The sequence below is a fragment of the Nicotiana sylvestris genome, chromosome 10, assembly GCF_000393655.2.
Source record: "Nicotiana sylvestris chromosome 10, ASM39365v2, whole genome shotgun sequence".
NCBI classification, from domain to species: Eukaryota; Viridiplantae; Streptophyta; class Magnoliopsida; order Solanales; family Solanaceae; genus Nicotiana; species Nicotiana sylvestris.
The window spans coordinates 153,966,331-154,110,509 of record NC_091066.1 but is presented as its reverse complement, the minus strand read 5'-3'; the positions used below and the strand labels follow the sequence as shown (position 1 = coordinate 154,110,509).

The window sequence follows — 144,179 nt, the reverse complement described above, 5'->3', positions numbered from 1 at the left end:
TTATGAACCGGCTTTCGAATATTCAACAACAGGAAAAGACCATATATTATAAGAAAATAAAGCATAGCAAATAATTACATGATAATATTTAGTGTGTTACATGTATAGTATGGAAAATTTTGATTCTTAGTATCATATGCATTGTATGTGATAGCATCAAATATATAACAAAACCTAATACCTATAATTCTCCAACATCCATGAGACATTATTTAATTTTTATGAGGAAACTCATTTATTGTTTCATAATGTATGGCCAAAGTTGATTCCTAATAACTTTCAATTATACAAAGATCCAAAGAGCATAACATAGTGAAAATAGGACCATAATTTATCTAGTTTTCCTATTTTTCTATATAGTCTTTTGAAAAGTAATGAGGTATTCTGCAATTACAGATTGGGTTACATGCTTGTAAAAGTATTCATTTTAAACACTATTTATTGACGAATAATAACATTGTAGGCCAAACATTCTATATTGAAGAATAATGGTTACTAAGAAAGTGACATGTTGAGGCTGATCTCCACTTCTTTCTTTTTTTTTGGTTGTTGTTGTTGTTGTGTGGTGACTGGTAGTATATTTTCCTCAAAAGAACAAAGAAAATGAAAAGAAAGTACTTTTAAAGATAGCAAAATTGCTTTATTTCACTTATTTTGGGGATTATGTTAAATGAGCTATGTTTGAATCAAAGCGTATAATTATACATGAGTCCATCTTATGCTTGGCACCACTCAGTGATTTGGTGGAATTGATGGAATCACTGTAGGTTTAATATCAGAAGTTTCGTATTCGAGTTCTTGAAATAAAGATATTTCTAGTAGGGAGCGCTTACCTCTTAAATGTTCAGAGGTTCTTTCTTCCTTTTTTATTTGTTTAATTGTTCGGTAGTAAAAACTTACTTGCCCATTAATTTATATTCGCGTGGCATACACCTAAAGCTATGTATGCCGAAGCATGGTCAATTAAATACCTTTTTTGAAAATTATATATAAGTCAAATATTAATTTTTAATCATATATATTGAATTTTGAATACTTTTAAACGCCTTTAATGAAATTTCTAACTTTATTGCTAGGTGCACCTACTATGACTTTTTTTTCTTTCCATTTTTTCCATAGTTCTATGGCATTATTACTGTTTATTGTTATTATTTTTCCATCTATTTTTGTCTCTTACGATACTGATATTATTTTTCTAGCTTTTGTTGATGTCATTGATCTATCGTTTATTTTTGTTTTCTTGAGCCGGGGGTCTTTCGAAAACAACATCTCTACTCCTCCGGGGTAAGGGTAAGGTCTTCGTACACTTTACCCTCCCCAAACCCACTTGTGAAATTTTACTAGATTGTTGTTGTTGTTGTAGATTTTCAACCTCATCAAACGGGGGATGCGTTATTCTGATTATTAAAAAATGGGGGATCAATATTTTGAAATGTGCTTTCGACTAAGAGTCTAATTAAACGAAATTTTTTGAGTAGGAGAACATTTTAAACGAAAGCATTTAATTTGATAACATCGACATAAAATTCCTAAATAATAAAATAAAATAAAATAATCAGAAAAAGAACCATACGTTGACACGTCCTCCACAAACCAAAGATCGGAGTGCGGAACCAAAATATTGTTAATTTTTACTAAAAATACTCAAATAAGTGTAAAAAAAAAGTTACCAAAGTATATATAACGCCACTAATAGTGGCGCTATACAGTAACGTTAACTGTACCGTTACTGTATAGCGCCACTATTAGTGGCGTTATACTGACAAACTTACATAGCGCCATTAATAGTGGCACTATATGCCTTATACCCTGACCCCACCAATAATGTCTGGGTTCAATAATTTAAATGTGTATAAAGCCACTTTTTGTGGCGCTATATACAAAAAAAAAAATTACCCGGCTAGCCATTTTCTATATAAACATCGTAGAATCGCCCCAACTTCATTCAAAATTTTTTTTAACTCTTGTTGGTTTCTATTGTTGTTAAATTCTCCAGCATTTTTTCATTATGTCTGAAGAACGTAGAATAAGAGTATCATTATATTGGGGGGTGAAGTTGTGATGGAGAATAACTCTGTGGGCTACAGTTTACCTGCTAAGTGTAACGTTAAATTGCCACTTTCAATTGAGTACGAAACATTGATATCGTTGTTGTCACACCTCCTTTTTCCGCACCCGAGGGCGCAGGGGGAGTTTTTCCAATTAAAGGACAATCGAAACGAGATTGGTTTAATTATTTCAGAGTCGCCACTTGGGAGATTTAGGGTGTCCCAAGTCACCAATTTTAATCCCGAATCGAGGAAATGAATGACTCTATATTACAGTCTGCGTACCAGAAATCTAGATAAGGAATTCTGTTAACCCGGGAGAAGGTGTTAGGCATTCCCGAGTTCCGTGGTTCTAGCACGGTCGCTCAACTGTTATATTCGGCTTATTTATCTGATTTTAAAATACAATTATGAACCAATGTGCCAATTTTAACTTTTAACCGCTTTATTATTATTGTATTTACAAGAATGTGAACATCGCTTAAAACACGTCTTTGGACTGCGTCACATGAAATGCACCCACAATCCGGAACGCATTTTATTTGATGTTTTGAGATTTGGATTTGGGTCGCATGAAATGCACACCCGAGTTTAAGAAAGTAAATTATTAAACGCGCGCCTAAAGAGACTATCGCGTTATTATTTTTGGGAAGGCCACGAAATTCACTAAGCGGCCCTCCTGAATTCTAAATAATTTAAAACAAGTATTTACTGAGGGCCCCGCATCTGCGTTTTGTTTATTTTTATCGAGGCTCATCTCGTTGTTATTTTTAAAGGATATCCTATAGCACCTACGTTTCTTGTCGTGTTTGTCTCTATCAATTGAAAGCAGTAAATAGCCTTAGTCGATTATAAAACCGGATTTAAATTGCTTTTACAGGATAATAAAACGTGACTACACTTATGGACAACTAGTCGCAGATTATGGGCCCAAACTAGCTCATGCGAGATGGCCAGACTTGGGCCCTGTTTTTCCGATACAGGCCTAGCTGATCTTTCGATTTGGGCTCGGCCTTCCTGAGGCTGAGGCCTAGAACTGATTCTTTGTTCTTTATCAATTTATATGTGACAAACTAGCAAAAGGGGAAAGAACTTTAACTCATGTGGATAGTTTTCCTATTTTGGCCTACATTACAACATATATGGCAAAGCAAACTAAATCTGAGATGCAAACTAATTCATTGAGACCACCTTTATCTGACAGCAATACATATACAATTATCATTCGATACCCTACATTGACATCTACTATGCTTGCAAGCTAACTTCAGTATCCCAAAATGTGGTCTATTAGACATTACATGACATTCAACACACCAGTACATATATATAAACAACATCTGCAGATCTTCTCTTTTATACTCATTGCTCAAACTTTCGAGTTACATTGGTAGTGTAATTGTGTATCTGGTATGGATGACAAAGAAGAAAGGATTGATCAGCTGGGCAGTATGCAGTAAACACAGCAACAACAGGTACACAGCAACAGCACGGCAACAAACCAACAACCAAATGTTTTCCACAATCCACGAACAACCAACAATAATTCCCAGAACAAAAGAAACCAGCAAATAGTCGAGTGCCAAACCAGTAATTCCAGACGAAGAGTAATGAAATACCAGAAGTAAAAGAGTGTTCAATGCAGCAAATACCAACAGTTCAGCAACCAACACACAGCTCAGTCAATGCAGACGACAGAACTTGGCCAAGGCAGCTTGACCAATATGAGTTCTTATTCAACTTTCAGATGGTGTTTGGTTACAATCTATTTAGAAACTAACTTATGTTTTCAGCTTTCTTTGAACTCAGTAAACCTTTCTTTGGACTAAAAGTTTCAGCTTTAAGACTAAAATTCCAGCCCCTTTTCTCTTTTTCTGAAGACTAAAAGTCCAGCCCCTTTCTAAGTTCTCAAATGGCCTATTTATAAGCCAAATGACTCAGTGCAGCTAGGATGCCCTCGTGCTGCAACTTTGCAGCCTGCCCATACTCTGTTAAAGCCATGCCTAAGCATCTTTTGTGCCAGCCCCTTTTGTTCCCCACGCCTGGTTTTGTTTAATCAGGAGTTATGGGCATCATTTTATTATTCAATTTAAGCCCCATACCCTTGTGTCTTGTTCCCCATTGGTATTAGTTTAATCCTAAATTAGTACCCTAGTTGTCAGCTCATTTAAACTAATCCTTTTTGTTCTTTTCAAACCCCAGACTACCCCTGTCAAACCCTGCTTATTACTGCCCTGCCCCCCTTGCAATAATGGGTTATTTTGGACTTCTGAAAAATTTAAAATCGAAGCTGCCCTAGACTAAATCTTTTAGCTGTTTTGTAATGCAGTTTATAGGCTAATCTCAGGCAATGTCGAGCATTCAGTTAGTGACATGGTTCATTTAGTCATGTGAAATTATTAGCTTATTTGATCCATTAGTTATATAGAATTAATCGACGACATTTATCGAGTCGACTATACTAATTATAGCAGGTAATAATCAGTCGCTCATATAAACTATACGTTCAGGGACCTAAAGGGCATCAGACAATTTTTGTTCAATTACTGGGGCCTATATGAGTTAACTTATCTGACGATTAAACTAATCGACGATCATGTTTATCACAGAGTACATTCAGAACACACACATAGAAAATCAATCGACCAAATAAAGGTCTTTGACAGAGATGGAAGAAATTAAGAAAACTATCAGAAAATAACAAACAAATACAACAAAGCATGCTAATGACTTAATCAGCAGTTGATATAAACGAAAAGGGAAAGAAAAACTTACCGACAAAGTTTGAAATCAAAATGGACCCCAAGTCAGACTCAACTTCGAACTCTTGAGGCCGAACAAACTTTAATCAAGGTGTTCTCACATGAGAACAACTTGATTAAGGTCTATTAGACCTCGAACCCCTGTTAAGGTCGGCTGGATTCCAAGGCTATCCGTGTTCTAGGTTTTGGATTCTCAGATCTGGTTTTTTGGGAGTTGTGGGTAGATTCGGACCAAACCAAGTTTGGTTTGGTCACGAGGAAGGTCAGGGGAGTGTCTGGTATGAAGATGGGGTGGTTCGGCATAGGTCCGGGTTCAACTCAAATCTTCAAAATGAAGATTCGAGACGAAGGAAAGTGATTCGAGTCTAGGGAGTAACAGATCCATGTTCAGGATAGTGAGGGGGTCTTAGGGTGTTCAGGAGGTGGCCACCGACGTCCATGCCGCCGGCTTTAATGGCGAGGGAGACGGGGGCGGCTAGGGTTTCTAATGGGAGGTCCGGGTTTGAGCTTGGGGACGAAGGGGTGGGGTGTTGGTATAGGGGGCGTGGGTGTAAGGGAAGGTTTATATATGGTCTATGGGATTGGATCTGAGCCGTTAGATCATATGATCTCAACGGCTTGGATCCGAGGGTGAGAAATGAGACGGGGTCGTTTGGTAGTGAAACGAGGTCGTTTGGTTTAAATGAGGGGTTGGGTCAGGCTGGTTATTTGGGTCGGGTTTTGAAACGGGTTACTGATAGTGTCCTGAGCCGTTGGATTGGCCTGGACGGATGACTCAGATCGAACGCCCTCATACGGCGTCGTTTGAATTGCTGCTTAGGCAGCCGGTTTTGGACTGGATCAGTGCTGGTTTGGGCCTGTTTTTGTCTTATTTTTTGGGCCCAAATTGATTTCAACTTTCTTTTGTTTTCCAATTTAAAGAAAAAATAAAAATAACTAATAAAACAAATGAAAACAAATAACAATATGGCACTTCAACATAATTATCATACCAAATAAAAATGTTTAGGTAAGTTAAATCACAACCTAAAACGGACGATGCACACATATTTTGAATTTTCTTTTAATGACACATATTATTTGTATTTTTGTTTGATAATGTCTAGATGCAAAATGGACAGACCTACAAACGACTAATAACACATGTCACGAAAAGCGGAAAAAAAAAAAATTGTACAGCGAAGCCATTTGTTACTATTTTTCTTTTGTTTTCCTTTGGGAGTGATTGCTCGTGAAGCAAAAATCACGTGCTTACAGCTGCCCCTCTTTGCACGAAGACACGAAGGGTTTTCGCGCAAAGATAAAACGAGTGATTTTGCCCGTCCGAATACTCCGTGTGAAGCATTTTTTGAAAAAAATTTGACCGAACCTTTGCTTCAGAGGTTTCCTACATATCCTGGGCTGAAACAGGAATCAGGTCAATGTAGTTCGGGAAATTTTGGTAGCTGGGACTACCGTGTGACTATATTGCTTGCTGCTGTTGTGCGCTGTTGTATGCTGATGTAGGATGCTACTGCTCAACCGATCTCCCTGTTACATTGCTCTAAAAGGAAAACAAGAAGCTAAGCTAGACTGAGGATCATGCGATCTTATCCATCTTCCACTTGTTCTTGTTGCCTTGCTTTCTTGTCGGCTAACGCTTTCCTCTTATGGCTTTATCTTGTGACTTTGGGAGAGGATGCTGGTCCCTTGCTGACATTTGAATGCCAGTTTTCATCACTTCGCCTAGTCCGCTGGGAACATGGCTTTCTTCTTTAAATCTTCCACTGGTTTCTTCAGTGGTATGGCTCTTCATCAGTATTGTCATTCTGGGCATGCTACAATGTTTCCGAACTGCTTCTTCTGAGACGCGTTCCTTCTTCCTTTTGAATGTGTGCTTGCTTTTGCAGCCTTCTGCTTCTTAGCGCTGGGGATTTTATTGTTTTCCTGCTTGGGTCTCTCTGTTGTAACCTTCCGTCTTCAGGTGGGGTTACATGATTCCAAACTCTAGAACTAAAATGTATTCCCGCATTATACTGGTGGGCGACCTAGAACTTAAAATGTATTCCCGCATTATACTGGTGGGCGACCTAGAACTTAAAATGCATTCCCGCATTATACTGGTGGGCGACCTAGAACTTAAAAGTATTCCCGCATTATACTGGTGGGCGACCTAGAGCTTAAAATGTATTCCCGCATTATACTGGTGGGCGACCTAGAACTTAAATGTATTCCCGCATTATACTGGTGGGCGACCTAGAACTTAAAAGTATTCCCGCATTATACTGGTGGGCGACCTAGAAACTTAAAAGTATTCCCGCATTATACTGGTGGGCGACCTAGAACTTAAAATGTATTCCCGCATTATACTGGTGGGCGACCTAGAACTTAAATGTATTCCCGCATTATACTGGTGGGCGACCTAGAACTTAAATGTATTCCCGCATTATACTGGTGGGCGACCTAGAACTTAAAATGTATTCCCGCATTATACTGGTGGGCGACCTAGAACTTAAAATGCATTCCCGCATTATACTGGTGGGCGACCTAGAACTTAAAAGTATTCCCGCATTATACTGGTGGGCGACCTAGAGCTTAAAATGTATTCCCGCATTATACTGGTGGGCGACCTAGAACTTAAATGTATTCCCGCATGATACTGGTGGGCGACCTAGAACTTAAATGTATTCCCGCATTATACTGGTGGGCGACCTAGAACTTAAATGTATTCCCGCATTATACTGGTGGGCGACCTAGAACTTAAAATGTATTCCCGCATTATACTGGTGGGCGACCTAGAACTTAAAATGCATTCCCGCATTATACTGGTGGGCGACCTAGAACTTAAAAGTATTCCCGCATTATACTGGTGGGCGACCTAGAGCTTAAAATGTATTCCCGCATTATACTGGTGGGCGACCTAGAACTTAAATGTATTCCCGCATTATACTGGTGGGCGACCTAGAACTTAAATGTATTCCCGCATTATACTGGTGGGCGACCTAGAACCTAAATGTATTCCCGCATTATACTGGTGGGCGACCTAGAACTTAAAAGTATTCCCGCATTATACTGGTGGGCGACCTAGAACTTAAATGTATTCCCGCATTATACTGGTGGGCGACCTAGAACTTAAAAGTATTCCCGCATTATACTGGTGGGCGACCTAGAACTTAAAAGTATTCCCGCATTATACTGGTGGGCGACCTAGAACTTAAAATGTATTCCCGCATTATACTGGTGGGCGACCTAGAACTTAAAATGTATTCCCGCATTATACTGGTGGGCGACCTAGAACTTAAATGTATTCCCGCATTATACTGGTGGGCGACCTAGAACTTAAAAGTATTCCCGCATTATACTGGTGGGCGACCTAGAACTTAAAAGTATTCCCGCATTATACTGGTGGGCGACCTAGAACTTAAAATGTATTCCCGCATTATACTGGTGGGCGACCTAGAACTTAAATGTATTCCCGCATTATACTGGTGGGCGACCTAGAACTTAAATGTATTCCCGCATTATACTGGTGGGCGACCTAGAACTTTAAATGTATTCCCGCATTATACTGGTGGGCGACCTAGAACTTAAAAGTATTCCCGCATTATACTGGTGGGCGACCTAGAACTTAAATGTATTAAAATTGCTTCCCCGTTCTTCCGAGAAAATTTTCGACAATCGGCAGAAAATTTTCTGCCCCGGTTTTGGTGACTTCCTTGGCGTTGCATCTCGCTGTCCTCATCAATCCTTTGTTTTCCTGCAGCAGACAGAAGGATTTAATTAGTTTTTATCGTGGTGGTAGAGGGTGCCTTTCTGGCGGATGATCTTCCTTTCTTCCCCTTTTCTTGCTCTTTGTTCCCATAATTGGTCGGCGGGCAAAGTTGCCTGTTGGGGGTCTCTAGCCTGCTGGGGATTGGTTTTCAATTTATCCCCTTCTCTGCTTTCTCTTTAAACACATGATGTGGGAGTCTGCTTCTAACTCCCGAAACCACTCCCTTTTGGAGCTTACTTCTTCCAAAATTTCCGGGCACAATCACTGCATTGCCTGGGACCGGCCCTTAAGACTGTTTGTATTATCCTGCATTGGGATGAATTCCCCTTCGGTTTCTGGTAGTAAGCTTTGAAAAATCCTTTCAAGACACATTTTAGGAAAAGAAACAAAGATATGGAAAAGAGAAAAACTTTCTGAACCAATATTTTGTGGGAGGAGACAATCCAAAGAACTTATCTGGAGGACACAACTGGTCCCCGTGATCATGACGTGCACCATAGATTCCCGACCCAGTCTATTTGTATCAATCGATTTGTCCGATGGTCTGACTTGCTGGGGATGATAAATGGATGTTCATCTTGTTGCGAATGTGGTAGCTTTTGCTGCTCTATCTTGTCGCCTCATAGTGCCCTTCGAGGGGTTTTCACTAATGAGACTCTCTCTTTTCTCTCATCTCCCGGCGCCTTATGGTGCCTGTGAAGGTTTTCACCAATAAGACTCTCTCATTTCATATCCCTCATCTTACATCGCCTCTCGGTGCCTGCGAAGGTTTTCACCGATGAGACTCTCTCATTTTATTTCTTTCGATGAATCGGGGCGTTGTAGATACGACCCTCTCTTCTGGAGATTCCTTTGACTATCAATTCATTCTCAGTCTCACGATCCTCTTCTTTGCTGGGGATCAGTGTATTATTCTCGGTCTTATTTGCCGGATTTGGCATCTCTCGAACATTGATCGGGAGGTCTTTTGGATGTTGATGTTGGTTTTGGTGTGGGATTGAAGAAGGGCTATAAAAATGAAAACAACTTGAAGGGTGATGTGCTACAACTTTTGGAATCAGACCTTTGTTGGAATTTAAAACATAACCTCTGCCCCGGTTTTCTTGCTTGGGGAATTTATTTTTTACGCTTATGTTGAGTTACGTGCGTTACGCACATTGTGCTATATTGTGCACACTATGTACATTATGCATCCTATATTTGCTATGATGCATACTATGACCGAGCCGTGAGGCGCCTACGTATCCTCTTCGAGGAATCAGGTCAAACGTAGTTCCCACGGTTTTGTTATTTGTGATTTTATCTTCTTCCTTTTTCTTTTTCTTTTCTTTTCTTTTTTCTTTTCTTTTCTTTTTTCATATCTTTCCCATTAGTGACTCCAAAAGAGGGGTATTGGAAAAAATTGCTTAAGGCTCAAAGGGGGAAGCGAGGGTTAAAAGTGTTTGGATAGAAGAAAGAATTGCCTCCGTCATTTCATTATTCAACAAATGCCAAATACAAACAAATAAACCAAACATTGCCATAATTGAAGAAGTTACGCATAATATCTCTTGACTGCATCTGAATTGATAGCCATGTCGACGCATCTACCTTCGACATCTGTCAAACACAAAGCGTCGTTGGACAATATTCTGGTCACGATATAAGACCCTTGCCAATTTGGGGCGAATTTGCCTTTTGCCTCGACCTGATGTGGGAGGATCTTCTTCAATACCTGCTGCCCTACTTCAAACTTCCTGGGGCGCACCTTTTTATTATACGCTCTTGCCATTCTCTTCTGGTACAGCTGACCATGGCACACTGCTGCCAATCTTTTCTCATCTATCAGGCTCAACTGTTCCAAGCGAGCTTTGATCCATTCATCATCATCAATTCCGGCTTCAGCGACAATTCGGAGGGACGGAATTTCGACCTCCGCTGGTATCACGGCCTCAGTTCCATACACCAACAAATAAGGAGTTGTGCCTATGGAAGTCCGGACGGTAGTGCGGTAACCCAACAAAGCAAAGGGCAATTTCTCGTGCCACTGTCTGGACCCTTCCACCATTTTTCGCAGTATCTTCTTGATATTCTTATTGGCTGCTTCGACTGCTCCATTTGCCTTAGGACGATATGGGGTGGAATTGCGGTGTGTAATCTTGAATTGTTGGCATACCTCTCTCATCAAGCTGCTATTAAGATTCGCACCGTTATCCGTGATGATCACTTTTGGGATCCCAAATCTACAGATGATATGGGAGTGAACAAAGTCCACCACTGCCTTCTTAGTTACTGATTTGAAGGTTTTAGCCTCAACCCATTTGGTGAAGTAATCAATGGTCACTAGAATGAACCTATGACCGTTGGACGCTGCTGGCTCGATGGGCCCAATGACATCCATGCCCCATGCTACAAACGGCCAGGGTGCTGACATCGTATGTAACTCTGTTGGCGGAGAGTGAATCAAGTCTCCATGTATCTGGCACTGATGGCATTTCCTCACGAAAGTGATACAGTCGTGTTCCATGGTGAGCCAATAACACCCTGTTCGAAGGATTTTTCTTGCCAATACATATCCACTCATGTGTGGCCCACAAACTCCAGCATGTACTTCTGCCATAACCGTTGTTGCCTGCCTGGCATCTATGCATCTCAACAATCCCAGATCCGGGGTTCTTTTGTACAATATTCCCCCACTGAGGAAGAAACCATTCGACAAACGCCGAAGGGCTCTTTTTTGGTCTCCAGAGGCATGTTCTGGATATATCCCCATCCTGAGGTATTCCTTGATATCATGAAACCAGGGTTCGCCATCTGCTTCTTCTTCTATGGCATTGCAGTAGGCGTGCTGATCACGGACCTGGATGTGTAGAGGATCAACATACATTTTGTCAGGGTGGTGCAGCATTGATGCCAAGGTGGCCAAGGCATCCGCAACCTCATTGTGAACTCTCGGGATGTGTTTGAACTTTACCGATCGAAATTGCTTGCTCAGATCATGCAAGCATTGTCGGTATGGTATGAGCTTTAGATCTCGTGTTTCCCATTCACCCTGAATTTGATGTACCAAGAGGTCCGAGTCTCCCAAGACCAAGACGTCTTGGACATCCATGTCAGCAGCCAAGCGCAGACCCAGAATGCAAGCCTCATATTCGGCCATATTGTTGGTGCAATAGAAGCGTAGTTGAGCCGTAACAGGATAATGCCGTCCTGTTTCAGAAATGAGTACTGCTCCTATTCCAACCCCTTTTGCGTTCGCAGCTCCATCGAAGAAAAGCTTCCAACCCGGTTCCTCAGGTAATTCCAACTCATTCGTATGCATCACCTCTTCGTCAGGAAAATACGTTCTTAAGGGCTCGTATTTTTCATCAACGGGATTCTCTGCCAAATGGTCTGCCAGTGCCTGGGCTTTCATGGCCGTCCTCGTTACGTAGACGATATCAAATTCTGTGAGCAGAATTTGCCATTTTGCCAACCTTCCCGTGGGCATAGGTTTCTGAAAGATATACTTTAATGGGTCCAAACGGGATATGAGATAAGTAGTATATGAAGACAGGTAGTGCTTCAACTTCTGAGCTACCCAAGTTAGGGCGCAGCATGTTTTCTCGAGTTGAGTGTACTTGACCTCATGTACTGTGAATTTCTTGCTAAGATAGTAGATGGCCTGCTCCTTCCTTCCTGTGTCATCATGTTGCCCCAGTACACAACCAAATGAATTTTCTAAAACCGTCAGGTAAAGGATTAGAGGTTTCCCGGGCTTAGGCGGGACCAATACGGGTGGATTAGACAGATACCCTTTGATTTGGTCGAAAGCCTCCTGACACTCTGCCGTCCAACCTACTGCAGCATCCTTTCTCAGTAGCCGAAATATGGGCTCACAAGTTGCTGTGAGTTGAGCGATGAACCTGCTGATGTAATTGAGTCTACCCAGCAAACTCATTACCTCTGTTTTGTTCCTTGGCGGTGGCAAGTCTCGGATGGATTCAATTTTGGATGGGTCTAACTCAATCCCCCGTCGACTGACGATGAATCCTAGCAACTTTCCTGATGGAACCCCGAATGCGCATTTGGCCGGGTTAAGCTTGATATCATACCTCCGGAGTCTTTGGAAAAATCTCCTTAGGTCTGCCACATGGTCCTCCTGACGCCATGATTTGATGATCACATCATCGACGTACACCTCAATTTCCTTGTGTATCATGTCATGAAACACCGCAGTCATTGCTCGCATGTATGTTGCCCCAGCGTTCTTTAACCCGAACGGCATTACCCGATAGCAGTAGGTTCCCCATGGCGTAATAAACGCTGTCTTCTCAGCATCCTCCTCATCCATTAGGATCTGATGATAACCTGCATAGCAATCCACAAAGGATCCAATCTCACGCCCTGCGCAATTGTCGATTAAGATATGAATGTTGGGCAGCGGAAAATTGTCCTTGGGACTTGCTTTGTTGAGTTTGCGGTAGTCAACACACACCCTGATTTTTCCATCCTTCTTTGGGACTGGTACCACATTGGCCAACCACTCGGGATATCGAGTGACCCGAATGACCTTCGCTTGTAACTGCTTAATCACTTCTTCCTTGATCTTTACACTCATTTCTGTTTTAAATTTCCTTAGTTTTTGCTTGACCGGAGGGTATGCCGGGTCAGTGGGTAATTTGTGAACCACTAAATTGGTGCTTAATCCAGGCATATCATCATATGACCAGGCAAAAACGTCTTTGAATTCCCTGAGAGTTTTGATCAATTCTGCTCTGACATTCGGCTCAATGTGGATGCTAATTTTGGTCTCTTGGACGTTATCAGCGTCTCCTAGATTCACAGCCTCGGTGTCATTTAAGTTAGGCTTGGGTTTCTCTTCAAATTGGCACAGTTCTCTGTTTATTTCTTCGAAGGCTTCACCTTCGTCACATTCAGATTCATCGTCACAAACGACCTTTTGCATCATTGAGTCGGTTTCAGATTGATTTATTAGACTAGGTCGAAGATCCGCTGTGCATGCCATGTCATTAGAACCAGTAAAAAGAGAACTGTTCAGAAAGAAAAAGAACAAGACAAAAATTAAAATGAGACAAAAGAAGAGAACTTTATTAAATTTGCGGGATAAAAGGGTTCACACTTTTACAAAACGAAAGTAAAATTTGGATTACACCCTTGAATAATCCGATCAAACAAATAAACAAACAAAACATTAATCAAAGCCTACTACCAAGACTCCCCTCGGACAGGAAGAGGAGTAACCGTCCAATTGTTGGTCTTGGCCTCAGGCCCCACAAATTGTATCTCTGCTCTGCTGGAACCTTCTCCAGCTTCCACCATACCGACATCCGCGAACAACCTCTCAAAACTCTGATTCAGGTCTTCATTTATACCGATCAAAGGTCCTCGAATCTTTGGGATCGCTGACGCCTTGGCACTGGCTTTAACAAAAGACCTTGAGAGGCGTGGCACTGGTTTAGGCAGAGACCAGACCCTCTTCTTCATTTTTCGCGCTTGCTTCCTGTCTGCTGCGGTTGGTTTGAACCCCAACCCGAAAGTTTCCAGATTCTTAGGAAGGGAGACAGGTTGGACTATCCCTTGAAGTTCAACTCCCAGGCCTTTTCCCGGCACAAACCCATTACCCAGCATTTCTGATACCATCATGACTGTTGCGGCAGCCACCCTAGGGTGCGGGATGATTTCTCCTTCAGAAATTTTGTTGGCCGACCCTGTATCGAGAATCTGGTAGACCCAGGGACCCTTGTCATCAGTGGTCTCTATGAAAGGCACAATGGTTCCGCCCATGGTGCATGTTGTATCCTCGCCGTGCAACACGACCTCTTGTCTTTCCCACTCGAACTTCACTGTCTGATGTAGGGTGGAAGGCACCGCTTTAGCTGCATGAATCCAAGGTCGTCCTAACAGCAAGTTGTAAGATACCGTGGCGTCCAACACCTGGAATTCCATGGTAAATAGGACCGGACCGATGGTTAATTCAAGTACAACATCCCCCACAGTGGCGGTTCCGTTTCCGTCAAACCCCCGGACACAGATGCTATTCTCCCGGATTCTTCCACGGTCAATCTTTAACTGGTCCAGGGTGGATAACGGACAAATATTGGCGCTTGAGCCGTTATCCACCAATACTCGAGTTACCACCGAGTCTTCACATTTGACAGCTAGGTATAGAGCTTTGTTATGCTCCGTACCTTCCACCGGCAGGTCATCATCTGAGAATGTTACCCTGTTCACCTCGAAAATCTTGCTGGCGATGGTTTCCAGGTGGTTTACAGAAATCTCACTGGGTACATGGGCCTCGTTCAATATCTTTAACAGGGCCCGACGATGTTCCTCGGAATGGAGGAGTAATGACAATAGTGAGATCTGGGCAGGTGTTTTTCTCAGCTGCTCAACCACAGAATAGTCTTGTACTTTCATCTTCCTCAGGAAGTCTTCAGCCTCTTCTTCTGACACTGGCTTCTTGGTTGCCACTGGGTTGGTTTTTCTTAACTCCACCGGAGCAAAACATCGACCTGATCGAGTCAGCCCTTGCGCTTCACAACTGACTTCTTCCACCTGTTTTCCTTGGTACGTCACCACTGCTTTTTCATATTTCCAGGGCACAGCCCTGCTGTCAAGCATTGGCAGTTGGACCACCGGCTTTATGGTCACCCGTTCTCCACATACCCCTTTCAACATGACTGCCGGTGTGGGCAGGATCCCTGGTATTACCAACTTGCTTGGCTCGGGTTTGCTTGCTATGACGGACGGGCTCTTCCCCCATATTACTACCGGCTTGACGCCTTCTCCCTGCGACTGTACATTTGTTCCTCCACTGGTTAAGACTTCTTTTGGGGCAGCTTGGATCATCATCACTGTTTGTGAGGGTTTTCTTAATTCTCCTCCCTCACACACCAACTCAATCATGTGAGTTTCGTGGTGCGCTGGCAGTGGGTTTTGGTTGATGTTAGGAGCCTCCGGTGTCTGGACCTCGATCTTATTGGTGTCAATAAGATCCTGTATGGCATGCCTTAACTTCCAGCACTTCTCGGTATCGTGCCCGAGCATCCCTGAACAGTATTCACAACTGATTGAACGATCCAAATTCTGAGGCGGGGGATTTGGTTCCCGAGTATGGACAGGACTAACCAAACCCAATTGCCGCAGCTTGTGGAACACAGCGGTGTAGGTTTCTCCCAGCTCCGTGAAGGTTCTTTGCTTCCGCAACCTGTCATTCCTAGCATCTGGATTTCCCCGGAAGCCTGCCCCTGAAGGGTTTCTATATGCCCTTGGTGGAGGGTAGGTGTTTTGTGGTGGTGCATATATGTTCTGGGGAGCCGGTGCGCGCCATTGTGGGCGAACCGGAGGCTGAGTGTATACCTGGGCTTGGTGTACGGAACAATGTGGTTCTCGAGGTGGATAGAAATTTTGTGGTGGGTTGTATGGGTAGTTTGACCTGTGAGGCCTGGGTTGGTTGTAGTGCGGCCTGCCAGCCCTGGACCAACTGCCTGCCTCGATCGTGGCAACCTCTTCTTTCTTTCTTCTTAGCGCACCTCCCGTGCCGCTTTGAATAGCCTGGGTTGTGGCCTTGAGTGCCGAATAGTTCAAGATCTTGTCCGACCTCAAACCCTCTTCTATCATGACCCCTATTTTGACCACCTCGTTGAAAGATTTTCCAACCGTTGTCACCAAGTGACCAAAGTAGGTTGGATCCAATGTCTGCAAAAAATAGTCCACCATCTCTCCCTCTCTCATGGGAGGATCGACTCTAGCTGCTTGTTCTCTCCAGCGGAACCCGAACTCGCGAAAACTTTCCCCGGGTTTCTTCCCAGTTCTCAATAACGTGAGACGGTCAGGGACTATCTCCAGATTGTACTGGAAATGACCTGCAAAAGCCTGCGCCAGGTCATCCCACGTGTACCACCTGCTGAAATCCTGCCTGGTATACCATTCCAGTGCAGATCCGCTCAGACTTTGGCCGAAATAAGCTATCAAAAGCTCATCCTTGCCTCCTGCCCCTCTCATTTTGCTACAGAATCCCCGCAAATGTGCCATGGGATCACCGTGCCCTTCATATAAATCAAACTTGGGCATCTTGAACCCAGCCGGGAGTTGGACATCTGGGAAAGGGCACAGATCTTTGTATGCCACGCTGACTTGATTGCCCAGCCCGTGCAAGTTCCTGAAGGATTGCTCCAGGCTTTTGAACTTTCTCAACACTTCATCCTGTTCAGGGGCCTTAACCGGCTTCTCAACCTCTGCCGGTACTTCCAAATGGGGATTGTAAGCCTGTGGTTCGGGTGCATGGAATGTAGGCTCGGGGGGATAGTATTGGGTATCGTGAGCCTGAAACAATGGCTCACTGGTCGTTCTCTGCAAAGGGGCTGATGTAGGTCCCACAAAAATGGGAATATTGGGTGTTGGGAGAGGTTGATGGGGTGGTGGAGCTTGGGAATCATGAGGGCTTCTTTCTTGATGATAGAGGGGATTTGGGCGGCTTGTGGAAGGGCCAGAGTGAGGGTACTCTGGCATGTGTCCCAGTGTTTCAGGACTCTTTTGTGTTTTGGCTAGGGCTAGTTGCATTGCATTCATTTCTAGTCCCATCCTTTCAATCTTTTCCATCGCTTCTTTTAACAACTGGCTCATCGGCCTTTCTTCCTCATTGCTATTCTCCGAAGTAGTCATGCTTGTTGCTACCGGTCCTTTGGATCTGGTTTGGTATGAATGTGTTGCCAGAATTCTTTAACAACTAACTGTCTGATGTCAGACAACAACAAACTTTGTTAGTGTTAGAGTTTAACAGATTTGATCATAACACATAGAGGATGCAATGCACCTAGGCAGTTAACCGTTTCTACATGCTTTGCTTCAAACAACATGCGTCATCCCGGTTTGCTCATTCGTCTCTTTAAAGTATTTTGCGAAACCCTGCGTTTTATTTTATTTACATTTTCTTTTCTTTATTTATTAAAAGCGGTCGAATCTTATGGGGATTGCCTACGTATCACGTCCCCGCGTGAATCAGACCAGGCGTAGTTCTGCCATGAGGCTAACATTTATAAAAGAAAATGAACAAACATTACATTTGAAAACTTTGTAAAACAATGTCTTGAAATACACATCAAAGAAAATAAGCAACATTACATTTGAAAACTTTGTAAAAACAATGTCTTGAAACACACACATTCAAATTGAAAGAAAAAGATACAATTCTTAACATCTCATAACGTGCCCCACTTTCCACTTGTGTTGTAAATTATTAGATCATTTGCTCAAGGCGGGGCTTGACCCGGATGTCCTCCCAATGTTCGATACATCCTTTCCAACTCCACTGCTAGATGACGGGCAAAGGTGGGTGCATGCTCGGTAAACCTTTCATAATCCATTCCTTGGCAGTTTACATAACTTTGAGAGGTGTAGACCGCCAGGTCGTGGATCTGTGCCCTGAAATCTTGGAGACGTTGGCCTTGATCCTGCAATTGCTGCTGGCGAGTGGTGGCTACATCTCGGATACGGCCTTCACGATCTAGGGCTGACTCTAATAGAGCTCGGAGTCTGGCCTGCTCTAATCTCATCTGCGCTCTTTCTCTCTCAGTGTCCGCTTGTTTATGCTCTCTGTATCTTCTTGCCTCTTCTAGTTGTGCACGAAGTTGGTCTCCTGATCGTATCCAATGGTCTTTTTCCTTCTCGAATTGTGCCCTGTCTTTCTCGGATTGCCTATTTTGGCGTTCCTTATCAGATCTGGCTTCTTCGTTTAATTGTTGGACCCTTTCTTTTGCTTTGCTCAACGCCCTTTCTTTTGCAGCAAGAATGGAATCATAATCCTGCATTCTTTCAAAAAGTTTGGCGATGGTTTTTTGATCCTTCCAATTCCTCATTGGCGTTTCAGAAGCCTTTTTCATTTTCAGGAATCGAGCATGAAGACTTTCATTCTCACAAGGCTAGACTCTTCTTCTCGCCTTCAGCTTCTTGTGCTTGCAAATCCTTCTCCAGACTGAGGTTCCTTAGATTTTCCTTTAGGGCGTGGATAGTTGCTTTGTACCCCTTCTCTTTTTCTCCCCAAATCAACCGCTCTTGGATTTTATCATTGAAGTTTTGAATATGGGGTCTTTTAATCGGCCTTCTCAACTCAGGTTCTGGTACATCGTCCACGCGAGACCGTTTCTCAAACCACCTTGCATATCCAGGATTTATCTCACCCTTGTGGTGTCTGGGACTTGAGTATCGTTTTTTAAGTATCGACACCCATTCCACATCTGTTGAAGTAACGCCTCAGGGATAGTGGCCTCTGGGTGTAATTCGATTTCTTGTGTGCTCAAATCTTCATCATCGGGGACTACCTGATATCTGCCTAGTTGCCTTAAGACTCTCAATGGCGCGTACGGCTGGATGCTTCTCAATCCCAATAGTAGCAAATAACTATTTGAGTTTGACATATGTATCACTTCCCTCATTGATAGCCATCCCAGAGTCCATTCAATTTGATTTGCCGTTAGAGCCCTTAGCCGAGATACCCATGCTTCTGTCCCTTCTGGAACCTGATAATTTTTCACTCTTTCCTCATAACCCTCGATGTAATTATCGTTGTTTGGCCTGTACTGTATGATCTTGGGCTGTTGTTGGAGATGTTCAATCAGCCACATTTGCAACAAAATTTCGCATCCTTCGAAGACTTTCGCTCCTGCTTTACATAAAGTCAAAGCCCGATAAATGTCTGAGAGAATGATGGGGACAATGGTGTGGTTTTCCTTGGAGGTGAGGATTTGCACAACTTTTGCGGCGCGAATATCGATTGTTCGTTCTTTGTTCGGGAAGACCATGATTCCTAGAAAAGCCACCATGAAGGCGAAACGACGGTGAACCTGCCATGCGTCTTTGTCTTGTTTGTTAGTAAGGCCTTTCTCATGAATTTCGAACCCATCTGACTTTCCGAACCTTGAATACAAAAAGTTGAAAGAACAACATCCGTTGATGACATTGCTTTTCCTGATTTGACTGCTGATGTTCAGAAGACCGAAGAATCGATGTACCGAGGGAGCCTTCGTAAATATCAAGCTTTGATTCCTTAAACTTCCGTCAAATCCAACATATCCGGCTACCTCCTCTAATGTAGGAGTGAGCTCGAAGTCAGAAAAACGAAAGACATTGTGAACAGGGTCCCAAAAAGTCACTAATGCCGCAATCAGATCCTCGCGGGGTTTCACCTTCATAATGTCCGGGAGATTTCCGAGATGCTTGATGACCCACTTTTGACCATCTTCGCCTAATTCACACCACCACATTTGAAGCTGGAATAAAAACTCCTCTGTATTTGCGGAGAAAGGGTTTTGTGTGGTGCTCATTTTGTATCTGAAATTTTAATTTAATAAAGTTAAGACTTATTTCGAAAACATACTCCAATCATTTTCAGTCAAAACTATTTCAAGACTTAAAACTATTTTTGGGAATTTTTCAAATTATTTTCAAGATTTGATACCTTTATTTCAAAACTATATATTTTTTATGTATATATATATTCTATTTTTTCATTTTCTTTTTATTTATGAAGACCTATTTTAAACCGGTCAGCAAGCATGTTCGAAGCAAATGAATGCACATATAGCAAGTAGGATGCATCAGGATGGTCTTTTTATTTTGGGTTCACCTGTCCTAGACAGACCCAACCCCTATGTTGAGTCCCCTAAGTCAAATGCACGTGATGCAAATAAACGTTCCTACTAGGGATCCGGTACATGGCTGAGTTATTCTAAGTGTAAGACCTGAGGTTGATTGCTCTAGACCTGGCTTACCCAAACGGACAGTTTGAACCGAAGTGGGGGCAACGTACCGGGAGCACGAAAGTCTGCCCGGCCTAGTTACTTGTCCCAACTCCGTCTTATTTGGTATGACTTTAACAGAAAGGTGGGTCACGCGCACGTGTACACCATAAATTCAGAAGACTCAGAGGGAAGGGTTTCGTAGCAGTTTTATATACACAATTCAGATAATATTAAAGCGGTAAAAGCATCATTTAGCACATTAAGCATATATCATGTAAAAATCCGATAATAAATAAAGCCAAATAACAACAATTATTCTAAGCTCGAATTCTTAACCCTGAACCAGTGGTTCTGGGTCAAAATGATCCCCAGCGGAGTCGCCAGAGCTGTCACACCTCCTTTTTCCGCACCCGAGGGCGCAGGGGAGTTTTTCCAATTAAAGGACAATCGAAACGGGATTGGTTTAATTATTTCAGAGTCGCCACTTGGGAGATTTAGGGTGTCCCAAGTCACCAATTTTAATCCCGAATCGAGGAAATGAATGACTCTATATTACAGTCTGCGTACCAGAAATCTAGATAAGGAATTCTGTTAACCCGGGAGAAGGTGTTAGGCATTCCCGAGTTCCGTGGTTCTAGCACGGTCGCTCAACTGTTATATTCGGCTTATTTATCTGATTTTAAAATACAATTATGAACCAATGTGCCAATTTTAACTTTTAACCGCTTTATTATTATTGTATTTACAAGAATGTGAACATCGCTTAAAACACGTCTTTGGACTGCGTCACATGAAATGCACCCACAATCCGGAACGCATTTTATTTGATGTTTTGAGATTTGGATTTGGGTCGCATGAAATGCACACCCGAGTTTAAGAAAGTAAATTATTAAACGCGCGCCTAAAGAGACTATCGCGTTATTATTTTTGGGAAGGCCACGAAATTCACTAAGCGGCCCTCCTGAATTCTAAATAATTTAAAACAAGTATTTACTGAGGGCCCCGCATCTGCGTTTTGTTTATTTTTATCGAGGCTCATCTCGTTGTTATTTTTAAAGGATATCCTATAGCACCTACGTTTCTTGTCGTGTTTGTCTCTATCAATTGAAAGCAGTAAATAGCCTTAGTCGATTATAAAACCGGATTTAAATTGCTTTTACAGGATAATAAAACGTGACTACACTTATGGACAACTAGTCTCAGATTATGGGCCCAAACTAGCTCATGCGAGATGGCCAGACTTGGGCCCTATTTTTCCGATACAGGCCTAGCTGATCTTTCGATTTGGGCTCGGCCTTCCTGAGGCTGAGGCCTAGAACTGATTCTTTGTTCTTTATCAATTTATATGTGACAAACTAGCAAAAGGGGAAAGAACTTTAACTCATGTGGATAGTTTTCCTATTTTGGCCTACATTACAGCATATATGGCAAAGTAAACTAAATCTGAGATGCAAACTAATTCATTGAGACCACCTTTATCTGACAGCAATACATATACAATTATCATTCGATACCCTACATTGACATCTACTATGCTTGCAAGCTAACTTCAGTATCCCAAAATGTGGTCTATTAGACATTACATGACATTCAACACACCAGTACATATATATAAACAACATCTGCAGATCTTCTCTTTTATACTCATTGCTCAAACTTTCGAGTTACATTGGTAGTGTAATTGTGTACCTGGTATGGATGACAAAGAAGAAAGGATTGATCAGCTGGGCAGTATGCAGTAAACACAGCAACAACAGGTACACAGCAACAGCACGGCAACAAACCAACAATCAAATGTTTTCCACAATCCACGAACAACCAACAATAATTCCCAGAACAAAAGAAACCAGCAAATAGTCGAGTGCCAAACCAGTAATTCCAGACGAAGAGTAATGAAATACCAGAAGTAAAAGAGTGTTCAATACAGCAAATACCAACAGTTCAGCAACCAACACACAGCTCAGTCAATGCAGACGACAGAACTTGGCCAAGGCAGCTTGACCAATATGAGTTCTTATTCAACTTTCAGATGGTGTTTGGTTACAATCTATTTGGAAACTAACTTATGTTTTCAGCTTTCTTTGAACTCAGTAAACCTTTCTTTGGACTAAAAGTTTCAGCTTTAAGACTAAAATTCCAGCCCTTTTTCTCTTTTTCTGAAGACTAAAAGTCCAGCCCCTTTCTAAGTTCTCAAATGGCCTATTTATAAGCCAAATGACTCAGTGCAGCTAGGCTGCCCTCGTGCTGCAACTTTGCAGCCTGCCCATACTCTGTTAAAGCCATGCCTAAGCATCTTTTGTGCCAGCCCCTTTTGTTCCCCACGCCTGGTTTTGTTTAATCAGGAGTTATGGGCATCATTTTATTATTCAATTTAAGCCCCATACCCTTGTGTCTTGTTCCCCATTGGTATTAGTTTAATCCTAAATTAGTACCCTAGTTGTCAGCTCATTTAAACTAATCATTTTTGTTCTTTTCAAACCCCAGACTACCCCTGTTAAACCCTGGTTATCACTGTCTTGACCCTCTGCAATAATGGGTTATTTTGGACTTCTGAAAAATTTAAAATCGAAGCTGCCCTAGACTGAATCTTTTAGCTGTTTTGTAATGCAGTTTATAGGCTAATCTCAGGCAATGTCGAGCATTCAGTTAGTGACATGGTTCATTTAGTCATGTGAAATTATTAGCTTATTTGATCCATTAGTTATATAGAATTAATCGACGACATTTATCGAGTCGACTATACTAATTATAGCAGGTAATAATCAGTCGCTCATATAAACTATACGTTCAGGGACCTAAAGGGCATCAGACAATTTTTGTTCAATTACTGGGGCCTATATGAGTTAACTTATCTGACGATTAAACTAATCGACGATCATGTTTATCACAGAGTACATTCAGAACACACACATAGAAAATCAATCGACCAAATAAAGGTCTTTGACAGAGATGGAAGAAATTAAGAAAACTATCAGAAAATAACAAACAAATACAACAAAGCATGCTAATGACTTAATCAGCAGTTGATATAAACGAAAAGGGAAAGAAAAACTTACCGACAAAGTTTGAAATCAAAATGGACCCCAAGTCAGACTCAACTTCGAACTCTTGAGGCCGAACAAACTTTAATCAAGCTGTTCTCACATGAGAACAACTTGATTAAGGTCTATTAGACCTCGAACCCCTGTTAAGGTCGGCTGGATTCAAAGGCTATCCGTGTTCTAGGTTTTGGATTCTCAGATCTGGTTTTTTGGGAGTTGTGGGTAGATTCGGACCAAACCAAGTTTGGTTTGGTCACGAGGAAGGTCAGGGGAGTGTCTGGTATGAAGATGGGGTGGTTCGGCATAGGTCCGGGTTCAACTCAAATCTTCAAAATGAAGATTCGAGACGAAGGAAAGTGATTCGAGTCTAGGGAGTAACAGATCCATGTTCAGGAGAGTGAGGGGGTCTTAGGGTGTTCAGGAGGTGGCCACCGGCGTCCATGCCGCCAGCTTTAATGGCGAGGGAGACGGGGGCGGCTAGGGTTTCTAATGGGAGGTCCGGGTTTGAGCTTGGGGACGAAGGGGTGGGGTGTTGGTATAGGGGGCGTGGGTGTAAGGGAAGGTTTATATATGGTCTATGGGATTGGATCTGAGCCGTTAGATCATATGATCTCAACGGCTTGGATCCGAGGGTGAGAAATGAGACGGGGTCGTTTGGTAGTGAAACGAGGTCGTTTGGTTTAAATGAGGGGTTGGGTCAGGCTGGTTATTTGGGTCGGGTTTTGAAACGGGTTACTGATAGTGTCCTGAGCCGTTGGATTGGCCTGGACGGATGGCTCAGATCGAACGCCCTCATACGGCGTCGTTTGAATTGCTGCTTAGGCAGCCGGTTTTGGACTGGATCAGTGCTGGTTTGGGCCTGTTTTTGTCTTATTTTTTGGGCCCAAATTGATTTCAACTTTCTTTTGTTTTCCAATTTAAAGAAAAAATAAAAATAACTAATAAAACAAATGAAAACAAATAACAATATGGCACTTCAACATAATTATCATACCAAATAAAAATGTTTAGGTAAGTTAAATCACAACCTAAAACGGACGATGCACACATATTTTGAATTTTCTTTTAATGACACATATTTTTTGTATTTTTGTTTGATAATGTCTAGATGCAAAATGGACAGACCTACAAACGACTAATAACACATGTCACGAAAAGGGAAAAAAAATTGTACAGCGAAGCCATTTGTTACTATTTTTCTTTTGTTTTCCTTTGGGAGTGATTGCTCGTGAAGCAAAAATCATGTGCTTACAGTTGTTATGCAAAAAAATGAGTGTGAGAAAACGTTAAGTGATACTCAAAGTAACCGGAAGATATCTGTATTCCGTTACGCCGCAAGGGGTTGCTTTTTACTCAGAGTTTAATATCAACGATGATGACACTTTGAGTGATTTCTTGAGGACTCCGGACGAATGCCGGAAATTTCTTGTAATCACAATGTTGGAGATGTACGTGAAGGTCGAAGACGTTCCAAAAAATGAGGTTGTGCGTAGTAGAGATAACCCCCAGTCATCGGGTGGTTATTCTGGATCAGTTTTTGCCGGACATGTTCCAGATGAAAGAATTTTTCTTGATTTAAATTTATCACCGTCGGCGAATGAGCAGCGAGAAAATAATTTATACCCTGCTTTCCATAATTCACAAGAAGAGTGGTAAACTTCAATTTTCATTTGTGTTAATATGTATATTTTTGCGTATTAAATAAATTTTAACGCTCATTTATTTAATAGGGGGTACCGGCCGGATATGAATTTTACAAGTGACCCATCCGATAGTCATCACCTAACTGAAAACGTCCATCATGGAATGTCATCACATTACAACTTGTAAGTGAAAAGCTACAGCCATATATAAAGCATTTATTAATTTAGCAGCTTATATTTTTGTTGAAATGTGCAGTGAAAACGAGCAAGTTGAACTACCCGTACTCACTCAATTGCCCGAAAACGACGTATTACATCAGGATCTGGCAAGATGAACAGAGTGAGGAAGAGAACAGCGATTACGATAACAATGCCGATGAATCGGGAGACGAGACACCATTTGCTCGTGAGGATGGTGATGAAGAGGACGAGGAGGAAGGACCGGATTTGAAGAGAGCCCCCCATAGACGAAAAGTGAACGAGTCTGAAGTGCCGTTTCATTCAAGGGAGATTCCTTATGTTGATAACTTGCCAGCCGTGCCGGATGTGGAAGCTCTCACACGGGATTTTGATTAAATCCGGACAGCAATGTGGGATGAGTCTAGACCAACGGTGCTTGCAAAGGGGATGCTTTTTCCTGATAAAGCATGCGTAAGCAGGGCTTGTAAAATGCACAATGTTAAAGAGTGTCGTGAGATGCAGGTATCGGAGTCAAGTCCGACGGTATACAAGGCTATTTGCCGCAGGTGGTTTTGGCCATGTAATTGGATGTTGCGTGCGTCGAAGAAGAAAACAGGTATGTGGAAAGTGGGTAAATACATTCCCACCCACACATGCGAAATGGACACTTTCAACGGGAATCACTTCAACTTGGATATTGACTTGATATCTCTTGTACTTATTCCGCACATCGAAGCGTCCATAAGGTATAAAATCAAAGAGTGCATTACAGCAGTCTACCAGGAATATGGCCACACAATTACTAAAAGAAAGGCATATCTTGGGCGCAAAAGAGCGTTTGAAATAGTCTATGGTAACTGGGATAAGTCATTTGCAGATCTGCCTAGCTACATGGCTGCACTGCAGCACTTTAACCCCGGAACAGTTATTGAATGGAAGCTTGAGCGGAGTCCGGGTAAACCAGAATATATATTCAATTACGTGTTTTGGGCGTTTAAGCCAACAATTGATGGTTTTCCGTATTGCCGGCCCGTAATATCCATAGACGGAACTCATGTCTATGGAAAGTACGATATCAAGCTATTGATAGCCGTGGCTGTGGATGCAAATGGACAGATATTTCCTCTAGCCTTTGCTATTTGTGCAAATGAAAGCACAGAGACGTGGACAATGTTTTTGAACCACTTGAAAGAGCACGTTGTCAAACATCGTTCAGGTATTTGTCTAATATCTGATCGGCACGGGGGTATATTAAGTTCTGTGGAGAACCTTCCTGCCTGGCAAGAACCTTATGCATACCACCGTTACTGTGTGAGGCACTTTAAGGCCAATTTCAAGAAGGCACATCCCAAAAAAGATCTACATGATTTGATGTGGATGGCAGCAACAGACCACCAACAACATAAATTCCGGAGGCATATGGATTCTATCAGGCAAGAAGACGATGCAGCATATCGTTGGTTAATGCGACATGATCCTGAAAAGTGGACGTTGCATGCAGATGGTGGCAGACGCTGGGGAATTCTTACTACAAACGTGTCAGAATCCTTCAACGGGTTATTAAAGTCGGCAAGAGGATTGCCCGTCACAGCCATGGTGCGTATGTCGTTCAAGCAGATGGCGGAGAGGTTTGTACAACGGTCTGCAGCTGCAACGGAATTGATGGAAAGGGGTGTTGAATTTATGCCAGTGCCTATGAAGAGATTAGAGAAATACAGACGGCGAGCACATTGGCATTCCTTTTTGCAATATGATAACGAACGAGGTATTTTTGAAGTTCGCACCGCTATCCATAATAATCGGGGTAATAATGTACATACTGTAAATGAATCCACAAGGTTATGCTCATGTGGGAAATGGTCAATCTACCACATGCCTTGTTCACATGCCATCAAGTGTTTTCAACGTGTTGGTTATGCGGAGACCAACTATATTGATCAACAATATAGTGTTTCCAAATACGTAAACACATATAGTGGTCAGCTGCAACCAGTGGGTTCTGAGCATTACTGGCCCCCAGAACCATTTAAAATGGTGTGTAACAAGTCCTATTTGCGTAAAAGACAGGTGCAGAAGAGAACGCGTATACGGAACCAAATGGATGTTAGTGATATCGTATATGCACGCAAATGTGGTATATGCTCGCAAACAGGCCACGACCGTAGAAAATGTCCTTTGGGTGGCAATAATAATCAAGCTCAGGGCGGGTGTTCTTCTATTGTACCTAACTACCCATGAGTTCATGTTGTAATAATTAGTTGTTATGTATACGATTTAAGTATTTATGAAATAATATTTTCTTGTTTGTTAATTATGATTTGTACTTTCCCTTTTTACCTATTTAAATAATAATTTAATATAATTATCGGTATATTTATTATGTGTGTTGTCTTGTCGCTATCACGATATTTAATACACAAAATTATACATATGGCGCTATGTGTGTCTTGTCTTGTCGAACTGAAAAAGCTGAAAACATCATGATATGGCGCCATTAGATATGTGTGACCGGCTGACATAAAGTCGTCTCGTCAACATCATGATATGGCGCCATTAGATATGGCGCTATCTAATATAGCGCCATTAGATATGGCGTTATATGTGTATTGTTTAGCCTATAAATAATGGGGTCATAACAATTCACAAACTACATAACAATTCACAAAAATTTATATTGTCTTACCATAATCGTGTCTGGATCCTGAATGTAGTCATCTGTCGCAGCATCGCATGAAGCCTAAAAAAGTAAATTAATAAAGTTAAAACAAAATAAATAAGTTATAGTAAAAACAGTAATAAAATTAATACTAATAAACTCATACCTGCGCATGTGATGAGCTGCCATAACTCAGTCGGTGCCCACTATCAAAATCTCGGATCGGTCGAGACTCATCAGTGGTAGACGGGCCAGGGAAATATCTACCCAACTCCACTCCTTGAAAATCCGAGCCCATGATCAAGAATTGACCCGATGGGGTCACCTGCGATGTCCCTGGAGTGTCATAAATGCCAAGGCTGTAAGACGGCATGTTAGTCTTATGCATGCCACCTCCCATATCAGCAGCAACATCATCAGCAGGAGCCTCAAAGCCCCCTTGCTGGGGACCTCCTCTCTGCCCACGACCGCATCGTCCAACACCAGCAGGTCGTCGTGGAGCAGCAGCAGCTCGTCGGCCACCACCCCGTGGCATACCACGACCTTGCTGGTATGTGGCTGGGTCAACATAATCTGGCTGGTGTGCCAAACGCTGATCCGATCGGCCTCGCTGCAGTGTCTGGGCAGCCACATCCATTATGCGACGACTATAGTCCTGCATGATCACAGGGTCGTGGACATAACTCTGCATCTGCTGCCCCATACGATATACGGTATGCAATCCAATCGCCTGCACAAAAGTTTTTAATATAAACTACGTATTTGACTAGAAATTACTATTAAAGTAATTGATAATAACAGAAAACATACCAGAGCCTCATGTCTCCCGGCGTATGAGACGTATCGACCATCTACCAGATGAACTGGGTTCCCGATAAAAAGTCGGGAAACAGTGCGGTACCATGCCATATAAACTTCGATAGGAAAGTGTTGCGGAGCTGGGGTCAAGTCCCCTCGGCTATCCCAAATACCCAACTGCGCTGTCAGCCACTCAATAAATGTGTCGTCCACTCTCATCCTATCATCCCTCTCATAATGTAAAGGGTCCCATGCAGGCTGAGTCGGTATAGACTGCGGAAATCCAAACTGACGAAATACTCACTCTAAGGCATGATGCTCAACAATATCGAGGCACGTGAGAGGGACGGAAGCCCTCCAAATATGGCGACCGTGCGTGCAATACGTTGGCAGGGTACCTATCAGCTCTTCGTTGTACGACGTCTAGATGAACTATCAAATAATAACACAAACCGTTAGTTTGCGCAACACCTAGTTAAAAATTAATTGGTAAGTTTAGTTAGATATTCACCTGTGCATCCTCCAGAAAATCCAACACATCCCTACAGAAGGGGAGATTATGATGGCCATGATACTCTCGTGCAAGTCTACGACGCAATACCCACCTACAAGCTAGAGGGAGATCAGGAATATGTACATTAGCAGGTAGCTGTGGTAGAGGTGGCCGAAGTTGCAGAAATCGCTCCCACACCCAAACCTAAAACAGAAAGTTGACGTAAAGATTAACTCTAACTAGGTAGAATTGGAACTAAACGACAAATTATTTGAATAAGTTGTCACTTGTAGAAGTGGCAGAAAGCCACAAACGTCTCTCTGTGTGCCCATGGATGCCCGACACATCTGCCTGTACAAAAAAGATAGGACAGCACCACCCCAACTGTAGCTGACTGTATCATCAAAGTCCGCAATATGATGCAGAAAACGAAGGCTCACTAGGTTCCCCGAAGTGTTCGGGAACAAGCCCCCCAAATAGAAGGAGCAACAACAGCCTCGTATATTGCTCCACATCCACCTCCGCTGAGTCGTCGGTGATAGTATCGTGGATCTGCACCAAGTGGTCTCTAATGGGGACCAACTGCATACGACTACTCCCAATTGCTACATCTGGGTCCTCGGACCTGAAGCCCGTGAGCCTGTGCAGCATATCCATATATGAAGCCCGGTTAAAATATCTCATGTTCCCAGGCAGTAAAACTGGCAAGCCATCGGTGGACAGGCCATATAAAATCTCGACGTCCTGGAGTGTGATGGTGGCTTCGCCGATGGGCAGATGGAAAGTGTGCGTCTCCGGTCGCCACCGCTCAATCAACGCCGTGATCAAAGCATAGTCGAGCTGTATCCGGCCAATGCTAATGATCCTATATAATCCCATCTCCTCCAGGTGATGGACCACACGGGGATGTAGAACGCGGGGAGGAGTCAAAAACTCCCACAATAAATCCACTCTCCTGCCCCGAAAAGTCTGCGTAAGCAACTCTCCCCCCATATATGCTCGGATCTATGCTGGGGCTGTAGGGGTAGTAGCTCCGACGTCCGAGGGCCGGGATGTATAGGTGCATCCATGTCGTCAACTGAAAATTCATAATTTTTAATAACTATCATTAAAATTTATGTATGTTTTTTTATAATTTAAATTCATATTTTTTAACAACTTAATTGTATAAAATTATATATAAACTTATGGGTTTCGTGCCCAGTGGTACCAAACTATCATTAATAATCTTATATTTTTTTAATAATTTTTATTCATATTTTTTAATAACTTAATTGTAAAAATTATATATATATATAATTTTTATAATTATGGGTTTCGGGCTAGATTTTCTGAAGCCCAGTGGTACCAAACTATCATTAATAATTTTATGTTTTTTTAATAATTTTTATTCATATTTATTTAATAACTTAATTGTAAAAATTATATATATATATATATATATATATATATATATATATATATATATATATTTATAATTATGGGTTTCGTGCTAGATTTTCTGAGGCCCAGTGGCACCAAACTATCATTAATAATTTTATGTTTTTTTAATAATTTTTATTCATATTTTTTAATAACTTAATTTTAAAAATTATATATATATTGTAAGCACGTGATTTTTGCTTCACGGACAATCGCTCCAAAAGAAAATAATAAAAAAAAAATAATAGTGACAAATGACTTCGCTGTACAATTTTTTCTTTCCGTGACATGTGTTGTTAGTCGTTTGTGGGTCTGTCCGTTTTTGCATCTAGTCATTATCAAACAAAAATACAAAAAAATATGTGTCGTTAAAAGAAAATTCAAAAATATAAATATATGTGCGTCGTTCGTTCTAGGTTGTGATTTAACTTACTTAAATATTTTTTGTGATAATTATGTGGAAATGTTACAGTGTTGTTGATTTTAATTTCACTATTTTTATTATTATCTCATTTTTTGTTTAAAAGAAAAAAAAGTAAAAGAGTGAAGGAAAATCGGTTTGGGCCCAAAGAAATAAAACAAAGCAGGCCCAAACAGACACTCGAGTCCAGTCCAAAACCGGCTGCCCAAGCAGCAATTCAAACGACGTCGTATAAAGGCATTTCATCTGAGCCGTCCGTCCAGGCCAATCCAACGGCTCAGGATCTCTTTCAGCAACCCATTTTCAAACCCGACCCAGGAACCAATCCGACCCAACCCCTCACTTAAACCAAACGACCCCGTTTAACTACCAAACGACCCCGTCTCATTTCTCACCCATCAGATCCAAGCCGTTGAGATCATCTGATCTAACGGCTCAGATCCAATCAGCCTCCCCATATATAAACTCAACCCTTCACCCCACGCCCCCTATCCGAACCCCACCCCTCACTCGTCTCCTTCCCCGAGCTGAAACCCCAAACCCTAGCAGCCGCCCTAGTCTCCTTCGCCATTAAAGCCGGCGGCACGAACGCCGGTGACCACCCCCTGAACACCCTAAGACCACCTCACGCCCCTGAACATGAATCCACTAACCACGAACCTCGAATCACCTCCTATCGTCTCGAATCTGGATTTGAAGATTCGAGACAAAACTCGATCTATACCAAACCTCACCATCTTTGTATCAGACACTCCCCTGACCTTCCTCGTGACCAAACCAAGCTTGGTTTGGTCCGAATCTACCCACAACTCCTAAAAATCCAGATCTGAAAATCCAGACCTTAGAACACATGCACCTGGGGAATCCGGCCGGTCTTGACAAGGGTTTGAGGTCTAATAGACCTTAATCAAGGTGTTCTCATGTGAGAACACCCTGATTAAAGTTTGTTCGGCCTCAAGAGTTCGAAGTTGAGTCTGATTTGGGTCCGTTTTGATTTCAAACTTTTTCGGTAAGTTTCCTTTTTCTCTTTGTTTGGTTCTAATTAAGTTGTCAGCATGCTTCGTTGTGTTTGTTTGTTATTTTGTTAGTTTTCTTAATTTCTTCCATCTCTGTCAAAGACCTTTATTTGGTCGATTGATTTTCTATGTGTGTGTTCTGAATGTACTCTGTGATAAACATGATCGTCGATTAGTTTAATCGTCAGATAAGTTAACTCATATAGGCCCCAGTAATTGAACAAAAATTGTCTGATGCCCTTTAGGTCCCTAAACGTATTGTTTGTATGAGCGACTGATTATTACCTGTTATAATTAGTATAGTCGACTCGATAAATGTCGTCGATTAGTTTTCTATAACTAATGAATCGAATGAGCTAATAATGTCGCATGACTAATTGAACTTTGCCACTGACCGAATGCCCCAGCATTGTTTGAAATGGTTTGTTTGCATTGTAAAAATGACTGAAAAGGGTTCAGTCCAGGCAGTCTTGAATTTGAACTTTCATCAGTTCAAAAATGCCCTGATGCTGCAATGGGCAGGGCAGTAATAATCAAGGTTAAGCAGGGGTATTCTGGGGTGTCAAAAAGGACAGAAAGATTAGTTTAAATGAGCTGACAAGTAGGGTACTAATTTAGGATTAAACTAATACCAATGGGGAACAAGATACAAGAGTATGGGACTTTAAAATGAATAATAAGAGGCCCATAACTCTTGATTAAACAAAAACCAAGTGTGGGGAACAAAGGGGCTGGCACCAAAGATGCTTAGGCATGGGCTTAAAGGGTATGGGCAGGCTGCAAGTTGCAGCATGAGGGCAGCTCAGCTGCACTGGGTCATTTGGCCTATAAATAGGTCCTTTGAGAACCTAAGAAAGGCTGGACTTTTAGTCTTCAGAAAAAGAGAAAACAAAGTGGAATTTTTAGTCTTAAGGCTGGAGTTTTAATCTGAAGAGAGGTCTAGTGAGTCCAAAGAAAAACTGAAAAACATAAGGTAGTTTCCAGTAAACACTGCAACCAAACAGTGTCTGAAAGTTGTATAAGAGTGCATTTTGGTCAAGCTGTCTTGGCCAAGTTCTGTTGCTTGCATTGACTGAGCTGTTTATGGTTGTTGAACTGTTGGTGTTGCTGCATTGAACACTCTGTTAGTGCTGTTGTTTCTCTACTCTTTCCTGGGATTACTCGACTATCTGTTAGTTCTTCTGTTCTGGGAAATATTGCTGGTTGTCTGTGGGTTGTGGAAAACATTTGATTGTTGGTTTGTTGTTGTGCTATTGCTGTGTATCTGCTGTTGCTGTGTTTACTGCATACTGCCCAGCTGATCATTCCTTTCTTCTTTGTCCTCTATACCAGGTACACAATTACACTACCAATGTAACTCGAAAGTTTGAGCAATGAGTATAAAAGAGAAGATCTGCAGATGTTGTTTATATACATGTACTGTTGTGTTGAATGTCATGTAATGTCTAATAGCTCATATTTTGGGATACTGAAGTTAGCTTACAAGCCTAGTTGATGTCAATGTAGGGTATCGAATGATAATTGTATATGTAAGCTGTTAGATAAAAGTGGTCTCAATGAACTAGATTGCATCTCAGATTTAGCTTACTTTGCCGTATATGCTGTAACGTATGCCAAACATGAAAACTGTACACAAGGGGTTAAGTTCTTCCTTTTCTGATTAATGGTCTCATACAACTAATAAATCACCTGTTAAGACAAAGAACATAAAATTTGTAATATAAACCCCGTTAAGTTCGAGTTCAGGTCACAACAGGCCAAGCAGGCCTGCTTCGAGCAAGTAGTGGCCCAGGTTTGGCCCATCACGCATGGGTTGGATTTGGGCCCATGATTATTTATTCGACTGACTGTGCACGCAGCCTCGTCCCTGATTTTAAGCATTTCCGAATTCTGTTATAAATAACTTGCAAGCATTAATTGATTAGGACTATCTACTGCTTTCGATTGATAGAGACAAACACGACAAGAAACATAGTTGCTATAGGATATTCTTTTTAAAAATAAGAACGAGATGAGCCTCGATGAAAAATAAACAAAACGCGCAGATGCGGGGCCCTTGTTAAATGTATATTATTGAAGCATTTAGTTTCCAGGACGGGTTGTTTAGCAAATCTCACAACCCTCCTAAAATAACAACACGTTAGTCTCTTTAGGATACGCTTTAATAAACCTTACCTTCTTAAACTCGGGTGCACATTTATGTGACCCAAATCCAAATCTCGACGGATTCGAAATGTATTTCTAATCACGGGTACATTGATTGTGACGTGATCCGAGAGGCATATCCATGACGTCGCGAATTCCTTTTAAAAGTAGAACGAGACGAGCCTCGTCAAATAAAAATATATACAGCTGCGGGGCCCTCTAACTATATATATATTAAAACACTTAGAATTCGGGACAGGCCGTTTAGCGAATTTTTCGGCCTTACCCAAAACAACAATATGCTAGTTGCTTTAGGCACGTCTTAATAATTTATTCTCCTTAATTCGGGTGCACATTTATGTGACCCAAATCCAAATCATCAAATAAAATATGTTTCGGATTGTGGGTGCATTTCATGTGACACAGTCCAAAGATATGTTTTAAGCGATGTTCACATTCCTAAAAAATAATGATAATAAAGCGGTAAAAGATAAAATTTGCACATGGTTCATAATTGTATTAAAAATCAGATAAATAAGCCGAATATAACAGTTGAGCGACCGTGCTAGAACCACGGAACTCGGGAATGCCTAACACCTTCTCCCGGGTTAACAGAATTCCTTATCCGGATTTCTGGTACGCAGACTGTAATATAGAGTCATTATTTTCCTCGATTCGGGATTAAAATTGGTGACTTGGGACACCCTAAACCTCCCAAGTGGCGACTCTGAGAAATAAACAAATCCCGTTTCGATTGTCCTTTAATTGGAAAAAATTCCCTTGCGCCCCCTCGGGTGCGGAAAAAGGAGGTGTGACATATATATATATATATATATATATATATATATATATATATATATTTTATAATTATGGGTTTCGTGCTAGATTTTCTGAAGCTCAGTGTTACCAAACTATCATTAATAATTTTATGTTTTTTTAATAATTTTTATTCATATTTATTTAATAACTAAATTGTAAAAATTATATATATATATATATATATATATATATATATATATATATATATATGGGTTTCGTGCTAGAATATAAGATAATTAAATAATTACTACACAATACTACGCTACAAGGCTCTACATTTTACTACGCTAAAGGGGTCTACGTTTTACTACGCTAAAAAGGTCTACGTTTTACTACGCTAATAAAGTATACATTTTACTACGCTAAAAAATAATCTAAACTAAACGGCATAAAAACACATAAATATACATGAGGATATTAACAAACACATTTTTAGACTAATTTACATATTTTTATACAACACTAAAATTAAATTCGGATAAAATTTAACATGCTAGTTTCGGAAAAAATAAACACAAACCGAAATAGAACACATACAAATCAAGTAATATGCATTGTTATAATAGTTTCAACTTAAAATAAATCAAAATACCTCGATTTAGAATTTTTGAAATGTAGATAGATAGAAATTTTGACTCCGGAAGAGTGAATCCACAATAACACGAAGCTCTACTCGACAGTGGGACCACAAATATTAAACTTTTGTGTGATGGAGGACCCAAAATTTTTATTTTTTTTAAAAAAATGGGGGCAGAGGGGGGGGGGGGGGGGGGGGGGGACCAGAAGTGAAAAGAGGGAGATGGAAGACGGAGATGGAACGAAGAAGAAGAAGATGGAGGATTTGTATTAAGGGGTATAACGTCACTATTAATGGCGCTATGTCTTCAGGTATAAGGCATATAGCGCCACTATTAATGGCGCTATGTAAGTTTGTCAGTATAACGCCACTAATAGTGGCGCTATACAGTAACGGTACAGTTAACGTTACTGTATAGCGCCACTATTAGTGGCGTTATATATACTTTGATAATTTTTTTTTTACACTTATTTGAGTATTTTTAATAAAAATTAACAATATTTTGGTTCCGCACTCCCAAAGATCGCCACATGTGAAGTTCCGTGCTGGTCGCCCGGTCCAACTGTTTAAGTACGTAGGAGTATAATATTTCAACCTGCCTGGTGGGTCCCACACATGACCATCCCTTAAAACAATTTATGTACACAACTTGGGGACCACGTGCTCCATTACCAATTCCTCGCCAGTCCGCTTTTGACTCAGTGGCTAATTACTCGTTGACTTATTTCCTTACTTGGTTTGACCATAGTCAACACCCTAGGGCACCTAACTTGTATGCTACATAACAACCAAAAGAAACCAATTCAACATTCCAACTCTCAAAGCAATTTATGACGCCATCCTTTATTTTTCATTAAAAACAATCACTAATGTTTGTATTAGGGTATGCGATTTACTTACACCTCTTGGAATGCGATCTTTCCAGATCATGTGTGAACGTTTTGTGCATCGGACTGCCCTTTCAAGGGGAGCCTTGGAGCAACGTAATGTCTTCGTGTGACATATAGGTCACGAGTTCGAGCCGTGAAAATAGTCACTAATACTTGCATTAGGGCATCACACCTTTTGAGGTGTGATCCTTCTCCGGACTCTGCATGAACATAAGATGCATTGTGCATTGGGCTGTCCTTTTCTATCGTTTATTTGTCAATACTCTTTCTCTTTCTCTCTCTCTCCCTTTTTTTATTTAACCATTTGGTATTCAAATTTACTTGTCTAACTAATTCAGATTTGCGATATATATAATTTATTTAAGGAAAAATTGCTCCATACCAAAAAAAAAATCAATCCTAAGGTTCAAACTCAAAATTACTGGTAAAAAATTGAGGGAGTCAATCTATCTCACCATATACCTTGACTCGTAATTTTATTTACATTAATGAAATTATTATTTTTCTTTTTCAGGCTCTTTTACAGTTTTTCTGTGGTTTTTAACCATTATTTTCGTTGCGATTTTTGTAATGTTTATGTTAGTCGAAGTGTCTACCTTCTACCGTTCTTTTAATTTTATGATTAAAGTGTTTGGACGAAATCATTGATTAAAGATAGACCCAAGAAAGAACAATTTGGCCTATTCCTAAAAAACTAGTATTATCACCCGCGCGAATGCGCCGACACTAACCATGTAATATATTTGAGTTATTTAGATTATATGTAAATAATTTTAAAAATTAAACTTTCTCTATTACATATAGATAGTCATTGGATATTAATTAAGAAACATTACATGAAAAAGATTAACCATTTCTCAAATTTTCTAGATATAATTCTATTTTTCTTTTTTGATACCATTCTCACCGGTGTCATTGGATCCTAAAATTAGGCGGAAAGCAAAATAATAACTCATATTTATGACAAAACAATCAATGGTTGAGACTATGAAGGACTCTTTGGATACGACTTGACTTTTTACTAATACATGCATGAACTCTTATTTTGTGAGTTGATATCTTTCAAAAATTATTTCTATTTTAAAATTTCAATTTTTAAAATATTATTTCTAAATAATAATTTATTTTATAATAATGTAAGTGAAAATGTTATCCTTAATTCAAAACTCATTTTAGTCGGCTGTCTAAAAATTTAAAAAATTGTTTAGCCAGTAATTTTTTTTTCCAGTATGGCTACATTTTGATATTTGACATTAACCATATTAAATATCCGAGTTATTTGAATGATATGTAAATAATCTTAAAATTTAAACCTTCTAGATAATCGTTAGATATCAATTACGAAACAATACATGAAAAAAGACTAACATTTTCTCAAATCTCGTAGTGATAATTTTATTTTTGTATCATTCTCATTGGTGTCATTGGAATTTAAACATAGCCAAAAAGTGAAATAATAACTCGTATTTATGTCAAAGCACAAAGGTTGACACAATATGATCGATACTTTGGTTACGATATGACTCTTTTACTACGACTTGAACTCTTATTTAATATGTTGTTATCTTTCAAAAATATTTCTATTTTGACGTTTCAATTTCTAAAACTTTATATATATATATATATATATATATATATATATATATATATATATATATATATATATATATATTTATAATGATGCAAGTGAAGATATTATTCTTAATTTAAAATTCACTTTAGTCGGCTATCTAAGAATTTAAATGATTCTTTAGCCGGTGAAATTTTATTTCAATATGACGTCATTTTGAGTTTATCGATATCTCTAGCCACAGATTTTGAATTTGGAATACCTTATATACAGAGGTGGATCTAGGATTTATATTTTATGGATTCAATTTTTAAGGTTTTAGCATTGAATTCATTATATTTTTAGAGTTATAGGTTCATATCTACTATTTTTATAATTTTAAGAATTTTTCACATATAAATTTTTGTCGAGCATGAAAGGTTATGGGTTCAATTGAAACTATTGTCAACACTCTACATCCGCCTCCGCCTATATATATGTACGAATTTTTGTTCTTTCAATCATTAAATGTTAAATTAGTTGACTGTTATTATATAGCATTTCATATATCGTCTTAAAATTGCCAAGTAGTTTTTTCTCGACACCATACTTGGCTTAACCTCAATGCAAATTACTCAAATTGCATTTACATTCAAATTCAGATATTATATCAGTTTGTTAGTAATAGTGATTTTTAAAAATGACACACAATGTAAATTAAAAAAATATTCAAAGATATCCTTGTCTTATAATCTATGTATTTGAGTTGAAAAAAATATTTAAAATCGATGATATCAACTTCCAAATTTTTTATACTTAACATAGATGAAGCAGAAGAAGAAATTCGTTGTCATCTCTTATTTCTGATTTTTAGATTTTTCATATATTTTTTCTATATTTATTTTCTTTTATCTTATTTTTTATGTCTTTTTTACAAAAATTAATTTATTTCTCTATAAAATGATTAGTTTAAATATAAATTGTCTGCATAAGAACTTTATTTATATTTTTAGTCTTTAGTTGAAATTCTTCCATATTTTTCTTTCGACTTTATCTAATCAATCTAAATATGTGCTCGCCTTACCACTTAAATTAAAAATTTGAAGATTGTGTAATTTATATGTAATCCATATATAATATGTGTATAATCGTGTGTTGCCAGTATATCATCTATGGATATTAGCTATAAAACGTAAACAATAAATCTGACCAGATATTTATATAAATATTCTATAAGATTTCGGTTTCTTAATTTTATCCATGATATTACTTCTATTATAATAATAATTTAAAAACTCTACAAAATTAAAAATACCTTATCCATTTATTTTTAAAATTACATTATATTAAAAAAACCCATTTTGAAATAATTTGTTTACATTTTAAAAAAAAATATTTCATGTCATACTAGTTTTTTTTTAAATATACTTTTTGTTACACTTGAATATTGCTATAGAAACTATCAATTAGAAACTATCAATAAAGTTACCATATACTATTTGCATTTATTAGTTTGCCACTTGGTTTAACCACAATACAATTATATATGATAACTTTCTTGCTTTAATATATATATATAGAGATGTTCCACATGATGTCCATTTCCTTTTTGAAATCTATATATATATATATATATATAAAAGAGGGAATGAAAAAGATGACTTGGCACCTCTCTTTAGCCAAAGATTCTATTTATCTTTTTTCTCCTTTTATTGACTTTTTCTCTATTTTTTTATTTATTTAATAATAAGAATAAATGTTATTGTAGTTATAAGAATAAATGTGTCATTTATTACTACACTAATTCATATTCCTTACCGTTAGAAAACTAAGAATAAGTGCCTCAATTATTATTACAACCTTTCATATTCCTTATGGATCATTTTATAAGCTGCCCAAAAATTATTTTACTCAAAGTTATGGAAGCTGATTTAAGCCTCAAATTTTGAGGTAAGTTCACATGTCTCTGTCTCTGTAACTGAGTTGATGCATTTTAACTAATAGCCATGTAAACTGATGTTCTTTTGGCACCTTTTTTTTTCTTCTTCTTTCTGTTTATGTAAAGATAGCATGATGAAGAATTTGTCTGTGTTCTTCGGCCTCTTCATGACTCCAGTACTTTGGTAAGCCTTGATTTATTACTTGTAAGGAAGTATGTATGTATATATATATATATTCAAAGACCTCCTGAGATTCAGGATTTTAAATTTAAATCTCTTGATGACTTAGCTCAACTTTTAGATAAAAAGCTTTCTGGTTTAAATATTAGACCTTTTGATTTATCAAAAAAATTTGCTGATAAAATTGAGACTGTTTCTGATTATAGAACTGAAACTTGGTCAGAGTTTAATAAACTCAAAGGGATTGTTAAACAAAATCATAGGTATGCTGACAAACCAAGGATGCAGACCCCTCAAAAGAGGATAATAGAAGAAAGCACTGTTAAACATATTGCTCGAAGAATCTCTATTCAAGACGGAGATAAAATTGATTTGATAAATCAATACTTAGAAGGATTAAAAAGAAATCTGCTCCAATCGCTAGATCAGTGCGAAAAATCAGACACTTCAATGAGAAGTGAAATGAGTGGTGATGACATCGTAGAAGATACACAACCAATACAGCCAGAAATGATACTATCTGACAGAGATATCGACAAGGTGGAAGAATTCCTCCAATAAATGCACAATTTGGATAAAAAGAAGACTTGACAGCTTATCAGCCGCCAGGACCCACTTAAACAGTAGATACACTGTTCATTCACAGTAGAAACACTGTTTAACTACAGTAGAAACACTGTGTAGGGACCCAGATGTGGGACCCAATTTACTATTCTAGATTCTTCTTTTTTGTTATATAAGGAGGCTTCTTCATTTGAAGAAGGAGAGCCGGAACCCCCCTTCTCTCTCTACTCTCTCTCTCTCTTCTCTCTCTCAACCAACCCCTTTTGTAAAGATTTAGTTTATAGTTTGTAAATCAGTGGAAGTTAAATAAAAGTTTTGAAGTTCAGTTCATCTTCAGGGCCTTGCTTCTCGGCCTTCAAGGTACTTATTCTCTTTTCTTTTTAGTATTTTAATTACTTAGTTTCTCTCCCCAGCCGTGACTATGTCCGGCTAAACGGATTCATATCTATGTTGAAGAACTAATTTCTCTTGCATATTAACCATGAAGAATCCAGACTCTTTCAAAATATAAAGAAATTTTAATATAGTTTCTTGATTTGGTTCCAAGATGGTGGTACAGTCTAGGAATTTTCATGGTAAATGTGTAATAGATATGAAAGATTCAACATAGATATGAAGCTTTTGGAATGGATCTGGGAGAAACAAGTACTAAAAGTACTAGACTTGAAGAGGTAGATATACCTCAAAACCTTGATTTATTAAATAAATGGACAATTCCTAAAGTTTCTATAAAAACCATTTATGATTATGGTTGGTTTGATAAACTTTCTTCTAAACAATTGATAAAAACGACTGAACAGTCTTTAGCATTAAATTCGTCTGAACAGACTATTCGTTTGTTAAACAAGCATGATATAGATTTATATAAACATCATTACCATTATGTGCATATTGGTATGGTTCAAATTGCATTTAAACCTTTAACCCTTAAAGGATTACCAGAGACCTTTTTAGCAGCTCTTAGAGATGCTAGAAATCTGAATTTCAGACAGTCTCTAATGGGTTCGATAGAATCTACAGTGGCCTATGGTCCGATATATTTTAATACTCAACCCAATTTGCAATTATCTCTTTCTGATGTTAATATTCTTGATGCTTTGACTTTAAATGTGAAAACGCATGGTTATAATTATGCGCCTGGTTCTGAACTTATATGTCTATCCTATAGGATTTATTTCAAATTGTTATCTACTTTGAATCCTAGATGTAAGTTATACGATACATCGGATCAGACCATATTGGTAGAAACCAATTTTGCAAAGTCCAAGGTCACCACTAGGAGACCTATCAGATGGGAGGAAATTAATTTTCCGACTACATGGACTTTAAATTCTGTTATATCCCCAAGTCAGATTACTAACGACTTGTCAAATACTGAATTTTCGCATGTCACTCAAAATCCGGATGGTAGGATTTGTATTCAATTTGATGATAAGTCTACTATTTATAATAGACATTCATTTTCTAATCATAGACTTCTACCTGCTATTCAACATATTTCCCCTATTGAACCAGTCTACGGTCTAGCTCGCAATCGTGCAGCTTCTCTACACAGTATTGCTAGTGATAAGCCTGATCAAAAGGTTAAAAGGGTTGAAAGGGTTAAGATTAACCCTCAAACAAATATTGTTCAAGATAATGACAATATTTCTGATAAGGATATTCCTTCTGTATCCGAGATGGATTTCGACCCCAATAATATTTAATGATTCCACACCAAATTGATTTTATCCCCGGTTCTCGGGCCCGTATTTATATTCAAAAAGAATTTTTTAGTGAAAAATGGAACCAGTTTAAAACATGGTTTTTTGATACTTATAGTAAAGATGATTTGAATAATATATCTCAAGAATTTTATGAAGCTTGTGCCTTGCATAATCAAATTATGTATTTTGTTCCTTGGTTTATAACAACTTATTTGCCTCTTTATATAAAGGTATTGGAAAGATCTTATAAAGACGGGAGTGGTAATATTACTAAAGCGATTTATCCTCCTCAGGCTCCCTTTATTCTACCTAATAATATTGGTATTACCTTCACTGCCTTTCAAAAATTTATTGATGATAACGTGGCAGCTATTAGTATTGCAGAAATTAATAAATTGATTTCTCAAAACAATTATTTGGGTTTATATGTAAAAATTTTAGGAGAACATATTTGTTCTCTTGATAAAAAAAACTTGATAATTTGACTATTTTAATAAAGGAAATGAGTACTAAGAAAGGACCAACTGATATTGCCTCCACTTCAGGAAGTAAAATAGTTGATCAAGCTATTCCTACTCATATTGAAAGACCTCCTGAGATTCAGGATTTTAAATTTAAATCTCTTGATGACTTAGCTCAACTTTTAGATAAAAAGCTTTCTGGTTTAAATATTAGACCTATTGATTTATCAAAAAAATTTGCTGATAAAATTGAGACTGTTTCTGATTATAAAACTGAGACTTGGTCAGAGTTTAACAAACTCAAAGGGATTGTTAAACAAAATCATAGGTATGCTGACAAACCAAGGATGCAGACCTATTATTATCCTCGTCCTACTCCTCAAGATGTGTTAATTGAGGAACGAGATTGGAATCAGACAAATACGTCTTATAACGGTTCCGAAATTTATGAATGGAATCTTGATGGTCTAACTGATAGACAATTAACCATTCCCGTACACAGAATGCTTATGTATTTGACTATCTGTAAAAGTGTTAAAAATACAGATAGAAATATTTGCAAAATGATCATTGCAGGATTTACTGGCCAACTTCGTGGCTGGTGGGACAATCATTTATCTGTAGAAGAAAAGGCTTTCGTTATTAATGCTACGGCAACCGACGAAGGTGTTGATAACATAGGTATGGCTCTAGTAATGGGTAGGGAAGATGCAGTTTATACCCTTATCCTTACTATCTTAGAACATTTCAATGGTAGATTTACCTCGAATCATCAGACCATTCGAACTTTACTTAATGGGCTTAGATGTAAGACTCTTAGTGAATTTATATGGTATAAAGACACTTTTATGAGTAGAGTTATGGAACTACCCGACAATAAATTTGAGCATTGGAAAGCCAAGTTTATAGATGGTCTCCCTTCCTTATTTGCTGAAAGAGTGAGGAATGTGTTAAAAGGTAGTTGCGGCGAGATTCTGTATAATAATTATACCTATGGTAAGCTTATAGGTGTTTGTACAGAAGAAGGATTGAAATTGTGTAATGAGTTAAGGCTTTCTAGACAGCTTAAGATTGATAAGCTTAAAGAAAAGTCCCAATTAGGTGACTTCTGTACCCAGTTCGGTTTACCCGGAACTTCCACTCAAAGTAGGAAGAAGAAAACCAAATATCATAGGTATCATTACCCGGACAGCCCGTATAAGAAAAAGAGGTCTAGATATAGGCTTAAGGAAGAACGTGATACTAGAAAAGCGCATCGGAAATCTACTCGATTTGCGAAGAATAGATCCAAACGTGATCTTGCTGATATTAAGTGTTATAAGTGTGGAAAGTTTGGTCATATTTCTCCAAATTGCAAGCTTCAAAAGCTAAAAACCTTAGAACTCGATAATGAGTTACACGATAAGGTTTATGGCTTGTTATACACTTCGAGATCAGAATCTGACTATTACTCAGAGACTGAATCTGAAACTGAAGTTGAGTTAATTGATTTTTCTGATAATAATAAAAATATTGATACTTCTTGCACTGCTTGCAAAGGTGATATTTGTATTTGTGATAGTGACGAATTTTATAAATTGCAATCACAATTTGATAATCTTAATATAAAAACTATTACATCTGACAATGTAATAGAACTTTTAAAAGAAGTTACTGATGAAAAACTTCGTGAAAAAATTATTAATTTAGCTGCAAATTCCAGTTCTAGTAGTTCAAAATCTGTTGAAAAATACAAGAACGAATTTGAAAATTTTGCACCATATTCTTTATCTGAAATTAATAGAAGACTTCAAAAGTCAATTACACCTAGTCGAGATACTTCTTTTGAAGATTTAAAAGAAGAAATTGAGAATTTGAAAAGAGATATTAAGTCTCTTAAGCAAAATCAAATGATTTGCGATCACCGTATTACTCAAATTGAGAAAAATAATTCTCTACCTGAATCTTCGACTAAAGGAATTTCTGATTTTTCTAATGATAAAAGAAAAGAAATTTCTGATGAAAAATCTGATTTATTTCTAGGTATGATGCAAATTATTACTGCACACAAATGGTATATTAAATGTACTATTTTGATAGATAATAATTTTTCTATAACAGATATAGCTATGATTGATAGGTGCAGATGTAAGCTGTATTCAGGAAGGATTAATTCCTACTAAGTATTTTCAAAAGACCACTCATTTGGTGAAATCCGCTTCTGGTCATGCTTTAGATATAGAATACAAATTGCCTTATACTCATATTTGCCAAAATAAAGTCTGTATTCCACATTTCTTCTTTTTGGTAAAAAACCAGTTATACCCTCCAATTATACTTGGAACACCTTTTATTAATGCTATTTACCCGTTCAATAATATAGATGAACATGGTTTTTATGCTAATTATCAAGATAAAAGAATAAGTTATTCCTTTGTTACAGATCCCGTAACTAGAGATATTAATGCCTTGATTAATATGAAACAAATGCATATTGATTCATTACAATTAGAAATTCTTAGCATGAATATATTCGATAATTTACAATCTGTTAAAGTTCAGCAAAAGATTAAATTGATTGCTAAACAAATGGCCGTTGATGTTTGCGCCGATCACCCTAGTGCCTTTTGGAACCGGAAAAGGCATATTGTAACTCTTCCATACGAAGAAAACTTCTCTGAGGATGATATTCCTACTAAATCTCGACCTTGCCAGATGAATGCTGAACTAGTTGAATTCTGCAAAAACGAGATTGATAGTTTATTACAAAAGGGTTTGATAAAACCCTCAAAATCTCCTTGGTCATGTTCTGCCTTTTATGTTAATAATGCGGCAGAAAAGGAACGAGGTATTCCTCGCTTAGTTATAAATTATAAACCATTAAATAAACATCTAAAATGGATTAGGTATCCTATCCCTAATAAAAGGGACTTGCTATCTAGGTTATATGACGCCAATATATTTTCAAAATTTGATTTAAAATCTGGTTATTGGCAAATTCAAATATTTAAAGAGCATACTTATAGAACTGCTTTCAATGTTCCATTTGGGCAATATGAATGGAATGTTATGCCATTTGGTTTGAAAAATGCCCCTTCTGAATTTCAAAAAATTATGAATGATATTTTTAACCCATATTTGGATTTTATCATCGTTTATATTGACGACATATTAGTATTTTCTAAGACTCTGGAGATGCATATTAAGCATCTTGATATTTTCAAGAAGATAGTTATACAAAACGGTTTAGTAATTTCTAAACCCAAGATGAGTCTATTCCAAACGAATGTTCGTTTTCTAGGTCATAATATTTGCCAGGGAAAAATTACTCCAATACAAAGATCAATTGATTTTGCCTCAAAATTTCCTGATGTTATCACTGACAGGACTCAATTACAAAGATTTTTGGGAAGTCTGAATTATATATCCCCTTTTTATAAAAGTTTGTCACGAGATCTAGCCCCTCTATACGATCGGCTGAAGAAAGATCATAAACACCCTTGGACTAACCAACATACTGAGTTAGTCAAAAGTATTAAAGGGCGTGTTAAATCTTTACCTTGTTTAACCCTTGCCAATCCTACTTGGCAAAAGATTATCGAGACAGATGCGTCTAATGTTGGATATGGAGGGATTTTGAAACAAGTAAATCCCAATAATAAGAGTGAATACTTAATAAGATTTCACTCTGGTAAATGGACCGAAGCCCAGAAGAAATACGCTACTGTGGCGCATGAAATGTTAACAATTGTTAAGTGTGTATTAAAATTTCAAGACGACTTATACAACCAAAAGTTTTTGATAAAAACTGATGCTCAATCTGTTAAATACATGTTTGACAAAGATTTTAAGCACGATGCTTCTAAATTAATATTTGCTAGATGGCAGGCTCAGCTAGCACCTTTCGATTTTGAAATAGAATACAAAAAAGGAATTGATAATTCCCTTCCGGATTTTCTGTCCCGGGAATATTTAGAATAATTTATGAATTATTATACCATGCTATTTGATAACGAGGAATTGATCACTATTCTTAGAGTGATTAATTTAAACAGAGACTTAAAGGAACTCATACTTGATAAAATCATGGCTGACAGAATTGATAATATGGAAGAAGAATACTCTAATTCTGATGAAGTTACTGCTATTCTTTAGTTAATTGATGATTTACAATTTCTGCAGAATGGACCCTTCGTGGGTCACCAGGGGCAGAGGTAGGGGAAGATCGTCCCCTAGTAGGACTTATTCTCATGGATCGTCATACGGATCCTCGTCAAACTCACCAGTGATACAAAGAGGAAAAAAGAGTTTGATAAACTCAAAGGTACCGCATACAAGTGAATCCTCAGGACATTCTATACATTTGGAAGATATTCCAGAAGATAGTCCGTTATATGGACATCTATAGGCTTATTTAGCATCCAAAAAGCAAAGTGATACTTTTGCTTCAATTGCTAAAGAAGAAGACAATGACGATATCAAGTCATATGAAAAGTTACCAAAGAGAGAAATGATATTTCTCCTTGAAAACTCTGAGATTCAGAGAAAAGAAGAACCGTGAAAAATATTTCAGAGATATCTGATTAATGGATTATACTATCCGGGTGAATCATATAAACCCGCACCTATTATGAGACTATCCTGATCAGTACAGGTAGTGCAGAATTCCAGCACTTTTCGGGTTATAACACGAATGAAAATGTTTATAACTTTTCAAAAGTCATTATCAAACAGATTATATCTGTTGAAGAATGGGGTATTTCAACAATGAAAGAAAGGCAGATAAGCCTTAATAAATCACCTATGAATTTCACTTATTGGGATTATATTCAAGCATTTGATAGAGTGCTTTATTATAACAATGAAATACATAAGCATACTTGGTTTATCAAAGTATGCGCAAAGGTATTTACAGGACCTATCCCTAACTGGTTTTTAAACTGGTGGTCATACCACGGTCCTACTACCAAGATTTTGCCTGAACCATTCCTAAAGTTATACAAAGAATGGACAAAAGCCTCTCCATTCTTGACAGAGTTATATCACGCAGATCATATCTGCTACCTAGAAAAAATTGATCAAATCTACTTCTTTATTGAATTTTCTATCCCCTGGATCCATAAATGGACGCCAGAATTAGGTTATACGAAAGAACAAATCCCTTGTTTATATAGGGTATTCTACAATAATTTTTGGGACAAATTGATGAAGACTGATCCCAAAACAAAAACGTTATACGGACAAGAATTATTAGATTCTATCAAAACACAAATCCATTTATATGTAACGGCCCCTCAAAAGAGGATAATAGAAGAAAGCACTGTTAAACATATTGCTCGAAGAATCTCTATTCAAGACGGAGATAAAATTGATTTGATAAATCAATACTTAGAAGGATTAAAAAGAAATCTGCTCCAATCGCTAGATCAGTGCGAAAAATCAGACACTTCAATGAGAAGTGAAACGAGTGGTGATGACCTCGTAGAAGATACACAACCAATACAGCCAGAAATGATACTATCTGACAGAGATATCGACAAGGTGGAAGAATTCCTCCAACAAATGCACAATTTGGATAAAAAGAAGACTTGACAGCTTATCAGCCGCCAGGACCCACTTAAACAGTAGATACACTGTTCATTCACAGTAGAAACACTGTTTAACTACAGTAGAAACACTGTGTAGGGACCCAGATGTGAGACCCAATTTACTATTCTAGATTCTTTTTTTTTGTTATATAAGGAGGCTTCTTCATTTGAAGAAGGAGAGCCGGAACCCCCCCCCTTCTCTCTCTACTCTCTCTCTCTCTTCTCTCTCTCAACCAACCCCTTTTGTAAAGATTTAGTTTATAGTTTGTAAATCAGTGGAAGTTAAATAAAAGTTTTGAAGTTCAGTTCATCTTCAGGGCCTTGCTTCTCGGCCTTCAAGGTACTTATTCTCTTTTCTTTTTAGTATTTTAATTACTTAGTTTCTCTCCCCAGCCGTGACTATGTCCGGCTAAACGAATTCATATCTATGTTGAAGAACTAATTTCTCTTGCATATTAACCATGAAGAATCCAGACTCTTTCAAAATATAAAGAAATTTTAATATAGTTTCTTGATTTGGTTCCAAGATGGTGGTACAGTCGGTTCTGGTACTACTCTTATTGGCTTTGCCTTAGTGGCTACGTCTAGCCAGCTGTGACATTAAAGCCCGCTGAAGTTGTCAAAAGGGCTACCTCTTTCACAGTTAGAACTGCTAGACACATGGGCTCAGTAAGAGTATGTATCGGGCTTAGACAGGCCCCTTGCTTGGGTAAAAGGATATAGATCCTTCCATACAGTCATTAAACTATAATAGAATTTCCGTTTATTTCGAATCCTTATTGGTCGTGCGGACTACCGCCAACCTTTAAAGTGTACTAAGTAGCTAGATCTGGATGGCCGGGCGGTATTTTTGTTTCAACAATATATGCATTTTAACTATGAGACTACTTTTGTCATGTGTTTTTTCTTTCAATTTGGATCACAAAAAAGTGATATTCAGATAGTTCCAGGATCAGTTTCAAGGAACACTAATTCCAATTTAGAAGTTCCGAACTTCTACAGCATATCAAGACCAACAAAATTACTCATGTGTCGATAAAGGTATGTTTACTTAAACTATAAGAATATTTTCTCTTTTTCCTGCTTTATTTCGGGGTCACATAAAATCACATAATCTAATTTCAGGTGTTCGGGGGTAAGGCATCTAAGCATTTAAGCTTTTCAAATTAAAGTAACAGCTTAGTGCAAGTGTATTCCTGATTTGTGCTTGTAGGGGAGTACAATAATAAAAAAAGATAAATAGAATTTAATTTGATTGAGTGCTTTTACGCTTTTCTATTTAATTTCTCTAACCTTAATACATTACATTCTTTTTTTGTCTTTCGATCTTTGTTATTGATTAATTTCTTCATTGTTATGGCTAACTAATTTTTCTTACTTTTTATTTTTGTTTGCAGTTCAACTCTTTATAGAACTAAGATCAGCGTCTATATTATTATTTAGTTTTTAAAGTTTTGGAGAATTTATTATCCCTTGAACAACGAATTTGGTAGTCGAATTGAATTCGGGTCGATCAAAGATCGACTTCCAATAATTTTGAGAAATAAAACTAGGTATTTTATAAATATAAAACACATTGTTATCTTGGCCAGATGCTTCGGTCCGTAAGGTGATTGTGCGGGAAATATGAATAAATTTGGCTCACGTTGTAAAGAAGGTTATTTGTTAGTTACTTTTTTTTAAAAATTATTATTAAATGTTGATCGAATTTATATTGAAGTCAAACTAATAACTCTAAGTGAACAAGAAAAGAAAAAATCAAATTAGTAAAATATCAGATTACATGAAATTTTTTTCAGAAAAAGTTAAAAGTATCATTTTGAAAATTCAATGATGATGTTACTCATGCCTGCGCTTCCAATTTCACTAGTATATATAGTAATAATTTTGGATAAGGATAAGTATACTACTTATGTTATTTAGAGTTCTACAGAAAACAGAGCCGAAAGCCCGTAAGACCCACTTCTCTTGGGAGTCGTTTGGACATAATTTTTTTCTCCAAAACATTTTTCAAATCATCGTTTGGTTAATTGGACTGAATTTTTGAAAAAGTTTTTGAAGATGAGTTTCAAGTTTATTCAAGTAAATGTATGGGTCAAAATCTAACCGTAGTAGTCGATCAAGTTGGGATCTCGCCCAGACGGCGAAATAGCAAAGAATACCTCGATCGACCTCGGGGTCAAATCATCGAAAGCATACTATGTTCGAGTAATGACAAAAGGGACAGTCGAGGGAAAGAATGATAAAAGTTGTAGGAAGAAGTAGGAGAAGAAGAAGGAAAAAAAAGAATCTCTTACTGATGAATAGTTACACTTCGTTTTGGTTTTCGATGTAATCTCATTTCTCGTGATTGATGCAAAATTATGACATTAATTAATTTAGTATATTCCTACCTTTTGTTATTTTTCATTGCATATGTTTGGATTTGAAATTAATTATACTTGGCTAAGATTTACTTTCTTTAGTATTGATAATCAAAGTTGGCAAAGAGTTTTTAACTTTTTGTTCAAACAATAAATTCGTTTTCCCCCGCAAAACTGTAATATTTGTTTTAAAGTGAAACGCGTGTCTAAACATAATGTCAAACATCAAATATTATTTTGTAGCTTGAGTTCATATTTTAGTGTTCAAATGCTTACTTAGTTTCTAGGAATTTTTACCTAGTTATCCTATATTTATAAACAAATTACTTGTAGTCTACAAATATACTAGAATAGTATTCTAATATTTGAGCATATCATACTATTATATCAAAGGTTTTTATTTGTTGGAAAACTAATTAACAATTGAAGAAATTTAATTATATAAAATGTGATATTTGCTAGTTATATTTTGTTTCCTTTTGTCTTTTTGTTTTCTTGAGTCGAGGATTTTTCAGAAACAACCTCTTTACTTCTTCAGGGTAGGGGTAAGGTTTGCGTTCACACTACTCTTCCCAGATTCTATTAGTGGGATTTTACCGGATTGTTGTTGTTGTTGTAAAGAAGTTTAAGATGCATTGAGAAATATGAGTTTATGAGTTAATTATTAATAGGTATTATATTCCTTCACCATCAAAAATTATTTTTCTACCTACATGTAAGTATATATCCCAAAATTGACCAAAGGAAAGACTTGAATTCAAAGCTATAAAAGCTTATCACCCACGTGTCCCATGTAAGTATTAATTACTACAAGAAAACACTCATTAGCTAATTTAAATAAACTAATCCAAAAGCACAGCTACCCACCTTTCCCTTTCTTGACAGCTAAGTGTGATTAATTATTAATCATCCTAAAGATTTAATTCAAAATTATTAAAAAAAACATGAAAGACAATGTCTCTGCTTTACGAGGCTGAGAATGAGAGGGATACTATCCACGTGTCAGCTTCTCTGTCTCCATAAACTACCTTGACACGTGTCGTGTTCTCTCTGATTTGTTTATTTGGTAACACGTGTCCCACAAAATTAAAAAACATTTTCTCTCTCTCTAACATTTTTAGTAGTTCTAGTGTTGTACTCCTTACTATAGCCCTTGTGTACCCTACTAGCTGCAACTTGCAAGGGCCCCCACTCCCCCTCCTAATTGTGATGTCTCACATTTATAGTTTGTTTGGCCAGAGAAATCAGTTTATTTTGAAATGTATTTTTTTAAAAATGTATTTTTGGAGAGAAATCGTTTGTGTTTGGCTAATCACTCTAAAAGTACTTTTGAACTATAATTTGTGTTTGGCCAAGTTGTTTAGAAAGTGTTTTTAAATATCAAATTACGAATAAGGACATGAATAGATGTACTTAATAGTTAATACTAGAAGTAAATAAATAACCTCAAAATTTTGTTATTACAAGCAATAATTAAATTTTTTATTTTATTTAAGTAAAATATGAAAATAAAATTAAAAAGTACTTAATTCTTTTAATATAAGTTAAATATATTAAAATTCATTCAACAAATATAAAAACATTCACCCCTAAAGTCACTATATATTAGAAAACTATCCTAAAAATAAGAAAAAATCATTATACATTAATATCCTAAGTATTAGGTTTAACGGTTATTTTGGTATATACTATATTTTGTTAAGAATATTTTAGGTAAGAAAAAAAAACAAAACTGCTTTTGCTTCTTCCCAAAAGTACTTTTTCCCTCCAAAAAGCTTGGCCAAACACCTCAAGTTAGGAAAAAAAAGTACTTTTGGGAAAAACACACTTTTGGCCTCTTGAGAAGCTTGGCCAAACAGGTTATTAGTTTGTGTTTGGCTAGTTAATTTGAAAATTATTTTTGAGCAACAATTAGTGTTTCACTCAACTTTTAAAACGTACTTTTAAGTGTTTGACTAATCAATTTAGAAAACACTTAAAGTGCTCATATCTTTCGCTTCAATTTGATTAATAACTTACTGTTATTACTACTTGTTGCCACTGCTCCTGTGCTATTAGCCAAGGGTCTATCGAAATAATCTCTCTCATAAGATAGGTGTAAGATCTGCATACCTATTACATTTCCAGATCCCACTTATTGAAATTCAGTGGATTTTTTTGTTATTATTGTTGTTGTTGTTATTGTTATTGTTATTGTTGTTGTTGTTGTTGTTGTTGTTATAGTTGTTATTATTATTGTTGTTGTTATTATTGTTGTTCTAATTTTTTTTTTCAAAAATATTTTTGGGGAGAAACTATTTTTTTCTACTTCTGAAAAACTGCTCGTGCTTCCATTCAAAGGCCTTTTTTTAAAAATTCTAAAAGCTTGACAAAAAATCTTAACTTTGGATTTTTTTTTAATAAAAAAGTATTTTTGACCACAAAAAAAAACATGGTCAAATGGGCTATTACTCATTGAAAATGATAAATACACTGTTTATGACACTTACAGGTCGTTTGGTAGGATGTATAAGAATAATGCAGAATAAGGTGTATTAGTAATGCAATGATTAGTAATGCATGAGTTAGTAATACAAGCATTAGTTATGTAAATATTATTTCTTATTTACTGTTTGGTGTGGTGTATTAAAAATTATAATGCATTGCATAATTTTAAAGAAAAATAGATGTTTACAAAAATGCCCTCCATATTCTCTAGCTTTAAGGGACTTTAAGGACAATTTTATCTTTAACCATACTTTTGCATGCATTAATAGTCTTGGTATTAATGTCGTGATTTTCTATGCATTACTTATACATAGGATAATACCAAATATGATGTATAACTAATACAAGCATTAGTTATACACAGGCCGGAAAAAAATGAACCAAACAAGATATTAGTAATGCACAAAGCCAATGCTTGCATTTGTTTGTCTAATACCTCCTACCAAACGACTCCTTAGGGATCATTTGGTTTGAAGACATTTATTGCTGCGATTAGTTATGTTGAAATTAGTTATCCTGATATTTTTGTTTTATTGATTGTTTGGTATGTTATATTAATCTAAGAATTGTCAATTTAATTGATTTATCCTGAGATTAGTATTTTATCCTCTGACAGATATAAATTATCCCAAGTTTAGTAACTAAATAAGGGATAAAGTGGTACTAAATTTTTATCCCAAAATTAATTTTTTATACATCGTACCAAACGATGCCTTAAAGGTTATTATTAGGTTCAGACCATATAAAGACTTTTTAGATTACAAGATTACATACATTTTACATACAAACATGATTGGCTAAAATAGTGAGGGTTTCAAGTGTGAATCACCCACACACTAAACTTCCCACATATAAACATCTTTCTGTGAAAACTCTATCGTTAGAGACACCACCAAAGAGGGAGCTATTCACTCAGTCCCACGTGTCTTTCTTTCCTTTCTCTCACTTCTGCCACTTGTCCTCTCCCAGTACTTTCTGTTGTCCCCCCAGCCCCCTATAAAACACAAAGGGCATTTTTGTCTTTACACTCCCAACCCCACTACCCCCTCCTCACTTTTTTTTCCTTTCATTTTCCTTTTGAGTCTTTTTCTCCCCCTACCTGTTTCTATCTTTCAGAGTCTTGTTTGGTTTATTATTTCATTGTATTCTTACACTCTACCCCTTCCGTAGCTCTTTGCTTCTCATGTTTTCTTGATTTCCGGCCACCCTTTTGCCGGAACACAACATTTTCTCACAAAGATTACATTTTTATCCATTTTTTCTCTTTTTCTTTTGTTGTATGATAATCTTTGGTGGATTTTCCTTCTCCGGGAAAAACTCCGGCCATATTTACTTTTTTTCCCAGTTGGGATTTTTAAAGTTCAAAATTTGCCTCTAAAGACTTAATCTTGGAGCTTATTTAAGCTAATATGCAGTTAAAGATTAGATTTTTCCACCTGGGGTTGGTTAAATTAGATCATGGAAGTGTTAAACATGCATGTACATGTGGAAATAGTTAAGTTTAAGAGGTTTAGTGTGGTGTTGTTGATAATATATTTTGTGGGTAATTTATGGTTTGCCATGGGAGATAATACAGATGAGAAAAAGAAAAGTAGTAGAGTACGGGAAATGGAGAATTTTTCTATGGAAAGTAGTAGATTTTCAAGGGACTTATTGCAAAGATTTATGGGGAGTAGTAGTTCAAGAGCAAAGGATGAGGATGAGGAAAATGATGAGGGAGAATTAGAGTTGAATCTTGGATTGTCATTAGGAGGTAGATTTGGTGTGGACAAATCTTGTAATAATAAGTTGATAAGGTCTAGTTCTGTAGCTGCTTGTTTGCCAATAGTTAGAGATGATGATGCTTTAACACCATCACCCCCAGTTTCTTATCCAGCTAGTTTAGTGAGAACATCTTCTTTACCTGTGGAGACTGAGGAAGAATGGAGGAAAAGGAAAGAGTTGCAGACTTTGCGAAGAATGGAAGCTAAGAGGAGAAGATCAGAGAAGCAGAGGAATTTAAGGGGTGGTGATAAAGAAAGTGGTGGAGGATGTGTGGAAGATGAAAAGAGGGAAATTGAGGTGAATTTGAAAGGTAAATTGGAGAAAGAACAGTACTTGGCGACCGCGAAAAAGTTTGGTTTATCGGTATCTCCAACGTTAGCTGCAGTGGCTAGACAAGGTAGTTTGGGAGGAGGTGGAATGGATTTGGCAATGGGAAAAGGTAAAGGAAGTTATTCTGGTAGTAAAAAGCAAGGACAAGGGCAATTGGGATCACAAGGTTCTGTGGAATCCCAAGGTGGCTGTGGTAGTTCTTCAAGTATGTCTGAATTGGAAAGTAAACCTCCACAAGGTACACCATTTCCCTTTATTTTATGTTAGCATTCATTGTTTATGTGAAGGGGAACCTTGGAGCGATGATAAAGTTGTCTCCGTGTGGCCTATAGGTCACGGGTTCGAGCCTTGGAATTGGCCACAGGGTAGCTTGCCTATGTCACAACCATTGGGGTGCGGCCCTTCCCGGACCTTGTTCGTTCATCGGGCTGCCCTTTTTTTTTACTCATTGTTATGTAACTTCTTTATTGATTAAATCCTTGAGACTTGATAGCCAGTTGAATTGGAGATTTGTAGTACTGAATGATTTTACTTTGGGTTTGAATTTTTGATTGTTGTGTTGGTACTCTTATCTTTTGGGTATGGAGTGGTTATCACATGTTGCAATGAGGATGGTTTAAAACATGCTATGTAACATTGGTCATAAATGATTACTGCGGAGTTATCCATTGCCAGAAATGTGGCATTTGCTTTTATGTTCTGTTCAATAAATCTCAATATATTTAGTCAATACTTGCTGATGAGGTCCCCTCGCTTTCAGTGTTTGCTAGTTTCTTTGGTACTTGTTCATGTCTTCTGTCTTATTGCCATTTACCACATTCTTGATTCTTTTCAAAGCCCACTGGACCACACCTTAGCGTGCGGCCTAGCAGTCAATGAAGTAGGTGAAAACTAGGATTCCCAACAGAGAATTTATCGGTATTTCTGCTGGTGGAGGTAGGAATAGTCGAAGTGCGCCCAAGCTAACTCGGACATCACCCCCCCCCCCACACACACACATACACACAAAAAAAAAAGAAGAAGTAGAAAACCCCATCCGACCATCCCTGTTCGCCCCTCAAGGGATCAACAGTAGTTCCCGTTCCCTCTTGGTGACTCATACCTCTAACCTAATGGTTCGAGGTGAAGGTGTTCTATCACTAAGAAAACCCTCCCTTGTCACCATATTCGTGGTTTAAAATTGTGGTATCGCGCTTCCTTCTACTTTCGACACCTCGAGAATGTTATGCTATATTGACTGTTTGGAGATACTGTCTGATTGTCACTGTCAAGTGTTGTACTTATGCCGTATGTTTAATAAGGTTATCTAGGTGCCTTTGGGAACTTTCTTTGTTGCCATATGCGCTGAAGTCACAAAATTTGCCGGAAGAAATGCAGGAGATGAGAAGATACAGGAAAATGCATATGATAAAAATTGCAGGTGCAGTTCTTTGAGCAAAAAGTTCTGTGATGTAAAATACCTTCTTAATCTTCAATTGCTTGCTTTGATGTGAACTCCAGTAGGTTAGAACCCTAGGGAGCGTCTGCTACTGCTGATTTGACTATTTGATTTTCTTTTTTGTAGTATTATATAGACCAAGTCTGATACCCTTTCCGCAGAAACTCGAGATTCATATCTTTTCCACGAAAATGATTAACCAGAGCTCACTACTTCCAATTAAACAGCAAGGAGAAAGATGGACCGTTATTATTTGTAGACTTGGGAAACCAAACTAGATCATTTATTCGTGGGGTACTTTGCACCGTAAAATAGAAAGCATTCATTCTTTTATTGTCTGATAAAATAAAAGAGGCCTTGTGTGATACATGCCACTATGTTTGTATAATGCCAATTTCCAGTCTGCTCTCGAAAATCTTGACAACTTAGCTCTACCTACTTGAAAGTACTCTAGTCTCGATTAAACTAACAGATCTCTCTAGATGGTTCAGTTTCCTTCTCACCCAAGGGAGTTAGTCATGTGTATTAAAGTCTGATGGATTTTACACCTCATGGTTTCAGATGTTTGCCCTACGTGTGCTACTTTTAGATAAGCAACAGTCTTTTCAATTAGTCTTCTTCGTTAATTACCTATTGGGCAATCAAGATTGTCTCCGGCTCTCTTATTTACCTTTTCGGTTGTGGTCCATGCGATAGAACAGATTAGGGTCCAGGTCAGCTCCTTGGAATCGCGCAATTTTACAAATATCACATAGATGTAAATTTGCCTTGCTAGTTGATGCATGAGGACCTTTGTTGCTAGATAGGAATATCTGTTGGGGAATTAATAGATCAGTATCTTATGTCCTATGACCAGATTTAAATTCTTTTTCACTTGTCCTATTCCTAAATGAAGTTCCACGATATTGCTGAGGAAATTCAATCTTTTTAATAGTTATCTATTGTCATGAAATCAGCAAGTCGATCGAATTAAAATATTGGAATTTATTTCAGCTGCTTAATTCCTGTTATCCTAAGTTTGCTGACCTTAGATGCTTGTACAATAAATGGCTATTTAGTCAAAGAATGTTGAATATGCTATTGACTATTCACTACGCAAGTGGAGTTCATTATTGTCACCAGAGAATATTAGATCGTTTGATCTGGTACTGGTCTGTATTGATTGTTCTATAATCATTCAGTAGTGTCTAATAGTTTTGCATTTTACTGCAATTTATGGTATGTTCATTTGTATGACATTAAATTGTTTTTGGAGCTTACAGCGTAAAGGAAAGAGCGAAAAGATGCAGTTTATATATGATATCTGCTTTTCTATCTTTCTGTCCGTCTATCATCTTGACCATCTTTCTAGAACCCTGATGAATTCCGGCTACAGGGTCTGGCGAGCTAAGCCCTGCCAGTATCCACTCATTACAAGGAGGAGGGAGTCAAGACGTTGGTTCATCTGGGTCAAAAATGAGAGAAATTGTAAACAGGCTGTCGGGAGGTGACATGGACAGTAGTCCATCTAAGAGACTCGGTGCAGCAAAAAGTCAGGCAAAGGAAACGGGAGCAAACATGTTGGGAGATATGCCGTGCGTTTTCACAAAAGGAGATGGTCCTAATGGTAGAAGAGTAGACGGAATATTATACAAGTACGGGAAAGGGGAGGAGGTAAGAATTATGTGCGTATGTCACGGTAGTTTTCACTCACCAGCCGAGTTTGTCAAGCACGCTGGAGGTACCGATGTTGCTCACCCTCTCAAGCATATAGTTGTAAACCCCAATGCTTCTCCCCTCCTGTGACTGATACCACGGGGTTTCAGAGGAAGAGGATATCGCAGAATACTACATGCGAACCAGTAAGAACTTTTTCATTTCCATTTTTGCTTTTTCTATTCCTCTTTTTAAGAGTGAGATATATGTATCGAGTCGTGCACATGTTGGAGGGATAATGGTCTAAAGAAAAAGTTTTTTATGTACATTTACGGATTCTTTTTAGGAAATTCAGAGGAATGAATCTTGAATGATATCATGGTCTTCTCTAATCTGGACCCTGTTGATCCTTACTATAGTTTGGTTTATATACATCGTATCCAAGTGTGCTACATGGTTTCTGTATATTGAAAATGTCTAAAAAGGCAGTCCGGGCGCACTAAGCTCCCGCTATGCGCGGGGTCCGGAGAACGGCCGGACCACAAGAGAGTATTGTACGCAGTTTTACCCTGCATTTCAGCAAGAGACTGATTTGTTATAATCTCAAGACTCATTTTAAATGAGTAGTGTTTAGAGGCTTTAAGTTCTGGGGACCATACTGAATGATTGAATCATTCTGCTGTTGGGGTAAAGAAGAAGTGTTTGTTGGCTGCAATTATAGGTGGCCCTTTAATGTGTTCATTACATGGATTAGGAACATGTGGTTGAATTCAGATTTGTTTTTGTTCTTTTAAATAATGATAGTGGGATTATACAATACATGTTAAGTGGGCGTTTGGACATAAGAATTATAAAATTCCAAAAAAGTGAAAAAAATAAAATTTCAAAAAAAGTGAAATGGTTTTTGAAAATTAGAAGTGTGAAACATGAATATAATTTTGGGTTGTTTTTGAAGTTTTGTGTGATCTGAGTGAAAATTTTGAAAAATATCTTTTTGAAGTTTTTCAAATTTTCGAAAAATTTCAAAATGCATTTTCAAGTGAAAATTTAAAATTTTATGAACAAATGCGACTTCGAAAAAAAAGAAAAATAAATTCTAAAAAAAGAAAAAAATTTCTTATGTCCAAACGGGCTCTAAAACGTGTCTTTTAAGAAATGTAATTCAAACAATAAATAATTTTGATGTCTAATATTGGCCCTTTATAATCTTGGTTGGCCAAAATACAAAACTGACCAGTCTGTTGAAACTAATTATGCTCGAAATTAATTATATTCTCTAGTCAAAAAGTGTGTATTTTATATATATATAATTTATTTTGTCGGCTATTATTTGTAAGAGCAGCTAAAAATATACATTTTTTATTTTGAAAATAACCTTTTTACCTTTATAGGGTAGGTGTAAGGTCTACGTGCATGCTACCCTCTCCAGACTTCACTTACGAGATTACATTGAATTTGTTGTTGTTGTTTACTACATGTTATGAGATTACATTGGATTTGTTGTTGTTGTTTACTACATGATCATAGAGTCTACATTTGTTGAGGTTATGGGCAAACACTACCTCATCAGCTGACTTTTCGAGAGTTGGGCCCAAAGTTTTGAAAAGATAAGTAGATAATAAAAGTTGTAGAAATAACGTGGGATAGCTACTTTTTAACATGATATTTAATTTTTATTCAGTATTTTTAATATTGAGCAAAAATAACCACTATTCTATTAAAATTAATACGAAAAGATGGTTTTACCCTTTCTTCATGGGTGCTGTGTAAATGGACATGGCGTTCTTAACATTTACACTGCACACATGAAGTTAAGGACGTCATGTCCTTAACATTTACACCGCACATATGAAGTTAAGGATACTATATCCTTAACATTTACACTGCATATATGAAGTCAACAAAAGGTGCAAATTTAAGTTAAGGACATTATGCTTAACATTTATACTGCGCACACATGAAGTTAAGGACGTCATGTCCTCAACATTTATACTGCACATATGAATTTAAGGACATGACATGACACTTTGTCCTTAATATTTACACAACATTCATGAAGTTAAGGACACCATGTCCTTAATATTTACGCATCACCTATGTTGGTATTTTCGTTCGGACGGATAAAAATTTATTAAACACTAGTTAAAGAGTAAATACATATTAAATAGTGGCTAAAGAATAAAGACATTTTTAATAGTGGTTAACTGTGCACTTCCCTATAAAAGTTTCCCTTATTTAACAATTCAAGATTTTAACTCAGCTAATTACGCATTCCAGGTGGTATGTTGGCAATGGCCTTCAGTTTAACTTTTATTGTCACCCATCATAAAAATGAATGCTCGTATATTTGTGCCGTAAAAAAGAAGGAAAGAAAAACAGTTTCATATGTCGACGTATATTGTAAATATAATATAAAGTAAATAAATGTATATTGGTTCATATCGTATAGGTTTGTAGATGAGGTGATTATGATTACACGATTGAACATTTATTTATCAAATAATATAAACAGACTGTATGAACAAATGATATTACTTTGGACCTTCTAACCCTTAACATAGTTCAGCTTAATTTTAAAACGACAGTTCGGTGCACGAAAGATCTCATATTCACTCCTCAATTAGAGGGACTACATGTTGCATTAGCGCACATGTCATCATATCCTTTTACTATCCATTACCCTCCCCTTAGTCGTTATAAAAGCGAGTTTAATTAACGACCTCTAAGCGTGCTGCTACCCGTCCCTTCCTTATGATCCTGGAGGAATTTAGGACCTCTAAATCTACATAGTTCTAGACAACCTAAGGTTTTTAAAAGGTAAAAATTTAGGCGACAAGCAAAGAACACATAGGACAATCAGATTGGGAAGAAAGTAGTTAATGCTCATGTTTATAAAAGAAAATCAATCTCTACTTATAAAAATTTCTTTCACGATTTTACTATGAACTATTACAATGGATAATAACATATGAGAATTGGTAAAATTATATTATTAATAAAAAGTCTTTTACACTGATTCTAAAAGTTGTAATTTTGAATCCATGTGAATTGTTTTGAGCCTCTGATATCCTTTCTTTTTAACCTTATCTAAAAGCCCACATTACCGATAGTTCAGTGCACGAAAGATCTCATATTCACGCAGGGTTCGAGGGACGGTCGCACCAAAAGAGATATCATGTAGACAACTTATCCTAATACAAACACTAATAACTGCTTCCGCAGTTCGAATTCGTGACCTATAAGTCGTACCAGGGGCAAAGCTATGTTGGCCCAAGGGTACTAGTCAAATGAGCATCCTTCGTCGAAGAATTATACTACGTATAAGGTAAAATATATGTGTTATTAATTAAAAAATAGACTTTGAACATCCTTGCATAACCCACTGGCAAAGGGTGTTTAAAAATTAAACACCTTTATTAAATTTTCTGACTTTGCCACTGAATCAATATTTATCCAACTGTACTAACTGCTAAAGCATGGTCCCTATAGATAAATGTCTGTGGTGTGTTGTAAACTGGAGACTCATTTTAAAGTAGTCGTCTCTAGAGATTTCAGAATTTTGGGACCATTATATTGCCCGAGGTCAAGAAAGCTGTTTGGGGGAGGAAAAGTGTTTGTTGGCTGGACTTATATAGGTGGTCCTTTACTATATTCATCGTATGGTTCTAGGACACGTGGTTCCTATTAGGGAAAAAAAGTTATTCGAATTCCAAAACAATAATAGTATCACATAAAATAAAAGTTTATGTAACAGAGGAAAAAAAACACAAATAATAATATCACATAAAATGAAAGTTTACGTAACAGAGGAAATACAAATACAAACAGTGTAAACGGCAAAATATCAGATAATACATTCTCACGCTATTTCTCCAACTCATGGTCGTCCCACCTATGGTGGAGAAAGAATTTTCATTAAGGGACAACAACGACAACAATAATAATATTGTTGGGTTTTTAAGCTAGTAATACTTAAAAATATGGTGAATGAGAAATAGAGGGAAAAATGAAGTATTTGAGTAATATTTGAGTTTCCCTTCTTGATTGTCCCATATGAGAAAAGGAAAAAGTTTTTGATGGGTATATAAGCAATTGCTCTTCTTTTAGCTCATAAAGAGTTGAGAAGAAGGCAAGCCTTGTGTCGTCGTCGTTGTCGCTCGGCTCAGATTCGGATTTCATCAAATGATCAATGGATTGATTAATTTTTGGACCAAATTTATTTGTTAATAGTAAATATTAACAGAAACGTTATTAAATATTTAGTTTAATAACAAAATATTAATATTAAAATAAATCTCTCGGATTTTCCATACGAATTTCTGAGTTCTTCTCCTTTCTTCTGCATATTTTAACTTCAAAGAAAGCAACAGTAAGTGTGATTTGCTATCGAACTTTGTGTTCTGAAACACTGGAGTTTGGAGTACCACTACACCAGTGTGTAATTCGTTCTATCGGAGGAAATAATCCATAACCTTGGGTACTAGGAGGGGATTAAATTCCTTAAGGAAACACTGTGAATTCAGTGGGCTCGAATTGGTGTTTTTTTTATTCTGTTTACATTTCTGCTTATGTTATTTTATTTTCTCCAGAATTGTTTTACAAATACAGATTACTAACAAATATACCCAGTGAAATTCTCCGAGTGGGATTTGGGAAGGGTAGTGTGTACACAGACCTTACCCTACCTTCTGAAGGTAGAGGCTGTTTCCGATAGACCTTTGGCTGAAAAGAAATATAATAGTGACGAAGTCATGGAAAAGAAGCAATAAAAATAGCAGGAAAAAAAATAGACAGTAACTAGAGCCAAAAAACTAGGATAACTAAAGCAAACAACATGTACTGTTAGAAATCTAAGAATAAGAGAAAGCGGGCGTAATACTAATACTTCCAGGGAATCAAAATATAAGAAGTAAAGCTAAGAACAAGTCAAGGGGTGTCGATATGTAGTGTATATTCATATTCATATATATATTTTTTTACTTAGCTAGGTAATTTTTCGGCGAAGATGCTCCGCCAAATTTAAACATAAGAGAGATTATATCCCCTTAATCTTAATTAATTATCTTACTGTTTATTTGGTATGCAGAAAATAGGTCCATTTTTAAAATAAGCGAATTTTATAGCTACAACTTCCAATTACATTTATTATTTTTGAAATTCACTGCTAATATACGTGAATGAGGAATTAATTAATAAAAGAATAATCTGGATAAAAGAGCTACAAAAAAGAACAGTTTTTGGCAAAATAAAAAAGAAGAAAAAATCGACTCCACTGGGGATCGAACCCAGAATCTCTGGTTTCGTAGACCAGCGCCTTATCCATTGGGCCATGGAGTCAACTTATTAATGAAAGAGCTCAATTCAGTTTGAACCAGTGACATGAGGAGGTCAAGTGCTCTACCATTGAACTAAGGACAGTTGCTTTGTCCAAATTGCAATATATATTTAAACTAGCTATGTTAAAACCAAGTAGAAGAAAGGAAAATGGCTCAAATTTACCCTTTGTATTATTGAATATTGCTTCATTTTGTCATCCATTTTACTTTTGGTCCATTGATACTCTTGTTCAATTGTTTCGTATTTATCCTTACAATTACTGAAATTTAAGTTTTTCAAGCAAAAAAGGTGTATTTATACCCCTCAATTTTTATTGTATTTTAAAATTGCTCTTAAGCTGGAGATTCATTAAGTGCCAGTGAAAAAAACGAGGTTGTTTCCAAACAACCACTTAGTATTATGTTAAAATTTGACGGATGACAAAGTTGCTCAAGTTTGCATAATATAGAGACAAAACATGACCCTTTTTCCCTATAAGAAATCATAAAATTTACGTATAAGGATAAACTCGTGTATTTTAAGTTACATAATTTTTCTTTACTCTATAAAGTCTGTATAATATTTGACACTACAGTGAATGCTTGTTACAAGCTGAAATTATCCTTTTAAGTTAATTTGCAAATAACACTACATGTTTATGTGTTTGTTTTCAAAGTGTTTGAGAGAAGCTTAGAATCGTTTGATTCCTAAACTAGACCATAGGTTGTAGCCTTGTTAGCTTTGTAAATTTGGTACTCCCTCCGGTTCAAAATAAGTGATTTTCTACCTTTTTTTCTTGTGGTCCAAAATAAGTGATTTTCAAGATTTCAAGAATGAATTAATTATTTTTTTTCCTACATTACCTTTGGAGTAATTAATGATGGAGTATGTGTTAGGAGTATTTATATGAAGAGATAGTAAAGGTTAATATAGTCAATTTCATTGCTAATTAATGTTAAAAGGTGAATTTCTTAATATGTGTGAAAACAACCAAAAAATCACTTATTTTGGACCGGAGGGAGTATACTTCAATAAACAAATTATTAGGTTATTGACCCAGTTAAAAAAATCTTTTGATTTTCCATCTACTTATGTCCGGTATTCTCATTGAAACCTGACTCTTACCCAAATAGAGGCGGAGCTAGGATTTTAACTTTATGGGTTCTGAATTTTAGAACGATGACTTCAAGTTCTAAATTCAATATTTATACATATTGAATGAATTTTTTAATACTAAATATACCTTTTGAGATTGGGTTTGGCAGAACCCGTATTTGAACTTCTAGCTCCGTCCCTGTATTCAAAGCTTGAACTCAAGATCTCTGATTAAGGATAAAAATATATTTACCTTCCACCACAATCCTTGTCGGGGAGCGAGTTAAAATTTTAATGTCTACTATACCAATACAAAAAAAGGCAATTGAGAGAGAACACCTCCAAATCCACCAAGCGTAACGTAGAGAATGAATCGTTAATATTTATAACGGGCAGACGTAATCTTAGGTAATAGAGAAATCTTCCTACTCACATTTTTATCATAGCAATTCAGCAACTAATTCTCCCGGAAGTCTCATTAGAAAATTTAATCGAGTTCCATGATTCCAAGTTATTAATTTCGAAATTTTGGATTCAATGCGGCTAACAACAAAAAATTTAAATTTTGATAATCAGTTTGATAGGGTATAGCAGTAAGGGATCGTTTGGGGGAAGCATTAGGAACATAATTCATATATAAGCTTTAGTATTATTAATTCTTTGTTTGATAATATTTTTCATTTAATACTGATTTACCGGAACCGGGTTGAAGAATCGAAAATTGGGCACCAAGGCACGAAGATTGGGTACCGAGTTCGGGATTCGAGATGCCTATTGAGATCGAGGCCAGTAGTGATCGAGGCCAAGTGGGACAGACAACGAACAAGATCGATGACTGCATAGTAAAGGAAATGCGAGATATTCATGACTGGTCGAAGATCATGGCGGTAATCTCGGAACAGATCAAATCAAAGGCGATTGTTTAGGCTAATCATGAGATTTACTTCCGTAATTAGAATTGTACAATAGATAGGATTCCTCTACTACATAAAGAGGGTTCTAATCATTTTGCAATGACCTGACATTCGCGCATATAAGCAATAAAATACTTTATGTCTAGCTTATATTCTTGTTCATTAGTTTGCTTATTTCTCAACTATTCAAGTACCGATCAGTTCGAGGGCACTCAAGCTCGAGGGCTGAATTACGTTTCAACACTAGTTTTCTTTATCTCATTGTTAATTTCTACTACTAATCTTTACATGCATCAATTGGTATTAGGTGAAATCATGTGTCCTTAAAACCACATTGTCACACCCATTTTTTACCAACTTCACTAAACACTCTTAAATAAATAAAAGATTTGTAAAGCTCAAAAAAGGATTTCTAATTAAAAAGTGAAAAAGCATTGTGTTTCAAAAGAATTAACTCAGAGTCGCCACCTGACATTCGTTTCGGTGTGCCAGGTCACCGTTTTTCTTTAACAAATAATTTTTCCTTTTAAAACATTTTAGACTCTAAAACCAAGTCCGCACCAGAGATTAGGGTAAGGGGGTTCATTTGACGGGGAGAAGGTGTTAGGCATTCCCCGAGTCCCGTAACTAGTATGGTTGCGTACATGATCAAGTTGGCTTTAAAGAATATTCAGATTGAGGTAAAAAAAACACAAAAAGAAACAAGCGATCAAAAGAGGCTCGAGGTCATCCCCACCTAATAAAATAAAAATAAAAATACTATTCTATGCTTCCTCAAAGTGTTCCATCGCTGGCCTTCAAACACAAATACTTCGGGGCATACCCCGGATAAAAATATATACAAATTTTTCGGGACATTCCCCGGATATATTCAACTTAAGGAACGACCTCTCGCCGCGAAACCAACAAAAATCCTAACGGCCTAAGCATACTCCTAGTGATTAAAAATAAAATGATATTAAGTGAAATTTATATTAAATCCAGTTCACACGTGTAAACTGTGACCAAAGCTCAAGCCCATTTAAACCCCAATTAACTAGATTCTTATCCCATCCAATACCACTCCTACGACTCAGTTAATGTCCATTCCTTTATCATTCCGTTTGAAATCATTTACTGGTTCATTAAGATTATCTTTCTCACGCATCAACACATATACACAAAAACAGGAATTCAACAATGTTTATATTTGAAAATTCAGTTCAAACAGATTTAAAAATAAATAAAAATCAGTCATAGCATAATAATTAATGCACGAAGCGCGAACAGGCATAAATCATGCACGTGAGCTAGATTAAGTAGAGAACAGAGTAAGGAGTCGACCTCAGGTGGAGCCCAAAACAATGATCAAAATTTCAACTGACGAGAGACCTCCATGCGAGTTCAAAGAGCAGCAAACTTTCAGAAATGAACTGGCCAAGAATAAAATCGGACCTCGAACGTATTCCAAATATGGACTAGAACAGCAGGCCGTAACACTCGAACCTCGGACGGCAAATCCAGCTTCGAACTCGAACACTTCACATAAACTCTATTTTGAGAAAGCAAAAATCCGAAACTTTTCTGCTTTTTCTGTTTGTCGCTGGTGGTGATGGGGTTGTGGAGATTAGGTTCGTTGGTGTGGTGGGCGGCTGCCTTAGGTTCAGGGGTCTTGGGTTTTCTTGTATTCATGAAGAAGAAGATTAAACCCAAGGTTTTTGGACTCTCCGGGAAAGGAATGAAAATCTGATCGGGATTCTCCTTTTTTCAAAACGACAGATAATTTTTTGTGTCCAAAGTTTTAGGAGGGTGTTTGGCTAAGCTTATAAGTTGGCTTATAAGCACTTTTTGGCTTATTTACGCGTTTGGTAAAATTAAAAGTGCTTATAAGGCCAAAAATAAGCAAAAAGTCATAAGTTGGTCTCCCTCAACTTATCAAATTTCAGCTTATAAGCACTTTAGGTTTGACCAAAATATTTACTATTCTATCCCTAAAATAATTCTTTTTAAACAAAACTCTTCGTATACCCAGTTCTTCAGCTGTTATTATTAATTTCAGCACTTTTATCCAAACACGTAACTGCTTATTTTGTAAATCAGTTTCAGCACTTAAAAGTATTTTTCAGCAGCTAATGATTATCAGCTACTCTAAATCAGCTAAGCCAAACAGGCTCTAGATCTTTAGGTTTTTGTTTTATTTTCAGAAACGGCTCCCAATCCAAAATTGTCTAAGGTCCCTTTTAAGTGTCTTCCTAGGGTTTTAGGGGGATTGAGTTTGGGTTGTTATGGGCTAAATCCAAAAATTGGGCCTGAAAATGGGTCGCTGAGACCAAATTTTATTCCTTCTCCGTGAACGACACTGAAATACGACCTCATTTACTAACCAACCCTACTTAAATAAAATAATTATTAAAATAAGACTAACCGTTAAAACAAACCTATTTTTGGTATTTTTCAAGATTAAAAATGACTACAAAACGTTAATGAAACTATTTTTCTTGTAATTTTCATTTTTTGTGAGAAAATAAGGTAAAATGGTCAAAACTAATTAAAATAGCGATATTAGACCTAAACTAAACATTTACATGCTAAAATATGAAAAATCTTGGGGAATGTCAAAAATCACATGTTTACATACATTATAAGTTTAATTGTTATCTAATTTTAAGGGTAAATACTCATACATAGTAAACCATGACATTAGCAATATCATAACCTTTAATATATGGATAAACATATATAAAGATAGAACCGCCTTTTTAAATCTTTTTCCTAATCCTTTCAACCGTTTTTAAGAATATTTTTGTATATGCATACTATTTTTAATACACAAAACCAAACTATTGATAAAAATAATTTAAGCATAATTAATTTCAATATTATTGATACATTTTATTGAGTACTATTTTTATACCCCGACCAAACAACAAGAGTCACAAGTTGGAGCATCATATTCCAAGTTAGGACGAGTTTTACTATTTTAATACTCTTTTCCCAATGCAATGTGAATATCTCTATATTTCAGATCCGAATTTAAAAGTAGAAAGAATTAAAAGGAATATACTGTGACATCTGACAAGATTCCTACTTATGAAAAGTAAATTATAAGTTATAATATTGGTATAAACCATTGTCCCTTTGCTTGTAAGCCAAGAGAAATGAAGAAAAGACAGAAAATGAACACTTATTTTTTCTCTGTAATTTTGGGGAAAAATGAAAAAAATAGTGTAAAGAAAAGTTAATCTTTCAGTCATTTTTATGCATCTATTAGACAAGATCTCTTAGGTTGTTCGTTGAAAAAAAAAAATTAGACAAGATTTGTTGGAAAAAAATTTAAAAGCAATTTCAATGGCGAAAAAAAAAATCATTCTGCAAAATTGTAGGATTTCGATGGAAAGAGTTTCTTTTTATGCAAACTTTTCTTTTCCTTTTTAATATATAATTCAATTAACTTTTCGGAGTTGTTTGGCTGTGATATTAAAGCAATTAATCACAAAATCTGGCAATAAAATCATATTCATATTAAGTAATGCATGAACTTATATAATATTTTATGCATGATATAATATTAAATAAAAATATGTGTATTAATAATACTGAAATTAAACTATTTAAAGATCTTTTAAAATAAGTAATTTATGTATAATAATTTATTATTATTAATCACTGCATAAAAAACATTCGCGGTATAATATTATAATCCTGGCATAACTATCATATTCACAGTATGCTTACTTTTTTTAGTCAATATATATAGATTATATATTGATTATATACAGTTATATATATATTATTCATGAATTATACATATATTATATATTTGCCTGCTATTTTTAGTTTAAAAAATTAGGTGAGTGGTTATTGGGCTAATTCTTCTTTTAAAAGGATAAAAACTATTTTTAACCCGCAGCCGAAACTATTTACATCGATTAGCAAATTTATATATTTTTTGTATATTACATACAAAAAATATATAAATATATAAAAAATATGTGTATTTTCGATTATTATTTTGAGAGTGGCTATAAAATGCCATTTCCCAATTTAGAAAAGGTATTTTCACATTCTTTTCCTTTGTTTTCTATCCATCCTATTTTCCCTTCCTTTCTAGTATTCTTTTCCTCACAGTTTGTAAAAACAAACGGTTTAGATTGTAGCTACGTTGTCCACTTGATCTTAGATCCTCGTTTGATTCATCCAGATTCCTAGGACCCTTCGCTCCCCATTCCCCAATTATTACTACTTTATTATTCACCGCAAATCTTCAGTGTGTAAAACGTGCTCTCATTTACTTGTTTTTCACTTCTTGTATTCATTTCACCCTTTTGTATTCTTTTCTCCCTTTGACTTCAAGAATGTTGCAGACCCTTTAAGCCCAAAAAACATTTTCTTGAAAAAGGTATGAGCTTTCTCTTTGCTGCCACTTTTGTGTTTTGAGTTTTATTAATTCAGCTTCTTGATTTGAGATGCTCATGGGTTTTAATTTTCGTAGTGATTAGCGCTTTATATAGTTGAAGATTTTGTAATCTTTTGTGGTTCAGTATACTGTGAATTTTGAGTGTCAAGATTCAGAATTTGTGCTTACCAATCAAAAAACTGATAAAAAGATTCAAATTTTGTGCTTTTTCTCCTCACACCTATTTTAGTGTATTTTTTCTCTTTATTTGAGCTTGAATTTTCTTAGTCTTCAGTTGTCTATACTTGAGGATTTTGTAATCTTTGGGGGTTCAATATTGGGTAAATAGGGCAGTGTACTGTTAATTTTTAGTGTCAAGATTCGAACTTTTTGCTCTTTTATAGCTATTTTAGTGTATCCGTACAATTATCACTATGAATAAAAAGGGCAGTCCGGTCACAATGCATTCCGCATTCACGCAGCGTCGGGAGAAGGCAAGAGGATTTTATGTAGTCAGCCTACCCTGATGACTCCATGGCTCGAAGTCTCAAACCCGTGATCTATAGGTCACACAGAGACAAGTTTTGTCTCCTGACCGTTGCTACAAGGTTCCCCTTCCTAATTATCACTATAAGTAAGAACCATGATTCCAACAATAGTGATTAATATTGACATAATAGAAGTAAGTGGGTCAATCAAGTATCCGAAGTCTAAAGAAAAATCATTATTGATGATCCAAGACCATACATATTTATAAAAAGAGCTGCTATTTATTTGCTGAATAGACATTTAGTTAAGCTGGTAGCGGCCAGGATTCACTATGAATATGTACCAGATAGTTTGAGTCTTTGAGATTGAAAAAAAGTTTCTTGACTGGTTTATGGATTTTAACATGGTTATTGATTTCTTGTGGAATAGTGTTGAGTTTGCGGAAATTTATTTTTGATGTTGGAATTGAGTTTCCATGCTGTTTTTGATCTTTGGTTGCATGAAAACTGAGTGGGGAGTAGTGTGACTATGTTACATTATGTTACTATTGCCAGATTTCAATGCCATAAGCTCATGACATGTATCAATAGATTTGTATTCTTAATAGGAAGGAGGAGGAAAAAAAATATGCCAATCTTTTTCATTAAACGGATCAAAAGCTTGAAACACTCTATGGATGATTAAGAGTGAGATCTAATTTTAGTATAACTCAATCGTAATAACTATATTAACTAAACCTACCCACAAACAAGAAAAGTCAAATTTGTATACTAGGCATAAGGAAATGTGGCATAAAATATGACCTGAATTGCTGGCCCTTTAGGAAGTTTTCAAGCTCTAGCCGATGGGACAAAACTACTTTTGAAAGAGAACCTTATTCCATCTAAAGGAGATACTCGTTTATTCAGTATCTGATCAACCATAGCAGCAATGTCATTCTTTCTAAGTTGTAAAAATAGAAAATAAAAAATAAAGAATCCAAAAAAAGTTCGATTTCGATATATAGTTCTACATTTCATATACATGCAAATGTGCATTTGTTTGATGCTTGTCATACCTTTTTATCGTGGAATTGGGGTCAGATCAGGAGCTTAAGTGCATGAATAATTTATACTAAGGCAAGTTATAACCTCCTATTTAGATATCTTCTAACTCTTCCTTTTTTCGCGTGTGTAATGATCTTTTTTGATGTTGGAATTTGAGTTTCCATGCTACTCTTAGTTTGGGGTTGCATGAAGTGGACTTGCATTTTAGAGTGGATTTCTTATTATGCTTGCAATACACTTTCTCATTGTGTAATTGGGATTTGGGTAGGAACATACATGAATGCTTGGATAAGCTTGTACGAAGTTCAAGTTAAAATCTCCTCTTTAGATATCCTCCATTTCTTATTTTGCAGATTATGAAACCATGATATCAGACTCCTTTAGTTAATTCCTAATTCTTAATCTCCATGAATGCAAATGCAACGAACAAATGCTGTTGAAATAGGATTTGCATGTCCCTGATTTTGGCCTATGCTTAGACATAAGGAACTTATTTTGATGAGGATATGAAAATTATTTAGCAACAACAACAACAACAAAAAACCCAGTTTGATCCCAACAAGTGGGGTCTGGGGAGGGTAGTCTGTACGCAGACCTTACCCCTACCTAATGCAGGTAGAGAGGTTGTTTCCAATAGACCCTCGGCTCAGGAAGGGCAAGAAGAAGAGGAAAGCAAGGGAGGAAGAAAGATGGAAGATAAAAGAAAAGGGAGAGATAAAGGATAAGTGGTACCAAATAATAGCAACAGAGAATACAGTACCTGAGGTGAACAAAACCACATAACATAATAAAAATCTAAGAATATGAAGGGACATGCATACTACTAAGACTATCAGTGAACAACTATAGACTACCTATTAACCTTCTACCTTAATCTTCGACCTCCACACTCTCCTATCAAGGGTCATGTCCTCAGTGAGCTGAAGCATCGCCATGTCCTGCCTAATCATCTCTCCCCAATACTTCTTAGACCTACCTCGACCTCTTCTCAAACTCTTCATGGCCAACCTCTCACACCTCCTAACAGGCGCATCCATGCTTTTTCTCTTAACATGTCCAAACCATCTCAGCCTCGACTCCCCCATCTTGTCCTCCTTAGCCCCATACAGCATAGCCGGTCGAACCACCACTCGATAAAACTTACCCTTAAGTCTTAGCGGCACATTCCTATCACACAAAACACCGGAAGCGAGCCTCTACTTCATCCATCCCGCTCCAATGTGATGCGCGACATCTTCGTCAATCTCCCCGTTACCCTGGATAATAAACCCGAGATACTTAAAACTCGCTCTCTTGGGGATAACTTGAGCATCAAGCTTAACCTCTATGTCTGCATCATGGATCTCATCACTGAACTTGCACTCCAAGTATTCTGTCTTGGTTCTACTCAGTTTGAAACCTTTAGACTCCAAGGTCTGTCTCCAAACCTCCAACCTCGCGTTAACTCCACTACGTGTCTCGTCAATCAACACTATATCATCGACAAATAGCATGCACCAAGGCACCTCCCCTTGGATGTGACACGACAATACATCCATCGCCAAGGCAAATAAAAATGAGCTAAGAGCCGATCCCTGGTGCAACCCCATCACCACAGGGAAATGCTCCGAGTCACCACCCCGAGTCCTCACCCGAGTCTTAGCATCATCATACATATCCTTAATCACACTAATGTACGCTACCGGAACACTACTAACCTCCAAACACCTCCACAGGACCTCCCTCAGAACTTTATCCTATGCTTTCTCAAGGTCAATAAACACCATATGCAAATCCTTCTTCCTCTCCCTGTACTGCTCCACAAATCTCCTTACCAGATGAATCGCTTCTGTCGTTGAACGCCCCGGCATGAATCCAAACTGATTCTCGGAAATAGACACACACCTCCTCACCCTGGCCTCCACCACCCTCTCCCAAACCTTCATAGTGTGACTCAACAGCTTGATACCCCTATTATTATTGCAATTTTGGATATCACCCTTGTTCTGGTAAAGCGGAACCATCGTGCTCCACCTCTATTCTTCGGACATCTTCTTTGTCTTAAAAATAGCATTAAACAACCCAGTGAGCCACTCCAAACCTGCCCGCCCCGCGCTCTTCCAGAATTCCACCGGAATTTCATCTGGCCCCGTCGCTCTGCCCCTGCACATCTTACGCATTGCCCCTTCCACCTCGTCTATCGTAATCCGCCTACAGTACCCAAAATCCCGCCGACTCTCGGAGTGCTCCAACTCACCCAGCACAATGCGTCTATCCCCCTCCTCATTCAACAGTTTATGGAAGTATGTCTGCCATCTTCTCCTAATAAGTGCCTCGTCCATCAACACTTTTCCATCCTCGTCCTTGATGCACTTGACTTGGTCTAAGTCGCGGGCTTTCCTCTCGCTCACCTTGGCCAACCGGTACAACCTCTTGTCCCCGCCTTTGCCCTCGAGCTCCTCGTACAAATGAGCAAACGCCGCGTTCTTAGCCGTCATAACTGCTAACGTCGCCTCTTTCTTAGCCTTTTTGTAACACTCCCGATAAGTACTTTTTTCCTCCTCGTTTGTACTCTCTACTAGCTTCAAATATGTAGCTTTCTTAGCTTCCACTTTACCTTGAACCTCTTCATTCCACCACCCGTCCCCTTTATGACACCCAGGAGAGCCCTTTGTGACCCCTAAGACCTCTCTAGCAACTACCCTAATGTAATCCGCAGTCGTGAACCACATACCAGACGCGTCTCCCCTAATCATCCAGGCCCTCATAGCCAACAACTTCTCCCCTAACTCCTGAGCTTTGTCCTTGGTCAAGTTACCCCACTTGATCATAGGTTGCCTGCACCCCGCCCTCTTCCTCCTACTCCTCTTGATCTCTAGGTCCATAACTAGGAGCCTATGTAGAGTCGTGAGGTGCTCACTTGGGATGACCTTGCAGTCAGTGCACATACCTTTATCACATTTCCTGCAGAGAAGATAATCAATTTGAGTCTTGCCCATTGAATTCCGGAAAGTGACCAGGTGCTCTTCCCTCTTCGGAAAACTCGAGTTAGCTATAACCAAATCAAAAGCTCTAGCAAAATCCAACAGTGAATTACCTCCCTCATTCCTAACCCCAAAACCGCACCCGCCATGCACATCATCATAACCCCTAGCACTAGCCCCAATATGAAAATTATTTAGAAAAAAAAAGGGGGGGGGGGGGGGACGAAAATCAAGGGGGCGTTTAGGATTGGACCAATGACCACGTGTTTGTCTCATTTTTAGTAACCATTTGGGAAGCGTGATTCAGGATTAACGTGCTTATGAATTTTGTTCTGAGGCTCTTATGTACTTGTGTTGTTTGGTGTCCAGATGAAGCTATTAGTGAAAATTACATCTATTTGTTTTGTTCTTTGATAAGTTACAATTATTTCTTTATCCGTTCTGTTCACAATTTGTCTTACAGGAGCAGGCAGATATGAAAAATAAAAAGGTTACGGGAACTATAATAAGAAGAGCTACTGCTGTTGCTTACACTAACGCTCGGCTAAAAGCAACAGTGCTGCAGTTGGCTTAAGAGTACTAGTGGCTTTGTTCAATGCTGAAATCTTTGTTTCTGAGATTTGTTACTAACTCACAGAACGTGAAAGCAAATGGCAGAAGAAAATGGTCAATTTGTTTTTACAGATTTTCAAGAATCTACGTCTGCTAGATTTAATACAGATGGACAGGCAAATAACAACTTTCACGGGCCAGGTCTTCCTGGTCTTAAGAGGAGAGGCCAAGGTCACGGGAGTCGCTCTTGGATAAAGATTGATGAGCATGGGAATTCAAAGATTTTGGAATTGGATAAGGCTACTGTTATGAGACATTGTGCTTTACCAGCCCGGGATCTCCGTCTTTTGGACCCTAAGTTTATCTATCCTTCCACGATATTAGGGCGAGAGCAAGCTATTGTGGTAAACCTTGAACAGATCAGATGCGTCATCACAGCTGATGAGGTTATACTGATGAATTCTTTGGATGGTTGTGTACTGCAATACGAGTCTGAATTGTGTAAACGCCTTCAGACAAATAAAGATCAGCCGGGTAAATTCCCATTTCTATTTAGTCTTTCTGCACTAAATCTTAGTTTTTCTCAAAGCGATGAAACCAGTGAATACTAGTTTCTGTGGAAGAGTTGAAAGCCAGTAAATTCTATTCCGTGCAGCTTATAGCTAGGTTGCTTCCTTTCGTCTCTACATAGCTTTAGACAATCTTTAATTGTCTTGCATCATACTTTTGACAAAAATAAACTATTCCGCCCTCCATTAAGTCTCTACTATATCTCCGTGCTGGTTTAACTGTTAGTTGTGGCTTTTCAAGACCCACTAGACCAACTTGAAAAGTGAGATAATGGTTAATGTATTGAAAGCAAACTAACAGTTTCAGAAACTACTTGGATATACTAGCACTTAAGACTCTGCATTCCAGGGTTAAAAGGAGAAGTGAAAGACTACTTCTCATGGAAAAACCTGTCTCACTCTTGGAAAGGCAAAAATGACTAACAAATCGCACAGCTGTACTTCTCAGAGTTAGATTAGTATTAGTAAAGAGCGGAATACAGAGAGCCTATTTTTGTAAGGCGCCTACATTGGAATCATAGAAATGGCAGTCTTTATGTTTGAATCAGATCCATGTAACTCTAAGTCATTGGGCATATGGTACCACTAATACAAGAAATGCAAGATTAATTATTAAAATCGATTAGTCTTCCCCCTCAATGAGAAAAGTTGAATAAGGGGTAAGCTTGTGCCGTTCCATGTTGGGAGTGAAACCACTTGTTGTTTGGTTTTTCTTTTTAATATTTGTATCTGGTATTTGATCAACGATTATCAATATGTTTGTACAAGCATAATAGAACTTCTGAGCACCCCACACACGCACACACCCCACAGATCAAGAAGTCCTGAAACAGTTCTTGGCTCCTTTAGCTTTTTCTCATAGAATCTGAAGCTGTCCGTGAGTCTGCATAAATAAGGGGAATCATTTAAAGTAAAAGAATGGAATACCTGCATAATGCTATAAGTTGGGCATGTTTTATCACTATTGGAAAATGACTTTTTATTCTGGAAATTTTATCTTGTGTAACCGCGATATTTCCATGACACTAACTGTGCATCATGGGCATAAAGATCTCATTTAAAAGGAAATATAGGAAAAAAGAAAACTGATAAACATTAAAGGTATTGAGTATAGTCTTTCTTGAACTCCAAGTTTGTTATCCAGCTGCTTCTGTCCATGTAGCATGCACTTATTAAGATCTTCCACAAATGCTACTTTTGAGTTTTGGCCTTCTCTCTGCCTTCTTGAAGGTAGGGGTAAGGTCTGCCGAGACATCACTTGTGGGATTACACTGGGTTTTTTGTTGTTGTTGTTGTTGCTATTGCAGAAAGAAATAGAAAATTAGCCTTAAAATGTTTCTCGTTCCTCCTTGTCTGTGCTCTCGAATGACAGCTTGGCTTACATCTTTGACTTTAATTTGATCAAACTTCTATACTTATTATCTATAGCTCTTCACTTGTCAGTGAAACAAATCTATAGCTATTAGAAGCAATTGAGCCTATCCCCTCTATTATAAATGTACGATACTTGAGCATGTTCAGCAACGGATGGTGTTTTTGTTTTCTGAGTGTTGCATGTAATTACGGTGATTATTCTGAAATGTTCTCTCCTTTTCATTTATTTACTATAATGTCATATGCCATTTGATACAACAGCAAATACACCATTCCGAACTTGTTCGCGTCTGTCAATGAATCCTCTATATCCATTTTATTCCAATGTGATGTGTCATTTGATTTATGGTAAATTTGATATATTTCAAAATTTTCACTATGAGTGGTGTTTTAATTCAGATGGTCTTCCTTTCGAATTCAGAGCCCTTGAGCTTGCTTTGGAGCTAACTTGCTTGTCTCTTGATGCTCAGGTATGCGGCAGACTCACTTGGTGGCTGATTGAAACTTTTCTTTCTGTAATAAACTACAATATTTCTGTCCATAGTAGGCAATAATATACTTGCACTAATATATGCCATTGATGCATAATGCGATAAGGATCATCAAGAACTGCAAAGAGGAGTTATAGAATATCATAAAGCTCAATTGCAGTTTGATCCATTCTAAGTTAAGAGCTTTCATTTGTTCTTTGTTGGTTAACTAAAAATGGATTCAAGATGCTTTGCATCAATTGCTTTCGGATGTTAGATTATCCCCTCCATGCTGTTTATTACTCAGTTTTATTATTACCATACTGTGAGGTGTTGGCCGAAAAATATAAGTGCACTTTTACATAGTTTTCTTTTCTCTGTATCCAGTACCTCAAACAAATTGCAGTAATTTCTCATGATTAAATATATGTTCTTAATCAAAACTTATTTTTCATTTCGTTCTAAATTTAACAGGTGAAAGAATTAGAACTGGAAATATACCCAGTGCTTGATGAACTGGCATCATCTATTAACACTCTAAATCTGGAACGAGTCCGTAGATTGAAAGGTCAGCTGCTTGCCTTGACTCAGCGAGTCCAAAAGGTATGATTGCAGTACACAGTCTGACAACACTTGGTAACTTCTTAGGCTGCTTTATAAACTTTTTAAACAAATGTTCAGGTCTGTGATGAAATAGAACATCTAATGGATGATGACGGTGACATGGCTGAGATGTACTTAACAGAGAAGAAACAAAGGAAGGAGGATTTTCTTAATAATGATTTATATGATCAACCAGATATATTTGGCAAAAATAGAGGAGCAGCAAGATCTGCTCCGATCTCACCTGTATCATCAACTACGGGGGTGCAGAAGTTGCAACGAGCATTCAGTAATGTGAGCTCAAGCAAATACGGAAGCTTTTCAGCTTCATCTAATGGTCAAGAAAATATCGATCAACTTGAAATGTTGCTTGAAGCATACTTTGTTGTCATTGACAGCACTCTCAACAAGTTGTTATCAGTAAGAGATTCTTATGTTAAGCTACTTACTTGCTTTCCTTCTTGAATATTGTCCACAAAATCTTACATTTATAGTGCAACATTAATTACATTAGAATAAACTAAACAGTTCCTGATAGATTCAAGAGATGCTTTTAGAGATAAATTACCATTCTGACCAACAAAAAAAAAATTCAACAATCTTAAATTTTATTCCTTATATATAGCCTCAGGTTCTGGTTTATGGATAAGGGGAGAATTATGGGAATAATCTAGCACCTGATTAATATATTAGTGGGTAAATTAAGTAGACCTCATATTACTATTTACAACAACAAAAAACCCAGTGTAATCCCACAAGTGGGGTCTGTGGAGGGTAATGTTTATGCTGCCTTACCCTTACCTTGCGAAGATAGAGAGGTTGTTTCCGATCGACCTTATATTACCGTTTGACCCCTACATTTCTTTCCAACCTTGGGCGACTCATTCACTTTCTTTCTCTTTTTTCTTTAGGATGTAAGTTGTTTAAGTACTTAACCTACCCCTAGTTATTAGCTTTTTATGTGTGAATAATTCTGGGAGAATATACTGCGGACTACACGGGGTTCAGTCAAACCGCTTATCTTAGTCTCATAAACCGAACACAGGACATAAGAGATCTTCAAGAGAGTCAAAAATTGCATAGGCCGAGATCTTTCTCAATTGTTGCGTGTACTCTTCAAAATGCTGCCGCACCCCTGTTGGGTCCTCCAAAAATACCCTACTTTTGGAGGATCAAACACACACCTTACGATATTTTCGGAGAGTATGAGCAACATAGCCAATAACTCGTTTCCTTTCCCTTTTTTTTACTTTGTGGGGGGGGGGGGGATGTTTCATTTGGATTGATGATCAATGACTAATGCATGACCCCCTAATTATTGATTCGGCAGTACAACCAATGAGTTTGTATTTCTCACTTCCATTGTCTCTGGTGTTGCAGCTTAAAGAATATATCAACGATACAGAGGATCTGATCAATATAAAACTGGTAAGACTAACAAGCAGATAGTATCTTTGAGTGTTCACTTGTTTCTGTGCAGCTTTGCAGATATATATATATAGTGTGTGTGTGTGTGTGTGTGGCTGTGTCGCGCACATGCTAATAAAGCTCATGAAACTCACTCCAGTTTTTATTCTGTAACAGGGGACTGTCCAGAATCAGCTAATACAATTTGAGTTGCTTCTAACAGCTGCAACTTTTGTGGCTGCTATATTTGCTATGGTGACTGGAGTATTCGGAATGAACCTGAAAACCACGGTTTTTAACGATCCAGATGGGTTTAACTGGGTTCTTATCATTACTGGATTGTTCTGTTTGGTCTTGTACATTGCTTTCTTGATTTACTTTAAGCATAAGAAACTCTTTCCACTGTAAACAAATCTTAACATTTTAAATGAAGGTGGAGTTGAAATTGCCACACGATCATTTGATTCTTCGTTCTCTCGTCTTGCTTGGGAGCCCCTTTATGCAGTAACTTGATAGTGCCGAATTTTTATTAGCTTTTATCTGAGCCTACTATTCTCGCTTTCTGTATTTGATTGCAGAAAAATAGACTAGCCGGAGATGAAGTTTTCTCCATATGTATATGCCTTTCTACTTGCAGAGAATGTGGTGATGATCTTTTGGTGTTTTTTCTCATTGAGTTTCCAGCTTGGACCAAAGGCGAATCTAGGATGTAAACAAAATGGGTTCAACATTTATGGTTCTTGGCACTAAACTCTTTGCACTTCTGAAATTATGAGTTTAGAATCTAATTTTGTTGATATTTTGTTTGTTTACATCTATGTTTTATGTTGAAAATAATGGGTTCAGTCGAACCCACATCACGAAGGCTCCATCCACCTCTGTCTTGGACTTGTTTGTTGGCATTTCCTACTTGGTAATGGTCCTACAGATGAACCTTTGTCACTCCTCTTCTAGTGGCATGCCTAGTCACCTAGCACATGATCCTGTTACATCTATGATCTATCCTAGTAGTCAGGGGCATATCTAGCGTCAAGATAGCGGGTTCAGATGAACCGGTACTTTCTGTGTAGAGTATAAATTTATGTATAAAAAATCATTAAAATTGCAATAAATAGTAGATATGAACTATAACTTTAATGTGTTTACTATTAAAAATCTTAAAATTGAACCCATAGAGTTTAAAACTTAGATTTGTTGCTAGTAATATAATAAAGCTAACTTGGGAGCAAAAAATAATTCAAATAACTTGATGTTATAAATAGTTTGTACATTGGATGCTACATTGGATGTCCATATTGTGAATAGCTTAAAGATTAAATCTCCTACTTTATGTCCATCGTCTTTACTTTTTATGCATATAAAAGGCTATGTAATTGCAATGGAAAGATACACCAAAGTGAAAGAAGAAAAGACTTCTTCTTTCTTTCTATCTCTTCTTATTTACATTTTACTGCATTGCTTTTATTTTATAACACGTTATCAGCACGAAACTCTAATTTTATTCTTAATTCCCGCTATGTTAAGCCATATTTTATTAAGGTATGTATCATTATAATCATTTTATTTATGGCAGTACATATCATATGCTCATTGTTTGTAGATTACTTGTGCTCTTTGACATCTTAAATAGTTTAAGTACACTGCAGTGATAAAATAACTATTTCCTTATGTACTCAACTCTTAGAGAACCTCAAAGTCATCAAACTAGCTATGCACTAATGACATACTTATAATATTCATGGACTCCCTAGATCAAAACATATCTTTAAGGCATTTTGAAGAATTGTGAGAAATGAATTGACAAGCAATAATTTTATAGTTTAATTACTTTATATTTATTGGAACATATAAATAATGTTAGTCACGTTTAATTCTATTAACACATATATATCAATAATATAAAGTGAAATGAAACAAGTATGTAATTCTACTTTATGGCAATAATAAAATGAAATAGTAGATTGTTAACATGATATAACTCTATTTTCATTTCTTTTACCTTAATCATTTTGTTTTCATTAATTGTTTATTATTATAATTATTTCTCTAACTTATTCATCTTTTATAATAGTTTTCACTATATCAAATTTATCAAAACTTGAATTTGTGGCACTTGACATTACCAGGAGGAACTATTTATCATGGGTCCTTAATGCTGAAATTCACCTTGACGCTAAAGGTCTTGGAAATACTATTATACAAGGAAATTAAGCATCAAATCAGGATAAAGTGAAGGCCATGATTTTCCTTCGTCATCATCTACATGAAGGGTTAAAAACTGAATATTTAACCGTAAAAAATCCACTTGAATTATGGATTAATTTGAAGGATCGGTATGACCACCTAAAACTTACGGTATTACCGAAAGCTCGGTATGAGTGGATACATTTAAGTCTGCAAGACTTTAAAGCTCGGTATGAGTGGATACATTTAAGGCTGCAAGACTTTAAAACCGTAAGTGAGTATAATTCTGCTATCTTTAAAGTAAGTTCTCTATTAAAATTATGTGGAGATATTATCACAGATGAGGACTTATTGGAAAAAATATTTTCTACTTTTCACGCTTCAAATGTGGTGCTACAACAACAATACCGTGAAAAAGGTTTTAAGAAATATTCTGAGTTAATCACATGCCTACGTGTGACAAAGCAGAATAATACTCTATTAATGAAAAATCATGAAGCCCGTCCCACCGGGTCAGCTCCATTTTCGGAAGTGAATGTTGTAGCAGCATATGATAAGTTTGAAAGAAAACAAAATAATTACCGTGGTTGTGGACATGGTCATAAACGTAGACGTGGCAGGGGACGAAACAATTATCGTCATTATGGTGGAAATAAATTGGAGAACAATAAGGGTTCTCAAATTAATCATTCAAAAGGTAAAACTAGTGTGTGTCACCGATGTGGTATGAATGGTCATTGGGCACGCATTTGTCGTACGCCAGATCATTTTGTCAATCTTTATCAAGCCTCCCTCGGAAAAAAAGAAAATAATGTGGAGGCACACTTGACCTTTCAAAATAATGATGATGAAGCAGGTCCCTCAAACAAATATGATTTTAAGGCACATCTTGCATATAAAGATGATGATTTTGGAGGCCTAACAAATATTACTCATTTAGAAGCTGGAGACTTCTTTGAGGATATTGACTGAAGAATTAATCATCTTACTGGAGAATGAAGCTATAAAAGTTGTTATTTTTATGTTTGCAACTAATTTATTTTTCTTGAGTGTATTTTCCTAATGCATCATGTGTTGCTAGTTTCTACATTCCTAATGTATTTCTTAATGTTTTTTTGTTTGTCTTTCATATTTCTTATGATGTATTTTTTATTTTTTTATGAAGAATATGAAAATTCCTCAGTCTTCAGTTGGACTCAAGATTAATAAAGATGCTATATGTTTTCTGGATAGTGCTACAACACACACTATTTTAAAAGATGAGAGATATTTCTCTTATTTGGTAATGAAAGAAGCGAATGTTAATACAATATCCGGTAGTACAAGATTAATTGAAGGTTCTAGAAGAGCCAATTTACTACTGCCAGGAGGAACAAATTTGGCTATTGATGAAGCACTATATTGTAGTAAATCTCAAAGAAACTTATTAAGTTTCAAAGATATTCGCCAAAATGGCTATCATATTGAGACTACAAATGATGAAAAGATTGAATATCTTTATATTACTACAATAATGTCCGGTAAGAAATATGTGCTTGAAATGTTACCTGCTCTTTCCTCCGGCTTATACTACACAAGTATTAGCAGGATTGAAACACATGCCGTAGTAAACGAGAAGTTTACTAATCAAGATAATTTTATTATTTGGCATGACCGGTTGGGCCATCCTGGTTCTAATATGATGCGTAAAATAATTGAGAATTCACATGGACATGCAATGAAGAATCAGAAGATTCTTCAATTTAAGGAATTCTCTTGTGCTGCATGTTCTCAAGGAAAATTAATTATTAGACCATCAACTATTAAAGTTAGGATGGAATCCCCTGCATTTCTGGAACGTATACATGGTGATATATGTAGGCTCATTCACCCTCCATGTGGACCATTCAAATATTATATGGTTTCGGTAGATGCATCTACAAGATGGTCACATGTGTGCTTACTATCAACTCGCAATATGACATTTGCGAGATTGTTGGCTCAAATAATAAAGCTAAGAGCACAATTTCCAGATTATGCAATTAAGACAATTCGTCTTGATAATGCTGGTGAGTTTATATCCCAAGCCTTTAATGATTATTGTATTTCAACTGGGATAACAATTGAGCATCCGGTTGCTCATGTTCATACACAAAATGGTTTAGCAGAATCATTGATCAAACGTCTCCAATTAATCGCTAGACCAATGCTTATGAGAACAAAACTTCTCATTTCAATATGGGGTCATGCTATTTTGCACGCAACAGCACTTGTGCGGATAAGGCCTACAAGTTATCATAAAATCTTCCCATTGCAATTGGCTTTTGGTCAGGAACCAAATATTTCCCATCTTAGGATCTTTGGTTGTGCGATATATGTTCCAATTGCTCCACCACAACGCATAAAGATGGGTCCTCAAAGAAAGTTGGGGATATATGTTGGATATGAATCTCCTTCTATTATAAAATATCTAGAGCCAATGACTGGAGATTTATTTACGGCAAGATTTTTCAATTGCCATTTTGATGAATCAGTATATCCAACATTAGGGAGGGAAAATAAGCAGCTGAAAAAGAAGATAGATTGGAATGCATTATCACTGTCTCATTTAGATCCTCAAACAAATCAATGTGAACAAGAGGTTCAAAAGATTATTCATTTAAAAAATATTGCAAATCAATTGCCAGATGCATTCACTAACCTACCAAGGGTGACTAAGTCACATATTCCAGCTGCTAATGCTCCAATTCGAGTAGATATCTCGGCCGGACAATTAATTAAAGCAAATGAGTCTAAGCCATGCTTGAAACGTGGTAGACCAATCGATTCTAAAGAAAAAAAATCCTCGAAGAAGAAAATGAGCAAGTGATCAAAGTGAACATAACACAGAGGTAGTGGCTCAAGAATAGCCCCAAGACGTAACACATGATAAGACCTTAGGGGAGGTCCAGGTACCTGAAAATAATGAGAATGAAGAGATATCAATAAGTTACGTCTCAACCGGGAAAAGATGGAACCGAAATAATATTTTTATCAATAACATTTTTGCTTATAATGTTGCTGTAGAAATAATGCAACAAAATGAGGATCTTGAACCAAAATCTGTCAATGAATGTAGACAGAGAAATAATTGGCCAAAATGGAAAGACGTTATCCATACAGAGTTAACTTCACTTGGAAAACGTGAAGTCTTCGGACCCATAGTTCGAACACCTGAAGGTATAAAGTCAGTAGGGTATAAATGGGTTTTTGTGCGAAAACAAAATGATAAAAATGAAATCGTTAGATATAAAGCGCGACTTGTGGCACAAGGGTTTTCTCAAAGGCCTGGAATTGATTATATGGAGACATATTCTCCTGTAGTGGATGCTATCACCTTCAAGTATCTCATAAATATGGCAGTGCAAGAAAAACTTGATATGCATCTAATGAATGTTGTTACAACCTATTTGTATGGATCATTAGACAATGAAATTTTTATGAAAGTACGTGAGGGATTTAAAGTGCCAGAAGCATATAAAAGTTTTCGAGAAACTTGTTCAATAAAGCTTCAGAAATCTTTATATGGATTGAAACAATCAGGTCGTATATGGTACAATCGCCTGAGTGAATACCTGTTGAAAGAAGGGTACAAGAATGATCCAATTTGTCCTTGTATCTTTATAAAAAGGTCTGGATCTGAATTTGTTATAATCGTCGTATATGTTGATGATTTAAATATCATTGGAACTCCTGGGGAGCTTCCAAAAATAGTGGACTGTTTGAAGAAAAAATTTGAAATGAAAGATCTTGGAAAGATAAAATTTTGTCTTGGTCTACAAATTGAGTATACGAAAGATGGAATATTTGTCCATCAATCAACATACACCGAAAAGATTTTAAAGCGATTCTATATGGATAAAGCACATCCATTGAGTACCCCGATGGTTGTGAGATCACTTGATATAAAGAAAGATCCATTCCGACCTCATGAAAATGATGAAGAGCTTCTTGGTGCCGAAGTACCATATCTTAGTGCAATTGGGGCAATGTATCTTGCCAATAATTCCCGACCAGATATAGCTTTCTCAGTAAGCTTATTGGAAAAATTTAGTTCTTCGCCAACACAAAGACACTGGAATGGTATTAAACATATATTCAGATACCTCCAAGAGACCATTGATATGGGTTTATTTTATTCAAATGAATCCAAGCCATCATTGATTGGTTATGCAGATGCAGGATATTTGTCTGATCCACACAAAGGTCGATCTCAGACATGCTATTTATTTACAAGTAGAGGTACAGCCATATCATGGCGTTCGACAAAACAAACTATGGTTGCTACTTCTTCAAATCATGCAGAGATAATAGCCATTCACGAAGCAAGTCGAGAATGCGTTTGGTTAAGATCTATAACTCAACACATTCAGCAAACATGTGGTCTTTCTTCGAAAGAGAATATTCCAACAATATTGTATGAAGACAATGCTGCATGCATAGCTCAATTGAAAGGAGGATATATCAAAGGAGATAGAACAAAACACATTTCACCGAAATTCTTTTTCACTCATGATCTTCAGAAGAATGGTGAAATAGATGTACAACAAGTTCGTTCAAGTGATAATTTGGCTGATCTGTTCACTAAGGCATTACCAACCTCAATATTTGAAAAGCTGATATATAAGATTGGAATGCGTCGTCTTCGAGACATTAAGTGATTTTTCATCAGGGGAGTAACTACACGCTGCACTCTTTTCCTTAACCAAAGTTTTGTCCCACTGGGTTTTCCTGGTAAGGTTTTTAATGAGGCAGCAAGCAATGCATATTATAAATAACTATGTACATCCCAATATTTTTTTTGTAAGTTCTTAATGAGGTACATTATCTTACATGGACATCCAAGGGGGAGTATTATAAATAGTTTGTACATTGGATGCACATGTTGTGAATAACATAGTTTGTACATTAGATGCTCATGTTGTGAATAGCTTAAAGATTAAATCTCTTACTTTATGTCCATCATCTTTACTTTTATGCCTATACAAGGCTATGTAATTACAATGGAAAGATATACCAAAGTGAAAGAAGAAAAGAGTTCTTCTTTCTTTCTATCCCTTTTTATTTACGTTTTACATTTATTTTATAACACTTGAAACTTTGTAGTTGGTTTTGGAGTTTTATTCTCCTTTTTTTGTTCTTTGTGAGGGTTGGGTGGGTATTCTTCCTTTTCTTGAGCAGCTATACATACATCATCATAAGCAAAATATATTAACACTCTTTCACCAATATTTATATGTACACTGTACATCTTTTCTCTATTGTGACAAGAGTAGAAGACACAGACCTAGCATAAACAATAAGGTAAGACAAACAGATGCTGATAAAAAAAAAGTAGCCAGGTGCACTAAGCTCCCAATATGCGCGAGGTCCGGGGAAGGGTCGGACCACAATGGTCTATTGTACGCAGCCTTACACTATATTTCTACAAGGGGTTGTTTCCACAGCTCGAACCCGTGACCTCCTGGTCACATGACAACAACTTTACCAGTTACGCCAAGGCTCCCCTTTACAAATTGATGCTGATCAAGTTCTCAAAAATATGTAAAGAACAACCTCATTTTCTCCCTGCCCATTTTCTCCAAGACATGAAGATATAAGCCATCTTCAGATGTCATGTTAACATAATATCAACAAGATCATTTTCCCTCCATGTTTGGTCTATCAATCAGTGCTATATCTAGAGGAGGACTTCTTATATCAATTTCAAAAGTAGTTTCACTTCCATGCATGGTCCTGATGGTATCTTCATTGGCCTCATGATAACAATATGGACTTTGTGGATATGCAGAAGACTCCGATTCACTCGATGCATAGTCCATTTGAGATAGAATGTGTTGTGCTTCCAATGAATAAGCTCTGATTTGGCTGTTGTAAAGGGCTGTTTCAAGCTCTTTAATTTGAGCTTCAAGCCTGGATTCTATTACCTCGTGCAGGCGCAAGCTTAGTTCCCTCGGGGAAACAGGATAATTTGCAGGTTTAGAATGATAAATCCTAGTTTCACTAGTATCCCATTCTGATTCTGATGAATCAGAACACTGCATATTGAGGTAATCTAGTTTCAACTCTCCTTGAGCCACATCTACTTCATCTTCTGGATCTAGCTGCAAAAGTGAAACACATAAATCAGAATACAACTCTAGTTAGTCACAGAAGGAAGACTGAAGAGACTTAGATGATGTGATAAAAAGTTAAACAGCAGTAGATCTCCAAGTATTGTTAACACAGACACCAAATTAATTATGAAGTCTATGCTTTCTTTTATGTAGACCAACATCTATGAGTTTGAATAGGATTCAATCAATCAATCAACTACACCTCAATCCCAGACTAGAAGACGTCATCTATATGATCCTTTATATTTGTCGCTATTTGAGGATTTGTCATAATTAAGTTAGTTTTATGTTGGCTGTTAACCTTGTGTAATCGTCCTTTTTCGGGTGATTAGAACCGACTATACTTTTGCAGAAAGGTGGAGTTACAAGTGTGACTAGGATTATGACAAGTGTGCTTCAATCTCAAGCAAGTTGGGGTCGGCTATATGAATCCTAACTGTCTATGTCGTTCCATTTAAGGTCGCCTCAGTCAAAGTCTCAAAAAGGGCATTTTCTAAAATACCAGTAAAAGTGTAGCTAAATGCAGGCTTACCTCAACAAAATCAGATAATCTTTCAACCTTCATGCTCATTTCCAACCTTTCTAATTCAGCTTCAAGCTCTGCCTCAATTTCACTCATCGATTCGTGATTCTCAGCTACCTGATGATTTGTGTTTTCACTAGTTTTTGGTTCATTAACTTGAACTTCAGAAGAAGATGACATTGGCTCAACAGCTGACATAGAGGGACTATATAGATTTGGCTTTTCATAGCCATCAGTAGCAATCTCTTTCACGGGCTCCTCTTGTAATTCTTGAACTAAATTCTTGCTCCACTTTAACTTCTCATTTACCTTTTCTATCTCTCCTCTGTTTGCAGTAATAGCAGACATCATTCCAGTAATGATTCCCATATAAAATAGAGCCAATCCATTTGGTAGCCCTGCTTGAATCAAGGCAAAGTAGAATCAGAAATAAAGCATTACTACAACAACAAACCCAGTTTAATACCATAAATGGGGTCTGGTGAAGATAGTGTATACGTAGACCTTACCCTACCCTATAAAGGTAGAGAAATTGTTTCCGATTGACACTCAGCTCAAGGAACAATAAGAATAAAGAAGAAATAAAGCATTACTATACATAAAAAATAGATAACTTTGCATAAATATCAAGAGATTCCTTAAGTAGAAACTTATGCATCAAGAAAGTGAAAATGAAAATGAAACAAGAATATATGAGATCAACTGAGATAAATTGAGTTTAACTTATATAAACCGGCCATGTAAAAGAAACTTGCATACTAACATGTCCCCTATGATTATTATAGGTAACCATCCATAAAAAAGTGAGATTAGTAACCTAGAAAATAAGGTAGGTTACCTTCTACAATAAGTTAAAGTATACTGATAGCGTAAAAGTTCGTTATATTATTAGTATATATAGTTAAGTCCAAATAAATTGGATGGTAATCTATAAAAAGGGCACCCCGGTGCATTAAGCTCCTGCTATGCGCGGGGTCCAGGGAAAGACCGGACCACAAGAGTCTATTGTATACAGGCTTACCCTGCATTTCTGTAGGAGGTTGTTTCTACGGTTCGAACCCGTGGCCTCCTGGTAACATGACAGCAATTTTATCAGTTACGCCAAGACTCCCCTTCACTAAGTTAAAGTACAGTGATAGCATACAAGTTCTTTACATTATCAGTGTAAAATAAATTTTGGTATAATAATTGAAGTTGAAAGAACCTGTTGAATTGAATTGTCCACTAGAAACTTTGTTCCAGGTAATTGTATGCTCTCTTCCATTATAATCTCCTGGTTCCCATTGGACCTCAAACTCGCAATCTGCTGATGAATCAAGATTAAGACGTCTGAATCCGAAAACCCCTTCATCAGTAATTTCTTTTTTAGCTCTTTTTTGAGCTAATCTTCGAAATGGACAAAGATTTTCACGTATTTGGTACACCAAATTCTTGTTATCTGATTGCTCATGTGTTGAGATTTTAGAAAATTGCTTTTGCTGTAGTAAGTTGTCCTTATTGTCTGATGAACTTTGCAAATACTGTGCTACATAACCAGCACCTGCAGCTGCTACAACAACCCAAAACTCCATATTCTTTTATCTTCATGCACAAGCAAAACTATACCTTATTTCTTCAAAAAATTGATCTTTCCTTTCTAAGGCTCCAAGATTAATATTATTACAATGAACATTCATTATAATTGGACTAAGACGAGCTTAAACGGAGCGATATGAATAGTGCAGACTCATATAGCCGACCCTCAAATTGAATGAAAATTCCGGAGATTTCTTTCCATTAGCTTAAGCTTTGGTGGACAGATTTAGCCAATACATGTATGAGCTAGCTAGTAGGTATACCTTGAAATAGTCGATGTACGTACAAGCTGATCTGGACATCACTGTTTGAAAAAAAGAAAACTATCAAAGCTACCAATCTTTGAGGTTTTAGAGAGAATGGAAGTTATTTCTGCTAAAATATTATTGGATTGTAGATGATCTAAAAAACAAGTTGTACTAGGAAAAAAAGAAAAGAAAGAAATGGAGAAAGTATGAACTGGAAAACGAAAAGCTACTAATTAATTACTTATTCAATGATAAGGAAGACGTGGAAACTATGATAGTAACATTATCCCTTCTGAAAATCCACAAAGAACATAGCATAATTCCGTAGATAACAACACGATTTAAGTTATATACACATATAGTATAAAAAATTTTACGCGATCAATATAGTTTAATAACGTATAATAGCAAATTAGTTATCATCTTTATCAATTTAAAAATTTATCTTTATAATAGATATTTATTATAATTTTATTATGATTGACCCGATTATTATAATTTTAATATATAGAACTTAAACTCTTAACGATATTAGGAATAGGATAGCTCAAAAGGCACTCTATATTGTTCAATATCAAACAGAACAATTTATTCCTAAAAGCAAATGCTAGTCATATTTACGAAAAATAGAAGAAAAAAATAGGTGGAATTATGTATGGTTATCAAAGTTTAGTCACCATGACCACGTAGCTTGTTCTTGAAAGTGAAAGCTGGAGCCAAAGAAATAAATTTGAATAAATATTAGTATTAATAAAAAAAGAAAGACTAATAAGTGGACTTTTCCAACTTACTACAATGAAGTCCAAACGTTTTCTTTTTCTCCAAAAAAAAAATAAAAAGAAAGAAGTGAGGCCCTAAATGATTCACGTATCTTTTGAGATAATTTTAATTTGTATATTATTTTTTCCAAGAATTATTAAATTTAATTGTTATTATAGTTACCAAAATAGCTGGCCAGAAAAATTGTGAGCAAGCATTTGGCTAAAAATTAGGCCAATTGGTCTCTAATTAGGCCACACAACTAGAATTAATTACCTGGTTTGAGATTGGATCCCACTCTAGATTGCGTGGGCGAACGACACAAATAGCCACTAAAAGTTGTGGCTTTTATTTTAAAGCCACTGTTTTCAATGTATTTAGACTTTAGCCACTTCTTTTAAAAAACTTATACCTGACTGGATGAAAATACCCTTCTGGTACGCTATCAACACAAGCAGCAGTTACACAAAGAGAAGAAGCGAGCAACAGCAGCAACGACGATCAACTGAGGACAACCACCATTTCTCTTCCCGATTTCAAAAATTCAGCAATCTAATCCAAAAAAACAACATAGATAAACAGTAAGTTGTAATTTCATGTGTTTCTATCAATTTTTATTTCGCTATAGTTATACTTTTTTAGATCTGTATTGATTTGATTATATATTAGATAAGAATTTGATTTTTTTTGAATTTCTGGATTGATAAATTTATAGACACCGCCTCCTATGATAATTCTGTATTCCGGACATAGTGTCTTCATTTTGGAAATTGAATTCAAAAAAATAAGAACACTATGTCCTTAACTTTGATTCTACTGGCCTCATTTTGCAAATTGAATAAAAAAACTTAAGGACAAAATGTCCTTCACTTAGTTGTTGTTCTTCTGTATACAAAGTCCTGTAGCTTGAGTTTCAAATTGTATGTTTTAGTTTCTGGTTCAAATGTTAAGGACTGACAATCCTTAACTCTTAAATACATGTTTAAATGTTAAGGACTAGCAGTCCTTAACTTTTAATTCCATGTTTAAATGTTAAAGGACAGATATTCCTTAGCTTTTAATTTCTGGTTCAAAAGTTAAGAACTGGTAGTCCTTAACTTTTAATTCCATGTTTAAAACTTAAGGACTGGCAGTCCTTAACTTTTAATTTTAATTCCATGTTTAAATGTTAAAGGACAGGCAATCCTTAGCTTTTAATTTCTGGTTCAAAAGTTAAGGACTGGTAGTCCTTAACTTTTAATTCCATGTTTAAAATTTAAGGACTGACAGTCCTTAACTTTTAATTTTAATTCCATGTTTAAATGTTAAAGGACAGACAGTCCTTAGCTTTTAATTTCTGGTTCAAAAGTTAAGGACTAGCAATCCTTAAGTTTTAATTCCATGTTTAAATGTTAAGGACTGACAGTCCTTAACTTTTAATTCCATGTTTAAATGTTAAAGGACAGACAGTCCTTAGCTTTTAATTTCTGGTTCAAAAGTTAAGGACTAGAAATCCTTAAGTTTTAATTCCATGTTTAAATGTTAAGGACTGACAGTCCTTAACTTTTAATTCCATGTTTAAATGTTAAAGGACAGACAGTCCTTAGCTTTTAATTTCTGGTTCAAAAGTTAAGGACTAGAAATCCTTAAGTTTTAATTCCATGTTTAAATGTTAAGGACTGACAGTCCTTAACTTTTAATTCCATGTTTAAATGTTAAAGGACAGACAGTCCTTAGCTTTTAATTTCTGGTTCAAAAGTTAAGGACTGACAGTCCTTAACTTTTAATTCCATGTTTAAAACTTAAGGACTGACAGTCCTTAACTTTTAATTCCATGTTTAAATGTTAAAGGACAGACAATCCTTACCTTTTAATTTCTGGTTCAAAAGTTAAGGACTGACAGTCCTTAACTTTTAATTACATGTTTAAATGTTAAGGACAGACAGTCCTTATCTTGGTCTTGCACTTACAGTACACCTGTTCTTAATTCTACAAGGATTGCTTTATAACGTATGTCCTTTGTTTCCCATTCTCTTGACTTGTAGGATGGAAACAATATGCATAATAGTTGCTTTTAATGGTAGATGGACTGAAGACTATAAATATCTTGATCATCAAACAAAGCTTTTCCTAGCACCTGAGTCAATTCAGTTTGAAGATTTCGTTAAACAGATTTTTGAGCTTATTGAATTGGATAGTGAAAAGTTTGAAATAGTGATATGGTTTGATATCAACCTTGGAACAAGCAAAGGAATGCTTGTATCCAAAGATTTAGATCTTCACACATGTATAGAGTTGCTAAAAACTCATTCACTCTTCAAGAGCTGTCGTTTCATAGTTGATATTTCGGAAAGAGTTTTTGCATCAACAAGCAATGAACATGCCAACACAAAAACTCAACATGACAATCAAGAGCGATGCCAACAGATAGTTGAAGTAGATATGGTTGAAGCTCAACCATTAAATGAAGAGGTGCATCAAACATTTGATTCTATTCAAGTAGAAGGACAAAGCATTATAGAGATTGACAACGAACAAGCTTTGGGTATTCAAGTCTTAGAGAGTGCACCGGTAATCGAAGTAGTTGCTGACAAAACCTGCACTCAAATAACTAAACGAAGATCAAATTTGAAACAAAAAGAATCCCCAACTACGATATTAAGAGAAAATGCTTTTTTGGATCAAATAAAAGTCGGATCAGTATTTGACAAGAAGAGGAGCATAATTAATTGTTTTTCTAATGTAGAAATCAAATGACATTTTGAATTCAAAGTTGTTAGATCAAGCTCAACAAGATATTCGTTGACATGCAATGATGATAGGTGTCGTTGATGTGTGCGTGCTTTCAGAATTAAAGACTCAACATTATTCAAGATAGTAAAACTTGAGAAAAAGCATGACTGCTCTGTTAACACTAGGAAAGCAGACCAAAGGCATGCTACTTCAAAGTTGATTAGTGGTTACATTATCGATAATCTTCGGGACCCAAGATTTGAAGTTACACCAGCTTTTGTCATGGCAGAGATGCAAAAATTGCATGGACTAGACATTGGATATCACAAGGCGTGGCGTGCTATTCAACATGCTTCCGCTTTAATAAGAGGAAGTCCCGAAGAAAATTATGAATTATTGTGTTCATACTTGTATATGATGACAAGTAAAAACCCGGGAACTTATACTAACATAAAGATAGACGACAACAACAGGTAAACAATTTAGGACATGCTGTCTTTAGCCTTGTTAACTTTTGAGTTATAACCAGAAGTTGAGGACTGCCTATCCTTAAGTTTTGAACTTGTAATTAAAAGTTAAGGACTTCCAGTCCTTAAGTTTTGAACTTTGAAATAAAAGTTAAGGACAACATGTCCTTAACTTTATAACTTGTAAATGTAAGTTAAGGACTGACTGTCCTAAACTTCGGGTATTTTAACCTTGTTTTATATTGTATTTTCAGGTTTCTTTATATGTTTTACGCATATGGATCATCGATAGCTGGTTGGAATCATTGTAGACCAGTGATTGCTATTGATGCGACTTTTTTGAAGTCAAAATATCGTGGTGTTTTAATGATTTCAGTTTCAAAAGATGCAAATAACCAAATTTTCCCATTAGCCTTTGGAATAGCAGAATCTGAAAACAACAATTCCTATGAGTGGTACTTTAGTCAGCTTCGCAATGCAATTGGGAGCCGTGAGAATTTGATTTTTTTATCAGACAGGCATCAAGCTATTGCAAATGGCATTGTAAAGGTATATCCTGAAAGCCATCATGGGATTTGCATCTATCATTTGGAGCAGAACCTAAAGCGAAGAAAGGTGAAAAGTGAGGTCATAAAACTTTTCCAAAGTGCTGCAAGAGTATACAAGCGTAAAGAATTTGACATATACATGTCAGATATTGCAAATGTAGATAAGAAAACTTATGACTACTTGATGGAAGAACCACCGGAAAGATGGGCACGTTCTTGTAGTCCACAACGAAGATATGACATGCTCACAACAAATATAGTTGAGTCGATGAATTCAGTGCTATTAGAAGCAAGGGAGCTGCCTATACTAAGAATGATGGATTTCATTCAAGTGAAGCTACAACATTGGTTTTATGAAAGAAGAAATAAAGCAGAAGGAACATTTTATGATGTTTCTTGTTGGGTAGAGGAGGAATTGAAGAACAGAATAGATTTAGCATTTACTTTGAACGTAAGTATTATGTTTTATGTTTATATTATGATTTTGACATTTTTTAACATAATGTACTCACTTATAATTTTTCAACATTGAAGGTCTTCCCTGTTGATTCATGGCGTTCTAGAGTTGAAGAAGAAGGAATAACTTTCTTGGTGGACTTAAACAAAAGAACATGTGATTGTTTTCAATTTCAACTTGATGAATTACCATGCATACATGCAATTGCAGCTATCGAGAAGAGAAACATCAAGAAGTCTGACTTTTGTTCGCACTGGTACTTAAAGGAATCTTGGCTGAAAACATATGAAAGACAAATACATCCTGTAGGACATACTGATTCATGGATTGTACCAGAGAGTGTTAAGTCACAAATTGTTAAACCTCCAGATTTCAAAGTGCCACCAGGTAGAAGGCAAAAGAAAAGGCATATTCCTGCTACCGAGCCATCAAAAATAAAATTCAAATGTGGTCGTTGCAGAAGAATTGGTCATAATAGAACATCTTGTATATATTCTCCGGCACTCCATCCATTTTCAAGAAAGCATAGAGAAGAGTAGAAATATACACTTATGTTTATCGACTCTTTTAAGTTTTTGCTATAGATTGTATTCATTATTATTCTAATTTGAGCGGATGCCTAGATTTTCAATATTTATATCTTGTTACGTTCTTTTAATTTCTTTTGAGTTCAACAATTAAAAGTTATTAACAGGAGTCAGTAAGTTCAACTTGCAATTTTGAAAACTTAAGGACTGTCTGTCCTTAACTTTGAATTTTAAGTTCAAACGTTAAGGACATGAGGTCCTTAAGTTATAGTCCCATATTAAAAACGTAATGACTGTCTGTCCTTAACTTTGAATTTCAAGTTCAAAAGTTAAGGACATGAGGTCCTTAAGTTATAGTCCCATGTTAAAAACTTAAGGACTGTCTATCCTTAACTTTGAATTTCAAGTTCAAAAGTTAAGAATATGAGGTCCTTAAGTTAATGACAAAACTTGAGGACTGTTTGTCATTAACTACAGGAGTCCTTAAGTTTGAAAAACAAGTTAAATACTTAAGGACTATCTGTCCTTAACTTTGAATTTTAAGTTCAAACGTTAAGGACATGAGGTCCTTAAGTTATAGTCCCATGTTAAAAACTTGAGGACTGTCTGTCCTTAACTTTGAATTTTAAGTTCAAACGTTAAGGACATAGGTCCTTAAGTTATAGTCCCATGTTAAAAACTTGAGGACTGTTTGTCATTAACTACAGGAGTCCTTAAGTTTGAAATACAAGTTAAAAAGTTAAGGACATGAGGTCCTTAAGTTATAGTCCCATGTTACAAACTTGAGGACTGTTTGTCATTAACTACAGGAGTCCTTAAGTTTGAAATACAAGTTAAAAACTTAAGGACTGTCTGTCCTTAACTTTAAATTTTAAGTTCAAACGTTAAGGACATGAGGTCCTTAAGTTATAGTCCCATGTTAAAAACTTGAGGACTGTTTGTCATTAACTACATGAGTCCTTAAGTTTGAAATACAAGTTAAAAAGTTAAGGACATAAGGTCCTTAAGTTATAGTCCCATGTTCAAAACTTAAGGACTGTCGGTCCTTAACTTTGAATTTCAAGTTCAAAAGTTAAGGACATTTGGTCATTAACTTTGAATTTGAAGTTCACTTACACTTAGTCATGAACAAATACTAACAAACTCAATGGACAAATCAACAGTTGAGAGAAACAACGAAATAAATAACAAAATGCCTTGACATAACTTTTGAAATTGTAATTTTGCATAGCTGTTACAAAAAATTACGCTATGCCAACAAAACAAAATATAAGTGCCTTTTCACAAATTTACAGAATATTTCAGAACTATCCTAAACTGGCATAATTCAGATGTCACCTTTACAGCAATTTTATACAAAAATAACACCACAATTTCTTTACAACTCCTTTGGACAGAATGTTTCATTTTCACTCTCATAATCATCACCAACATTTTCTGGTGGAGTATCATAACCAGAATTTCTTTTCCATTCACCATGTCCCCAAAGATTTGCAGCAAGTTCTTTTCGAAAGTCTTTTATGTCTTCGGGTTGGAATTGCTGCACGTCCTTTCCAATCATCAGCAACTCGACAAATTTGATCAAGAATGCACCACAATCAGTCCTAAGAGAAATATAAGATATGCAGTGAATTAAACAATAAATCTTAAGTACATATAAATAATATAACAAATAATAGCACGTACGATCCAGTTTGGTGTGGTGATCTTTGCCACTGTATATCAAATTTGTTGAAGACATTCCCAAAAGACTTGTGATTTTTGTCAAACTGTGAGAACTTTAGCAAATGGGGGATCATGCGTGCATACATTTGTATATAGTTCATTCTTGCTTCATATGGCTCACTGTATATGAAATCATATACATCAATCTTTTTTCGATTCAAGTCCAATACTCCCAACAAAAAGTGTGTCACAACTTCATCATCTTCTGAAGGAAGCAGACATGGAAAAAAGATTTTGTCAACCTCAGTCCATGCAATTCCACATCTACGGCTGTCCCCCCACACATATGGTGTCAGAAATAACTGATTATCACTAGCACACCAAAACTCATCACTAGCATCTTCACTGAAATCTTTATACACAAGTGCCATATAATTATCAAAAAGAACATCAGTAGTTGTGCATCAAAAAGGATGATCGCGAGGGTGGTAGCATTCCTTCTTTCTCAGATAATAGAGAGCAATGTCAATATGCTTCATAAAAAGGCAAAAAATAAAACAAATCAATAACAAATCAGTCATAAAATAATGAAAAAATGATAAATTAATAATAGAAAAAATAAATGCCTTGTGAATTATCTAACCTTATCATCAAGAACAAATTTGCTATCTGAAAGCTCAAGGAAAAACATTTTGCTACTAATTTTTTGATGATACAATTTGTATAGTTTTTTCCTCAAACTATTATCATCAGCATATAAATCAATTTGTCCCCTGAAAATTTTGAAAATGTCAAGTTAGAATTTTGAAAACTTTAATCTATAACTTAAGGACCAAGTGTCCTTAGCTTTTGAATTTGATACTCAAACTTAAGGACTGCATGTCCTTAGCTTATGAATTTTGAATTCAAACTTAAGGACAAGAAGTCCTTAAGTTTTAAACTTGAATCTATAAGTTAAGGACAGTTAGTCCTAAAATTAGTCTTACAATCACAGAAGTTAAGGATGTAGTGAAACACATTAAGAGACTTACTCTTTTTTGCGACCTCTCCTTTTCTCCTTGCCCAACCACACAATGAATTTCTTCACTAATTTTTCATCTTCTTTGGCATAATGAAAAATACACCTACGAGTATAGGTTGATTTTATCCAACCTGAACTCTTCAGAGTATTTTGATTGTCTGCCTTGGAACTTACTGCTTTTCCTTCCTTATCAAAAGGAGATTTCAACTGCCAGCTTAACTTCTTGTTCCTTTTACCTCGACCAAGTTCTTCTTCAACATTTCCTTCACCCTCCATAGTCAAAGTCGCATCAATGTCCATTTGTATACTTCGAGGAGTAGGAGTAAGAAGAGAAAATGACGGACCATCATAACCAATACTGTCTCTCTTTCTTTTCGTTGTATATTGGTTAAGATTGTCATCATTGCTGTCCTTTTTGTTTTCCTCTGCTAGCGACATTATATATATATATATATATATATATATATATATATATATATATATATATATACATATTCATATTAGTTTTCTGCAACAGGTCAAATGAAGAGACAAAATTTCAATTGTACATATAATAATTAGGGCACAATCAGTACCTGTCTTCTCCACAGTACCTTCTTGTGTTTTTTCAAGAGACAACTCAGCTAAAATATTGCGTGCAACATTTTCTTTTTCTTGCAATTCCACATTTTCTTTATCTTGCAGTTGTTCACCATGATCTTTAGATGCTTGTTGACAAGATTCTGCAAAAATATTTACAACAGCTAACATGTTAATAATCTTTAATTAAAACAAACATATATAAAATTAAAAAAGCACTGCCTAACCATTTGCAATATCCAAGATCATTCCAGCTACATCATCATCATCACATATTGCATCTATAGATTTGGAACCAATCTCACTTCTGCCTATGTCTGGAGATTGTAGTCCAGTTTTCTCTTGATACTGCACTCCAGCTTCTTTGCTTGCTGCTTCAAAAGATACAATATATAATGAAATAAAGATACAATATATAATGAAAATTTTAACCTTGACTGGCACAAGTTTGAACTCCAAATTTTTCTTTGTATGACAGCGGTGTAGAGAGATCATACGTTCCTTTTAAGCATTTGCATACAATCTCGCTGACACTTGTCCCCAATGTACTTGTTAAATCCTCCTGTGATTACAATCCACAAACTCTACAAATTTTCTCCGGCACTCCACAAACTTCTGCATGCACATGCATAGTTTATATGTATTAATCTATTGAATATACATTTCAACGAAAATAAAAATCAAAATCTATAACTAACCTTTCCCAATATCAGTAACATTTTCAGTTTCATCATCTAGATGTGCATCTCTAAATTCTCTTTCATACTGACCCTCTGCATGCACATCCATATAATCACGTTCAACACCACCTGCATCTTGGTTGAATATGCCAGTACGCTCAGTAGCACGACAATGATCATCAACTCCATATTTTCTAATTGGAACACTAGATTCTCTATCTGTGTTCATCTGATCAGCTTTCCCAAACATGTTCATCAAAGTATCAAGCTTTGATCCTAGAGTTTTCTTTAAATCCTGAGAAAGCAACTAAGTTACAAAGAGAAGGACATGTTTAAAACTTAAGGACAGGCAGTCCTTAAGTTTGAACTTAAAGTTCAAAACTTAAGGAAATGCAATCCGTAAGTTTGAACTCCAAGTTCAAAAGTTAAGGACAAGAAGTCCTTAACTTTGAATTCCAAGTTCAAAACTTAAGGACATGATGTCCTTAAGTTTCATTTCAAAGTTCAAAAGTTAAGGACAAGAAGTCCTTATCTTTCAATTCCAAGTTCAAAATTTAAGGACACAAAATCCTAAAGTTGGACTAACTGAAATTACCTTGATTTCGTTCTCAATCTTTTTTTTTGATACAACAATTTTCTGGTTAACTCTGGTAACTTCTGCTTGCAAATCCTTCTTAAAACTCTCTGATAATCTCTGAATCAAAAAACATAATATAAAAAAAAGGTGTTCGTAAGCAAGAAATAATCAAATAAAAAACTAATACTATTCAAAGGCAGAAACACATACTCTAACAATTTCCTTAAGTACGCCTTCGTCAAATTGTGTGGAAGAAGACCTTGAGCCTTGATCTTGTGAAACTGGCTCCTCCACACAAAGAGGCTGTGTATCTTCTTCTTCCACGGGAATAAAGGGTGACACCTCAATCAACTTAAACACCTATTATATAAGAAAAACTAAACATAAGTATACATAACTAAAACAAATAAACAAAAAAAGAGATAGTAATTACATTAACTTACTTTTTTATTATGGAAATATTTTCTACAAAGAGCATCAAATTGTGGAGACTTCATTTCAGAATAACATAACATTCGAGGATAACCAACTTCTTTGAAGTTCACAAATTGTTTCTCTTGGAAAATAGGAAGTACTTCCATAATCCAGACACAAAACGCAAAAGGAAAGCCAACTAAAGTGTAGCTATCAATATCTTTTTCTTTCTCTTTCTCCTTCTGAACATCATTCTCATTTGATTTCAAGCAACTCTTCAATGATTTTAATAGCGTCTCATAAGCAAGACAACCCCAGTTGAAGGAAGCACAAAGTGCATCATCGTCAACAATTTTCATTATTTGCTCCGATACATTCCTATTTTTCCTCTTGCCCATCAAAACCGACTCAACAAAATAGAGTGTTGCCAACTTCAAAGCATCATCATCACTGCCAGCAAATGATGAAGTTGTACCATGTGGGCGACTAGAAATAAAACTATACAAATCAGCCAACTCAATTTTGTCCTTTCCAGGGAAATAGACTCTTAAAAGCCTATTCTCTTTCTCATTTAAACCTTTCATGTCAAGCGACGAATAAGACTTCAAACCAGTAATAATATGGAATGCATCACGAGTAAACTTAATATCGCGGTCAAATACCTTGAAGGTCATCGAATCAGGTTCATTACTAACAATTTCAGAAAGCAATACACAGTGCATAAGTTTACCCGAGAACTTCACACTTTGTAATCTGAAGAAGTTGCCAAAAATGCTTTCCCTTAATTTCTTCCATTGGCTATTCGACAGAAAACTTTTAATTGTTTCCTTATATTGAAAATCTCCTTTCCAATATACCAGAAAATTACGCCAATCGTCAAAATCAAACAAATGATCGCCTTCCATTATAACACTAGAAAAGAAGGAAAAACAAACAAAGATTAGGACTTAACTTAAAATTTCAAGTTTAAAAGTTAAGCAAATACAATCCTTAACTTTAAATTTTAAGTGCAAACGTTAAAGAAATACAGTCCTTAACTTATACTTTCAACTTCCAAAGTTAAGGACACTTAGTCCTTAACTTCAAGTTTCATGTGCAAAAGTTAAGGACAATAAGTCCTTAACTTTAAATTGTAAATGCAAAGGTTAAGGAAATACAGTCCTTAACTTATACTTTCAACATCTAAAGTTAAGGACACTTAGTCCTTAACTTCAAGTTTCATGTGCAAAAGTTAAGGACAATCAGTCCTTAACTTTAAATTTTAAGTGCATAGGTTAAGGAAATACAGTCCTTAACATATACTTTCAACATCCAAAGTTAAGGACATTTTGTCCTTAACTTCAAGTTTCATGTGCAAAAGTTAAGGACAATCAGTCCTTAACTTTGAATTCCAACTACAAAATTTAATGTCGTTTCTTCCTTACATTTAATGAACACAGTTATACTACACTGAATCAACATATAATGCTAATTTTTGAAATTTCACACATACTTCACACGGCATTGAACCAACTTACAAATAAAGAAAAACGAAGATGGCGGAGAAGATGACGGAGAAGATGAAGGACAGAAGATGACGGAGAAGATGAAGATGAAGATGACGGAGAAGATGAAGGAGCAGAATTTTAACTGAGATTCCAGTTTGCATACGAGGAAGATGAAGAAACGCAGAACTCTGAACGAATGAAATAAGCGTTTTCGTCGATTTTGGGATTATACAAGAAATAGAGAAAGGGTAATTGTGTCTTTTCCCCCTTAGTAGTGGCTATTTTTGATAAACATTTTAAATAGTGGATAAAAATTAAATACACCCTTATTTAGTGGCTACTACACGCCATTTTCACAGATTGCGTTTGTTTCAAGAAACAGATATTTTTTTTCGAAAATTATTTCTGCAACTTTTTTCTTTCAGATTTTTGAGCACACTGAAAAACTATTTTAGAGGTGCTTTTAAGCTTTGCAAAAAATAAAAAAGCTTCTTTCTAATAGGAGTAGTATTTAGTTGAAAAACATTTTTCCATAAGTTTTTCAAAAAAAAATGTCGGGATTGTTACAAAAATAGTCGGCCAGGTTCATTTTTTATTTTATCTAATCAGTATACATAGATTATAGATTGATTATATACAGTTATATATATATATATATATATATATATATATATATATATATATATATTATTTACGGTCATCCTTTGCGCTCTCTTTCTCTCTCATCGATACGCGCCTCTTGGTCTCTTTGGTTTGGAAGCTGTGAGCTATTTTTCTAGGTCTGCAACTCCTGCGTTTTGACGGATATCCTATGACCGCCCAATAATATTTGGAAGATGCTCTGTTCCGCTTGGGTTTGTCTTTCCGGCTTTGCTTTTCTGCTATCTTTCTGCTTGCTGGCTGACAAGTGAGTACTCCGCGCTTGTCTTTTATCTCCTCCTTTAGATTTGTGTCTGCGTTAATGGATTGCAGTGGCCTCGGCAGCTTTTAATGATACCCAAGAGTTGTTTGTGAACTAATTTGAACTAATTTATATTTACGGCTCTATTTGAAGTTGTACCAATTTTTTTCTTCCTCTGTCTGCTTGCAACATAATCTATAATCGTGAAAACCTAGGAAACTACAACTAGCTTTAGTTGAAGAGCAGGATAGAACTTAAAGCAAATTGATGGTTCATGAGTTCTCTAACTGTGAGAAGGAACCTCTGTATGTGAGAATGAATATAACATCAAGATAATGAATTTTGGAAAAATTCTTTATTTTGTGAGACATGTTAGCAAAATTTCTGGGATTGTTCTTTGAGAAGTATAGAACTTATTCCGTTACATCCTGCACACAAATGCACAACTTTTAAATGGAGTTCAGGATTTTTGAAGTTAGCAAGTACGTTGGAGACCACCCTCCTACAACCATAAATATCACCCTTTAAGAGAAATTCTTACATTTTACGCATTTATAAGGCATCATGTAAATCTGTTCATATGTATAGCTAAAGTTGCGGCATTTGACTGATATGTAGAGTATAAAAGATTGATATTGTAATCTTTCTTATTACTTCTCTCATCTTATGTTTGATCAATGTAAGAACTCAAATATTTGAGCGATCCAAGTATCCAACTTTCGTGGGTGAAACAACCCCTTGAATTATAAGGTAGACAATAATATATTTATCAATAATGAAACAATTAACAAAAACAACCTCAAGAAACATTGTTGTAAAGTGAGAAGTAGGGCAAGGTACTACAACAGTTTATAGGAAGTGTTGGGGCAAATGTCGGGTATGGGTTCCCGGAACCAGTAACTTCTATCTACCACAATTGTTTTCAATGCTAGATATGACAAAGAATTTTGCAAAACTCCGTAAGAAATGCTATTTTTTTAAACCTTGAAAGTTTTTAGGTGAAAATTGGAGAATTACATGTTTTTGATCTGTTAATCGAACCATATTATAAACCACTGGAATAACCCAGCAGCATACAACAATGATATTGTTTCTTGCTTGTACTATTAAATTTGAGACAATGACGCTACATTTTCTGCAGAAAATAATTTCTATCGAGTATTTCTTATGCCCAATGTGTTCTTTCACACTAATTTCGAAAACTCTTTTTTTTTTTGCGTTCTAAGATTGTGCGGTTGAGTTTATGTGGTTATGGCGTCGTCTTAAAAGAAGGGCCGTTTTGAGAAGTATATTTACGCCCTTAATTTGCTTTATTACCCACGTTATTATAGCCCATTTCTGTAAATTTATTTTGTCTAGGGCGGTGGCTGACACTACTTTGATTACTTTGCGTTCTTACTTGTCTCTCATGGCTAATAGGTAAATATCGGTGAGAACAAGAACATATAGACAAGATGCTCTGCATGTTGTCACCCTCAAAATCTCTACCAAGAAACAACATCGTTGGAGGCTTTCTTTCTGTTTGCAACATTGACTCATGAATGAGGAATCTCAGTAGGTAGCTCTTTGGTCAGGTTGTTATTTTTGAGTTTCTTTCTTGGTGATCCTAATTGTTATTTTATGTGTTTGATGTTGTTGTCCAGGTTATAACTTTTAGCTAATGGCTGCAATTGAGTTACTTTAATAGGTTGGTTTGCCTGATTTAATAGGTGTTACCTTAGCCAATTGCTAAACTACTTATGAGCTAACTAAAATTTTGTAGTCTATAATTCAGGTTCTTCGTATTTTGTTGTTGAAATTGGTAGGCTGAATCCTCGATTTTATTCTAAGAAAAGTCTTTGCTATTTTGTAGTAATTTTTAATTTTGTATTTGTGTTCTTTATAGGTTCTTGTGTGTATGTTATCTGCTGTCTGAGTCTAGAGGCTTTTTTAGGCAACTGGAATCACTTAGTCAAAATTCTGTTGATGGAGATGGTCAATTTCCCTGAAAAAAGGGTACATGTGTCTTACATATATTGTGTTTTTGCATTGGGGCACTCGTGTTTTCTACTAGGAAAACTGCAAAAATACAATTTTTTCGAATAATATTTAATCTACTTGATTTAAAAAATGTCAGTTAATGTGTGTTTTTAATGTGATTTGTGTTTCTAATATATCAATGGATATTACTCTATGGTATTATGTCAGTATGTTATGATTCTTTGGGGTTGGTTCCAGTTGTTGATAAGAGACTTTTATCTAACGTTAAATAGTTACTGGATTCTAATTATTAGTAGACATTTGGGGTCACATTGTGTCAAACAGTGTATGTATGTGTATGTATGTATACATAATATGCAATAACAGAATATCTATACAAACATTATAAATGACACTGCAACACAAATAGCTCTATATCTTGATGGTTAAGCGCCTACTATTCAGAGTTTAGTCTAGAGTTCAAACCTTGGTCATGAATTGCGCTTTTTTTAAAATTAAAAAAAAAAATTGGTTAAAGTAAAATTTTTAATTTCTGCCAAATTTAGGTTGTTTACAAACTAGCTCTATTTGACTCTAGAGACTAGCTCTCAAAAATAGCCTTTGAACAACAACTGAAAAAATAACCTAGTGCACACCTCAGTCTTTTACCCGTCTGCTGAAACATACAGGTTGTGAGAGAGAGACTTGAACCATAACTCCTTATCAAGTGAGGATAATACAAAGCAATCAACTTACGATTCATTTCCATAATAAACTTCTTTTTCTTTTTTTATTTGCATAACTTAGACAATTAATTTGTTGATAGTTGATACTTGATACAACCTTAAACAAGATTATTCAAGAAAACTTAAATTGGAATATTAATTTTTTTAATCAGATGTCCTCGAAGAACAGCAAACTTAAAATGTATATAGCAATTTTGTTCATTTGTTCATTTCTTCGAATGTTGACATTACTTATAGAACATCCTACGTACTCCTTTGTAGGTATTATACTCTGTGGTGTAGTATTAGGAGTGAATGATATAGTACGATTCTCCGTATGTATTGATTCTTTAAAGTTGGCTTTGGTTATTGATCCAATGTTGAACAGTTAAACATGTGCTTAGAACTTTGTTTTAAGGTGAGAATGTGCTTAGAACTTATAGGATGAAAGTTTGCAGAGTCGGTGGTTGATTTATGAGCTTATGGATACTGCTGCTTTCCCACTAATATTTTTTCCTTTATAAAGAGGTGTTAAATATAATAACAAAATGAAGGAGTTTTTTTTTGTTGTCTTATTGTGAATATGTTGCTGGGTTCCGACTTATCAAAAATATGTTCTTAGGTTCTGACATTGAGACGACAGAACTTCAGGTAAAGATTAGTGAGGAGTTAACTATGAAAAAGGTCTACATTCAGTTCCTCTGGTTTTTGTCTTGAAAATGATTGACAAAATCCAAGTTTACATTATTTACATTTGGTAGTTTGCATTTCAACTATGCTATTTAATTTGTAAATGGTAATGAACACAAGGATTCTTAAAATTCCTCATACTTTTATTTAGTTGTTTGTTGTTGTGTGTTTCGTCTATTTGTCGTGTCCAGCTACTCATAATTGGAAACTGGCGACTACGGGTGCCAACTGAGCTACAAGCTTAGTTTCTTTTTTATTTTTTAATTAGGGGAATTTGAAGTACTTTATATCCACCATTAGATTGACCATTTTAGTTATTCATCAGTTTGCTTAAGAAAAGAAAGAGTAGATTTGGCGTTCCCCGTAATATATGCTCCTACCATTTTTATGGCTTGCGACTTAGTTATGGGCCTGTGTTTGGCAAACACCTGCATTGCTTCTTGTGCATCTATTTGACCCGCCAACTTCGTGGAGTTTTTGAGGTTTGTAGCACTACTTTTTACGACATGGTGATTTAATGAAGCAATCAGAGAGGTAGTAACATTCTTCTTTGTAACTGCGATCCTTATAATGATTCATTTTATTCTTTTCATTGAACTTCAAAAATCAGTCCACTCTTGGATGATAACTTTAACTAACAACTACAGATCTGAATATTGAAACAAAGATAATTTTCCGAGCATCTGTCTTTCATTTTTCCAGTGCAGAGCTTGATGTTTAGGGACATGCTGGAGTGTCGGCTTTGCTTTTGTAGGAAGCAAAAAAGTGTTTGAATTTTCCAACCTGAATTTCTGTATCTAACCTTTAGTTATTTATGTTGATGAAAACCTCTTTATTATTAGCTAAGTAAGGAGTTAGGAAAGAACCCAATGACATTTTTATATCCAAGAAGCTCTATCATCCAAAATATAACTGCTACAAAAGTATGTCTGAGAAAAAACTACCATATTGTTATAAAATAAAGACTGTAAAGTAAAGACAAGTATAGAGAGAAACTGTTATATTATTCGAATTCAAACTGATGTACATAATGAACTGAAATCTCTTCTATTTATAGAAGAAAGGAAGCTGTTGTGTAAGCTGCTACTATACCAGATATGGATAATCTTCTACTGAGAGCAATGTTTATCCATAACGGAGTACTGAAAGGATAAGCTTATTATACCCGATATGGATAATCTTCTACCGGGGGTAATGTTTATCCATAACTGGGTACTGAAAGGATAAGCTTATTATACCCGGTATGGATAATCTTCTACCGGGGGTAATGTTTATCCATAACTGGGTACTGAAAGGATAAGCTTATTATACCTGGTATGGATAATCTTCTACTGGGGGTAATATTTATACATAACTGGGTACTGAAAGGATAAACTTATTATATCCGGTATGGATAATCTTCTACCGGGGGTAATATTTATCCATAACCGGGTACCGAAGTGATAAGCTTCTTCAGGAAGCTTATTTCCAATATAGTACTAAATAGATAAACATATTTACGGTGGAGTCCCATATGGATAAGCTTCTTCAGGAAGCTTATTTACAACGGAGTACTAAATGAACATCCATAATATAATATATTTATAACACTCCCCCTTGGATGTTCATTAAAAGATAATGTGCCTCATTAAAACCTTACTAGGAAAAACCACGTGGGAAAAAATCCCAGTGAAGGAAAAAGAGTACACATATTTAGTAAGACGCATTGCTAGGTGCCTCATTAAAAACCTTATAAGGAAAACCCCATGGGAAAAAACCTTAGTAAGGGAAAAAGAGTGCATCGCGTATTTTACTCCCCCTGATGAAAACCTTGTTTCAAATATTTGAGTCTCCGCATTCCAATCTTGTATACCATCTTCTCAAAAGTTGAAGTTGGCAAAGATTTAGTGAATAAATCTGCTGGATTATCACTTGAACGGATTTGTTGCACATCAATGTCACCACTTTTCTGAAGATCGTGTGTGTAGAATAATTTTGGTGAAATGTGCTTCGTTCTATCTCCTTTTATAAATCCTCCCTTCAATTGGGCTATGCATGCAGCATTGTCTTCGTATAAAATTGTGGGTCTTTTCTCACATTCCAAACCACATTTTTCTCGAATAAAATGAATTATTGATCTCAACCATACGCATTCCCTACTTGCTTCATGAATAGCTATTATCTCAGCGTGATTTGAAGAAGTAGCAACAATAGATTGCTTTGTGGAGCGCCATGATATGATAGTACCTCCATATGTAAATACGTAGCCGGTTTGAGATCGAGCTTTATGGGGATCAGATAAATAACCTGCATCTGCATAACCAACAAGGTCTGCACTATCTTTGTTAGCATAAAACAAACCCATATCAAGAGTTCCCTTTAAATATCGCAATATATGCTTAATCCCGTTCCAATGTCTCCGTGTAGGAGAAGAACTATATCTTGCTAGTAAATTAACAGAAAATGCTATGTCAGGCCTTGTAGCATTAGCAAGATACATTAGTGCATCAATTGCACTGAGATAGGGTGCTTCGGGACCAAGGAGTTCCTCGTCCTCTTCTGGAGGTCGGAACAAATCCTTATTCACTTCAAGTGATCGAACAACCATTGGTGTACTCAATGGGTGCGCTTTGTCCATGTAAAAGCGTTTTAAGACCCTTTCTGTATAGGCAGATTGATGGATAAAGATCCCGTCTGCTAAATGTTCAATTTGCAGACCAAGACAAAGTTTTGTCTTTCCAAGATCTTTCATCTCAAATTCTTTCTTAAGATATTCAATTGCCTTTTGGAGCTCTTCTGGAGTTCCAACAAGATTTATGTCATCAACATAAACAGCAAGTATAACAAATTCTGATGCCATTTTCTTTATAAAAATACATGGACAAATAACATCATTTATGTAACCTTCTTTTAGCAAATATTCACTAAGGCGATTATACCACATGCGCCCAGATTGCTTTAAACCGTACAAAGATCTTTGTAATATGATTGAATACATTTCCTGAGATTTTGCTTCAGGCATTTTAAATCCTTCAGGGATTTTCATATAAATTTCATTATCAAGTGAACCGTACAGATAAGCTGTAACTACATCCATTAGATGTATTTCAAGCTTTTCATGTAGTGCTAAACTGATGAGATATCGAAATGTTATGGCATCCATAACAGGTGAATATGTTTCATCAAAATCGACTCCAGGTCGTTGTGAGAATCCTTGTGCAACAAGGCGAGCTTTGTATCTTTCAACTTCATTTTTATCATTCCTTTTTCGCACAAAAACCCATTTATGACCAACTGGTTTTATACCAGCAGGTGTTTGGACTACTGGTCCAAAGACCTCTCTTTTAGCAAGTGACTTCAATTCCGATTGAATTGCCTCTTGCCATTTTGGCCAATCAGATCTTTGTCGACATTCTTCGACAGATCGAGGTTCAAGATCCTCACTATCTTGCATAATATTAAGTGCAACATTATATGCAAAAATATTATCCACCACTATTTCAGATCGATTTAAATTAATCCCATCACCGATCGAACTTATTAAAAGTTCCTCACTCACATGAGCTTCGGGTTCATTGATTTCTTCAGGAATCTCAGAACTAATCAGATTTTGGGTCTCTTCAGGAGATCCCTTCATAGTATCGTTTTGATCATTTGTCGATTTTCTTTTTCGAGGATTTCGATCCTTAGAACCCAAAGGCCTACCACGCTTCAGGCGTGCTTTAGGTTCACTAGCTCTCATGCTAGTAGATGGTCCTACTGGGACATCAATTCGGATAGGCACATTCTCTGCTGGGATATGTGACTTAGTTATCCTTTTCAAATCAGTAAATGCGTCTGGCATTTGATTTGCTATATTCTGTAAATGGATGATCTTCTGGACCTCCTGATTACATATAGGGGTACGGGGATCAAAGTGAGATAATGATGAAATTTTCCACACAATTTCTCTTTTGATTTCCTTTTTCTCTCCCCCTAATTGTGGAAAATTTGTTTCATCAAACCGACAATCTGCAAATCGAGCAGTAAATAAATCTCCTGTCAATGGTTCAAGATAGCGAATAATAGAGGGTGATTCAAACCCAACATATATTCCTATCCTTCTTTGTGGTCCCATCTTACTACGTTGTGGTGGTGCTACTGGCACATATACAGCACATCCGAAAATTCGTAGATGGGCAATATTTGGTTCATGACCAAAAACTAATTGTGACGGAGAATATTTATTATAATGTGTCGGTCTGAGACGGATAAGTGATGCTGCATGCAAGATAGAATGGCCCCAAGCAGTAGTGGACAATTTTGTTTTCATAAGTAGTGGTCTTGCTATCAATTGCAGGCGTTTAATAAATGACTCTGCAAGGCCATTTTGAGTATGAACATAAGCTACAGGATGTTCAACTTTTATCCCAACGGATAGACAATAATCATCAAAAGCTTGAGATGAGAATTCTCCAGCATTATCAAGGCGAATAGCCTTTATAGGATAATCTGGGAATTGTGCCCTTAATCGAATTATTTGGGCTAATAGCTTTGCAAACGCCAGGTTGCGAGATGATAGTAGGCACACATGAGACCATCTTGAAGATGCATCTATTAGGACCATAAAATATCTAAACAACCCACTTGGTGGGTGAATAGGTCCACATATATCCCCATGTATACGCTCTAAAAAGGCAGGGGATTCAATACCAACCTTCATTGGTGATGGTCTAGTGATCATTTTTCCTTGATAACAAGCATCACAAGAAAATTCGTCATTTGTAAGAATCTTCAAGTTCTTTAATGGATGCCCACTCGAATTTTCAGTAATTCGTCTCATCATTATTGATCCGGGATGGCCCAAACGGCCATGCCAAAGCACAAAAGTATTTGAATCCGTAAACTTCTGGTTTACGATAGAGTGTGCTTCAATTGTACTAATTTTTGAATAGTATAAGCCAGAAGATAAAGTTGGTAACTTTTCTACAATGCATTTCTGGCCAGAAATATTCTTTGTAATACAAAGATATTCCCTGTTCATTTCATCTATTGTCTCAACATGATACCCATTTCGGCGGATATCTATAAAACTCAACAAGTTTCTTCGGGACTTGGAGGAGAACAATGCATTGTCTATAATAAGTTTTGTTCCCTTAGACAGAAATATTATGGCTCTTCCGGAGCCTTCAATCAAACTTATATTACCAGAAATTGTTGAAACATTTGCTTTTTCCTTATGCAAATAAGAAAAGTATTTCTGATCGTTGAATATGGCATGAGTTGTTCCACTATCAATAACACAAATATCTTCATGATTTGTCTTTGATCCAAACATAATTTGAGGGTTATCCATATTCTTCAAAATAACATAAATAAAATATATTATAGTAAACATCATTATCAAAGCATAACTTTTATTTATGTACAACAATTACATAACCATACTATCTATTACAAACAACAAAAATTAAAATATTTACATTTCTACAGATTCACTACCGATTACATGACTTGTTTCTCCTTCTGGGAGTGCAAAGTAATCAGCTACATCCAAATGCATGAAGTCTAAATTATCTTCAGAAATAAAATTTGCTTCAGCATTTTTCTCTGTCTTCTTCAGGGAGGCTTGATAAAGCTCAACCAGGTGCTTTGGCGTACGACAAGTACGTGACCAGTGCCCTTTTCCTCCACATCTATAGCATGCATTTTCTGCATTTTAAGCTCTAGCGCGTCGTTTAGCAGTTGGAAGTCATGAACAACTTCATTTTAGGTATATTGACTTGTACGTATGGTCAGAATTGAATTTCAAGAAATTCTGAGTCAAATTGGAAAGAAACTTTTCGTTGCGGCAACCTTAAGTTGAAGAAAATGGCTAAGATTGGAATTTTGAGTAAACGACCTCGGAATTGGGATCTGAAAGTTCCAGCATGTTCGAATGATGATTTCGGACTTGGGCGTATGTCCGGATTTGGTTTTGGATAACCCGTGAGCATTTCGGCGTGTATTGTGGAAGTTAGTATTTTAGAAGAATTTCATAAACTTGGGTTGGAAGGCATTTCAGAGTTATAGATGTCCGTTTGGGATTTCGAGTCTGGGAATAGCTCTGTATGGTGATTCTGGAGTTGAGAGCACGATCGAAAGTGAATTCGGATGTCCGGAGGTCATTTTGAAGTCATTTGGCTAAATATAGGAATTTGAAGGTTTTTGAGAAAATTCGACCGGAAGTGAAAATTTTGATATCGGGGTCGGAATGTGATTCTGAAAGTTGGTGCAAGTCCGTAATATCGAATGTGACTTGTGTGCAAAATTTGAAGTCATTCGGACTAGTTTTGGTAAGGTTTGAGACACTTAGTCTCTTTTAAGGAAGCTTAAGTTGGAAAAGTCAACCGGATATTGACTTATGTGTTAGAGGGCTCGAAATGCAAATTTTATGGTTCGGATAGCTTCGTTAGGTGATTTGGGACCTAGGAGTGTGTCCGGAATATTTTTGTGATGACCGGGATAGAATTAAGCTTAAATTGGCAAAGTTAGTATTTTGGCGAATTCCGGTTGATAGGTGAGATTTTGATCCGGGAGTCGGAATGGAATTCCGAGAGTTGCTGTAGTTTTTTTATGTTATTTGTCATGTGTGTGAAAAATTTCAGGTTATTCGGACATCGTTTGGTCGGGTTTTTGATCAAAAGTGTATTTTCGGAAGTTTTTGGAAACTTAGGCTTGAATTCGATGAGTTTTGGATAATTTGATATTGTTTGAGGTGTTTTGATGATTGGGGCAGGTTTTAATGATGTTATGAATTATGTAGGCATGATTGGTTGAGGTCCCACTGGCCTCGGGTGTGTTTCGGATGCCCAACGGGTCATTTTTGGTAGATTTGCCGTTTTGAGCATAAATGTAATGATCTAAAGGTTCATTTGTAGTTCTATAGATCCAAATTTGATTTCGAGACTTCAAAAATTTAAATCATGAATGATAGGACTGATCTGGAAATTTTGGTTTAATTTCATCAAGTCGCGATTGGGTTTTTGACGTGAAATGTGAGTTAATTGTTTAACGAGCGAAATGAGTATTGAACTGGTCAAACGAGCTCCGAATTGAGTTTCGATTGAAGGGTTGTATTCGTATTATTATTTGTGACTCGTAGGAACAAGAATCGTCTAATTACGAGTTTGTATGATGGAGTTAGAGCCATTTTAGTAAAAAATGGTTGTGCTGCAAATTTCATAAAAAGCTGTTGTATTTTCTGCAACAGTGAACAGTAACCGCGCGGGTGAACAGTGACCAGTGTCGTGAATAGTGACCCGTGAACAGTGACGGGTGAACAGTGTCGTAAAATAGTGACCCGTGAACAGTACTTCCGAAATATTAACATTTCATCCGCAAACCCAACCCATTTTTCCATCATTTTTGAGCAACCTTGAGAGTTTTTGGACGGGAATTGAAGGGGTTTTGATGGGAAGTGATTGGAGGTAAGTCCTATGAACTAAATACATGATTATATTGTGCAATCATCCTTGAAATTCATGAAAATATAGCCAAATTGTAAGAAAATAGAGCTTAAAATTGAAATTCTAAATTTGGGATTTGAGGGGTCAAATGGACTCCGATTCTTGTGAATTTGGTATGTATAGGCTCGTGGTGATATAAGGAACATTTTGATGTAAAAATTTCTGGATTTTGAGAAGTGGGCCCGGGGCTCGGTTCTTGCAAATTTCGTGAATTTCGATATTTTTCGATTGCTTTCGATTGGGTATTGTCCCTTTAGCATAATGAGACATATTCGTTGCGATTTTGGGCAGATTCGACGCACGTGGAGGCCAATTCGAGGGGCAAAGGCGTCGCGAGCTAAAGAAGTAGCCGGTTCGGGGTGAGTAATTGATGCAACTGTTGTTCTGAGGGTTTGAAACCCCGAACTTTCACATCGTAACGCTATATTGAGGCGTGACACGCATCCCATGGCAGGTGCGGGGTCGTATATGATTGGGGATTGTGACTTGGTCCATCCCGAGTGATAATTATAGTATATTGGCGACTGATTCGCACATTGTATTGATACTTATATTATGTTGGCCACTGATACGCACATGTATTGATGATATTTGGGCTTAATGCCACGTTTGGGGGCCTTGTGCCGACTTGTAGAATCCTTCGGGGATTAATATCATTTAATTTCAGTCCAAGGTTTTAATTACTGTTTTGCAAACTTAGCCGTAATTCTAAGTGTTGAAAACTCAAATGACATTTTAAATGTATTTCGTGCTGGAAACTTCTATTTTGTAAATGCCCAAGGGGCTTATTATATTATTTTTTGGACTGATTATAAAGTGACTTGAAACAGTGGTAACAATGACACTGTATGATATACTCGAAACAGTGGTAACAATGACACTGTATGATATACTTGAAACAGTGGTAACAATGACACTGTATGACATACTTGAAATAATGGTAACAATGGCACTGTATGATATACTTGAAACAGTGGTAACAATGGTACTGTAGGATGTAAATAGGTCAGGTAACAATGGGCTGACCGGTCAGGTAACAATGACTGACCAAGATATTGCGCTTGGGCTGTAGGAGCCCTTCCGGAGTCTGTACACACCCCCAGTGAGCGCCGTCGACGATAAATAAATATGGATGGCTCGGGCTGCACGCCGCAGTGGGTACTGGAATGTACCATCATATGCATTGCATTGTATTCATGTATTTGTATTTATATTGTTGTTTAGCTGCTCAGTTCCATATGTTGCTGTATATTTGGATTTTAGCTTACTTTGTGTATTTACTGGATTTTCTTATCTTCGGACTGTAGTTACTTTTATTACTCACTGGGTCGGAGTACTCACTTTACTCCCTGCACCTCGCGTGCAGCTGCAGGTATTGATCACCCGGTAGCGGGATATTAGCTCATTGAAGGTATTACTATTGTAGCTGAGCAAGGTTACCGCCAGCGTTCGCGGCACCGGACATTGTCTTTAGAATTTCAGAATTTAATTTTGTATATTATTGGCCCTGTAGTTGTGTTCAGGATTTCTTTAGATGCTCGTAACTTGTGACACCCCGGTCGGGTTATGTTGGGCTTTAAACATTGGTTATTATTGTCGTTAAGTTGTATTTATTTATTCATTTATGTTTAATGCTTGATAAAGCTCAACCAGGTGCTTTGGCGTACGACAAGTACGTGACCAGTGCCCTTTTCCTCCACATCTATAGCATGCATTTTCTGCATTTGGCGCTTGCACCGCTTCATGCTTTTGTTCCTTCCTTTTCCACTGCTGGTGGTGAGGAGGCTTCTTTGGTGCATTATTATTACCATGATTGGGGTTTCTTCCCCGACCACGGCCATGACCACGACTGGGGCCACGACCTCTTCCACGTTTAGCTTGGTGGAAGTTCGTCTCATTCACTTCAGGGAATGGACAAGAACCAATAGGTCGGCTTTCATGATTTTTCATTAATAGCCCATTATGTTGCTCTGCTATAAGAAGATGTGAGATAAGTTCAGAATACTTTTTAAATCCCATCTCTCGATATTGCTGCTGCAGGAGCATATTCGAGGCATGAAAAGTGGTGAAAGTTTTCTCCAACATATCATGATCAGTAATATTATCACCACATAATTTCAATTGGGAAATAATTCTGAATATAGCAGAATTATACTCACTGATAGATTTAAAATCTTGTAGCCTTAGATGAGTCCAATCATAACGTGCCTGTGGAAGAACGACCATCTTCAGGTGGTCATATCTATCTTTCAAATTATTCCACAGTATGACTGGATCTTTAATAGTGAGATATTCCATTTTCAGGCCCTCATCAAGGTGATGGCGTAGGAATATCATTGCTTTGGCACGGTCTTGGTTTGATGCCTGATTTTTATCCTTGATGGTGTCTGCCAGACCCATCGCATCAAGATGAATTTCAGCATCAAGCACCCAAGACATGTAGCTTTTGCCCGATATATCCAGGGCTACAAATTCAAGTTTAGAAAGATTTGACATTATTTAGGAAAAGAAAGTTCTTACCTCTAATACTTTCAAAGTATTTGCTCGAGATGTCAGAGTCTCGTGCTGATAACGTGTTATAAAATAAAGACTGTAAAGTAAAGACAAGTATACATAGAAACTGTTATATTATTCGAATTCAAACTGATGTACATAATGAACTGAAATCTCTTCTATTTATAGAAGAAAGGAAGTTGTTGTGTAAGCTGATACTATACCAGATATGGATAATCTTCTACTGAGAGTAATATTTATCCATAACGGGGTACTGAAAGGATAAGCTTATTATACCCAGTATGGATAATCTTCTACCGGGAGTAATGTTTATCCATAACTGGGTACTGAAAGGATAAGCTTATTATACCCGATATGGATAATCTTCTACCGGGGGTAATGTTTATCCATAACTGGGTACTGAAAGGATAAGCTTATTATACCCGGTATGGATAATCTTCTACCGGGGGTAATGTTTATCCATAACTGGGTACTGAAAGGATAAGCTTATTATACCCGGTATGGATAATCTTCTACCGGGGATAATATTTATCCATAACTGGGTACTGAAAGGATAAGCTTATTATACCCGGTATGGATAATCTTCTACCGGGGGTAATGTTTATCCATAACCGGGTATCGAAGTGATAAGCTTCTTCAGGAAGCTTATTTCCAATAGAGTACTTAAATAGATAAACATATTTACGGTGGAGTCCCATATGGATAAGCTTCTTCAGGTCAATTTAAAAAATTTCCTCCAACCGATGCACATTGATCTAAAATATTGATCTCTTATTCTAGAATTGTTGGATGGCTCTACAGTGACATTGATTTAACGCTACTTTGACCTCATGGAAATGAACATTCTTTACGTATATTTTTGTTTCTGTTCTGGCCTCCCTCCTTTTGGTGTGGGAGACAGATTTATCACCAGTGGAAGCTTTTCCAGGTTTGATGGTAAACAGTACTACCATATTGAACTTGTGAATCACTGCTCTAGCAAGATGAATTCAGTAATAGTTGTTTAATCATTTGACATTTAGGACTATCTTGTTGCAAAAATTATTTTTATGTTACTTTTCTGGCAGTTAACTTTCCTAATGGGTGATTACGTCTTAAGTAAATAGAGTTCAATTAGTTTAATTTGGTTGAACAAGTTGTGTTTCACTATTTTGTGAGTGGTGTTTTGCATCAACATAAAAGGGGTAGGATGGAAGCATACCTCACTGAAGGACGTTTAGTAGAAGGATTACACTAAACGTAATATCCAGGTCAAAAGTGTTACTTGACTCTCTTATGCCTTGCTCAGATAAATTACGTTCTCCCTCTTCTTCCGTGAAGTCTTTTTAAAATTAAAAAATGTCAATATTTACTCTATGAAGGTCCATGTCTTGTTAAAAATTGGCGTGTAGTTTGTTTGAGTTGTAAAGTTTAAATCTTCTTTGGTTCTCTTCTATAGGAATTAGTTCTATGGTGTGTGCAATGTTAGATATAAGGGGGCTCTTAATAGTCTTGTCCATGAACCATGTATTTTTATGTTTGCAGGAGACCAAGAGCACCAATGGAGCAGTAGGAAATTCATTAAAAATGAAAAGTAAAACAAAAATTGTGTAACATATGTATAACATGAAGGACAAGGAAAATCAAATGGAACCTTTGGGTCTATTGTCATGTATTACCCTGTAAGGTCCAAGCCGTAAAGATGGATTTCTTTGATGGAAAAGAAGTGTACATTTATAAAGTGCTTCTGATGATTGTTACTTCAAGTAATTTTTTGGCTTGTACATTTATATTTGCTACTCAGTAAAGTATATTGGTCCGGTAACTAACATAAATAGTTGCTTTTGAAAGATTCGACAATAAATCTTATCTTCTTTGTGGCTTGAATTTGTTTTCTCCCTTCTACGATCTGAGAGATTAGAAAACATCAAGTTTTCTCCATAGTTTGTTTGAAGAGCACGATGTAGGAGAGGAATAAAGAGAGTAAAAGCCTAGGATCAACAGAAAGTTGCCCTTAAGGAAGGGCTCATACATGCCAATCAATTTGAGTGCCCCAGATGAGATCAAAGCTTCTATCATATGAGGTACATATGATGAGAGCAGCAAAACAAATGCTCCAATAATTGACCTATGAAGGTTATCTCACTTAAAAACATAGATCTAAACGATTATTTACTATGAGAAACTGGTAAGTTGCAATTAGTTTAGTATAGCCTCGTCATTCTCTTTTTACTTTTCTTAATATTCGTTCTTTTATTTAGAACAATTATTTTAATATAATTTTGGTATCCATCTGAGAAGTTCCAATATAGTCTATTTAATATCTTAAGTATAATTTTTGTTGCCAGAAAAAAACAGCAAATAGCACAAATAGAAGTGCACAAAATTGAAAAGACATTCGTCTTTGTTCAGATGTAAAAACATAGATATTACTTATTGGCAGAAGATTTTTCATAAGTGGTGTCACTATTTCTAGTAAAAGGGCCGTAACAGTCAAAAAATATTTTGCAAAGCCAAGGGAGTTTGAACCTAAGACCTCTCACATAATACTTGAAGCTAACAACAACTAGACTACTAAGATGTTTTGTTGCAAGTGGTGTCACTTTTAATAGTTTTATCTTGTATTTCTGTTTTACTTATTATTTTTATATATACAAATAGTAAAAAATTTCGACGAAGCGGTGTCACCACCATGTGAATACGCCCCTGCTTATTGGTCAACATTTTGAATATATAGTTATTTTACTAAGACATCATACTTCATGTGGAAAAAAATTTAAATTTTAAGCCTTTTAGGTGATCTCTTCAACGCGCTAATAACCGTAGACTTGCACATGTATATTTCAAATAACAAATCATCAGATTGAGCACTTGAAATTGATGCATCACAACTCAAAAAATTAATCATAGTATAGGTTACTCTCTGTGAAAAGTTCTTTACTTCTTTCATAAAATAATACTCCCTTCGTTTCAAATTAGATGTGGTACTTTCCTTTTTAGTTTGTTCCAAAATATATGACACATTTCTAAATTTGGAAATAATTCAACTTTAAACTCTTTATTTTACCCATTTTACCCTTAAAGAGAAGTTTTTATAACCATACAAATGTCATGACTCCACAATATTTTTACCCCTTAAGCTTTTAAGATCACAAGTTGTAAAAGTTTTTTTCTTTTTCTTAAACTCTGTGTTGAGTCAAACTACGTCATCTAAATTAAAATGGATGGAGCATATACCTTTTACTTATTAGGTTTGGGCCCGGGCTCAGCACGGGCCATGCCCTACTAGTACTATTTAGAAGTGAGAATAAAGAGGTCTGGTCGTCCGAGGGTACTTTGGTCTTTTCAACATATCTTTTGCTGGCAGAGCATTGAACGCCTAATTTTTTTCTATTCCATTCGGTTTAATGCTGTATTTTGTCCCGGGCCCGGGCCTTAGTGGGCCTAACGGGCCGGGCCTCGCGGTCCCGGGCTTCGTGGTCCCGGGCTCTGGCGGTCCCGGTCTTCGTGGGCCTAATGGGTGGAACCGGCCCGTGACGGGCCTAAGCCCACATGGTCCTGTGCTTAACGGGCCGGGCTCGTGGGCTTCGCGGGCCTAGCGGGCTTTTTTTTTTTTTAAGACAATTTCTTGTAGTATCATGGCTATATTAATATGTAGTATATATGTATATCTAATTATTAAAGTGCTTGACGAAAAAGAAAATAACAAAACAATAGTAAAACACTAAATTGTCATGCATAAATATCACTTCTTGAAGTATATTATATTGTATCTTATGTATATATATTCTCTTATATATTTTCTTTTAGTATATGTATTGTATCTTATGTATATATATTCGCATAATAATATATTTTCTTGTAGTATATATATTGTATATTATGTATATATTGTAGCATAATATATTTTCTTGTAGTATATTATATTGTATCTTATGTATATATATTCTCTTATATATTTTCTTGTAGTATATATATTGTATCTTATGTATATATATTCGCATAATATATTTTCTTGTAGTATATATATTGTATCTTATGTATATATTGTAGCATAATATATTTTCTTGTAGTATATTATATTGTATCTTATGTATATATATTCTCTTATATATTTTCTTGTAGTATATATATTGTATCTTATGTATATATTGTAGCTTATAAATATATTTTCTTGTAGTATATATATTGTATATTATGTATATATTGTAGCATAATATATTTTCTTGAAGTATATTATATTGTATCTTATGTATATATATTCTCTTATATATTTTCTTTTAGTATATGTATTGTATCTTATGTATATATATTCGCATAATAATATATTTTCTTGTAGTATATATATTGTATATTATGTATATATTGTAGCATAATATATTTTCTTGTAGTATATTATATTGTATCTTATGTATATATATTCTCTTATATATTTTCTTGTAGTATATATATTGTATCTTATGTATATATATTCGCATAATATATTTTCTTGTAGTATATATATTGTATCTTATGTATATATTGTAGATCTAGGTAGGCGGGCGGTAGTCCGCACGGCCATCCAGATCTAGCTGCTTTAGTACACTTTTAAAGGTTGGCGGTAGTCCGCACGACCAATAAGGATTCGAAATATACGGAAATTCTATTATAGTTTAATGACTGTATGGAAGGATCTATATCCTTTTACCCAAGCAAGGGGCCTGTCTAAGCCCGATACATACTCTTACTGAGCCCATGTGTCTAGCAGTTCTAACTGTGAAAGAGATAGCCCTTTTGACAACTTCAGCGGGCTTTAATGTCACAGCTGGCTAGACGTAGCCACTAAGGCAAAGCCAATAAGAGTAGTACCAGAACCGACTGTACCACCATCTTGGAACCAAATCAAGAAACTATATTAAAATTTCTTTATATTTTGAAAGAGTCTGGATTCTTCATGGTTAATATGCAAGAGAAATTAGTGCTTCAACATAGATATGAATCCGTTTAGCCGGACATAGTCACGGCTAGGGAGAGAGACTAAAAATACTTAAAAGAAGAATAAATATGTACCTTGTAGGCCGAGAAGCAAGGCCCTGAAGATGAACTTCAAAACTTTTATTAATTCTTGAACTCGATTTACAAACTAAGCTATGAACTAAGTGTTTACAAAGGGGGTTGGTTGAGAGAGAGAGAGAGGAGAGAGAAAGTCGAGAGAGAGGGGGGTTCCGGCCTTCTTCTTCTTCAAATGAAGAAGCATTCTTAAATAACAAAAAAAAAGAATCTTGAATAGTAAAATGGGTCCCACATCTGGGTCCCTACACAGTGTTTTTACTGTAGATAAACAGTGTTTCTACTGTTGATGAACAGTGTATCTACTGTTTAAGTGGGTCCTGGCGGCTGATAAGCTGTCAAGTCTTCTTTTTGTCCATATTTTGCATCTGTTGGAGGAATTCTTCCACCTTGTCAATTTCTCTGTCAGATAATATCATTTCTGGCTGTATAGGTTGAGTATCTTCTACGAGGTCATCACCACTCGTCTCACTTCTCATTGAAGTGTCTGATTTTTCACACTGATCTAGTGATTGGAGCAGATTTCTTTTCAACCCTTCTAAGTATTGATTTATCAAATCCATTTTATCTCCATCTTGGATTGATATTCTCCGAGCAATATGTTTAACAGTGCTTTCTTCTACTATCCTTTTTTGAGGGGCTGTCACATATAAATGAATTTGTGTTTTTATAGAATCTAATAATTCTTGGCCGTATAACGTCTTTGTTTTGGGATCAGTTTTCATCAATTTGTCCCAAAAATTGTTGTAGAATACCCTATATAAACAAGGGATTTGTTCTTCCGTATAACCCATTTCCGGGGTCCATTTATGGATCCAGGGGATAGAAAATTCAATAAAGAAGTAAATCTGATCAATTTTTTCTAAATAGCAGATATGATCTGCGTGATATAAATTTGTTAAGAACGGAGAGGCTTTTGTCCATTCTTTGTATAATTTCAGGAATGGTTCAGGCAAAATTTTGGTAGTAGGACCATGGTATGACCACCAGTTTAAAAACCAGTTAGGGATAGGTCCTGTAAATACCTTAGCGCATACCTTGATAAACCAAGTATGCTTATGTCTTTCATTGTTATAATAAAGCACTCTATCAAATGCTTGAATATAATCCCAATAAGTGAAATTCATTGGTGATTTATTAAGGCTTATCTGCCTTTCTTTCATTGTGGAAATACCCCATTCTTCAACAGATATAATCTGTTTGATAATGACTTTTGAAAAGTTATAAACATTTTCATTTGTGTTATAACCTGAAAAGTGCTGGAATTCTGCACTACCTGTACTGATCAGGATAGTTTCATAATAGGTACGGGTTTTATATGATTCACCCGGATAGTATAATCCATTAATCAGATATCTCTGAAATATTTTCCACGGTTCTTCTTTTCTCTGAATCTCAGAGTTTTCAAGGAGAAATATCATTTCTCTTTTTGGTAACTTTTCATATGACTTGATATCATCATTGTCTTCTTCCTTAGCAATTGAAGCAAAAGTATCACTTTGCTTTTTAGATGCTAAATAAGCCTGCAGATGTCCGTATAACGGACTGTCTTCTGGAATATCTTCCAGATGTATAGAATGTCCTGAGGATTCTCCTGTATGCGGTACCTTTGAGTTTATCAAACTCTTTTTTCCTCTTTGTATTACTGGAGAGGTTGATGAGGATCCGTATGACGATCCCTGAGAATAAGTTCTACTAGGGGAAGATCTTCCCCTACCTCTGCCCCGGGTGACCCATGAAGGGTCCATTCTGCGGAAATTGCAAATCATTATTAAAAAGTGATTGCAAATCATTATTAATTAAAAAGGATAACATAATTCTAGTGCTGATATCATCTTGACCGAAGGGACGCACATTTTCAATTAACTGAAGAATATCAATAACTTCTTGAAAATTAGAGTGTTCTTCTTCCCTTGTTTGAATAATGTCAGCCATAATAATATCAAGTATAACTTCTTGTAAGTCTCTATTTAATTTAATCACTTTAAGAATAGTGATTAGTACCTTATCATCCAAAAACATGGTATAATAATTCATAATCTATTCTAAATATTCCCGGGATAGAAAATCCGGAAGGGAATTATCAATTCCTTTTTTGTATTGTATTTCAAAATCGAAAGGTGCTAGCTGAGCCTGCCATCTAGCAAATATTAATTTTGAAGCATCGTGCTTAAAATCTTTGTCAAACATGTATTTAACCGATTGAGCATCAGTTTTTATCAAAAACTTTTGGTTGTATAAGTCGTCTTGAAATTTTAATACACACTTAACAATAGTTAACATTTCATGCGCCACAGTAGCGTATTTCTTTTGAGCTTCGGTCCATTTACCAGAGTGAAATCTTATTAAGTATTCACTCTTATTATTGGGATTTACTTGTTTCAAAATCCCTCCATATCCAACATTAGACGCATCTGTCTCGATAATCTTTTGCCAAGTAGGATTGGCAAGGGTTAAACATGGTAAAGATTTAACACGCCCTTTAATACTTTTGACTAACTCAGTATGTTGGTTAGTCCAAGGGTGTTTATGATCTTTCTTTAGCCGATCGTATAGAGGGGCTAGATCACGTGACAAACTTTTATAAAAAGGGGAAATATAATTTAAGCTTCCCAAAAATCTTTGTAATTGAGTCCTGTCAGTGATAACATCAGGAAATTTTGAGGCAAAATCAATAGATCTTTGTATTGGGGTAATTTTTCCCTGGCAAATATTATGACCTAGAAAACGAACACTTGTTTGGAATAGACTCATCTTGGGCTTAGAGATTACTAAACCGTTTTGTATAACAATTTTCTTGAAAATATCAAGATGCTTAATATGCATCTCCAGAGTTTTAGAAAATACCAATATGTCGTCAATATAAACGATGATAAAATCCAAATATGAGTTAAAAATATCATTCATAATTTTTTGAAATTCAGAAGGGGCATTTTTCAAACCAAATGGCATAACATTCCATTCATATTGCCCAAATGGAACATTAAAAGCAGTCCTATAAGTATGCTCTTTAAATATTTGAATTTGCCAATAACCAGATTTTAAATCAAATTTTGAAAATATATTGGCGTCATATAATCTGGATAGCAAGTCCCTTTTGTTAGGGATAGGATACCTAATCCATTTCAGATGTTTATTTAATGGTTTATAATTTATGACTAAGCGAGGAATACCTCGTTCCTTTTCTGCCGCATTATTAACATAAAAGGCAGAACATGACCAAGGAGATTTTGAGGGTTTTATCAAACCCTTTTGTAACAAACTATCAATCTCGTTTTTGCAGAATTCAACTAGCTCAGCATTCATCTGGCAAGGTCGAGATTTAGTAGGAATATCATCCTCAGAGAAGGTTTCTTCGTATGGAAGAGTTACAATATGCCTTTTCCTGTTCCAAAAGGCACTAGGGTGATCGGCGCAAACATCAACGGCCATTTTTTCAGCAATTAATTTAATCTTCTGCTGAACTTTTGCAGATTGTATAGTATCAAATATATTCATACTAAGAATTTCTAATTGTAGTGAATCAACATGCCTTTGTTTCATATTAATCAAGGCATTAATATCTCTAGTTACGGGATCTGTAACAAAGGAATAGCTTATCTTTTTATCTTGATAAGTAGCAGAAAAACCATGTTTATCTATATTATTAAACGGATAAATAGCATTAATAAAAGGTGTTCCAAGTATGATTGGAGGGTATAACTGGTTTTTTACCAAAAAGAAGAAATGTGGAATACAGACTTTATTCTGGCAAATATGAGTATTAGGCAATTTGTACTCTATATCTAAAGCATGACCAGAAGCGGATTTCACCAAATGAGTAGTCTTTTGAAAATATCTAGTAGGAATCAATCCTTCCTGAATGCAGCTTACATCTGCACCACTATCAATCATAGCTATATCAGTTATAGAAAAATTATTATCAATTAAAATAGTACATTTAATATACCATTTATGTGCAGTAACAATTTGCATCATACCTAAAAATAAATCAGATTTTTCATCAGAAATTTCTTTTCCTTTATCATTAGAAAAATCAGAAAATCCTTTAGTCGAAGATTCAGGTAGAGAATTATTTTTCTCAATTTGAGTAATCCGGTGATCGCAAATCATTTGATTTTGCTTAAGAGACTTAATATCTCTTTTCAAATTTTCGATTTCTTCTTTTAAATCATCAAAAGAAGTATCTCGACTAGGAGTACTGGACTTTTGAAGTCTTCTATTTATTTCAGATAAAGAATATGGTGCAAAGTGTTCAAATTCGTTTTTGTATTTTTCAACAGTCTTTGAACTACTAGAACTTGAACTTGCAGCTAAAGTAATAATTTTTTCACGAAGTTTTTCATCAGTAACTTCTTTTAAAAGTTCTATTACATTGTCAGACGTAATAGTTTTTATATTAAGATCATCAAATTGTGATTTCAATTTATAAAATTCGTCACTATCACAAGCACAAATATCACCTTTGCAAGCAGTGCAAGCAGTATCAACATTTTTATTATTATCAGAAAAATCAATTAACTCAACTTCAGCTTCAGATTCAGTCTCTGAGTAATAGTCAGATTCTGATCCCGAAGTGTATAACAAGCCATAAACCTTATCGTGTAACTCATCATCGAGTTCTAAGGTTTTTAGCTTTTGAAGCTTGCAGTTTGGAGAAATATGACCAAACTTTCCACACTTATAACACTTAATATCAGCGAGATCACGTTTGGATCTATTCTTCGCAAATCGAGTAGATTTCCTGTTCGCTTTTCTAGTATCACGTTCTTCCTTAGGCCTATATCTAGACCTCTTTTTCTTATACGGGCTATCCGAGTTAGGGTACCTATGATATTTGGTTTTCTTCTTCCTATTTTGAGTGGAAGTTCCGGGTAAACCAAACTGGGTACAAAAGTCACCTACTTGGGACCTTTCTTTAAGCTTATCTATCTTAAGCTGTCTAGAAAGTCTTAGCTCATTACATAATTTAAGACCTTCTTCTGTACAAACACCTATAAGCTTACCATAGGTATAATTATTATACAGAATCTCTCCGCAACTACCCTTTAACACATTCCTTACTCTTTCAGCAAATAAGGAAGGGAGGCCGTCTATAAACTTGGCTTTCCAGTGCTCATATCTATTCTCGGGTAGTTCCATAACTCTACTCATAAAAGTATCTTTATACCATCTAAACTCACTAAGGGTCTTACATCTAAGTCCATTAAGTAAAGTTCGGACGGTCTGATGGTTTGAGGTAAATCTACCGTTGAAATGCTCTAAAATTGTAAGGATAAGAGTATAGACTGCATCCTCTCTGCCCACTACTAGAGCCATACCTATGTTATCAACACCTTCGTCGGTTGCCGTAGCATTTATAACGAACGCCTTTTCCTCTACAGATAAATGATTATCCCACCAGCCACGAAGTTGGCCAGTAAAACCTGCAATAATCATTTTGCAATAGTTCTAACTGCAATATTTTCTTGTAGTATATTATATTGTATCTTATGTATATATATTCTCTTATATATTTTCTTGTAGTATATATATTGTATATTATGTATATATTGTAGCATAATATATTTTCTTGTAGTATATTATATTGTATCTTATGTATATATATTCTCTTATATATTTTCTTGTAGTATATATATTGTATATTATGTATATATTGTAGCATAATATATTTTCTTGTAGTATATTATATTGTATCTTATGTATATATATTCTCTTATATATTTTCTTGTAGTATATATATTGTATCTTATGTATATATTGTATCTTATAAATATATTTTCTTGTAGTATATATATTGTATATTATGTATATATTGTAGCATATAAATAATTCTAAGTATAGACAAAGAAATATTGCGAAAAGAAGCTCATGGGTAGAAGCAATAAATTTTATTACCAAAAAATGACATATCTTTCTTAGTCATCCTTCCCCCAATGGAATGAGCACAACAAGGTACTAATACCACCATTAGAAGGAAAAAAACTAAGGAAGATGTGCCAAAATACAAGTTACATATTATTCTATGTATTATCTCTAACAAATCTCATAAATCCTTCAAGGTTCGGAGGAGGTTGCGTTGGTGGTGGTGGAAAAGAAGCTTGTTCATCACCACTTCCGGGCGAAGCCGAATCCTCCGTAAGTTCCGCTATCATTTCTTCATAAGCTTCATCTATCGCCGGTTGTGCTTCTGCAATTCCAAAGTTTCTTCTTTCCGAGCGGATCCAATCTCTAAACAATACTGATTTTTCCAAGCTATCCCTCATAGACGCTCTATGATCACCTATTTGCAGTCTTGCTTGACTGAAAGCGCTCTCTGATGCAACAGTTGAAGCTTGAATTGATAAAATATCCCGAGCCATCCTTGCAAGAACAGGAAAATGTTTTTCCCTTGCCTTCCACCATTCCAAAAGATCAAAAGAGCCGTCTGGATTCTCCTTTTCAAGTCCCTGAGACAAATAAACTTGAAGCTCATTTAGATGTGAAGTTTCATCATAATTTTCACCTTGAGACCCCCTGAACTCCGTCCAAGATTTAAGAGCTTTTAAGCCCGCAACTCTTTTAGAGGATTGTGAGCTAGACGAAGTAGGGGTTGGAATAGTTGGCCTAGCATGCTCTAAGGCAAGTTGATAAGCATTATAAACTGTTTGAGCGTTAATCTTAATTGAAGCTTTTGCATCTGCAAGTGTCGCAATTTCCTCATTTGAAAGATCTAAAGCCTTATAAATATTTGAATACCAAAAATGAGGACCTCCCAATTTCATTGTAGGATTTAGCATTGCAGCAAGACCATAAATAGGAGGGATAGGAAAAAAATATTTTTTAAACTTTTGTTTCATTTCATTTATAGCAAGTTCATAAATATCCCCACCCTCACTAAATTCAACAAACAAATCAGATAGTGCTGCAATATAAACTAAACAGTTTGAAATAGTAGGATAATATTGCCCAGAAAATGCATTTGTTGCAATTTGAAAATGTTCTAAAAAATCTAAAAGAATTTTAACATTAGTCCAATCTTGAGTGGTAAGCATTTCATCATCATCTTCACCACCTACCCGAGAATTAAACGTTGCATTAATTGGGTTTCTATATTCATATGCTACTACTAAACTTTCGTACATACAATTCCATCTAGTCGGGCAAGGTTTAGGAACCTTTCTTTCTCTAAGGCCATATTCATCACATTTTTTAAAATACTCTCTAAGTCTACTTCTACGGTTTGAATAAAAAAGCCAATTAAGAGCCATTCTAACCTTTTCAATTTCTATGTTTAATATTCGCATACCATCACCGACAATTAAATGATAAATATGACAAATACATCTAACATGGAAAATATTAGTAAATGCAGGATTTAGTGTTGTTGTAAGCATGCCTATAGCACTGGTGTTACTAGAAGCATTATCCATTGAAATTGCCATTATTTTATCGCTAAAGCAAAAATATCTACAAATATCTGCAACAGTGTTAGCTATAAATTTACCTGTGTGACGCGAATTAATTATTCTATATGCAATTATGCGTTTTTGCATTATCCATTCTTCATCTATCCAATGACTTGTAACAGTTAGGTAATCACAATCATTACCACTTCTACCAATATCAGTAGTAATAGAAATCCGATTAGGTATATGAGTAAATAAATAACGCAAATATTGTTCATATTCATGTTTGAATTTATAAATATCACTCTTAACTGTTGCGCGAGGCCAACCTTTATAAGTAGGATTAAAAACTCTTCTAATATAATGAACCCAATTAGGATTAGAAGCAAAAGTATAAGGTAAGCACATAACAGTAATCATCTTTGCTAATTCTTCACGATCTCTATTTGGATCGTAATATAAAATACCTCCAGTGACAGTGTTAATTCCTGGTTGAACTAGATTTGAACCTGTACTAGGGTTAATCGCAGAATCTACACTTGTCCCCTCTAGATGCGCTTTCATTTGAAAAAATCTAGCCTTATCTCTAGGGTGTGTTTTTATGTGCCTAGTCAAACTACCTGTGCCGCTACGGTCTCCTACATATTTATGCGACATTAATTTCCCACAAGTTTTACACTTAGCCTTATTTTTTTCTCTTACTTGAGTAAAAAAATTCCAAACTAATGATGTTTCTAAGCGTTTAGCAGGTTCTCTATTAAAAGTAGGAGTTTCTACAGGTGGGTCGACCGGTGCATCACTTGGGTTATTAAGAGGACTAGTAGGTGTATCATCTAAATCCGGTGCTTGAGTTTCATCATCATCCTCATTTTCCTCATTATTTTCTAAGATGGTTTCATTAGGATAAAGAGCATTCATAATTTCATCATCTAATCTATCACCTGGTGCAACATTATGATAAAATTCACTATCGGTAAATTGAAAACAAGGGTGATCACTATCAAGAATTACGGAAGGAGGAGGACGTCTAGGTTGGCGACTACTTTCAACTTGCTTATCTTTTCTAGGTCGGGGAGCCGGGGGAAGGGTAGTTGGTTGGCCACTACTTTCACCGGTTTTATCTTTTCCTTTACCAAACATTTTTTTCAAAGTAAATGCCATATTAATTATAATTATGCAAACTAAACCACACAAAAATATATTCTAAAAACGTAAGAGTTGAAACGAGTTTACCGGATTGCCGAACAACTTCTTGAAAATTGAAAATCGTTGAACACTTGAAAACTTCAATTCAACAACTTCACAATTTTTCACGAAATTTCAACAATAAATTAAGTAATTGTAGTAGAGAGATTGAGAGAGATTGAGAGATATTGAGAGATATTGATGAATTGGTGAATAAAAATGAAAGAATGAGGGGGTATTTATAGTTGAGAAATGGGGAAAAGTGTAATTATATAAAGTTTGGGGTTAAAATAAAGTTTGGGGGCCAAATGGCCATTTTTTTAACTTAAAAAACGGTCATATTTTCAGCCCAAACGGCTAGATTTTAAATATGGCCGTTTGATTTTTTTTTTTTTTTTTTTTTTGAAAAATAGCCGTTGGGCCCGCCAGGCCCGCCAGGACCGGCCCAGGCCCGCCTGCCGGTCCCGGGCCAAACGGTCCCGGGCTCGTGGGCTCAACCATGGAGACCAGCCCGTGACGGGCTCAGAGGCCCACCAAGACCGGCCCACCCAGGACCGGCCCACCAGGCCCACCAGGCCCGTTAGGACCGCGGGCCCGGTCCGGTCCGGTTCAGGCCCGGCCCACCGAGCAACATTAATTCGGTTGGCGCTCAATTTAATAACAGTAAGAAGATCAGAGTTGCTCGAGTAGTAATTGTGTGTTGAAATCACTTGGTCGTGAAACTTGTTAATGGGAAGACTTTTAACTGTTCCTTCTTCAACTTGTTTTTCTATTCTTTAGTACGAGAAAACACAAGAGGAATTGTTCTGATAGTAAGCAACCTCTACTTACAACTAAGAGGTTGCAAGTTTGAGTCTCCTCAAGAATAAGGTGGAAAGTTCTTGTAAGGAAGGATGAAAACAGCCTACCTAGTAGTCTGAGAAAATAGCCTTCCCTTGATTAGTGTGATAACTAATTTACTGTTACAGTTGCTTGTTTAACCGTACATATATTGTTATCATGTTGATGTGCTAGCTCCTTTAATTTGATAGCAGGCAACAAATCTAGATTATTTAAATCGAGACATAAATGCGGAAAAACTCTTGTAACAGATATTAACCCAAATTGCCCTCAGGGCGCTGGTTCTTGTCACGACTCAAACCCATGAGCCGCGATGGGTACTCTCCTTACCCAATTGAGTACCAATATAACGTATTTTTTTTTTATCATACTATTATGGGAAAATGGGACATAAAGGCCGTCATGATATAATCAAAAGAAAACATAAGGGAATACCAGACATTGGACGGCCCAACATGATATATAAGTTTATACATGTGACATACGGGTCTATAAGGCCGACATGATCATTTCTACAATCAAAATATTGGCCGCCAAGGCCATACAAGTATCCATATACATGACATATGTCTACAAGCCTCTAAGAGTACATAAACGTCATAAAGGTCGAGATAGGGCTCCGCCATACCAATCAATATATGTCCAAATCATACTGACCAAATAGGCAACTCCGGAGCAAGTGGAGTGCACCAACACCTTTCGCTGAGCTGATAGCCTACTAGGAGGACTGTCAACCTGTCTATCAGCACCTGCGGGCATCAAACGCAACGTCCCCAGGCAAAAGGGACGTCATTACAAATAAAGTACCGAGTATGTAAGGCAAGAAAGCATAAATAAAAATAGTAATTTAAAGAAAGATATATGAGATACATCCTGTAGCATCTGAGTGTCTCTGAGGGCTATTGACATGAATGTACATCTATACATAAACTTTTTAAAACATATGCCTATATGGGCATTATCATCATCATATCGTACCCAGTCTCGAAGAGGACTCGGTAAAAATGTACCCGACTACCATAAGGCTCGATAGAATCGTACCCGGCCACGTGAAGCTCGGTAAACCCCAACTAATCAGTGGTTGCACAATAGGTATCGTACCCGGCCGACTATAGTGTGGCTCAGTAGAGTAAAGTAGATACATATATAATGCATGCTAGATTCATGGAATCACGTTCTAAATCTTTCGGAGTGACGTATGGTCGTTGCACCTTCTATTAACGTTATGGACATCATACCATCAGTATGAACCTTAATAGAATTCAAGCATAATACATACATGATTAGAATAATTTTATAAGAAAAGAACAACATGGACAACCTTAGTTACTAGGAGTAGATTCGTTATGAAATAGCATATCGTTTACGTCCATTTCACATGAGATCATGCCAAAAGAAAGAAGGAAGTGCCTAAACATACCTTAACCCCGTTGAGTCCTTAATACCTTCCAAGCAACTCTTCAAACAAGTCAACTCAATCTATCATAGCATATGGAGATTCAAAATCAGTGCTGAGCAAAGGCTAAGTTTGTATCTTAAGCTAATAGCTCGTTTACGTAAATTAGGGCAGCATCTCCCCTGTAACAAGGGCCTCCTCCAATACCATATACCAACAATAACAACCAGAGAAATCCAGCAACATATAAATATTAATAGGCGAATACATAAAGCGCCCCTTTAAGTTGTCCTCAACGATCAGCCATACACCTCAATTGACCCCTTTATCATTTAGACACTTCAAGTGACTGTTAAGTAAATCAAATAGACACCCGAGTGCATCAGACCAGATACGTGAGTTACACTTGCCAATGGCGTGTCAAATGAGCCAATCAACAAACGACACATGTAATTTGTAATTAAAACTTAATACATATAATTAACAAAAAAATGAATTTAAAGAATAACAAGACACCATATAATAACAACAGGTCAGAACTACTTCACGACGTGCGGCAAGCTCCGATTGGAATCCGTATAATCCATATCACCCCTTATAGGCTTCTTAAATTAACTTAACAATATCATTACCATGATAGTGAAGTCATTCATCAATCATTCCATCCTTACGCCATATATTTATAACAAAGGAAATAATCCACAACTCCATCTGTCTTCAATTAGCAACTTTATTCACTAGTTCATGTCTAGTCCATCCATTTAACTTAATCAACATCAACATAACCTTAAAAACATGCAAGAACACAATACACATACCTCCCACAATAACTTCAAGTCAAAATCCAAGTTATAATTAGCTTACAACAACCCTCAATGGAAATACAACACCATAGAAGTGACTTAAGCTAATCCAAGTAGTATCTTGTAGTTTATCATCCTAACAACTTAAACAACATACAAGAAAGCTTAAGCACAATTAGTAGGCTGTTATAATCACCTTAAATAGTAGCAAAAACTTGAAATTTTTCCAAATACAAACCACAACTGTCCCCAATGACAACACAACCTCAAAGAGGTGTTGTTCTTCACTAGAACTAACTTTTGATATTGAAATATAGTGTAATCCATTTGCAAGACTTGATATAACCCAGGGTTGATATGAAAACCTTGGGAGAGTATTTTATAGAACTTAAACCACTTAAAACAACCTCCCACACGAGCTGGAACCACCCAAAAATTAGCAACAAGAAGAAGAACAAGAAACTTTCTAGCGCGACAGGATTCCCGACACTTGATTTGTGTTGTTTGCCCTTTGTTTGGATCTTGGATCATGAGAGAACCTTCAGAGAGTATTTTTAGGTGTCTAGGCTCTGAAGATACTGAAAAAGAATGAGTTAAAATGGGGTTGAGGCATCTTATATATCAATATATCTCAACCGCTATTGTGGGTCCCATTGAGAACTACTTGGCGTAGTCTTGCAAAAATGCGAATATATCTTTACTCCGATATCGTATTCACACATGGTTTAATGCATTAAAAACTAGACTCATAGATCTTCAATTTGGTAGGTAGACTCACCCCATAACTCAAAGTAAATTGGGAGAAAATTTCATCTAGATTTGACCTAATTTTCAGCATAATTATGAATGTAAATTGTGATGAATTTTGTCAACTTTTGTTCCAGAACTTGCTTTCCTTCAAAACGTAGAAAATGACTATCATACGACTAAAACGAACTCATAGCATTACCTCCTTATCATGTTAAGAATCCTAGTCTTACCCCAAAGTACATGTTATAACATTCCAAACTTGTCGACTTTCGACGGAACTTATTTTCTTCAATTAGTTTAGCTTATAAGCTTTCCAACCTCTTGATACTCGTTATTCATGATCTTAAATATTTGTAACCTCCAAGGTAACATGATTAACTTATTTTTTATGCTTCCAAATATAATCTTATTTCTGAGCTTACATCAATCGACTTACGGCGTACTCTCACGTATGAAAACATGGGTGTAACAATCTTTTTGCCTATTTTTTGCAACGTGTCTAAATGTCACGACCCCAAACACCCAGTCATGATGGCACCTATCACAGTACTAGGTCAGCCAAAATAACACAAACAATATAGATGTCTTTTGTATATTCAGTTTCTAATCAGGTAAAATCTCAAATCTTTCATTTTAATATATATCAAATATGTGAAAAAAGACAAATATGTAAGTACATCAACCCAGCCCGATCCTGGTGTCACTAGCCATGAGCTACTAAATACAACTCAACATTGTTTGCTTAATACAAGATAAGTCTGAAATATAAAATACTAAGGATAGGAAGGAGAAAGGCAGGGATGCAGATGCCATACAACTACCTTGCAATCTCCGGATAGTACTCTGAAGGCAACGAACAGCTCTCACTCGGAGGATCTGGCCCCTGGATCTGCACACAAGGTGCAGGGAGTAACGTGAGTACGCCAACTCAGTAAGTAACCAAAGTAAATAAAGGCTAAGTGCAGTGACGGACATTTAAAATCATATACATACTTTATCAATAATCTCAACAGAAATATCAAAGTCAAAATCTGTAGTTCAATAACCAAATATCTCGTAAAAACTCCAGTCTCAATGAAAATCCTTTAAAGCATTTATTCAACATTTTTCAATAGAGGCTCAATATAAAAGAAGAGTGAAAACAGAAATCTCATAAACAAGCCTCTCAGTCAAAGTATCACTCATAAGTATAGCCCCTCGGGCAAGCCTCTCGGTCACTCTTGACTCAGCTCTCGTCAATCAGTACTCACACTCAGCACTCCAGCTCAGTAGATATCTCATAATGATAACCACTGCAACGTACAGCCCGATCCATAAATATATATATAGTCGACTACGCTCACTAGGGGTGTACAGACTCTGGAGGGGCTCCTATAACCCAAGCACTACATCCAACATATCGTTGCGGTGTGCAGCCCGATCCATATATATATATATATATATATATATATATATATATATATAATCCTCACCATCAGGTCCTCGACCTCTCTCTCATTCATTAACCTCACAGCCACTCGGGAATTTCAGTGAAAATCAGGGGAACTCATCCCAAACAGTTTTCATATATTTGAAAGTAGAGTAAAGAAACTGAATCAGACAATAAACAGGTAAAATCATGACTGAGGATATGCTTTCAAATCAAAACTGTGTGAGGAAAGTAGTAAAATACCCCTAAGGGTCCAAACAGCTCGGCACAAGGACCCAAACATGGCATTCAGTCCAAGTTAACAGATTCATTTCTAGAACACATGAATATCATATAAAGTTTATCAAAATATGCAACTCTACAGTCGCCACGGGATGAACCAAGTCACAATCCCTACGAGTGCACGCCCACACGCCCGTCACCTAGCATGTGCGTCACCTCATTTATCAAAACAGTACGAAATTTCGAGGTTTCATACCCTCAGGTCTAGATTTACAATCGTTACTTACCTCGAACCGGATGAAAATCTACTCCGCAATGCCCTTTCCTCTCGACTCGGCCTCAAATCTTCCCGAATCTATCCAAAATCAGAATCATAATATCAATACAAGCCAAAGGGACAAAGCCCACGCGAAAATCATCAAATAAAACTCAAAATCCCGAAATTGGTCAAACCGACCCCCGGGTCCACATCTCGGAATTCGATAAAAATTACAACACTGGAATCTTTATCCTCTCACGAGTCCATACATACCAAGAACATCAAAATCGGACCTAAAATGGCCCCTCAAATCCCCAATTTTACCTCTCCAATTTCAAGCCCTAATTTCTCAATTTTTCACCCGTAATCTCATAAATTTCCATGTTTAATCAACTGAAATTCACCATAGATACAAGTATTAAGTTCAAAAATCTTACCTCAACAAGAATCCCCTTGATTTCCTCTTTAAAACCCTCCAAAAGCTTCAATCACGACTTCAAAAATGGTGGAATGTGCTAAATTTCATGAAGGGGAACTTATATACTTTCTGCCCATCGATTTTCGCACCTGCGGGAAAATTATCGCATCTGCGGTCAACTTAACCGCATATGCGGTTTTCCATTAACTCCTCAGACATCGCACCTGCGACCCAGGTCTCACACCTACGGCTCACAGATGTGGTCTAACTACTCGCTCCTACGACCATGTCCCTTCTGCGGCTCGCACCTGCGGTCCCCAATCCGCAGGTGCGGTTATGACAGAACACAGCAGCTTCAACTGCTCCAATTCAAGTCCAAACTTTCCGACAACCTTTCGAAATCATCCTGAGGTCCTCGGAACCTCAACCAAAAATACGAACAAGTCGCATATCATCATTCAAACTCATACCAACCCTCGGAACACTCAAAACAACATCGAAACACCAAATCACCCTCAGATTCAAGCCTAAGGATTTCCAAACTTCCGAATTCCGCAATCGATCCAAAAACTTATCAAACTTCATCCGAATAACCTGAAATTTTGCGCACACATCACAAATATCTACTCCAATTTCTGGAATTCTATTCCGACCCCGATATCAAGATTTACACTGGCAACCGAAAAATGCCAAATTTTCAATTTTGTCAATTCAAGCCTAAATCTACCACGGACCTCCAAATTACATTTTGAACACGCTTCTAAGTCCCAAATCACCTAACAAAGCTATCTGAACCATAAAAACTAAATTCCGAGATCGTTTACTCACAAGTCAACTTCCGGTTGACTTTTCCAACTAATGCTTCCAAAATAGAGACTAAGTGTCTTATTTCACTCCATGATCAATCCAAACACAGAACAACTGACACGACATGATGAAATACAGCTAAATAACACATAAAGAAACAGAAACGGAGAGAACACGGCTGTGACTCATGAAACGACTGGCCCGGATCTTTACACTAAATCAGCTTGAAGTAGGATGACAAGGATGAATAGAGAACAGAGAATCTCAAGTGTCTATCACTCATTTAGCAAGTGTAATTTCTCTATGCATGTCCACAGTTATGTCTATTTCTTAATATGTTTGAATTTTTTCTGATGCATTTGTGTCAATCAAGCCTTCAAGTTAAAATACGGATTCTACTAAAGTATTCTGTTATCTTGACTTTTTGTATTGGATAGTAGAAAATAGTATGAAGGCAATGAATCATAATTATTACTCCACACTTAAACCATTGCTCGTCCTCGAGCAATCAAACTACACTTTATATAGACACGACTTTTTTTTAAAACAATTCTCCTAACTCATCACACCAAGAATATTTAAAATAGACTAAGCACAAAAGCATAACATCTTCACCTCAAGATTTGACTCACAAGTACCACGCATTATTCACAACTCACCCACTTACTCTAACATAGAGGTCACTGACATTACCTTTCCTTCATGAATCAAGTGCCCCCACACAATAAAAGAGAGTAGTTCCACACAATAAAATTTAAGAACACTTAGGAACTCAAGATAGAAATAATTCACTCACTCTCAGAAATAACATTCATATGCCACAAAAGATGCACCATAAGCTTACCCATAGTGTACTACTCCACTAATCGAGCTTATTCAATCTAGGATCAATTAGGACTTTATTTGGTTGTAATGTAGGCTACGGGACGGGTATGATACATTTGGATATAAGAGTGACTACACCTCCCTAAGCACTTTAATACATATACTTTAACATTCAAACATCATACTTATGTCAAACCAAATTCCACCTTCACATCAATGTATATTACCCCATACTTCTTTAAGTACAATTACATCAAGAGTTACCACTTATTAAGGAATACTTTTTTCTTTTCACAACAATACAACTATTTTTTTTTCAATTCAAGTGGTTCTTACCTTTTTTTTCCTAATACAATGCACCTTTCTCTTTATCTCGTTACTTCCACTCAAATGCCAAACCAACCACCCCACACTTTAATTTTTACACAGTTCATAATAATTCAAGTGCTCATGAGAGGTGAACGGGTTCAAATAGATGGTTAATTCAAACAATTGGATAAGGCTTGTAATGTGGTTGCCAAAGAAACAGGATTACATGCTCAAAAGGGTTAACTATGATACATAACAATTAGGCGGGTAAAATACATATATGGCTCAACAAAGAAATGCCTATATCACTTCCAAGACTGAAAAAACTACTATTTCGCTTTGCAAACACACGGGGCAAGTTATAGACATCAAATGCAATGCACAAAATACAAAAACCCTCACACACAGATGGCACATAACTCACTCAAGATTGGATCATCAAGATACTCTAGTCAAAGCAGTTGAGCAAAGTTAAGAACATACAATTTAAGGTACTTATACAAGAGTCAAAAACTGAGCCTAAATGTCACAACCAAAGTACTCACTATTCTCAAGGCATAACCAAGTCAAGAGATATTGCTTCAATTCAAAACACAACACAATGACTCCTACTCCCAAAAAACTAACTATATCCGGTTTAAATAAAACCCTTGAAAAAGAACCACAACACAAAGAAAAACCAAGGGGGAGCTATTACACTACCTACAAAGAAAATCTTTTTTTCTTTAAACTTAAATCCCTCAAGAAAATTGTCTAGGATATCCATCGTCGGGAAAAGTCTAATCTTTTTATTTTTTGTTTTTCGTTTTTCTAAAAAATAAAAAAAATCAACTAAACTAACACAAGTAAAATAACATAGAAAGTCACCCAGACAAATCTTCACCCCACACTTAAAATTTTGCATTGTCCCCAATGCAAACCATACTAATAAGAGGGTAAAAGAAACTCCTTGGTAGACCAAAGGCCGAAGCACTAGCAGTTCATGGGGTACTCAGACTTCTCCCAGGCTTGGTCCTTCGTGCGGGTACCTCACACTTAGTTCCAACCATCTGTTTCACTATTGCATCCTTCCAATAGCTTTGTTTTCCATGCTCCTAGAAAATTAAAAATCAGCATTACAAAAATAATACAATAAAAAAATAAAAATAAAAGAAAGCAGTAAACCTGAGTTGCCTCCCAATAAGCACTTGATTTAACGTCGCGGCACAACGCGAATCACTTTTTGCCTCCACTTTGAACTTATGAATTAGACCCCAAGTTTTGATTCTGCTCTATGATCATGCTCCTGGGGTGGTGGAACGAATCTGACTGGCCCATTAAAATAATGTAGTTTTCTGCACTTCTTGGCCTTTAGATGAGGTGTGTAATTTCGACTTTCTAGCAAGAAGAACTCCAGAATATAAGCACCTTATTCCTCATTCCTTGACTCCTCAAGTGGCTCAGATGACTCTATTTCTATATCATCATCCAAACACAATGTTGAAAAATGCTTGGAGTGAGGACCAATGCGCTCAACTACATAAACATTGGGATTGTCTACATTCTCAACACTAATGATAATAAAGTCAATTAAATATGTATCCTCAATATACTTGGTTGACTCTAGTATCTCTTCTATGACATCGGCATCCTCAAAATCTAGTTCGATTGATTGTCGGTGTTTTACTCTGGCCTTCTCCTCTAGCTCCTCAATTTCTGTATCTAATTCACGCTCATTTTTGGATACTATTCACAATATTGGCTTGTTGAGCATTAAAAACTTCAACCAGTTGACTCATGTGAACTTTCAAGTTGTGAATAGTTTCCTCGTGCCTTTCTATCTACAGTTGTAATTTACTATGTTGTTCCAAAATGCACTTTAACATATCTTCGATCTTCTTTAGGTCAGCTTCCCTGGGTTCTTTGTTCATATTAACTTCAGCAGAAAAAGAAGAACCATCAAAGTAAGGGATTGGGGGAAGGTAAGAAATATAAGCACAACTGTGAAAGTGACCATCTTGACCACCACACATATCACACACATTCCACACATAAGATTGAGTTGGTTCAGAAAACTCGCTCTCAGGAATATTTTGATAATTTTGCCCTGGATGGTTTCCTTCATAATATGCATAAGGAGGATTAAAAGTAGAATTACCAACATCAAAATTCTCATAATTTCATGATGCCATGTTTCTCAAATAAACAAATAAAAAAAATAAAAAAATAAAAAAATCAAATACAAAAAAATAAAATAAAAGTTCAAACTTGAAACCTAGCAATATGTACACCTACAACTACACCGTTAGTTCCCCGGCAACGATGCCAAAATTTGACCACGCCCAACTATGCCTTAAAAAAATGACTAAGCGGTCGTTGCAAATATAATCTGGTTTACAAGTCCGGAGTGGAATCCCACAGAGAACTAAGGCTTAGCTACAGTTGTTCACTATCACCAAGAAGACAAGCTTGAACAATTCCTAACTTATAGATATTAAGATTCTTGTGTTTAACTAACTAACTAACTAACTAACAAATTAAAATAATAAATTAACACGAAAGATACTACAGGTTGGAGAAAAGATTAAGGAGGTCTAGAGTTATGATTTTTCCAATTGTCGGAGTCTTTCCCGCTATGTCTTCTATAATTTTGCTTAAGTATTCTCTACCGATCATGAGCGCTCTACGTATTTTAATTCTCTCCCAAGTAATTACGACAATTTACTAGACATACTCTCCCGAGTTACGCTAGCTGGCTTTAATTACAGCTCACTTAGATCGCACCCAAGATTTCGTTATCCCTAATCCCACCTTTAAACCCTTGGTTATTGATTCCTCACATACGTCGGGAGTGATGTTGTTCAACAACTACCTAAATATACACTCTCTCCCGAGTAATACATACTAAATAGGCACAGCTAATTGACGGCCCTTCAATCAACCACAAGAATAATATAGTTGAACAAATAGAGAAAATACTACTGGTCAATTATATAAAAACATAACAACAATTTATCCTACAAAAGGTTCTATCAAAACCCTAGATAGCAAATTAGCTATTCATAATAGTATGTAAAACTACAATACTAAAGGTCATAACCAACAATGAAAAATAGGAAGAGGAAGGAAAAACTCGTAGAATAATTCTCCGCCTTGCTCCTATTGTGTCTCTGCCTTCTTAGGTCGAATCTGTGTCAAAAATTGATCTCCTCTCCTCAAACAATTACCCTAGATAGCAAATACCATTTTTCCTTGTATATATGCCAAGTAGGGTTGGGCCCAAACAATTATACCTTCTCCTACGCAAAAAAGGACAAGTTTCTAGGCCTGGACGTCCACGGCCGCAGTCGGGGCGCGACACGGATGCGGTATTTGGCAAGTCTACTGTTTTAGTCCACGTCAGATCTGCGGTCGTGGTTTCGACTGCATTTTTCACCCTGTTACGTTTAGAACTTGGATAAACATAAAAGATGAAAGTTGTAGACCTTTGAGTTAGATTTCCTACCATATATTATGGAGCCCAAATGGAGTTTTGAGAAAAAAGTTATGTGCATTTTACTAGACAGTGCATAATATGCCTACTCGATTCTTTGTTTTGTTGCTCTATCAACCATTGATCCCCGAATACGATCCCAACTTAATTCCTTGGGCTTTTACTCAGACTTCAAAGCTCCAAATCACTTGAATTCATTCCATAACATCTACATAGCTCGGAATCACTCCTACAAGGCATAAAACACACACTTATGGCAAAACACTAGCGATCAAAGCTCAAACTCAACTAAAGTGCAGTAAATTAGAGTGTAATAATCGACTAAAATACGCAATTATAGCCTATCATCAGTATATCAGTTAAGCGAGAATACAAAAGGCATTTATATAAAAGAAAAGGAAAACGAATTTCTTGATTACAAAGTTTCCAAAAAAAGTTTACTTTTGGTGGAAGAAATTAATTTAACCTAATTGTTATAAAACAATAAAAGAAGAAGAAGAGTATTGCAGGGAAAAGTAGGGAGAAAAAATTCTTATTAATTTTGGGATGAATTACAGTGGAATAGAACCCTCTATTTATAGGGAAAAAGTGACTTAGCCAGAGGCGGATGTAGTTAGCAACGAACGGGTTCAACTGAACCCATAACTTTCGACGCGGTGTAAAACTTTATATATAAAAATTCACTAAATTATAAAAATAGTGGATATTAACCCATAACTTTAAAAGTATAATGGGTTCAATGCTAAAAATCTTAAGAGTTGAACTCATATGATTTAAATCCTGGATCCGCCTCTGGACTTAGCCACCAAGTAACAAACCCTAGAATCTTTATAAAATATAGACATTTACCTTAAATACAATTCTATTTATAGCACTCCCCCTTGAATGTCTATTCAACAGATAATGCGCCTCGTTAAAACCTTAACTAAAACAAAACCCAGTGGGAAAAAAATTCTAGTGAAGGAAAAAGAGTACACATATCTAACAATACTCCTTTTGGTTGTCTCGTTAAAAACCTTGCAAGGAAAACCCACTCGGACAAAATCTTATAAGGGAAAAAGAGTACAGCACGTATTAACACCCCTTACGAGAGCATCAATTCACAACCTTGAGCCTTCGCATTCCAATCTTGTGCACTATCTTCAAAAGATCGTTGGTAGAGATTTGATAAACAAATCAGCTATATTAACTTGAATGAATATATTGCACCTTAAAATCATCATTCTTGATAGATATATAATATCTTCATATAATGTCATGGAATGGCTTTTCAATATCTCCATAGAGGTATTCTCGCTATCACATTATCATGCTTATCGTTATAGCACGATACATATGTGCACAAATTGCACTAAGGATGTGGTACTTCAAGATCAAGAATTGCATATGCTTCAAGCAATTTAAATCCTTCAGGGATTATCATATAAGTATAGTCATATAAGCCATTTAAATAGAGTTTAGATGCATATCAAGTTTTCATGTCATGCCCACATATAAAATACATGAAAGTGACTGCACACACCTATTGACTTTACACTTTCGAGTGTTTGAACTACATGTCCAAAACTACTTGTCTTTCATCTGAAACCAAATTCTACTTGAATTGTTTCTCTATACTTAAGATCCTCATATATATATATTTAGTAATATTATCGATGTCGTTAACAAACATTTTATATCGGTTCCAACCTCCTTATTTTCATATAAACATAACATAGAGATCTCTTCATTTATATATTCAGGTACCTGAAGCTCTCCTGAGATTTTATGAAGTGTTATGTCATGTGATCTTCTAGAACACTTGCCTCCTTTATTATGATCATTTTGATCATTTGCTCATCTTCGTTATCAAGAAGTTTATTTCAAACCGATTTGTCTATACGCTTTAAGCGTACCATAGACTTTATCCTTCTAGGACTTATTCTAATATGAGCATTTGTAGTGAGAATATAGTTACTTTTTTTGGGTCAGCAAATGCGTCTGACATGCTTTGCAATATATTGTAGATGAATTATTTTTTTATGAACTTCAAGTTCATATTATCTTATCCGAGGATCGAGATGTATAAATAATAATTCATTCCATATAACCTTTTCTCAATTGTTTATCCTGTCTCCCCACCATGTTAGAAAAATTAAGTTGCTTCCTCAACTTTGGAAGTCCATCTTTGTGTGTTATGGTGCTAATCAAAATACACATTGCACATTAATAATAATGCGATAGAATTATTTGATTCCTGACCCTGAAGCACTTGTGATAGGAGAATGTAATATACTTTCGTATATAACGTATATCAAACTAATATAGATAACTTTGTTCTCATAAGCAATAGTTTAACTATTAAGTGGAGGCACTCAATAAATCATCTTGCTAAACTAGTTGTGATGTAAACTAACTTATCAAGATAAAATATCTTGAATAAAAAATATGAAAATTATGCTCTAAATTAAATTATTGAGCAAGTTACCTCGCAAACACAGACTGTTGGTTAATAATAATCGCACATATAACCATCTCATAGATGCATCTTATGTGATATACATGGCAGGTGAATGAGCCCATATTCACCTTTGATATTTTCAGTATCCAGGGGATTCACTCCAAATTTTAATTGATCTATTAATTAATGAGAACAAGCAATATAAGAGAATTCATAAAGAACTTTCTAGTGTTTTTAATATTTACCCATGTGAATTC

General features: G+C 36.3%; 7 protein-coding genes, 1 long non-coding RNA gene and 1 other non-coding gene across 12 annotated transcripts; 4 read left to right on the top strand and 5 right to left on the bottom strand.

Moving 5' to 3' along the window:
* The first annotated feature begins 54,292 nt into the window (after positions 1–54,292).
* LOC104228396 (ninja-family protein AFP3-like) lies at positions 54,293–58,742 on the top strand. Its single transcript, XM_009780855.2, has 2 exons — positions 54,293–55,531; positions 58,107–58,742. Exons 1-2 carry the CDS (start codon positions 54,658–54,660, stop codon positions 58,514–58,516), a joined length of 1,284 nt encoding a protein of 427 aa, XP_009779157.1. The 5' UTR covers positions 54,293–54,657; the 3' UTR covers positions 58,517–58,742.
* Positions 58,743–63,630: 4,888 nt separating this feature from the next.
* On the bottom strand, positions 63,631–63,703 carry TRNAR-ACG (transfer RNA arginine (anticodon ACG)). Its single transcript has one exon. It is a non-coding gene; the product is annotated as a tRNA-Arg (tRNA).
* Positions 63,704–69,919: 6,216 nt separating this feature from the next.
* LOC104228388 (magnesium transporter MRS2-5) lies at positions 69,920–80,008 on the top strand. The gene is made up of 7 exons (XM_009780847.2): positions 69,920–70,069; positions 75,028–75,650; positions 77,459–77,529; positions 78,004–78,132; positions 78,211–78,552; positions 79,513–79,560; positions 79,717–80,008. Exons 2-7 carry the CDS (start codon positions 75,215–75,217, stop codon positions 79,945–79,947), a joined length of 1,257 nt encoding a protein of 418 aa, XP_009779149.1. The 5' UTR covers positions 69,920–70,069; positions 75,028–75,214; the 3' UTR covers positions 79,948–80,008.
* LOC138880142 (uncharacterized) lies at positions 73,617–74,579 on the bottom strand. Its single transcript, XM_070159807.1, has one exon. It carries the CDS (start codon positions 74,577–74,579, stop codon positions 73,617–73,619), a length of 963 nt encoding a protein of 320 aa, XP_070015908.1.
* Positions 80,009–86,941: 6,933 nt separating the features above from the next.
* Positions 86,942–90,427, bottom strand: LOC104228381 (protein POLAR-like 1). Its single transcript, XM_009780838.2, has 3 exons — positions 89,585–90,427; positions 88,390–88,778; positions 86,942–87,845 (listed from the first exon to the last, which is right to left on the bottom strand). The coding sequence occupies exons 1-3, from the start codon at positions 89,949–89,951 to the stop codon at positions 87,381–87,383; spliced, it is 1,221 nt and encodes a 406-aa protein (XP_009779140.1). The 5' UTR covers positions 89,952–90,427; the 3' UTR covers positions 86,942–87,380.
* Positions 90,428–92,870: 2,443 nt separating this feature from the next.
* Positions 92,871–95,685, top strand: LOC104213029 (uncharacterized). Its single transcript, XM_070159806.1, has 4 exons — positions 92,871–93,512; positions 93,816–94,147; positions 94,396–95,140; positions 95,224–95,685. The coding sequence occupies exons 1-4, from the start codon at positions 92,871–92,873 to the stop codon at positions 95,683–95,685; spliced, it is 2,181 nt and encodes a 726-aa protein (XP_070015907.1).
* A 1,166-nt stretch (positions 95,686–96,851) lies between these two features.
* LOC138880412 (uncharacterized) lies at positions 96,852–97,792 on the bottom strand. Its single transcript, XM_070160521.1, has 2 exons — positions 97,360–97,792; positions 96,852–97,277 (listed from the first exon to the last, which is right to left on the bottom strand). Exons 1-2 carry the CDS (start codon positions 97,767–97,769, stop codon positions 97,052–97,054), a joined length of 636 nt encoding a protein of 211 aa, XP_070016622.1. The 5' UTR covers positions 97,770–97,792; the 3' UTR covers positions 96,852–97,051.
* A 1,205-nt stretch (positions 97,793–98,997) lies between these two features.
* LOC138880411 (uncharacterized) lies at positions 98,998–101,338 on the bottom strand. Of its 3 annotated transcripts, XM_070160519.1 has the most exons (7): positions 100,639–101,338; positions 100,406–100,555; positions 100,214–100,312; positions 99,637–99,913; positions 99,371–99,553; positions 99,166–99,309; positions 98,998–99,081 (listed from the first exon to the last, which is right to left on the bottom strand). In XM_070160519.1, the coding sequence occupies exons 1-5, from the start codon at positions 101,329–101,331 to the stop codon at positions 99,507–99,509; spliced, it is 1,266 nt and encodes a 421-aa protein (XP_070016620.1). In that variant the 5' UTR covers positions 101,332–101,338; the 3' UTR covers positions 98,998–99,081; positions 99,166–99,309; positions 99,371–99,506. The 3 variants fall into 3 exon arrangements, with proteins under 3 accessions (XP_070016620.1, XP_070016619.1, XP_070016621.1); XM_070160518.1 differs by having other exon boundaries at positions 99,166–99,553; XM_070160520.1 differs by having other exon boundaries at positions 99,166–99,550.
* Positions 101,339–102,802: 1,464 nt separating this feature from the next.
* Positions 102,803–118,171, top strand: LOC104227091 (uncharacterized). Of its 2 annotated transcripts, none has more exons than XR_011403256.1 (3): positions 102,803–103,003; positions 104,417–104,684; positions 117,876–118,171. It is a non-coding gene; the product is annotated as an uncharacterized lncRNA (long non-coding RNA). The 2 variants fall into 2 exon arrangements; XR_011403257.1 differs by having other exon boundaries at positions 104,417–104,571; positions 117,876–118,167.
* The last annotated feature ends 26,008 nt before the right edge of the window (positions 118,172–144,179 follow it).

Excerpts from the sequence above, each read along its gene's own strand:
- LOC104228396 (XM_009780855.2), top strand. The coding sequence starts at position 54,658 with ATGGAAGTGTTAAACATGCATGTACATGTGGAAATAGTTAAGTTTAAG. Across the intron at positions 55,532-58,106 it reads GGAAAGTAAACCTCCACAAG|GGTCTGGCGAGCTAAGCCCT; the intron begins GTACACCATTTC and ends TTCCGGCTACAG.
- LOC138880142 (XM_070159807.1), bottom strand. The coding sequence starts at position 74,579 with ATGGGCAAGACTCAAATTGATTATCTTCTCTGCAGGAAATGTGATAAA.
- LOC104228388 (XM_009780847.2), top strand. The coding sequence starts at position 75,215 with ATGGCAGAAGAAAATGGTCAATTTGTTTTTACAGATTTTCAAGAATCT. Across the intron at positions 77,530-78,003 it reads GCTTGTCTCTTGATGCTCAG|GTGAAAGAATTAGAACTGGA; the intron begins GTATGCGGCAGA and ends TAAATTTAACAG. Across the intron at positions 78,133-78,210 it reads TGACTCAGCGAGTCCAAAAG|GTCTGTGATGAAATAGAACA; the intron begins GTATGATTGCAG and ends ACAAATGTTCAG.
- LOC104228381 (XM_009780838.2), bottom strand. The coding sequence starts at position 89,951 with ATGGAGTTTTGGGTTGTTGTAGCAGCTGCAGGTGCTGGTTATGTAGCA. Across the intron at positions 88,779-89,584 it reads TGGACAATTCAATTCAACAG|GGCTACCAAATGGATTGGCT; the intron begins GTTCTTTCAACT and ends TGATTCAAGCAG. Across the intron at positions 87,846-88,389 it reads GATTATCTGATTTTGTTGAG|CTAGATCCAGAAGATGAAGT; the intron begins GTAAGCCTGCAT and ends TCACTTTTGCAG.
- LOC104213029 (XM_070159806.1), top strand. The coding sequence starts at position 92,871 with ATGTTAAGGACAGACAGTCCTTATCTTGGTCTTGCACTTACAGTACAC. Across the intron at positions 93,513-93,815 it reads AAGTCTTAGAGAGTGCACCG|ATAGTAAAACTTGAGAAAAA; the intron begins GTAATCGAAGTA and ends ACATTATTCAAG. Across the intron at positions 94,148-94,395 it reads AAGATAGACGACAACAACAG|GTTTCTTTATATGTTTTACG; the intron begins GTAAACAATTTA and ends TTGTATTTTCAG.
- LOC138880412 (XM_070160521.1), bottom strand. The coding sequence starts at position 97,769 with ATGGCACTTGTGTATAAAGATTTCAGTGAAGATGCTAGTGATGAGTTT. Across the intron at positions 97,278-97,359 it reads TCACCACACCAAACTGGATC|GACTGATTGTGGTGCATTCT; the intron begins GTACGTGCTATT and ends TATTTCTCTTAG.
- LOC138880411 (XM_070160518.1), bottom strand. The coding sequence starts at position 101,331 with ATGCACTGTGTATTGCTTTCTGAAATTGTTAGTAATGAACCTGATTCG. Across the intron at positions 100,313-100,405 it reads TACTTAAGGAAATTGTTAGA|AGATTATCAGAGAGTTTTAA; the intron begins GTATGTGTTTCT and ends TTTTTGATTCAG. Across the intron at positions 99,914-100,213 it reads AGATTGAGAACGAAATCAAG|GATTTAAAGAAAACTCTAGG; the intron begins GTAATTTCAGTT and ends TTGCTTTCTCAG.